The 134,000-nt window shown below is 41.6% G+C and overlaps 1 long non-coding RNA gene across 1 annotated transcript; it reads left to right on the top strand.

Annotated features, from left to right (window-relative positions):
* The first annotated feature begins 12,409 nt into the window (after window positions 1–12,409).
* On the top strand, window positions 12,410–81,952 carry LOC107129163 (uncharacterized). The gene is made up of 3 exons (XR_001489346.4): window positions 12,410–12,541; window positions 53,721–53,821; window positions 78,523–81,952. It is a non-coding gene; the product is annotated as an uncharacterized lncRNA (long non-coding RNA).
* The last annotated feature ends 52,048 nt before the right edge of the window (window positions 81,953–134,000 follow it).

Raw genomic sequence — 134,000 nt, 5'->3', positions numbered from 1 at the left:
ACAATACATTTAACTTTCTGTGGTTTATATTATATCTATCTATCCCTCTATTTATTCAAAAATTATTTTTTCTCTTTCTATGTATTTCCAAGGAAGTTACATGTATTAGTATACTTTAGGAGATATTTTTAAAATGTCAGTCCATATTCTCTGACTCTGTTTCCGCTCTTCCCTCTTTCTATCATCACATTCTTATGCCAGCAAGAAGTGAGCTTCTCCCTGGACACCAGGGCTGTCCTTGCTTGGTTGGCTAGGGTGGATGTTTAGACATGCAAACCAAACCGGCTGCTTTAAGGGCCAGCTGAAGGTCCACTCTTCTATAAAGACTTGTCCAGATGGGTTGGCAATCCTTTCTCCTGTGATCTCAGAAACTTCGGGCGCATCTCTGTGCATAGTAGATGCACTTGACACATCTCTGTGCATAGTAGATGAACTTGACAGCAATAACTTAAGAAATGAAGATTTCCACATGAAGGTTGCTGAGAGGAGGGTGCTAAGTGAAAATGCTATATTAATGCATGCTTCTTATAAGCAGTCGCAGTTCTCCTGTCCAGCCCGCCACCACTGGACTGCCCTGTAAGTTCCCCCAAATAAACTTTATGTTTCATTCACTGGCTCTGGGTTCTGTCCTTTCACCTCTTGAATCTGGTGCCATCTCTATTGAAGTTAACAGGGGCCCAGCAGGACACTCTGTTAAGCTAGTCATCAGACTGGTGTTGTGATTCTTCCCTTATGTGAACATCTCCCCTTCTGACTATAGTATACTATGCATGTATGTGTCTGTGTGTTTACATGTGCGCTTGTGGGGAACAGAGGGTTAGTGGCTAGGTCTTATTTATCTCTGTATTCAAGTGCTAAAACAGTTCCTGGAATATATTAAGTGAATAATCAGTGAATGAACAAACGAATCAATGCTTGCTTGATTAGAATCGACAAATCAGTTCAAAACTGTTTTTGTGATCATTGCATTTTGACTTGGTAGGTTAAATTAGAATGATTGCTTTGCCTAAGAGTGTTTGTAGTCTACACAGTTGGTATGGCTTTGGCATCATGTTTAAAGAAAGTAAGAAGATGGCCCATGTGAGACTCTTTACATGATTCCAGGTTAAACACTCAACATCCAGGGTTGATAATACTGAAAGAATGGAATGAATCTATCAGATCATAATCTCAGACTCATGGCCAAACCTAATGTTGCCTGTTTTGCTTTGCCAGTGTCATCAGAAACTTTATATATAAAAAAATATATTTTTTAAATACATATTAAATATATATTTTATATGTATTAAATATATATATTTAAATTAGGAATAATAGATCTCATGTCACTGTAAAGAAATTGTTTCTGATTTTCACTTTTCCTCATTGATATTGTTTGGTCCTGTGTCCCCACCCAAATCTCATTTCAAATTGTAATCCCCATGTGTAGAGGGAGGGACCTGGTGGGAGGTGATTGGATCATGGGGAGTTTTCCCCCATGCTGTTCTCATGATAGTGAGGGAATTCTCATGAGATCTGATGCTGTAAAAGTGGCAGTTTCTCCTGTGCTCTCTCTTGTTCCTGCTGTCTTGTGAAGAAGGTGTCTTGCTTCCCCTTTACCTTCTACCATGATTGTAAGTTTCTTGAGGCCTCCCAAGCCATGCAGAACTGTGAGGAAAATAAACTTCTTTCCTTTATAAATTTCCCAGTCTCAGGTATTCTTTCCAGAAGTGTGAAAATGGAGCAATGCACTCATTTTAAAAAATTTTCCAAAGTTAATTTTAGTAACTTTCTAACAATACTTATCTCACTAGCTGAAGTGAAAGCTTGCATCTCACTCCAGCTACTCTACATACCATGCTTTCCTTTGAGCTTAGGTGATCCAAGGCCATTCATATGAAAGAAACTCAGACAGGTGTTAAGTAGGAACCAACATCTATTGATGACTTGGCACTATGCTAGGTAGTTTACATTGGTTGTTTTTGTCTCAAATCTCCTCCAGTTAAGGAGAAATTGGATTAACTGGCTGAAATCATTCAGCTGAACGATCTGCATGATTAATGGTCACTGCTTGCTTGCTGACTTGAGACTAAGGGACTGTTCATCCCCTTTCAGATTTGTCTTGATGGTTTAATATTAATACTGAAGAGCAGTGCCAGAAAACTAAGGCCACCAAATCAGGCCCACTAAGGGTACTGAGCTCACTTCAATAAATAAAAGAGCACTTCAGTGTGTTCTCTGGTGGACAAGGCCAGGGGAAGACCTTTTGGGCCGAGCTTTTGCTTTGTGCGCAAGTCACAGATTCCTGATCTTTAAGTAAAGGATGCAGACTCATTCACTCTCCATAGGTAGCTTGTATCCCTCTTGCTTTTTTTTGTTTGTTTGTTTTTTTGGTAACCCTGGAAGTTCATTTTACCAAAGATAACAAATGTGGCCCTGGAGGAGATTTAAGGAAGCAAGTGTGATTCACCCTGGGAGAACGAGGTCCTTCCTGAAACCAGTACACCTGCAGGAAGCACCCCAGAAGCCTGCCCCATCCTGTGGCTTGAAAGCAGCTCCAAGCACCATTCAGTGGCTGGTTTCCCTAAGATGCAGCTTTGGGGCAGTCTGCCTGTGAGAGTAGATAAGAAGTGAGCTTAGCGGCACCTTTTATCAGCTGCTTATGTTCACAGAGGCCAGATGATCTTCAAGGAGTTGCTTAGAGATTTAAAGCACTGATGTGACAAGGATGCTTTGATTCCAACGTCTCAGCCATCTCCCTGCAGCCAGTGTTTACATAAACTTGAAAAAACCTGCCACTACTGTTCATCGCCCTCGTTTTTCAACCTTAATGGTAATTACATTCCAAGGACTAGGAGAGATTTTTCCCTCTCCTTCAAGTCTGGGGTTAGATACTACCTTTGACGTGGCATTGGAGCTTTGGAACCCAGCGCTGGAGGGCAGGGGTGGGGTGAGTTGAAGGAGACACTGCTTTCTGATAGGGTTTTAAAATCAATTCCTGGAAAGCTTTAGCTTGTTTATTTATTGTTTACTTTTTTATTATTGTGTATGCAGAGTTTTGACTTAAACTTGAAACTTATTTTTGCTTGAATGTATCAAAACTTTGCATGTAATTAAAATTCAAAAATGAAAGTTGTGGCTTTCTCCCTGCACTCAGTGAAACTTGTGATCTCTTCTTCCCAAGTCCCTGGCCTCCTCTTATTTCCCTCACCATGCTTCACTCTCAAACTCAGCTCTTGTCTTCTCTCCTTATAGCCCTTCTTTACATTGGCAAAGATGGAGCTGTGAAGGAGAGAGATCTGTCTCATTCATTCAGAATCCCAAATCAAGACAACAGGAAGGAACATTAAGAATGGAGACTGCTCCCCCCAAATCAAGGACATATGCTTGCCCTTTGGCCAGGTTTACATATCTCTCGCTTACCCTCCATGTCCAATGGGCCTTGAATGTCCTTACCGCCATCTCTTTTTCTTCCTCAATCTATCTTTATCCCAATGCAGGGTGCACATTTTCCTTTCAGAGAAAAGGAAAAACAGAAGACTTTGGATAGGGAAATAGAGTAGTATGTGATGATGTAAATGCTTTTTTGTCTCTTCTGCACTCTCTGTTTCTAACCAAGCCCTAAAAGGTGGAGTTGGCTGGCTCCAGTGGACCAGATCTTGGATTTTGAGCAACCTGGCCACTTCCAGTTAATTTCTGATCTCCATTTGGCACAATGGGTGCCACTGAACACTGGCCCTGACATGGTGCCTTGGCCAGCCCTGCCCCTAGGGTGATCATTGGGATGGTGCCAAGAGCTGTGGGCACAGCTACTCAGATGAAAGAAATTTGGGTCCTGTTTCTAGAATCCAGAACAAGGATGCTGGTGGAAGCTTTCACCTCCTCTCAATGGCCAGTCTCTGGCAGACTTCTGCTTCATTTGTCCAGGAAAGCCAGCTTTCGACAGCACAGGGTTTCAAGAGGTTTCATCCTGCTCTCATATGCAAGGGTTGGCCCAGAGAATAACTCTTGGATTTTCTTAAAACCAATTCTGCTTGGCTGGAAATATGTGCTTCATAGGGCTTGATAAACAGATCCTGGCATTTTTCAACTTGCCTATCTTAAATGGAAATGCAGATGCAAATGCAAGTTTTGTGGGGCCTGAAAGCTCACATAATTTTTAGTGGTTCTCTTTAAGAAAAATCATAAAAACAAAATCAAGTACTCAACTTCCTCTTATGCATATCGCCAAAATGCCCATGAATTTTTCTATAACTTTGACCTGATCAGGGGAGTGTCGAAGTAGATGGAGTAGGAAGAGACAACCGCCTTAAAATTTGAGTTAAAATGCCTTACCTCATCAGCTTAAATAAACTAACAATGGATGATCAGATGAGCATGTTGTTAGGGTTCCACCCAAGGCCCAGGCAGGGGCAAGCCGGTGAGGGCCCTGCAGCTCATACTTCACCTGCTTCACTGTAAGTCAGTATCTTCAGGGATGCTTTTCTCTTAGATAAATGAAACACCGTTTCCTCCTCCCCAATCACATTACTTTATGTTTCTAAAATTGTCTTTAAAATGTTCTTCATACAATTTGACAATATGAATCAAGACCCTGATAATATTCATGCTTTAGCCCAGTAACTCTATTTTGAAATCTAGTATAAGAAAAAGGATTAGATCAAGGAAGGACTTTATGCACAAAGATGTCTATTGCAGCATCATATATAATAATCACAAATTGGATAGGCTTTAATGACAACATAGGAATGACTAAGTAAAACATGATATATTCATCTTGTGGAATATTCTACCATTAGTGACAATGAAGTCCCTTCTAATAATGTGGGAAAATGCTAATATACTAATATCACAAAATAGCAGCACACAAAAGTGACATAAGCAGTATATTTAAGAGCCGATTGGTAACACTGAGTTTCTAGCACTTGGAAAATATTGTTGCATTCATCACATGTATCTTCTTCAATGAGCAAACAAAAGTTCTGAACACCTTGGGTCTTTGGAATTTCCAAAATTGAGGGCCACACTAGAAGAAACTCTCATTTTGAAATAGCCTCTGATTTTGTGTTATTTTCTAAAGATAATTCTTGATGTTTATGCAACTGTGAAGAATCAGTACTTTTATTTACTGCTTATAGAAGAATAATACATATAATGATACAAATGTATTTATATCCTTTGATGCAGTCATTCTAATCCTGAGCATCTATTCCAAGGAAATTACCAGGAATATAGAGGCATTGTGTGCAAAGATGCTATTGCAATGAAATATAATAAGAAGGCATTACAAATTATCAATCTAACAGTAGAGGAATTTTTTTTTTAAATCTCAGTGTATATCTATAATGGCATAGTAGCCATGGAAATAGTAAAATAGAGAAGAAAGAAAAAATATAAAACAAAGATAAGGACATATAATGCAGCTCCAAGTAGGTTGGATACAAAAATACATATTGAAGAGTTTATTTTCTTTACAAGCTCTAATACATATCAGCCACTGTTCTAAGCTCTATGTGAAGCTATTTAAACTTCCTAGCAATCCCATGAGGTTAGTTCTATACTAATCCCCATTTTCGGTTGGAGAAAGAGTACAGATAGGTTAGGTAACCAAATCATGCAGCTGGTAAGTGGTAGAGCCCCAGTCCTCACTCTGCAATCCAGCTTGGATGTCCCCGCTTGCATGTTCTATGCGGTACTACTCCAGAGTTAGCTCTAAGCTTTCTAGTAACCAACATGAAAGTGAAAGCCAGATCACTTCCTTGAGTCAATGTTAATAACAGGAGAATAAAATGATTTAGTATAAGCGATTCCTGACACTAAGAGAAAAAAATCTCTTCTGAACACCATGTAACTAGAATGCAGTGTTACTTAGTACTGGAGCAGAGACCACACCATGCTTTATGTACCATTTTTGATACTGTTTCCTTATTGTGTGCCAAGCCAAAGGATCCTTCAGCAAGAATGACTCTACAGGGGGTAGGTGGAAGTGGGTGAGCAACATTTTAATGCCCAGGTGTTTTCTTTAATGAGATGACTTAATTCAAGAATAAATTAAAGAATGTCTGGGAAAAGAAAAAGAGAGTATATTCATCATGCAGTACACTGAGCTCCAGAAACATTGCTCCTCTCAGTCTGACTTTTGATAGAGATTAAGTCGCTGCTTTAGCATAGTAATCCTTTTTACCCTCACAATTCTGTTTAGGGAGGCAACACAGGCATATTAGCTAATTAAAATGGAGAGGTAAAGGGGCTTGCCCCAACCTGCACCCAAGTGTTCTAACCCTTACCTTAGGATTGTCACCATAGATCAATTGTGAAATCAGTCATCATCCTGGGTCCATTACTCTCAGATAACCCCTTGAGGCCTACGCAAATCCCTTCGTTCTTAGGGTGAGCTGCCAGACGGCCCGTGTCCGTGTGCCATGTGGAGCAAACTCCTTCCCTCTCAGTCACTGGGGGAGAGAATGTAATTGCAAATGGAGAAAAATAGAAGTCAAACCACCCAACATGATATTCATCCTATCCCCATAGCTCTCCCCTATAGAACCCTGGTGAAAAAAAAAGAAAAAGTCAAAAGAAAGGCAAATGCGATGGCACCTAATACCCACTGGTGCCGACATTAAACCAGTACTTCCCTCCTACTCCCAGTTCCCAAGCCAGCGAGGAAGGAGCCGAGTTGGAGAAACCATGTGCTTGCGAGTGACGCTCCAGCCATGGCCTGACTCTCTCAATCAGTCAAACACAGAATCAGAGCAAAAACAAACACGCAGGAGAGCGGGACTCTTTGTTTATGGTTTCAATTCTTTTAAATAAAACGCAGAGAAATGGGTGTGCCAACTCCAAATATAACACAGAGCCCAGGAAGCAGTGAATGAACAGTTGCTCCCATCTCTGCAGTCACCGGCTTTGCTCTGGTTGCTACCAGCATAAATACTCTATTCCATTCATTGAATGTCCGAAACTTGGGGTTCATGCTCTTTGTTTTGTTTTGGTTTCTGGTGGCTCCCATTCCATACCAGACATCATTATTACAGGGTCCCATCTGTGAGGTAGGAGCCACTCTCATTTGACTGTGATGTTTTCTATTTTCACCCATCATGGACATGTTTTCTTTTGGAATTCAACCTAACCAGAGAGGAATCTCTTTTCAGTATAGATTGCTATGCAAACTGCTTCCCTACAGACTTTTGTATTTAGTGTAGCAAGGAGTCGATTTCATTTCATTAGGGACAAGACCTGATTCTGTGATCTTGATCCTTTCAGCCATTGCCATAGAAATCCAGTTCTTTCCATCCATCTACACGCACATCCACACATCCACACACCTGCCAAGCACTGGGCCCTTCCTCCTGACTAGGGCCGTTTACATGACCCCTCTCACTCACCCCCACTTTTCCTGAGAAGAGTCCAGGCCCCTCACCTCACCTACACCCCCAACTAACTTTCTTTTGTGGCCTAGACATTTTTGGAACTGTGCTCCTAGCTTGTTTAACTGATAGACAAATTCAGTGTGTAGTTATTGGTGAATAGCAATGGTGTAAGATCATGCTTTTCAAATTGTATTGCATACAAAGGGCACTCAGGATGTTTGTTTTAAAAAGGTACATTTCTAAGCCTTTGTCCACAGGAATTTCGATCCTTGAATTCTTACTCCTAATTTTGTTTGGTTTTGATTTAAATCAAAATAATACATGTGCATAGTTAAAAATCAGATAATACTGTATAACGGCGTTCTGCTTGCAATGATAGCAGTCTAGATTCAGAACCATGCTCCCCCTGATAACAACTAGAAAAACTAGACAAAATGTAAAAGAAAAATAGTCTGAAGTCCTCAGCAAAGAATTATGGAGCTAGATGATGGAAGAAGAAGGAAGCTCAGCGAGGTGACCGGCAGTTAGGGCCACATTTTCCCTGGAGGTATTTGCAGATTCAGAAGAGGCAGTTAAAATTTGTCAAACTTAGTAGAACTTTTGAGACAGTCATGTGGCCAGGGGATTAAGTTGAAGTTTAGATCCCACCAAAAAAGCTTTGCGATGAGACCTGGAGTGGGTACCTGTGGGAATGTCCATCAGAAAGCAGAACATTGACTGCCGGGTGCAAACAACTTCCTTAAGTGGTGGGGGTAAAGCTAGGGGAGTAGGATTTCCCCTAGCATAGCTGTGTACTAAAGGCAAATCAAAACACCTTTCTGGATGACAATAGCATCATTTTAGACTTTATCGTTACAGTTCTCCACTTATAATGTCCAGCATGCAATTACAACCAACCAGGTGCAGCATATCTGAATACAAACAACAACTAAGAGAAATAGCAACAATAGAGACAAACCCACAGGATATCCAGATAATAGGGTTATTAGATACAGACTTTAAGATAATTCAGTTGATATATTAAAGACAAGATTTAAAATGTTAGCAGACAAGTGAAATAGTCTTAGTTTAGCTGTTGAATGGCCAGATAAATATTAAAGAAATAGAAACCATACTTTAAATTTTTCCACAAATAAAACTTCAGCTTCATCATGGCTTTACTGAAGACTTTTACCCACACATTTCAGGAAGATGTGAGACCAATGTACCCAGACATTTCCAGAGAAGAGAAAAAGAGTAGACACCTCCCAAGTCATTTTATGAGGCTAGCATTATTTTCATAGCAAAACTAGACAAAATTGGTACAAAAAAAGAGAAAACTATAGGCTAATCTCATCCTTGAAAATAGGTACAAAAATGAAAAATAGACGGTAACCAAATGTTAGCACACTGGACCTGGTGATAAAAAAAATGGATCATACATTCCAACCAAATGAGTTTGTTCTAGGAATGCAAGATTAATGAACACTCCAAAATCAATTCATAGAATAAAGGAGAAAACCCACACAATCATTTCAACAAACATAGAAAAAAAGTTACAAGTTCACCACCATTTTATGATAAACAACAACAACACACAAAATCTTTTAGCAAGTGATATGGTTTGGCTGTGTCCCCATCCAAATCTCATCTTGAGTCATAGTTCCCATAATCCCCATGTGTCATGGGAGGAACCCAGTGACAGGTAATTGAATCATGGGGGTCATGGTTTTATAAGGGGCTTTCCGTTTGGTTAGCTCTCATTATCTCTCCTGCCACCCTGTGAAGATGTGCCTTTCACCATGATTGTAAGTTTCCTGAGGCCTCCCCAGCCATGTGGAACTGTGAGTCAATTAAACTTCTTTTCTTTATAAATTACCCAGTCTCCAATATTTCTTCATAGCAATGTGAGAACAAACTAATACAGCAAGCTAAGGGTAAAAGGAAACTTCCTTAATCTGATAAATGATATCTACATAAAACTGCAGCAAAAATCATACCTACCAGTGAAATGAATTTTTTTTCCCTTTAGCTTGAAAAGGAAATAAAAATGCTACTAATCTTACCTCTATTCAACATTGTTCAAGGTGTTCTAGTCAGTGTAACAAGCAAGAAAATAAAATAAAAGGTAAAACGGTTTACAACTGCCTTTATTTGCAGATGCTGTGTTAATGTGTGTAGAAAATGCAAAACAATCTATGGATAAAAATGTTAAATTAAACAGTAGTTTAGTAAGGTGACTGGACACAATGTCAATATTCTAAAATTCAATTGCATAGATTGTCAAAAAATAAAATTAAAAATGTCATTTGTAACAGAATAAAATAACACCAAATACCTAGAATTATGTCTAATGCAGAATGTGTAGGGTTATTACCCAGAAAACTATAAAATATTGAAAGAAATTAAGACCTAAATAAATGGAACTATATCATGTTCATGGATTATAAAATTAAATATTATTAAAATGTTAAAGTGTTAGACCATGCAACTGATCTACAGATCCAATGCAGTACCAAACAAAATTTCAGAAGCTTCTTTTTCCTTTGTGAAAATTGAAAATTTGGAAGCAAATTCTTTAAAATTTGGAAGTCAGATTAGAGGAGAAGACAGGGAGTCCTGATTGGGTATAGGCACGAACAGAACTTCTGGGCTACTGGCGATATGCATTGCTTGACCTGAGAGATGGTTACACTCGTATAATCATTTTCACTCAATCCTCATAAATGTCTTAACCACCCCATGCCTCCCACACCCAGACCTCACTCCCTGGAAGTTATCACTGTTAATCACATCCAGTTAGAATGCTCAAGCAGGTTTTTTTACAAATAATATGCCTATGTCATTTTACAAATAATATGCCTATGACATTTTACAAATAATATGCCTATGTCATTTTACAAATAATATGCGTATGACATTTTATTGTATATATAAAATATATTTATATAATATGTTGTATTATATATAATATATATTTATAATATAATATATAATATATATTATATTATTGTATATACAATATAATATATTGTATATATGATATATGATATATAATATACATTATATTTTTATAATATATGTTATATGCATTATATATTTATAACATAATATATTATATATTATATATAGTTATATGAAATATATTTATATTATATATAATATAATATATAAATTATAAATATATATTTTATATATAAATCACATATAAATAAAAATATATTATATATAAATAATATCTAAATATAAATATATATTATATAAATAATATATAATATATAAATATAAATATATTATGTATAAATAATATATATTATATATTATACATATAAAAATACATATATGTTTTATATGTATAATATATATGTTTACATATATAATATATAATATAAATAAATAAATATATAAAAATATGTAAGTAAAATATATATAAATTATAAATATATAAATACATTACATATAATATATAATATATATTATATATAAATTTATTACATATTATTATATAATATGTTATATATAATTACATATTATATATAATTATGTATGTATAAATTTGATATGTAATATACACAATGCATATATTATATATTATATATTTTATGTAATATATAATCTATTCAATATATATCAAATTTATACATACATACATAACTATGTTATGTTTAAACCTCCACTTCTTTTCCCGTAAACTTCAGTTTTATTTTAATGTGTTTTATAAAGACTTTATAAATGAAAAGAATCATTTTTAGCAATAATATGTCTAGGTGCAAGTTGTTGTTATTCCATCCATTTTGTGTTTTCAATTTGAAATTCACTTGTCCCTTTAGCTCTGGTTAATGTCTTTGGTTGTTTCTTTGGCAATTGTCTCCTCTGAATTCATTTGGCATCTTTCATTTTGCACTTCTATTGGTTGGGTGTTGGACCTCCTGGTTTGATGCTCCTATTATCTCTTATTTTTATTGCTCATAGTTTTTATCTCTTCACCTTTTCCTTTTATGCTCTGAGAGGTTTTCTAGATCTCTGCTCCCCAACTCTTTTATTAAAATATTTATTTGCACAATAATATTTTTAATTTCCAAAACTAATGTCTTATATACCCTAGTCATTTCTTTGATTGTTTCCTATTCTTGATCTATGAAATAAATAGCTCTTTAAATCCCAGTGTGCCTACTAATTAGACTTTTTTCTTAAAAACAAATAACTGAACTTGAATGATGCTCCTATTCAATTTCTCTTGGGCTTTCTCTTTCAAACTGCTATTTTTCCTAAACTGTCGGTATGCTTTGAGGGTTTATTGGTATTTAAGAATGGGAAATGGCAGGGCTAATGAGGAATTCTCTGGGTTTGGCCTGTTGAAGGTGAGCAGATGAGGAGCTAATCACCATGCTGATGGCCTCCCTAAAGCCAGAATGAGGACTGTATTACTTTCATGTGCTAACACCTACAGGAGCTGCCTTAGTTCACCTTAGGTATTGTCTTAGAATATTTTTTGCTGCTATAACAGAATACCACAGAAGTTTATTTGGCTCATGAATCTGGAGGTAGAGAAGTTCAAGATGGAGGGGCCACATCTGATGAAGTCCTTCTCATTGCATCTTAACAGGGCTGGAGGCATCTCATGGCAAGGAGGCACCTAGAGGAGAGAGAAACAGGAAATGAGGCTGAACTCATCCTTTTATTGGGAGCCCACTTCATGATAACTAACCACTCCCACAGTAACCGTTTAACTCCATTCATGAGGGTGAAGACCTCCTAACCGAATCACCTCTTAATATTGATGCATTGGGGATGAAGCTTTCAACACATGAACTTTGAGGGCCACATTCAGGCCACAGCAGGTACCCTGTGGTTATTCTCTTTTTCTTTTTCTTTTCTTTTTCCTTTTTTTTTTTTTTTTTTTTTTTTTTTTTTGAGAAAAATGCTCATGTGTTTTGACTGGGAATAAATGCCTGTTGGCCTGAGCTTTGTGCAAGAGTGGAGATGTTTACTGTTTTGTTGATAGTCTTCTCACTCTCCCTGGTTTTTGGCCCTGCTCCTTGTTTCCATTCTTGAGTGCATTGACTCTGTGTCCAGGGGTTACATGGTTCTGCTGCTTTCAAATTCCTGCAGCTTTCTCAAGGCTGCTCTTTCTTCTGTTCTGCTGCAGGCCACTAATGCTTCTCCATTTACTTCCTGTCTTCTGAAAATTCATTAAAACTTCTTGTATGTTGGTGAGTATTCTCCCATTCTCTTGGCTGCTACAGGTTTATGTCTTTATTGATGTTTAATCATCTTAGGACTCAAGAGATACAGAGTCTAACGTGGGGACTTTGTAATCTTGAAGCTGAGTTCCCTAATGTGCTTAAGAGGAATCCCTTAAATTTCATACGTGTATGATTTAAGCCCAGGTTTGTTTGTTTGTTTTTAAATACATTTTATTGTGTATATTTGAGGTTTACAATATGACGGTATTGAATACATTTAGATAGTAAAATGTTCACTTATAGTGAAGCAAATTAATATATTTATCATCTCACATAGTTACTCGCATGTGTGTACATCTGTGACAAGAGCAGCTAAAATCTACTTATTTAACAAAAGTCCCAAATACAATACAATTTTATTAACCATAATCTTCACACTGTATATTAGATCTCTTGAGTTGTTCATCCCACAAATCTGCTGCTTTGGATTCTTTAACATATATCTCCCCATTTTAAGTCAAGCTTTGAGAAGTAGAATGTGTATAGAAACAGAGGATTGTAGAAGACAGACCAAATAGAGGACATGTTTGAGTCATGGTGTGGAGACCATGCTAGGTTTGAAAGACTAATGAGGACACCAACCTAGCAGGAGCCCAAAGTTCCAGGAGAGTCACAGGAAATAGGGCTGGCAAAGGAATCTGGATCTAGAGCTTCTCGTTCTAGATGGGAAAATTTGGCCAATAGATTTTGAGCAAAGCAAAAAAGCAATGAAATCAAGATTTTAGACAGATTAATTTGGCAGGACATGAAAAATGCTTTGAGAATAGGTAGATTGGAGGCAGAGAGCCAGCTAGGAAAAAATTGTGATCATCCGTTTGTGAAATGAGGGATGGTGGCAGCAGAAATAGAGAAGTAGGAAGTGATGTAGGCAAATCAGAAATGACTATGTATGGTACTCAGTGACTGATTGGATATGGAGGACAAGATGATGCTAAGTTTTTAGGACTAGATAACTACAAATAATTATTGACACTGATGTACTTAGAAAATTCACAGGCACCCATCTGACTTCCACCTCCTCTCTCTTCAAGATTAGTTTACCCATAGTAGAAATCTTGTTTTCCAGTCTACATTTTCATAGGTAGTGATAGCAGAGATGCCTGGTGGTAGTGATGATGGTGGAGATAGCAGTGATGATGGAGGTAGTGATAATGGAGGTGGTGGTGGTAGATATGGTGATAGTGATGGCAAAGGTGGTGTTAATAGTATCGATGATAATGTTCAAGATAGTGTTAGTTAGTAATGGTGAGAGTGGTGATAATTATGAGGGATGTGAGGTGAAATAGTGGAGGTGATGGTACTAATGGAGGTAATTGAAACTGATGGTGGTGGTGGTGGTGATAATGATGGTAATTATAAAGGGGGCTTGTGATGGTTATGAGGAAGGTGGTGATGGTGATGATAGTGGTGATGGAGATGATCTTGGTAGTAGCAATAATGGTGATGGTAGCAGAGATAGTTGGATGGCGGTAGTGATAATGATGGAGGTGGTGGTGGTAATGGTGTTGGTAGGGGTGTTGGTGGCAATGGTAGAGGTGTGGATGATTTCAGAAATGGAGGAAGTAGTATTAGTAGTGGTAGTGGTGCTGGTGATGACAATAGTGACAGATGATTGTGGTGGGGATGGTGGTGGGCAGGGTAGTAGTGAGAGTGATTGTGGTGATTATAAGTGGTGATGTTGATAATGGTGGTAATGATGATGGAGGTGGTGGTGATGGTAGTAGTGGTTGCTGTAATAGTGATTGTGCTGTGAGTGTTGTAGAGATGGAGGGAGTCACACTGGTGACTCCATGGGTGGTGGTGATGGTAATAGTCCTTGTGATTATGGTTGGGTGTGGTGCTGCTATTGGGCACGTCTTAGCTATACAACTGTAACTTTAAGTCTTGACCTTACTCTTTCTACATACAAGGACTTTAGGAGAAAAAGGAATAGGATCTTACTGTTTATACATATAAGGACTTTAGGAGAAAAAGGAATGTGGCTCTCCACAGAACTATGAGACCCTGCTCTATTCTCTAGCCCCAGGTGATTAGATGAGGAGTGGAAAGCTGACTCAGGGGAGCCAATCTTTAATCTGAGTTCAAAAGAGTTCCTTTATTTATTTATTTATTTATTTTTAGAGACAAGGCCTCCGAAAGTGCTGGGATTACAGTCATGAGCCACTGCACCCAGTCTCAGTCAATTTTTCTTTACTTTTTTTTTTTTTGAGACAGAGTTTCACTCTTGTTGCCCAGGCTGGAGTGCAATGGTGCAATCTCAGCTCACTGCAACCTCCACCTCCTGGGTTCAAGCGATTCTCCTTCCTCAGCCTCCCAAGTAGCTGGGATTACAGGCATGCACCACCACGCCCAGCTAATTTTGTATTTTTAGTAGAGGCGGGGTTTCTCCGTGTTGGTCAGGCTGGCCTCGAACTCCTGATCTCAGGTGATCTGCCCACCTCAGCCTCCCAAAGTGCTAGGACTACAGGCGTGAGCCACCACGCCTGGCCAAGTTAAGATTTTCAACCTCTAAGATTTAGCTAAAGGCTTGGCAATTATATTGTAAGATGTGAACATTTAAACTTAAGAGACTTGTGGAGTCAGAGCTTCAGTCATCACCATGGCAATGGAATGCTGCATAGAGTTGGGGTTAAGAAATAGCTCACAAGCTATGAGTAATCAGAAAAGGCCAATGTGCAAAGAGAAACAGCAGAGGAAGCAGGTGGGTAGAGAGAAACAGAATGAGTAAGAAGTAGACTTCATCCCGCCTGACAATGTCCAGGCCCCTTGTGTTCCCAGAGACCCATCCATGTCTGTTCTAATCTTGTATGCCCATGAGCTTGCCAGCTGTATCTACTCCATAAACTTCCATTTTATTTGAATTACTTAGTATGTATGAGTTTCTGTTTCTCACAGTGAAATACGAGGGACTAAGATGTTCATGAAGTAAATTGCTCATTTTCCATACTTTTTGCAGACTTCTTCAAAGGTCACCAGACCCTAGATACCACTATTAGATGCATTTGTGCTTGGGTCCTTCAGCCCTCTCCCAGACAGATCACATGCCTAAGAATTTTATTTAAGACCAAGTCCATTTCTCACAGGATCCAAGCTTTACTTAACATAATCTAGTACTTAATAATTCCCCATTAGTATTTCCAAATCAGAGTTCCCTCCCCCCGTGGGACATCACATCCTGCTCCTCTAGTTGTGGGAATGTCTCTAGATTATGTCTCCCACACCCTCTTGCTATGATCTTGTTTCTCTGGTTTGCATCCTCGTGACTTACACCTTGATCCTTCTCTGCCTGCCTCCTTCAGATGCCTAACTGGAACTCTCCATCTGACTTTGGTTTGGTTCATTCATAAGATCCTGACTCTGGTGTTGCTCTCCCACAGACAATGAAGGACAACTGATGCATGAGCTGGACTTGGGCCTGATGCCCTAGGCTTCTGCTGGGTTGGGAGAGAGGGGTGGAAGGCTAGAAAGAACCCTTCTCTACTACATACCATCCATGTATCAGGTGTTCTATGACTTGGGAGATCAGCATTCTTGCCTTCATTTTATAGTAAACCTGAAGCTCAGAGAGCTAAAAGTGACTTGCCTAAGTTTATATAGTGAATGAGCGCCAGATCTGGGGTATGAACCCAGGTGGATTTGACTTCAAAACTCATTTTTCACTTTTAAACTGTGCTGACTTGCCAAGGGATTAAATAAAACCAACATTTGTTGAGCACTATGGCAGTGACTTTAAGTGGTTCCCCAATGTTCATGCTCTCCTTTTATCTTAACGGCAAAGCCCTGGTTTGTTTTGGTATGGAAATGTGCCCCCCTAAAAGACTCTATACCTCAGGCTTCCTGAAGCAAAGTATGCCCATGCAAAAGCTGATATGATGAGATGGAAGGGTTAAAGCATGGTAGTGGTGGGAGGGAGGTTCCAGAAAGGCTGCTAAGAGCTTATAGTTGCTCTAGTTGATAAGTTCTCTCCTGTGCCCTTTCTTCTTGCTGCTAGAGGGCTCTAATAACCACTTTGGATATGAAGATATCCTGAAGAGAGCATCCATAGTCTAGAATAATGGAGACAGGGTCCCTGAGGTCTTCTGTGCTGCCATATTGGCTCTGGCCTCCCTGCTTCTGTACTGTTTTGTGTGGAAGAGCTATAAATGCCTATTTTGTTTAAGCTACTTTTATAAGCCATAGGACTCAAGCACCTTCTCTATGTCAGACAGCATGCTAGCACTTTGATGTTTGGTTGCCCTTATTTCAGATGAGAATCCTAAGTTTCAGAAAGCTCAGGTAATTAATTTAATATCACACATCTAGTTAAGTGGCATGATTTGACATATTGCTCTATTATAATACAAATCTAAATTCCTGAACATGATGTATAAAATACGTGTGGGCTTCCATTTTGTTTTAGGCTTTTGAAAATGCTGTTCCCTCTGCCTAGAATTCTCTGCCTCTACTTTTCATCTGGGAAACTCCCAGTCATCCTTCATGACCCAGTCAAAGTACTACCTCCTTTTTGCAGTCTTTGCTAAACAGCTGTCTCAGGACACATCTTTCTACTGTGCTCTTGTTGCCCCATGCTGAACCTTATTAAGACGTTGCATTGCATAAGACACGTACATTATGTTGCACAGTATGGTAATTGTTTAGATGCCTATCTCCCCTCTAAAATGTCAGCTCCTTCTTTTGTTTTTTTGTTTTGTTTTGATTTGTTTTGTTTGAGATGGAGTCTTGCTCTGTCACCCAGGCTGGAGTGCAGTGGCTTGATCTCAGCTCACTGCAAACTCCGCCTCCCAGGTTCAAGCAATTCTCCTGCCTCAGCTTCCCAAGTAGCTGGGATTATGGGCATCCGCAACCATGTCCAGCTAATTTTTGTATTTTTAGTAGAGATGGGGTTTCACCATGTTGACCAGGCTGGCTTCGAACTCCTGACCTCAAGTGATCCCCCCACCTTGGCCTCCCAAAGTGTTAGGATTACAGGCATTAGCCACCATGCCTGGCCAGCTTCTTCTTTTTTAAACTTTTAGATTCAGGGGATACATGTGCTTTTTTGTTACATGGGTATTACATGCATAATGGTGGGGACTGGGTTTCATGTACCTATCACCCAAATATTGTACATTGTGCCCAGTAGGTAATAAAACATCAGCTTCCTTAGAGGCAAGATCTTTCCATCTCTATTCTCAGCGTTAGTTCACTGCTTGACACCAAAAAAGTAAATATTCATTGAATGACTAACTGCCTGAATGAATAAAAGTAGGCAATCATGTTCAACGGTATCTTTTATTAATAGCAAACTTCAGGGGCTTACTCTAGCATATTGAGGTTTATCTCCTCATGTCTCTAAAGCCACCTGGGAAGCAAAGAGGAGCATGTCCCTGGTGGGTTACTTTAAATGAAGATCTAAGATCTCAGGTCTCCATGGATGGAGACTTTTCAGCTCATTTTTAACTATCCTTCCATAGCCCCTGCATCTAAAGATGATTGCAGCATATTTCCAATTCAAAATATCATTTTGTTGGGAGATGTGACTGAAAAGATTATAAAGGTGGATTTGATTCTTGCCTTAATCCTTTCAAAAAATGGAATCAGCTCTAACACAGCATCCTTTTTCAAGATTTTGAAAAGTCTGAATCCATTTTAAACTAGATTGTGATTGACAAAACCATGGGAACATTAGCGAACAGTTAAATGCTAATTAGCCAAACCCCTGCTACTCTCCCAGCTGTCAAAGGCAGAGATAGAGACAAAAGCTTCAATTAAACCTGAGTTGGTCCCCAAGGAGGGAGAGGTCAAAGGGGAGTGTTCAGTCAACTGTGAGATTATGTGAACACAGTCCCAAGTAATAATCGTAAAAAATCCAAATGTCCCTTTACATATTTAAAAATACATTATACTGACATTAAAACTCTCTTTTTGTCATTTTACTCTCCCCAATCTTCCCATCATTTCAATGTTTCCCATTATTTTTAGGATAAAGTCCAAAGCCTTTCCCCTGACTTTCTGCCCCCAATGAAAATTTCCAGTTGTATTTGTCACTTACTCCTTGCCCTGGAGCACCTGCCCACCGCTCAAACATGCCCCCAGGTACATGGAGTTCAAGCTGAACTATACTCCAGCCTCCCCTTGGGCTGTCCAAATATGAGCTACCTATTCAGACTTAGCAACATGCTACCTCTTCTTAATCATCCGTTGAATTAAAATAGCAGTTAACAACACAGTTTCACTTGTATAATCTCTTCTGCACCTCCCTACAGCTTTAAGAGGTAGCTGTGGGGAAAGATAAATGCACCTAGACCAAGAAAGAATTCAGTGTCATTGTCCAAAGCCATACAGACACAAGGTGAAGAGCCAGGGCTGGAGCCCAGAACTCAGACTGCAACCCTTGCCCCTCTTGTCGCATCACTGACCAGCCTTCCCAGGTGGTGGCTCAAAGCCTGTGCCAACTCCCAAGGAGGTTTTCTTGTCTGGGGAAATGTGAGAAAAACATGATGAATTCTTCAAAAAGCTTAATCTAGTCAATTTACTAGACTCCCTTTTATTCTAACATTATACTTTTAGAATTAAAATGTAATTTATTTTTACTAAAGTAGTGGAAGTAAGTTATAGTTGGTTTTTTTTCTTTTTAACCCTTACTTGGCATGATTAAAATTTGTCAAGCTGATGGTTATGCCTTGATTTTATTTGAAGTGTCAGTCCTTTATAAAATCTCCAAACTTGGAAAACACAGTGCTTGTGTGTTTCACCAAGGCCTTCTGTGACTGGACAATTTCAAATTGATCTTTACCTCTTTGCTCCTTAAAAGTAATAAATTATTGTATAATTTATTTGACAATTAAATATAACTCTGTATTATGTCAGAAAACCAGCTCTATTATTCTGATGACAAATTCCCCCGTGACTCCTTGTAGGCTGAGTTGTCCATTCTCTCCTTGGGCCACCCTGTCAGTAGAATAACCCCCAGTAGAGCACCTGTCACTGCCCAGCTCCTATGTGTTTACTGGCCCTCTCCCCTTCTAGACCACAAGTCCACTGGAGTATGAATTCTGTGACCTAACATCAGAATACCTGTCTATATCAAAATTGGGTAACCACCAAGAATATGATCTACATCTAAATGTAGGCTGCTGAACTGATGTTCAGTTGAATCAACAACATCCACAATAATAGCACCTAACATTTATTGAATATGTCCTAACTACTTAAAATCACATTTTCTGCTCTACATGCATTATCTCATTGGAAGTCAACATCCATGAGCTGGATCATTGCAGTTTCAAATGGGATTCCATTTAGTTCAAGGAAAAAATTTTGCAAACTGGATCATGCTTGGCCTTAAAAATAGGTAGAACAGGGAGAATGTAGACCCACCTGTATGTTGGAATTTAAAAAGCATTGACATGGTGCCCTTGCCTGTGAGATATGCACCCATCTCTCTCTTTCAAGCTCTACCATTGGAATTTAATCCTTTTCAGTAGTTCATTAGCTTTTTCCAGCTTTTAAAATGCAAATAATCCTGGGAAAGTATTTGCAAGGCATAAGATGGGATGGAGATATGAATGTGGTTATGAATTATGGTGGCATGGCGGTGGTGTTGAGGAGAAAAGATTGGGGAAGCTGCCTCCAGAAAACCCAAACTTGTCTACACAAAAAGACTTGAACTCAACCACTGGGCATTAATTCTCTATTTTATTTTACTGTTCCCACCCCAGTTTCTCCCAACTGATTTTCAAAATTTGAGCAAATATAATTCATTATTTCTATTTAGCCTAAGTCCTCTATTCAAGTGAAGCTATGCTAATACCTATCCTCTAAAGATTACATTGCAGTAAGAAGATTTGTTTCCCTTGATAAATGGGTAAATTTGGGAAGATTCATAACTTTTATATAATTCTCACAGGTGTTTAAAATTCCCAAAGTTTAAGAAACACCCATTTAGAGAAGATTACTATAAAGAATTAAAACAGAACTTCTTAAATTATGGACCACTGATGTTAGGATCAACTGGGGCTTGTTTTTAAATGCAGATTCTTGGGACCTCTAGCACACAACTCTTGAATTAGAAAATCTGGGGTGGATGTGTGGTATTATTTCTGAGGGCTCTGTTCTGTTCCATTGGTCTATATCTCTGTTTTGGTACCAGTACCATGCTGTTTTGGTTACTGTAGCCTTTAGTATAGTTTAAAGTTAGGTAGCGTGATGCCTCTAGCTTTGTTCTTTTGGCTTAGGATTGTCTTGGCCATGCAGTCTCTTTTTTGGTTCCAATATGAACTTTAAAGTAGTTTTTTCCAATTCTGTGAAGAAAGTCATTGGTAGCTTGATGGGGATGGCACTGAATCTATAAATTACCTTGGGCAGTATGGCCATTTTCACGATCTGGATTCTTCCTACCCATAAGCATGGAATGCGCTTCCATTTGTTTAACCATATGATCTTTGACAAACCTGACAAAAACAAGAAGTAGGGAAAGAATTCCCTATTTAAACTGGCTAGCCATATGTAGAAAGCTGAAACTGGATCGCTTCCTTATACCTTATACAAAAATTAATTCAAGATGGATTAAAGACTTAAATGTTAGACCTAAAACCATAAAAACCCTAGAAGAAAACTTAGGTAATACCATTCAGGACATAGGCATGGACAAGGGCTTCATGACTAAAACACCAAAAGCAATGGCAACAAAAGCCAAAATTCACAAATGGGATCTAATTAAACTAAAGAGCTTCTGCACAACAAAAGAAACTACCATCAGAGTGAACAGGCAACCTACAGAATGGGAGAAAAATTTTACAATCTACCCATCTGAAAAAGTGCTAATATCCAGAATCTACAAAGAACTTAAACAAATTTATAAGAAAAAATCAAACAACCCCATAGAAAAGTGGGTAAAGGATATGAACAGACACTTCTCTGTAGAGGACTACATGCTCGCAAACGAGATGTTCCCGGTAAGTCCTGCTCTCGCAAGTGAAGCAGGGCGTTCCTTCCCTGCAAACAGGGAGGACAAAGGAGCCAGCTGCAAACAGCAGACCCTGGGGGCTGGTTTATGTGTAAACATCTTGAAAATCCAGAAAGTCAGGGAAAGGTCAGAAAAACAACAATGTGTCTTGTGACTTGGCAACATTCCACAAAAGACTGTATTAAATAAAGCAGAGCGTGCCGTTTGGGGTGGCCGCCATGTTTGTCTCATCCTGTGTTGTCTTGTGTGTTCATTCCTTTGTTTAGAAAACACACGGACCCCAACACTTCTCAAAAGAAGACATTTGTGCAGCCAACAGACACATGAAAAAACACTCATCATCACTGGCTATCAGAGAAATGCAAATCAAAACCACAATGAGATACCAACTCACACCAGTTAGAATGGCGATCATTAAAAAGTCAGGAAACAACAGGTGCTGGAGAGGATGTGGAGAAATAGGAATGCTTTTACACTGTTGGTGGGACTATAAACTAGTTCAACCATTGTGGAAGACAGTGTGGCAATTCCTCAAGGATCTAAAACTAGAAATACCGTTTGACCCAGCCATCCCATTACTGGGTATATACCCAAAGGATTATAAATCATGCTGCTATGAAGACACATGCACATGTATGTTTATTGAGGCACTATCCACAATAACAAAGACTTGGAACCATCCCAAATGTCCATCAATGACAGACTGGATTAAGAAAATGTAGCACATATACACCATGGAATACTATGCAGCCATAAAAAAGGATGAGGTCATGTCCTTTGTAGGGACATTGATGAAGCTGGAAACCATCATTCTGAGCAAACTATCACAAGGACAGAAAACCAAGCACCGCATGTTCTCACTCATAGGTGGGAATTGAACAATGAGAACACTTGGACACAGGGTGGGGAACATCACACACTGGGGCCTGTCGTGGGGTGGGGGGATGGGGGAGGGATAGCATTAGGAGATACACCTAATGTAAATGATGAGTTAATGGGTGCAGCACACTAACATGGCACGTGTATACATGTGTAACAAACCTGCATGTTGTGCACATGTACCCTAGAACTTAAAGTATAATTTAAAAAAAAAAAAAAAAAAGAAAAGAAAAAGAAAATCTGAGGTGGGATCCCAGAATCTGCATTTGAAAATCTTCCCAGAAGATGTACTTTAAAAATTGATTTAAAATTAAAAATTTGAGAACCACTAGCTTTAAATGAATTAAGGTTCAGGTTTAGTGGCATTGCAGTATTCTATAGTTATCCATATTTCTGAATTTTAATAGTTGAATAAATTCCTTAGGTTTTTCTGAAAGACAGTTATATCATCAGAAGTAATCATTTTTCCTCCTCTTTTCATTTTCTATGATTGCTATTTCTTCTTATTGCAATGGCTGTGTAATAAGTAGATCAGGGATTGGTAAACTATCAGCCACAGTCCAAATCCATCTGTCTACTCTTTTTGTATGACCCATGAATCATTTTCACATTTCAAAATGGTTTTTATGAAGAACTTTCTTTATGTCTTTCATGTTGTCTCTGGGCCAGCAAAGCCTAAAATAACTGCTATATGGCTCCATACTAAAAAAGTTGGATGGTTCCTGTTGCAGACTAAGAAAGGTACCACCCAGAACTCCCATGCTGTGCAGTTGCAGAGAGTGCAGTCAGTAAAGTGTCTCCAGCTGGTGAGGACTCCTCCAGGGTGGGCCAGCTCACTCAGAGGAAACCTTCCTAGGCAGCTTGTACGGCTCTCTAAGTAAGATGGGGTAGAAAGGCCAGGCAAAGAACACTTGCTCCAGAGCTACCACCAGCTTGGTCAAGGCTTTGCTGGGCTGAGTCACAGTCTAACCTCTTTCTTTAAGAAGTCCTGCTTCCCACTCCTGCCCTTCACAGATTTTGATCCATAATGAACATCTTCTACCCCAAGCCCTGCCGTGACATCTGCTTTCAGAAAACCCAACCTGTGGCAGGCTGTGCTTTTGAGTACAATATTAATAATCCTAGTAACAACAAACCTATCTCCCTCCCTCCCTCCCTCCCTTCCTTCCTTCCTTCCTTCTTTTCTTTTCTTTCTCTCTCTTTCTTTCTTTCTCTTTCTTTCTTTCTTTCTCTCTTTCTTTCTTTCTTTTTCTTTCTTTCTTTCCTTCTTTCTTTCTCTCTCTTTCTTTCTCTTTTTCTTTCTTTTCCTTCCTTCCTTCCCTCCCTCCCTGCCTCCCTGCCTCCCTCCCTCCCTCCCTCCTTTCTTTCTTTCTTTCTTTCTTTCTTTCTTTCTTTCTTTCTTTCTTTCTTTCTTTCTTTCTTTCTTTCTTTCTTTCTTTCTTTCTTTCTTTCTTTCTTTCTTTCTTTCTTCCTTTCTTCCTTTCTTTCTTTCTTTCTTTCTTTTCTTTTTTGAGACAGGGTCTCACTCTGTCATGCAGGCTCTATCATCTTATTTCTAACTTGGAGAGACATGACTCTTGTTCATTGCTATATAAAATATTTGTTGCTGATTTTAAGTGGATATTCCTTGTCTCTTTGAATAAATTTATTACTATTTTTAAGAGTGATTATATTTATTAAGAATTTTATGCAGAATGGGTTTTACATTTTATCATATATTTTAAGCATGTTTTATTTTTAAATTAATGTAAATAGATCACACTTAGAGATATCCTAACATTGAAACAGGCCTTCATTCTAAACTTAGAACACTATGTATAAATTTTATTTATTAATTCATTTGTATAGTACCTGCTAGTGTTTTAATTTTTAACATTTAATAAAATTAATAGTACCATAAAATTAACTTTTTTTGGAGACAATCTATAAATTTTAACACATGTATAAATCTGTGTAAATTGTGGGAGAATTGCTTAAACCCAGGAGGTGGAGGTTGCAGTGAGTCGAGATTGTGCCACTGCATTCCAGTCTGGGTGACAGAGTGAGACCCCATCTCAAAAAATAAAAATAAATACATTGACCATATTTATATGAGTCTATTTTCTGTGTGAGTCCTCCAACTTTCTTCTTCTTTTTCAAAATTGTTTTAGTTTTTCTAGTTGATTTGCATTTCTGTGTGAGTTTTAGAGTCAGCCCATCTATATCTACAAAAATCTCCCAGAGGTTTTGATTGCAATGGAGCTAAACTTACAGATCTATTTGGAGAGAATGGGCATCTTGACTGTGCTGAGTGTTCCAATTCATGAATATGGTAAGTGTCTCCATTTACATAGGTCTTCCTCAATATTTCAGAAGGATTTGGTAGTTTTCAATATACAGATCTTGCACATGTTTTGTTAGTTTTATACCTAAGTATTTCTCTTTTATTTGAGCTATTTAAATGACATTTAATTTTTTTTTTCAGTTCCCAATTGTTGATTGCTAATATACGGAAATACAACTGATTTGTGTATGTTAACCTTTTATCCTGTGATCTTACTAAACTTTATTAGTCTTAGGATTTTTTTGTGTTTAATTTTATCAAATGCCTTTTCCACAGCAGTTTATGTATGATCATGTAATTTTCATTCTTTAGTAGGTTTGTATGGTAGAGTACATTGATTGATTTTTGAATGTTAAACTACCTTTGTATTTCTAAAATAAAACTCACTTGTTTCATTGGAGGAACATACAAGAAAAAAATCCTACTGGTAATGTATCAGTCACTTAATAAATTGCTGGAATTGATTCGAGAGTGCTTTGTTGAAGGCTTTTTTTGCCTATATTCATTAGGGATACTTGTCCTTAGTTTTCTTTTTTTATTTTTTGTATTATCTTTGTCTGGTTTGGTATCAGGTTACTGCTGGCTGCATGAAGTGACTTGGGAAGGTTTTTATTCTCTTCTATTTTGTGGGAAAAAAAATGTGTAGAATTGCTACTATTACTTCTTTAAATGTTAGAATTTACCAGTGAAATTACGTAAGCCTGGAGCTTTCATTTGAGGAAGGGTTTAAACTACCCAATTTCATTGCTACATATAGTACTAGTCATATTATCTATCTCTTTGTGGGTGAGTTTTGGCAGTTTGTGGCTTTCAAGGAATTAGGCCATTTTATCTAAGTTGCTGAATTTTTATTCTTAGGGTTGTTGCAGTATTCCCGTATTATTTCTTTAACATCTATGATGTTTGTATTGTTACTCCCTCTTTCATTTCTGATGGTGGTAATTTCTCTTTTTTTCTTTGTCAGTCTGTCTATAGATTTTCCAATATAATCAATATTTCAAAGAACCAACTTTTGGCTTTATTAATATTCTCTATTGTTTTCTTCTTTTCAATTTCATTGATTTCAGTTCTTGTCTTTATTGTTTTATTTCCTCTGCTTGGGCATCTCTATATTAACTGTTATGCTATCACATTTAAATACTTAATCACCTAATTTTCTTTCAACTCTTAAATGGTTGTAGTATGTCTTCAACCAATTATTCTTTAAAAATATATGTCATATAATATTTTGAACCCTTGACTCCTGAAAATTTATCTTTGTTGGTCATACATGAAAGCCAACTTAGCTAGGTATAAAATTCTTAGGTTATAACACATTTTTTTCTAATTCAAAAACTTCTATTGACTTTTCATGTTTAACGGTTATGATTCTGGTTTGTTTTGAGTAATTTTAATAACCAAAGTTATTTACAAAATTCAGACTAATTCTTTTGTTCCCATGCCAACAAAATACATTTGTTCACAGACAGTTGATGTGATACATCATTCTAAGACTTGTTATGAGAGATAGAACCACATTTAATTTTGGCCACATCTTATTCTCATGATAGTTTGAATACTTGCCTCTGTTTTCTGAAAAAAACAACCTTGAACCACAGTGTCAAAGACAACACCTTTTTTAAAATGTAGATGTAGCTTCACTGACATCTAGCATATAGAGATGCAAATTCGACATATAGAGATGTCTGAGGCTAACCTGGTTCTTGTTCCATCATAGGAAACTGGTTTTCCCTCCTGCAAATGAGAATATTTTCTTTATTTTTGCAATTCAAGTGTTTTGCCAAGAGGTTTACAAGTGTGGGTCAATTTTCAATAATTTTTATCTGGAATGTAGTGAGTTCATCAAATCTCCAGGTCTTTCTTCTGCTCAGAAAAGTTGTATTAGATGATATATTTGATTATTGCTTTGTGTAGCATTTCTGGTTATGTACAATTCAGGTATCTCCTTTGTAAATCATAATGATTTGCCAATTCCTACTGGCAGTCTGTATGTCTACTGATTTTCAATTTTCATTGTATGTTTTTTCTCTGTAGTCAGTTCTTATTTTGTTACCTTTTAATCTCATCTTATTCTCTTATTTTCAGAATAATTTGCCGCTATTTATTGAGGTTATTTCTATTTGCACTCTTTTTAATATACCAATTAGTTTTCTGAAATTGTTTTCTAAATCTTGCAGTAAATATTTCCTAATCTTATACTTTTCTTCTGAGTGTTACATTGTTATTTTTCCTTTTTTTAAATTACCTAAAATTAACTTATTTTCATTTTCTTCTCTTTACTCAGTCATTGTTTAGATCAAGGTCTTGCAGGCAATAGAGGTTCAGTGGACATTTGTTTAATGAATGAGAGGGGTAAGAAAGGTGAAATCTTTCCAGATATTGGGTACGTGAATTACCTTTGGCCCTTCTTTGACTCTACTTATGTAATGGTCGAATTCACCTTTCAGATCTGTAGCTGCAGGCTAACTGATTTGCACAGTTTCCAATCTAATACCCAGGCTTTCAACTAATGTGTCTTTCTATTAAGATGGCACCTATTCCTACATCTGATGTCCACCTGTCTGATAGTGATGGAATCCATGAACAAGCATAATTCCCATGGCTATCAACTTTCTTCCTATGTCTGCACATAGCTAAAATAAGTTTCTCTTGGTGGTTACTAATCCCATGTACAATGCTAAAATGAAAGTTTTCTACCTGGCATTTGCTCTTTGACTGTAAGAAGATGTCATTAGATCAGAGAAGTTTATAGGCAGATGGGAACAGTAGTTCAGTTGTGTTTGGTCATTGAAGGAAAGACTTATGCCCAGTGTTCTGGGTGGTAAAACTGGAATCTCTGAGTCAGTGGTGGTACAAAATAAAGTAAATACGGTATCATCCTAAATTTTATCTCTTTTTTTGTATGCCCATTTATTGTGAAGTTAGAAGATACCAAATGCAGTGCTATGAGCCAACATCATTTTGTGCCAGAAGTCCACTTCTAGTATATTTTTAAAGTATTAGGTTTTGTTGTAAAATCCAGCCAAAATCTAAGGCATTTATTTTGAATGAAGACACACTGCTGTTTGCCTTATCATATACACCTCCTCCTACACACTCTTATATGTGAATATGCCAGAATTAAATACTCACATTGTACACTCACTCCAGACACTTGATAAAGGACTTTTGAGGTAATTTATAAATATTTATTAAAGTAAAATAATAGCAATTTTTGTCAAAAAATAGCATCCACTTAAGTATATGCAAAACTGAAGGTCTTCAAAATCATTTTATGTTGACCCATTTTTTTCATTTTATTATAATGCTGACATGATATTCTTTTCCAAATCACTTCAGAGTTATCAACTCCTCTCTCTCACAAATTCCCAGTCCAATTAGCAAATCCTTATGTATCCTATCACACTATTTTTTATAGCGTCTTGCAGAGTTCTTCATCCAACATTATCTATTTCTAGTCTGTGGTTCTTCCCATAGGAATTCTTTTGCAATTCTTAAATGTCAAATCATTTATTTTCAAAAGAAAAACTGATAAACAAATTGCAGAAAAATGTGTGTTTTTCTCCCAAGAAAGAGTACTGCAAAATGTAGGAAAAACTCATAGACCTCTGATTTATCATCTACAATAATCCTGCTTTCTACATTGGCCTCAACTAATCCCACACTTCTTTCCTTCCTAATTGCAAACGCATAGCTGGGGAATGGCATTAACTATGGAACCAAAGGCAGGAAAATGCTCAATTTAAAAAGCTAGGAAGACATGGGGTGTATATAGCTAGGCATTTTTCATTTAAAACATTTTTAGCAGCCATCTTACTGATTGATTTTCTTCACCCTCTATTGGCATGTGTTTTTTAAAAGGCAGTTAACATGGTCCAAACCACTGTTTTTACTGTTTTTAGATCCCTGTTTTTCTTTGTTTGAACAATGGGCTGTAATCATGTTTTCTCAGGTCTCTTAGAAGCTACACTAATAAGAAGTAGCAGACAGTTCTGCCCCATGCATTCTAAAAGCAGCTTTCTCATGTGGCAAGACAAGAAAGGAAAAAAAAAAATCATCGAACCAAAAATGAGGCCCTATATCTGAGAGCCTGTGAGGTCATGTCTGCACAGCATTTTGGAGTCCTGCTAACGTTTTTCTAATGGAGGCAGGGGTGGATTGGTGATGACATAAAGGGCCCCTGAGAGGAAACTGTCAACTTTTGCTGAGGTGACAAGACCAGTTCAGAAAAACAAATAAACAAACAAACAAAAACTGATACAATCAGCTCTCTACTCCCCACCTCCTCCACTTGCAGAAATGTCTGAATTACCTCCACAGCCTTCCTCTGCCTCCTTTGGAAATAGGTGTTGATGTACAAATCAATACTCTTTAGTTCTTACTACCCTCACTGGAAAAAGTACAAAGTTGGCCAAATGTGTTTCTGAAAAGTTGATTTCCAAGTTAAATCCAAGGCACAGTTGTGCCCACAGGACCATCTGTTGGCTCATCAAATAAGTACCAGAAAATACATCTGACTGTGCGTTTGGGAAACAAAGGTTAATTTCAAAATTGGCAGAAGAATTTGTGGGGGGATATCTCTCATTGTCTTGTGCAGTGACTTATGAGATCACCTTAGTGAAGAAAGATCCCAAAGAGCATGACCCAAAGGCCGAGTAAAGCAGAGGGTAATGAACTGCTCTGCCTCACAAGCTGAAGCTTGGGTTCCCAGGGCAATCCCTAGAAGGAAGAGAGCTGGTCCTGGAATAGGAAAGAGAGGAGTAGGATGGCAAAGTGGAGGGAGACAGCCCAGAAGAGTGGCTGGAGGTTGAAAGTAGAAGAGAAAGCAGTCTCCCAGAAGTTCCCCATGGTGGGTATGATGGAAATACTTTTAATATCTGAATTGTTTGATATCTAGTCTTAAGTTTTTTGCATTACATTGTTAATTCTCTTTATTTGCCATGGTTATACCCTATGAAGTTGCTGCACACACTGAATCTTAGGGTGGGGAAGGCCTTTTGAAGCATGATGTCACAGACAGAAATCATAAAGGAAAGATCAATGAATTCAATGCACGAATGTAAAAATTTAAAACTCTATAGCAAAGAAACAAACAACAACCTACAAACAAAATGACAAACTGGAAAAAAAGCATTTACGGTATTTTTGAAGAAGGGTTAATATTCTTAATGTACATAATTCTTTACAAATAAATAAAAACATAGAAAGATAATTAAAAGATACAAGCAAATGCTATGGACTGAATATCTGTGTCCCCAAAATTCGTATGTTGACATCCTAATTCCCAATGTAATGGCATTTGGACATGAGGCCTTTCAGAGGTAATTAGGTCCTGAGGGTGGAGCCCTCATCTGGGATTAGTGCTCTTGTAAGAAGGGACATGAAAGAGCTTGCTCTTCTCTCTCTGCCCTCTACCATGTGAAGACACAGCAAGAAGATAGCCACCTGCAGACAGGAAATGGTCCTCACGAGACTTCAGGTCTGCTGGCACCTTGATCTTGGACTTCCCAGTCCCCAGAACTGTGAGAAATAAATGTCTATTGTTCAAACCACCTAGTCTATGTTATATTTGTTATAGCAGCTTGAACTGAATAAGACAGCAAACAAATCTACCCCTCTCCAAAGTATAACTAAAGTATAACTAAATTCAAGATCACAGTAACCAAATAAATGAAAATTAAAATGATATACTTTTTTATAACCCATCAAATGGACAAAGATGAAGGGAAAAATAACATCTGCCGTCTGTCAGTCTATTACGTCAGAGAAAGAAGTCTACATCTACTGCACATGGGAAGCAGCATGATACATGTGTTTAATGGGCAAATCAGCAAGGGTAAAATATCAAAAGCTAGCATCAAATATCAAAAGTCTTGAAAATGTGCACACCCTTTGCTATAGCAAATCTCCCCTTATTATTTTTTTCTAAGAAAATTATTATAAATGTTCATCTTTAACTGTAAGAATTTTTAACACAGTGTTGTTTAAAATAAGTGCCCAACCATATGGTGCTTGGGTAATTAAAGCATGGTAAATGCAGACATGGAGTATCATGTAGCCATTAAAAGACTATTTTAAAAAGGGAAAGGTGTCCATAATATACAATTTAATTAAGTGAAAAATTAGTTTATAAAACAATGTCTTCAGTTATTCATGTAATCAATTACTTTAATAAATATTTGTTAAGTTTCAGTATGTGCCATGCACCAGGCAGTGATCACATAAGTAGTACTATAACAGTCGCTGACCTATTTTTTTAACTATATGCACACAGAAATATATATTATGACATATACACACAGAAGAAATACTGGAAGGCTATCCATTAAAGTATTAATAGTAGATATGTCTGGATACATGTGATTTTCATGTCTTATACTTTAATTATGATTTCTAAATTTTGTACAGTAAACTTATTTCCTTCTGTAGGAATACAAATCTTATTTTTTAAAAATCATTTGCCTGTTTTACTCTCCTTTTCTTTTTACATTCTTTAACCATTTCCCCCTCTCTCCCAGTGTGATATCTTGATGTAGAACCAGAATAGGAAATCAGCTTCACCTGAAATAGTAAAGTGGCCCAAGACAGACAATGAGGCTGAGGAACTTCCCAGGCAAAGAAATGCATGCTGAGTAGAGTAACCTCCTATTTATTAGAAAGGAAGGAGAATGGTGCCTATCTGGGTGATCAGAGATTTAACTCACAGCCCAAGCTGCTTCTGAGCATCCCCTCTGTCTACTCGCACTGCCACTTTCCACCTGGTTCCCTGAGGCTGGTTTTCCCACCTCCAGTCTGTCCTATGTCTCATGCTCTCCACGCTACCTAATATAATCCAAGATCTTCAGCCTGGCATTCAGAGCCCATCCGCCTGGTCCCTGCCTACCACCCTTCATTATCTTCCCTACATCTTTCTGCGCAGCCCAACCCGACCACTGCCTGCCTCACTGTCCTGCCCTGTGCTGCGGTTTTGCTCATGCCTGGTCAAAGCCATCCCTTCATTCACATCTGCTCAGATCATACTTTTTCCACAAGACTTTTTCAGCAGTCTTCCTGCCAGGTTTCCCCATTAGCATATGTTTGTACCTGTATTATGGCACATGTCTCTGCCTGACATCACAGTTCTTTGTATGAGAGCTTATCTTTTGTTTGTGTCCTCACAGTGCACAGGAACTCAGTGCACATTTTCCCCACTGAATTCACCATGCTAAATTGGAATTAGCAGTTTTCTTTGAATTTATTTATTTTTATTATTATTATACTTTAAGTTCTAGGGTACATGTGCACAACGTGCAGGTTTGTTACATATGTATACAGGTGCCATGTTGGTGTGTTGCACCCATTAACTCGTCATTTACATTAGGTATATCTCCTAATGCTATCCCCCTCCCCACACCCCACGACAGGCCCCGGTGTGCGATGTTCCCCACTCTGTGTCCAAGTGTTCTCATTGTTCAGTTCCCACCTATGAGTGAGAACATGCAGTGTTTGGTTTTCTGTCCTTGCGATAGTTTGCTCAGAATGATGGTTTCCAGCTTCATCAATGTCCCTACAAAGGACATGAGCTCATTTTATGGTTGCATAGTATGGAATTAGCAATTTTCAAAGAATGAGAGTGTATAGGTGCACTGGCCACAAAATGGTCTAAATAATTGTATTTTTTTAACAGAAGAATATTTTATTTATACGGCATTCTACCATTTATTTATAGATCTCTTTCACATAATGAGATCCAGACTGGGCAAATATTTTTATTTGCAGTTTCCTGGTAAACTGATTTATCTAATGCTACATGGATATTCAGAGGGCAGAACTGAAGTATGAAATCTGATTTCTTCCTTCCCAGTGCTGTGCCTTTTGTTGAAGTAACTGGTTTGATTTAGAAGGAGCCTCAAGATCTTGTAGTATGAGGGGCATCATTTTAATATCCATTGTCATTGTAGAAATTCTGATGATAGGAGCTTTTGATTATTTTGTGTCTGAGTAGATTGGAGTTTATTTTGGGATTAATTCATCTGGTAAACCAGCATTGTCAGTGCTTGGATGGTCCAGCTGGCCATCAGACATTTGTGCCCTGGCCTATGGCGTGACCTCCAGGTATTCCTCCCTTCCCAGGTGGGGGCAGGGTGGCCCTGCGTCACGTCTGACACTGCAGGCTTCCCTGGCCTCCTTCTCGGAGGTCGCTGGACCCTGTAGATTTTCCTACAAATGTCTCTGGCATTCGAGAGGAGAGTAAGCCCCACAGAGCCTGCTTGTTCACAGAGGGCCTTATCAGTTGTTGATGAGACCCTGTCTAGGCTCACAGACAGGCAGTTTCCTCCAGCCCCAGAGCCCGAGCCCGCTGTGGAGCCAGAAGAAGGTGATAAGCCTCCGAGAAGATTTTTTAGGAGCCTTGCCTATCTTTCACACCAAGTCGCCAGGGTACATTTTCCATGGTCGCCATTTACAGATAGGGTGGCTGCTCTCGGATAAGGCTGGGGGCTGGGAAAGGGGAGGGAGGGAGTCATTAAAAGGGGCAAATGGTTTTTCCAATTAGCTACCCTTAGGAATCCTCCAGAATTCTGAAGGCTTTGTCACTGACAACTTTTTTTTTTTTTAATTGTAAAAATTCCTCCCTAGCCGGCCAAGTAAACCCTTCCTTGTTGGCTCTAAAGCAATCAGACAGGACAGGCCCAGAGCCTCAGAGAACTGAGTCTTATTGGGCTTTGACTATTGGGAATATTCTGTCTGCAGCTGCCAGGCAGGAAGGCTGTGGTGATAGGGGCGAAGGGGCTGCCACAGAAAATTCCAGTGTAAAGCCCAGTCACTCAGACCCGTCAGGCTATGGTTTATAGAATCTACCATAGACTGACCCTTTGACGGAGTCTTCCTGCCAACTATGTGGGGCAAGAGCAGAGAGTAACACAGAGAGATGGGTCAGGTGCTTGACTGGAAAACACGAGACAGCGTCCTATTTCTAGGACTCTCTTTTTTTTTGGACACCTTTTTTTTTGTTTGTTTGTTTGTTTGAAATAAGGTCTTGCTCTGTCTCCCAGGCTGGAGTGCAGTGGTGCAATTATAGCTCACTGCAGCCTCAAACTCCTGGGCTTATGCCATCCTCCCACCTCAGCCTCCCAAGTAGCTGGGACTACAGGCGTGCACCACCATGCCTGGCACATTTTTGTATATTTTGTAAAGACAGGGTTTTGCTATTTGCCCAGGCTGGTCTCAAACTCCTGGACTCAGGCAATCCGCCCACCTTGACCTCCCAAAATGTTGGGATTACAGGTGTGAGCCACTGCACCTGGCCCATGTTGCTTTCAGTTTTTTAACTATTAGTTTTGTTTTGGTCATTACCCCTAAGAGCAGATACAGAATGTAGCCTGCTAGGGGAAATTTGAGAGTAAAGCATGAGCTTTGGCGAGAACACAATGGTGTGCGTGTTGGTGGTGGGTGACAGAGGCTGGCAGCAGTGTCAGATTGGCTACTCTAGTGTGGAGTTATTTTATAATATGCCATCCAAAAGGCCACTCCCTTTGTGGATTGAAGTTTTCCAAGAGTTAACACTCAGACTATTATCAGTTATCAGACAGTTATCAGACTAACTCAGTCTGAGTTAACACTCAGACTATTATGCCGTTAAACACGCTGGCACGTTTTTTCCAATGTTGACTCACATGATAATCTTGCTAAGGTGGTTCAGATTCCACAGTGTGGAGCAGGCAGTCTGGGTCTAGCTCATGTACTTTGGCAAGATGATGCTTGTACTGCCTGTAGGAAGGTGACAGGAATAGGGCTATAAGTGGTAGCCATAAATGTCATTATTATCATTATTATTTCTAGCAAGTAGCAATGATGTGAGAATGGACTGGGGTCGTTACTGTGAAAGGAATACATAAGCAAAGTAAAAATTACAAATACAAATGATGGGACCTTATTTAAGCCTCTCTACCAGTCACAGAGAGAAAAACACTGGTAGCCGGTGAGTCCACGGTGTAAATACAATTGCAGGACAGCAGTTCCATTCCTCCATCGCTGAAGCTTGGACACTCTTCTTTCTGGTTTTTATTTTTCTTGAGAAACCTGAACCCTGGGGAGACAGACATAGGTAGAAATGCCTTTCCATTCCCCTTGGAAGAAAGAATCAGCAGTCTTCAGATTAGGTTCCCAAGATTAATATTTACCTTCCTGTCCTGCTTCCTTTATTTTGGAACTTGATAACTCAAGGCGACCACCAGCAAGATCACCAACTATTCACCCTCTATGTAAAATTCCATGCTGGAACGTGAGTTTTCTGGTTTATTTTGAAGGCGGAAAATAGGTGCTAACAGCCTCAGCTCCTGGCTTCAGTGCTGTTAGCCACTGGATACTACTGGGTCCCAGGCAGCTCACTTTAAAAGAGACAATTGGGGCCCAGCTGAAATGGTCATAATGTTGTTTGGAGGCCCCAAGTGCCCTTTGATCTTTGCAGACAGACTGCCACTTCAAGTGCCACAGGAATCATTTCATAACATCAATGATTTTTCTTTTCAGTGCAGAGCTGGCAGAGTCATTAGGTACTTTGGTGTTTGTAGAAAGTGCCAAGCCCTTGGCAATCTGGGTTCATTTACCAGGGTGGGTGGTAAGCATATGTATATCTATTTTATAGGTGAGGAAATAGAAGAAGGGAGGTTACATGGAGCTGTAGGAATCTAAATCCTAGAAGGTTCTGGATCCTGCAAACTACACTGCCTAAGTTTGTCTGGTTGTGCATTTAGCACAGCATGATCGACGGGGTGGGGAGGCTGTATTTCCCAGCTTTGTGCTCCACTGTGGGTAGTTAGGCTCACGGGCATGCTAAGGCACTGGTTTAGCATTCCCAGGGCCCATCAGTCTGAGACGCAATACCCTCCTGACCACTCACACTGGCCACTCAGAAGTCACGCCTCCCTTGCTTATGGTATCCCACAGGTCTCTCTCTCACCAAGATGGAATGCAGCCAATCGCCCCCTGGGGAATCCCCATTACTTGAGTTACTATTTGTCCTAGCATTTATGAGCCTTCCTTTTCACATATTTTTTTAATAATAAAATTGAGCAGTAGAAACTATCCACTGGAAAAATAAATACAATGTATAATTTTCTTTTTTCTTAAATGAAAGACATCTCTTGTTCTCTTTGCACAACAGCATCCCTTTCACCCATTATCTAATCAACGAGAATTTCAGCAACCCAGTATTTTCAAAACATATCGATAGTTTTAACAAAAGCAAGAAAAATAATGAAGTAAATAAGACTTTATTAAGAAAATAATTTTAAAGCAACTTTCAAGGTATCCAATAGTAGGGGCAGTATACTTTCCACTTCATACTCAAATCAGTGTTTTTAAAATTATGTGCCTGGGACGACCAGGCATCAGAGGTCCCTTCACGGAGGACCCAACTTCAGGGAATCAGTAACTCAAGAAAACCCCTGCCCTACCCTACCCCGTCATCTCTGTAGAACTGTACCAAGACCTTGAGGCAAACTTCAAAATTCTCAAAACTCCATCCAAATAATCCAGTCTCATTTGAATGGCAAATGCAGTTTATTGCCTTTTAACTCTGAGAATCATTTAACTCTTTGGACAAATGGCATAACTCAGCCAACCAAACTACTGAGTTTCCCAGCGTGCCCAGATTTCCTTTCATTCTAGAAAAGCCCGGGGCTTTCTGCAAGAGTTAAAAAGGAAGGTGATTTCTTTTTTCCTTTTCCAAATTTGGCAAGTTGTTCTCAGTGGATGTCAAAGATGGGCTTATTTTTGTTCAATGCTCAGTTTTAGGCCTTTTAGACTTTTCCTTCCTCCTGCTAAAGGGACTTCAGAATTTAAAGTAAATATTTATTTTACAGAATCCTTGCCCTAAGCAATCTAAGTGTCCACCAATGGATGAATGGATGAACAAAATATGGCCCATACATATAACTGAGTATTATTCAGCCTTAAAAACAGAGAGTAATTCTGACACATGCTAGAACGTAAACCTCGAGGACATCATGCTAAGTAAAACAAGCCAGACACAAAAGAGACAAATACTACATGATTGCATTTACATGAGTTACTTAGTCAAACCCATAGAGATGGAACACTGAACGGTGGTTGCCAGGGGCTGGGGGGAGAAGGGAATGGGAAGTTATGTTTAGTAGGTATGGCGTGTCCATTAGGGAAGGTGACAAAGTTCTGGCAATGGATGCTGGTGGTGGTTGCACAACAGAATGTAGGTATATACTTCATGCCACTGCACACTTAAAAATGGTTAAGATGGGGCCGGGCACAGTGGCTCATGCCTGTAATCCCAGAACTTTGGGAAGCAGAGGCAAGCGGATCACCTGAGGTCAGGAGTTTGAGACCAGCCTGGCCAACATGGAGAAACCCCATCTCTACTAAAAATACAAAAAAATCAGCTGGGCGTGGTGGCAGGAGCCTATAATCCCAGCTACTTGGGAGGCTGAGGCAGGAGAATCACTTGTACCTGGGAGATGATTGTTGCAGTGAGCCGAGATTGCACCATTGCACCCCAACCTGGGCAAGAAGAATGAAGCTCCATCTCAAGAAAGAAAGAAAGAAAGAAAGAAAGAAAGAAAGAAAGAAAGAAAGAAAGAAAGAAAGAAAGAAAGAAAGAGAGAGAGAGAGAGAGAGAGAGAGAGAGAGAGAGAGAGAGAAAGAAAGAAAGAAAGAAAGAAAGAAAGAAAGAAAGAAAGAAAGAAAGAAAGAAAGAAAGAAAGAAGGAAAGAAAGAAAGAAAGAAAGAAAGGTTAAGATGGTGAATTTTATTTTATGTATATGTTACCACAATTAAAAATATGTATACCTATGTTATATGGGTTTTATCAACCTTTGACTGGTTCATGCAATTCTGAAGGGAGATGCAGTCCTTTCCCCAGCACTGGGACAACTCCGTAGCTTTCAGGTCTTGCTAGCACCAAGGCGGCGTGCTGTCAGGCAGATGCCAGAGTTCAGCCACCTGCAGTCGGGATCGCTGATGTCCAGGACATTTCACAGAGGCTTTTTCTTGGGTCTGTGTTCTTGGCAAAGTGATAATGCTCCTAATTAGCACAGAGACCTGCGTCCAGACAGCCTGACAGGCCGGGCCCTTAGACGTGGGGATGAGGAGGAAGCCAGAGGAGGCTCTTCTGCAGGATATGCTCCCAGGCTGAAGCTGACCCCAGCTAGGAGTGGCTGAGCACCCAGCAGTGGGGAGGCAAGGGCTGGGAGGAAGAGGGGGGCCCTAGACAGAGAAGGCAAGGGAGAATGTTTTGCTGACAGAAAAGAGATATGTTTTAGACCAACTTCTAATGCTTGTGTGGTTTTAATCTCGTGGCCAGAGAACAGTGCTTTTCAGGATAAGCTGAATTAATTTACTGTCTTCTGTGCACTTCTTCCAATGAGGACCCAGGGAGGCTTCTGCAAAAGAATTTCTCTGGCCTTTTCCATCTCCACTCTTTTTCTCCCACAATTAAAGGCCATGAAGACTTTGCTGAATGAGTTAAAACAAGTAGGGGAAGCTTAAGAGCAGAACTTCATCTCCCACAATGTGACATCTAGTCCTTTCTCTTTCCCTGTAACAGGCCCTTGAATCTTAGAGACTGTGTACCTCACTGACCCCTATAATGCCGTAGTGAATTCAATGGTGGCTCCCCAAAACATATGTCCACCTAGAACCTATGCATGTCCCCTAATTTGGAAAAAGGGTCTTTGCAGATGTGATTAAGGATCTCAAAATAAGATCATCCTGGATAATCCAGGAAGGCCTTAAATCCAATGACAAGAGTCCATATAAAAGAAAGGCAGAGGGAGACTTGAGACACAGAGAAGGCCAAGTGAGAATGGATACAGAGATTGGAAAAATGCAGCCCAAACTGAGGAACTGCTGGAGCCACCAGAAGCTGGAAGAGGTAAGGAAGAATTGTTGCTTAGAGCAGTAGTCCCCAAACATTTTGGCACCAGTGACTGGTTTCAGGGAAGATAATTTTTCCACAGACCCAGGAGTTGTGGGAGGATAGTTTTGGGATGATTCAAATGCATTACATTTATTGTGAACTTTATTTCTACTATTAAATTGTGATATATAATGAAATAATTATACAATTATACAACTCACCATAATGTAGAATCAGTGGGAGTCCTGAGCTTGTTTTCCTGCAACTAGAGAGTCTCATCTCTGTGGGGGATGGGAGACAGTGACAGATCATCAGGCATTAGATTCTCATAAGGAGCACGCAGCCTAGATTCCTCACATGTGCAGTTCACAATAGGGTTGGTGCTCCTGTGAGAATCTAATGCCCCTGCTGATCTGACAGGAAGCGGACCTCGGGCAGTAATGCTCCCTCACCTGCTGCTCATCTCCTGCTGTGTGGCCCAGTTTCTAACAGTCCACAGACCAGTCTGTGGCTTGGGGGTTGGGGACCCTTACCCTAGAGCCTTCAGAGTGAGTGTGACAAAGCTGACACCCTCATTTCAGACTAAAGGAATAAATTTCTGTTGTTTTAAGCCACTGAAGTTTGTGGTAATTTGTTAGAGCAGCTCTAAAAACTGAATACACAGGGATGCTCAAATTATCCTGTGCACACATCACCTGGGGACCTGCCTGTGAGACAGCAGGTCAAGGCTGGGGTCCAAGATTCTACATTGCTGAGACATTTCCCATGACACAAATGTTGCTGACTGTTCCACACACTTTGAACACACAAAAACTAGTTTGGGATATCAACTTTCAAACAGAAGCACAATAAACAAACATTTTAATTATGTTCAGCTGGGAGCCACTAGCTGACATTCAATCTTGACTTGGGCCTCTGTGCTCTTTACCTATGTTTTGTGATTTTTATCACAGTAGTTGTCTTGATGTGTTCAGTGCTATACAGAATGCCATTATCTATAATCTCTGCCCCAAAACTTAGAACCAATGACTACTTTTGCACAAAGGTCTCTGTGTCTCATCTTCCTTACCTGTTAAGCAAGGGACTTGGACTAGGTTTGCTTAAGTTTCTTCCAGCTCAAACTTTCTTTGAGTATGGGATACTTTTCACACCCAGGAAGAAGATTCTGTGAGTCTCAGTTATCTACCTGTGCTTTCAAATGCCATCCTTTACTTTAACTTTGAAGCCTTTCTCCTCATTTAGTCCTATACTAAGGAAATGAAGTATCTTAGACAGGATAGAATACTCCTTGCTCATTGCTGCTGTGATTTTTCTTACTGCCAGCTGAGGTAGCCATAGTAAGTGGTAAGCTTTTTGCTGAATAACTAATTCCCATGAACTAGTTGTTGCTGAGCCTTTCTGATCTGTCCTCTATTTTCAAGGAGAGGGTGAGTGTGTATGTGTGTGTGTGTGTGATAAACTTCACTGACTTCATCCCTGTGGTTGGCTCGTGCACATAACTGAGTGGGAATGCTGACTACATCCAAACCATGTAGCTGTGATCTGTATTCCTTTAGCACAATCTAGAAAATACCCATCTTCTGTGGGTGTTGCTCTGTGGGCATAAAGTGACCACTGCCTTTATCAGAATGTCACTCCCTTAATATGTGGTTTTTACAAAAAGCACTTTACTCTCAGGATTGACACTGCAGAATTTTGCAAAGATGCTACAGAGTGTCCAATAATCGCAGCCAGACAGCGATTTTCAAAAGCCACAATTCAGTTCCTCTGAATTCTTATTGCCCAACCGGACTCCACTCCTTGAAGTAAGCACTTAAAAGATTTGGTTTTAAAATATCCAAAAAATGGATAAAGCAGGAGCCACTCGTCAATGACACAGATTTTCCAGCTCATCAAAAATGCATTTACCTTCCTCACAGGTCTAGTGGGCGTCTCCTCACTGACCTTCACAGGCAAGTTGGAATGAAAGGGTGTTGCTGGAAATGGAGTGAGGTCATGTTAAACATGTCCCCAAATGTTTATGCTGGGGAGTGATCAGTAACCACCATCTTCACTTTACTTAGATTCATTTTGTTTTTCTTCACTGCCTCACCCCTCTTCTCTTCCTGTTTCTGTCAAACTTGTTTGGTGATGAAAACAGAGATACCTGATGGCTGTGAAGGCTGACAGTAGGAACACAACAGGGCAGAAGGCTGCTTGTGGGATCTGGGGTCGGAGGCATATATAAGACCAGCATCTTCTCCTGGTACCTCTGACTCTATCTGCTCCGTGCTCTGTTCTTTCTACCTTGCAGCTTCCTCTGTTTGCTCAGTGTCTCTGATCCTCTATTGCTTAGACTTACACTTGGCACTTTCCAGCCACCTAACCTGTTTCTTGCTATATGTTGCCTCCCCTCCAACTGCATTTTGGCAAATTCTTTCCAGGTATTTCAGTTCAAATTCTCAAGGGAAATAATTTGATCATACGAGGACCTTACCTTTTCATTGGGCCAATGGAAGATTGCTGTCTAGCCTCTTATTGGTGCTCCCAGATCATGTGATCTTTGGTCATGTGACTTTCATGGACCCAATAATCTGTGACTCAGGTATCACAAGGTACAAATCATGGCCCAGGCAGCAAAGGACTGAGGGCTGGGCCGATTTTTTGTAAATAGAGTTTAGACGGGGCTGGCAATTTCCAGGGTACAGGCTTTCCTCATCTTATCCTGAAAGGGATCTAGATATAAAAGTCAAGTGAAGAGCTTCAGGGGGTTGGAGGCCACAGGACACGGAGCTACAGAGTCAGTAGCCAGCCTCCTGGATTCAATCTTGAAAAGTGAGAATGAGTGAAGCCAGAGTCACAGAGAATTGAAGCTGACCTCCTTGAAAACAAGACCAAAGAAGTGTGTTCAGAAGCCAAAAATGAGCTGGAGACCTTGTAGAGGCTCAGCCCAACATATCAAAACATTGTCAGGAAGAGGAGGCTGAGGCCTTGCTGGAAGCGGCGGGTGTGAAAGGGCAGGAAAGGAAAGCTCTCAGCTGTGAATGTGCGTTGTGCTTGTGGAAGCAAATTGGCCTGCCATAGCCTGCCACACTGCACATCAAGGGTCATGGCACTGTGTGAATTCCATTTGCAGGTCCCCTTTTTAAAAGGCAAAGCTGGCCTTCCTGGCTCTAATGGAGAAGAGAAGCTTCAAGTTTACAGCTGCAGAGGAGGACGTTTCCCTGGCACTTGGGAGACTTTGATTGTCCGGGCTGGGTACCACATTGCTATTGTGGTCCTCAAGGCCCCTGCCCAATGCCACTTCCTTCGCATTTTCTGTACTCCACTGCTTGGTCACGTTTACCAAAGATTTCTTATGTTTGAATAGCCGTATGTGGCATTAAGAGTGACTTGACTTAAAAGCTAATTCAATAAAACTTCTGGAAGAAAATAAAGAATACTTGCACAACCTGGGGATGAGCAGAGATTCCACAGACAGGACACTAAAACACTAACCATAAAAGAATAAAAATAATAAATTGGACTTCATCAAAATTAAAAGATTTTGCTCATTAAAAGACACCATTGAAAACATGAAATGAAAGCCAAAGACTGAAATGAATATCCCAATGTGTATGCTTAATAAAGGACTTGCATCCAGAATACAGGCATACCTTGTTTCAGTGCACTTTGCTCCATTCCATTTCATAGATATTGTGATTTTTACATATTGAAAGTTTGTGGCAACCCTGAATCGAGCTAGTCTATTGGCACCATGCTTCCAACAGCATGCGCTCATTTTGTGTAATTCCTGCAGTATCTCATACTTCTTCATTGTTATTATACGTGTCTGGTGCTATGTGATCAATGATATTTGATGTTACCATTCTAATTGCTTTGGGGTGCCACAGACTGTGCCCAAATAAGATGGCAAACTTAATTGACAAATGTTGTGTGTGTTCTGACTTCTCCACCAACCAGATGTTTCCCCATCTCTCTCTCTCTCTCTCTCTTTCTCTCTCTCCTTCCCCACCCCCCCTTCTGGCCTCTCTATTCCCTAGACACAAAATTTTGAAATTAGGTCCGTTAATAACTCTACAATGGCCTCTAAGTGTTCAAAGTCAAGAGTTGCACATCTCTCACTTTCAATCAAAAGCTAGAAATGGTTAAACTTAGGGAGGAAGGCATCTCAAAAGCTAAGATAGGCTCAGAGCTATAGGCCTCTTGTGCCAAACAGTTAGCCAAGTTCTGAATACAAAGGAAAAGCTATTGAAGTAAATTAAAAGGGCTACTCTAGTGAACATATGAAAAGGAAGTGAAACAGCCTTATTGTTGACATAGAGAACGTTTGAGTGATTTGGATAGCAGATCAAACCAGCCACAACATTCCGTTTAGCCAAAGCCTGATCCAGAGCAAGGCCCTAACTCTCATCACTTCTATGAAGGCCAAGAGAGGTGAGGAACCTGCAGAAGTTGGAAGCTAGCAGAGGTTGATTGGTTCATGAGGTTTAAGGAAAGAAGCCATCTCTGTAACATAAAAGTGCAAGGTGAAGTAGCAAGTACTAATGTAGAATTTATAACAAGTTATCCAGAAGATCTAGCTAAGATCATTGATGAAGGTAAATACACTAAACAACAAGTTCTTGATATAGACAAAGCAGCTTTATATTAGAAGAAGATGCCAGCTAGGACTTTCATAGCTAGAGAAGATAAGTCAATGCCTGGCTTCAAAGCTGCAAAGGACAGGCTGACTCTCTTCTTAGAAGCTAATGCAGCTGTTGATTTTAAGTTCAAGCCAGTGCTCGTTTATCACGCTGAAAATCCTAGAGCCCTTAAGAATGATGCTAAATCTGTTGTGCCTGGGCTCCAGAAATGGCATAGCAAAGTCTGGATGACAGCACATCTGTTCATAGCACATTTGTTCATAGATAATTGAATTTTAGGCCCACTGTTGAGACCTATGGTTCAGAAAAAAAGATTCCTTTCAAAATCTTACTGCTCATTGACAATGTACTTGGCCACCCAAGAGTTCTGATGACGATGTACAAGGACTTTAAGGTTGTTTTCACACCTGCTAACACAACATCCATCTGCAACTAATGAACCCATGGACCAAGGAGATATTTTGACTGTCAAGTTTTATTATTTAAAAAATACATTTTGTAAGGCTCTAGTTGCCATAGAGAGTGATTTCTTCTGATGGATCTGGCAAAGTAAATTGAAAACCTTCTGGAAAAGATTGACCATTCTAGATACTATTAAGAATATTTGTGATTCATGAATATTTGTGATTCATGGGGAAGAGGTCAAAATATCAACATCGTATTAGAGTTCGCCAGAGGGATAGAACTGGTAGGATATATGTCTATATATAAGGGAGCTTATTAAGGAGAGGTGGGTCACACGATCACAAGCTGAAGTCCCACGATAGGTCATCTGCAAGCTGGGGAAGAGAGAAGCCAATAGTGTCTCAATCTGAGTCCAAAAGCCTCAAAAGCAGGGAAGTCAACAGTGCAGCCTTCAGTCTGTGGCTGAAGGTTTGAGAGCCCCCAGCAAACCACTAGTTTAAATCCAAGAGTCCAAAGGCCAAAGAACCTGGAATCTGATGTCCAAAGATAGGAGTAATGGGAGGAGGCATCTGGCATGGGAGAAAGATGAAAGCCAGAACTCAGCAAGCCAGCTCATCCCACCTTCTGCCTGTTTTGTTCTAGCTGCAATGGCAGCTGATTGGATGGGGCCCACCCACATTGAGGGCGGGTCTTCCTTTCACAGTCCACTGACTCAAATGTCAGTCTCCTCTGTCAACACCCTGATAGACACACCCAGAAACAATACCTTACTAGCTATCTAGGCATCCTTCAGCCTAATCAAGTTGACTCCTGATATTAACCATCACAAATATTAACAGGAGTTTAGAAGAAGTTGATTCCAGCCCTCATGGATGATTTTGAGGGGATCAAGACTTAAATGGAGGAAGGAACTGCAGATGTGGTGGAACTAGCAAGAGAGCTAGAGCAAGAAATGGCGCCTAAAAATGTGACTGAATTGCTGCAGTCTCAGGATAAAACTTGAACAGATGAGGAGTTGCTTCTTATGGATGAGCAAAGAAAGTAGTTTCTTGATGTGGAATCCACTCCTGATGAAGATTCTGTGAACATTGTTAAAATGACGACAAATAATTTAAAATGCAAAACTAAGTTGGTAAGGCTGTGGCAGACTTTGAAAGGATTAACTGTAGTTTAGATGGAAGTTCTACTGTGGGTGAAGTGCTACCAAACAGCATCTTATGTTACAGAGAAATTTTTCATGAACGGGAAATCAGTCAATCAATGCAGCAAACTTTACTCTCTTATTTTTAGGAGTTGCCACAGTCACTTGATCAGTCAGTAGCTATCAATATTGAGGCAAGACCCTCCACCAGCAGAAAGATTATGACTCAAATGTTTGAGGTGGTTGGTAAGCTAATTACTCTGGTTGATCATAATACATTGTATATATGTACTAAAATATTACACTATACCCTATAAATATGTACAATTGTTTCATGTCAATTTAAAATAATAAAAGCAAAAATAAAAAAGATTACAACTAACTGAAGCCTCAGATGATTGTTAGCATTTCTTAGCAATAAAGTATTTTTAAATTAAGGTATGTAAATTGTTTTGTTAGAGAATGCTGTTGCACATTTAGTAGACTACAATGTAAACATAACTTTTATATGCACTGGAAAACCAAGAAATTTGTGTGACTTGCTTTATTATGATATTTGCATTATTGTGGTGATCTGGAACCAAACCCACTATCTCTGAGGTATGCTTGTGTATTAAGAACTACCAACAAATCATAATAAAAAGACAAACAATACAATAAAAAAGCTAAAGACTTGAATAGACATTTTCCAAACACACAAATTGTCTAGGAACACATGCAAACTCTTCATTATTCATCAGGAAAATTCAAATGAGAAACTACAGTGTGTTATCACTTTACAATCACTAAGATGGCTGTAATTACAAAGACTGACGATACCAAAAGTGTGTCAACTGGATGTAGACAAATTGAGCTCTCATATATTACTGGTGGGAGTGCAAAAGGGGACAATTACTTTGGATGACTGTTGATCAGTTCTTTAACTGTTAAGAATACACATTCCCTGGGAGGCTGAGATGGGTGGATCACCTGAGGTCAGGAGTTCGAGACCAGCCTGCCCAGCATAGCGAAACCCTGTCTCTACTAAAAATACAAAAATTAGCCGAGCGTGGTGGGTGCCTATAATCCCAGCTACTTGGGAGGCTGAAGCAGGAGAATCGCTTGAACCTGGGAGGTGGAGATCGCAGTGAGCCCAGATCACGCCACTGCACTCCAGCCTGGGCAAAAGAGCAAAACTCTGTCAAAAAACAAACAAACAAAAAACACCACATTCCCAAGGAATGAACTATTGATACATACAACAACATCAATGAATCTCGGAAAAATTATGTTGAATGAAAAAGAAAAACATCCTCCCAAAAGAGTACATATTATATGATTCCATTTATTTAAGACTCTAGAAAATACAAACTATAGTAAGGGAAAACAGATCAGTGGTTGCTTGGGGGATGGGGATGAGGATATAGACAGGAGTGATTACAAAGAATACAGGGAACTTGGAGAGGATGACGAAAATGCTCATTTTAAATATGAGCCATTTGTTGCATGTCAACTATACCTCAATAAAATAGTTTATTGGTGTATTATATAGAGTGTATATAATGCATTCAATTTTTTTTTCTTTTTTGAGACAGAGTCTTGCTCTGTTGCCCAGGCTGGAGTGCAGTGGCGTGATCTCGGCTCACTGCAAGCTCCATCTCCCGGGTTCACGCCATTCTCCTGCCTCAGCCTCCTGAGTAGCTGGGACTACAGGTGCCCACCACTGCGCCTGGCTAATTTTTTGGTATTTTTAGTAGAGATGGGGTTTCATAGTGTTAGCCAGGATGGTCTTGATCTCCTGACCTCGTGATCTGCCCACTTGGGCCTCCCAAAGTGCTGGGATTACAGGCGTGAGCCACCACACCCGGCCACATTCAATTTTATTTTAAAAAGTCACTTTGTTTAAAGTGACTTGAAATAAAACAACAAAAATGAGAACACATGTTCTCTATGAGCCACCAATTCATTCCTAGATATTTATCTGAAAGAAATGAAGACATTTGTTCCTACAAAGATTTGTTCAAGAAGGCTTATGACAGTTTTATTCTTACTAGCAAGAAACTGAAAATAACTAACATGTCAATCAACAGGTAAACAGATTAACAATTTGTGGTGCATTCATACAATGGAATATGACTAACAATTTCAAAAACTGACATTCACAAAAGTCTGATTAAATCTAAAAAAGATATATCCCAAATACAAAAGATTACTTTCTTTGTGATTTCATTTATATAAAGTTGAAGAACTTTCAAAACTCACCTATTGTGATAGAATCAGAACAGTGGTTTTCTCTTGGTGGTAGGGAGGTGGGAGGTTGGGTGGCTGGAGGTTGATGACAAATGGTCTGAGAAACTTTCTAGGGTGACAGAAATGTGTTATATTTTAAGTGAGATGTTGGTTACATGATGAAGTGGATACTGTGGTGCTCTGCTTGGCTGCCCTCTTCAAGGCTGACATGCCCATTCCCTAGCTGCTAGGATAACCCACACCTGCATTTCCAACTGAGCATTGCCCTTGGCCACAGGGAACTGCCTTGCCCAGACATTTCCCTCGCCAGGGCTGGGCCATAACAAATAACTGTCCAGTGCAGAGATTCCAAGACCTGCCCTGCTTGCCTCACTTTAAGACACTACAAAGAGCCATTCCTTCTCCAAAGCTCCTCATAGAATTAGCTAAAGCCTCAGCTGCAGCATCATTGTGGATTAGCTTCTCCCTCTTTCCAATCCAGCCTTCTTCATTTATTTACAGGTTTATTGTTGAGAGTATATAACAGTAAACTTTCTGCACATAATTTTCCACTTCAGCATTTGTTTCTAGAAGATGGAACTACAATTGGTCCTAGAACGTGGAATTTAAAATGGGATTTTAAGGCTAGATAAACAGCCAGGGCTGTCAATGAGATCCTGTTTTTAGTGGGATGTGGAGCATGAACAGTCCTTAGCAGGCTGCGTGGTGTGATGGTTACAACTTGTACTGGTGGTGGATGTGGTTAGGACATCAGTGGATGGGGACATATTAGTTGGTGAACTTGAGTGGAATGAGAAAAGTTGTAACCACAAAGACTGTGGCACCAAGTGGCTGTTGCTGCATGCATGGATTCTTTGAAGATTATAACCAGCTCAGGATGATTAACCACCAGTTCATAAGAACTGGGTTTAAGAGAAGTTTGACTTCTCAGCCTAGCAAGTCTCCCTCCCAAAGGCCAGAACTCTGGTTCAGAAGGAAAGAAACCCTGATAATTGGGTGTGAAATATCTGCTACGAAAATCTTGAGTGCCTAAATAACCCTGAACCCACTTGGTGTAAGTGGCTCACTGTTACTTGTTAGAAAATAGTACCCCTCCCCTTGCTTGAAGATCATGCGAAAAGCACAAGTGAAATAATTACAAAACAATGTTTGTCCTCACTCAGGATCCCACTGCCTCTCACACTGTCCCCCTTACTGGCAATAAGACCGATAACAAGTGTCAAAGCTTGGATCTAGCTAGTATGTACTGGTGGGTCCTGGGAAGTGTGCATGGGCCCTGCCTGTGCAGGATCAAAAGAGGAGGAAATAAAGTTGGATACAGAAGAGTGTATTAGTATGGGGAACTCTCCAGTATCTAGGATTTAACACCTGGGCAAGGATCCGGAAGTCAGGGCTAATGGGTTGCTAGAATGGCTATTGGAAGCTTGAGAAAAGTGATGGCCTCCACTAAGTGAAGGAGCACCTGCAGAACTGCCGTGGCAGATAGGGAGGAAAGAATCAAAAGCCTGGAAGAATTGGGTATGCTGGAACAGGTATATTTCATAAGGCCAGGAAACTTACCAACTGACCAAGTTTGGGAGGAGGGCCCAGAGAATGTGCTAGAATTGTCATGCAGCTCAATGGTGACTGTCTTCATGGACCAGGGCTTCCAACAGGAGATGTGAATATGAAACTGAGCTCCTGAGAGCAACGGGGATGACCAGATCCCAGAATCGTAGAGGGCAGGTGGCAGCTCTTAACCATCAGAAGCAAGGTGGGCACAACTATTGCAATAAGCAGCAAAGGCAGAGTGGTGGCCTTGAGGACAGACCAATGGAGAGATGGAGGTAGTTGACAGAATATTGTGCTCCTAGGGCTGACAGAGTTGGGCAACAAACAAAAGCATTACTTAATATGTGCAACCAAAAGAAGTCAAGGATGAATGGTCAGAAGCCTGTGGACAGCAACCCCAGTGAAAATTCAATACTCCTGACTGTTCTCAGACATGGAAACAATTGACTGAAATATAGGCCAAGTCCCTTGAAAGAACAATTCTGCAAAGCCACAGCATTCATATTCAGCAGCAATTTTCCCAGTCACTTGGTAGTAATTCTCCCAGTCACTCAGTTTTTCCAGTCCTTCCTTTTGGCTACTTATTCAGATAACCATGCAACGAGGAAAGAATAATATATAGATATTTCAGAAATTATCAGATAACATAAGGTCTTGACTTAGGAGTTGACATTGATGCCCAGGAGCCTCCAAAACAACCGTGGCCTACTTGTTAGAATTACAGTGTATAAGGAACAGATAATAATTGGAGCCCTGAACCTAGTCCAGCTTGCTGCAGACTCTCTGGGCTCCTGGAACCACCCACTATCATTTTCCGAATTCCTGAACATGTAATTGGAATTGTCATACTTGGTAGTTGGCATAACCATTGCTCCTGGATTTTGCCACCCAAACTTCACTTTCTACCTTGAACCATTGTTGGTCCATGAAGAACAGCTTGGACTCAAACCCCTTGGCTCTTCTCAGTTTTAGCTGTTGAACCCACCTAGATTTAGTCTTGAAACCACATCTGCTCTGATTGGCCCAGCCAGAGAGACACATCCACTCTCAGGGGAGATTGCATACTCTTAAGCCAATGGTCTAAAGTTCCTATTCAAAAATAACCCAGACCTGGCTTGTACATCTTCCATTTTTTGTTTAAAGAGATATTAGAATGTGAGAAATGATATTGCACCCTAAGATCAAGGTTGAAAACATAGAAGAAATAGATCATGGGCTCCACCAATGCAAGTGCAATGCAAGTAAACATATTCTATATGATACACCAATAACAAACAGGAATACATAGTTACTTGGAGATGGAATGGGTAGCAGATTTGCTTTTTTTTCAGTATGATCAGTAAACAACAAAATTAGCTACCATTCTTTGAGCAACTATTATGTACCATGAGTGTTCCCGTATGCCTTCTCATCTAATCCTAATGACCACCCTGTGAGGTGAATGGCATGCCCATTTTATAAAGAAGGAAACTGAGGGTCAGAGAGCTGAGAAAAATGACCCAAAGTCATAAAGCTTGTGAGAGGCAGCCAGAATCCCAGCATGGTTTGCTGACTGTGGAACCAGTGCTTTTTCTGCCACACTAAACTGCATCCTGATTACGGAGATTTGCAACCCAAGCACCTCGGAGAAATTGCTTGGCTTCCAGCAACTGGGCTTAAGAAAATATGCCCTTTCTTTCATGTTTTTGAAGACAGAATCCATCATAAAGGGCATTCCTTTAAGACCTTCTGCTTTGAAGTGATAAAAGCTAGATTGAAGGAAGGCTCCCAGGCTCCTGATCTGGGTTCATCCCTGCCCTGGGAGCCAGGAAATGTGATTTCTTCTGCCATCTCTTTCACTTATGGTACTTGCTCTGCTTCTTGGGTCTCCAGTGATTTTTTTTTTCTTAAGAAAAGAAGATAGCTTGGGTTAATTTCCAGTTCTCCACAATTTATCTGTACTGAGCTGGAAGAGTGTTGAGTGGGAAAGGGCTTCCTTGTCCACGAGGGCCTCGCAGCTCTTCAACACCCACCACTTCTGCCTCATGTCAAAGGCAAGCAGATCGGTTTATTAAATAGCTGTCAAACCGAATGAGCGAGCACCGAGAACACACAGAGGGAAGATTGGATTAGAGGGAGAGGACATGCCACGCTAAACAAGGGCACAGATTTATGGCCTTGGCCATGCAGCCTCAGAAATGATGCCCAAGGTAGATATGTGTTGGGGGAGGCTGGTCCAAGGAAGTGAAGTACGATATTCACAGGGAAAGACTGAGGCATAAGGTGTTTCTAGTGACCATGCTTTTCCTTCCTGGCACTCAGAGCACTTGCAATTAGCATATAAGTAATGACATGTGTTTATTTGGTAAATGACTCTCTTCCTCATCAAAGTATAAGCTTACCCAGGGTAGGGGCTGCTGAAGCCTATTCACTTCTATTTTCTAGTGAAGGCACACAGCTGGCATCATGATGAGATATGCTGGGAACATTAACTCCACTGAAGACAGCAACTCCTAGACTGTCACTAACATAGAAAATACAGATGATGCTTTATTCACCAAAGGGAATTCACAAACTTGGGTTCTAACTGACACTTTCATAGATCGCCCCTGTCCACTTTTCATAGCCCCCACAGATGAGAGGCAATTTGAACTAAAGAGGAAAACAAAGTGACAGATACCTGCTAGTCAATGTCACTTTAAGCCCAGTGGAAACAGAAATTAACGATTACTGAAGCATTTTGGAAGAACTACTGGACTAGATTCTTGCCCTGGAGGGGCCTAGACTATAGCTGAGAAGAAACAGTCATGGTATTTCCCATTCCAACATCTTTCTTTTATTTGTCATCATCTGGGATTATATCTCAGTGTTCACCTCTTCTATAAGGCTTACATGTGTGGTGAGGGAAATGTCCCCACTCTTGGCTCTAGGAGCGGGGACACCTCTGCCTCAGGCTTACACTAATTGACATAATATCATCCACTCACCACAGCAATGGATGCAGTTATGGTTACATGGTCTAATTTGGGCCAATGAGAAGGGAGACTATATGGACTAAGGGTTTCCTTACTTCTCTGAGAGAACTTCCAGAACCATCATTCTTTTTCTCTCTGAATGCAGGAGAGGAAACATACTCCTTACCTCTCTCTCTCTATCTGACTCAGTTCCATATCATCCTCATATATATACTGATTGGTGGAAACTAAATGCACCCAGAACCCTAGAAGCAGGGAATCTGGGAAATGCAGTCTTTTACTTTCCAGCCTCTTCAGGATTGGAAGGTACTAGAAGGGGCTGGAATGAACACTGAATGAGCCAGTTTGCAGCATCTGCTGTATCACCTTCCTTGTTACTTTAAGAGTAGTGACTATTGGGCATGCTTTTGAAATCTACAAGAACTTCGAATAGTGAGCAAACGAGTTAAGAATATAAGTATGGGGAATTTGGACTGTCTTTGAGTAGGAAAATTACATTCATGTTTCATGTTTATTTCCTGGGTATTAATTTTAGAAAAACAATAATGTTATAAAAGTGACAAACCAGATAACTAGACGACTACTGCAACCATCTAAGTGTGAAGGGTAGTATCCTGGATGGGGCCAGTTCAGAAGGAAACAAACTCTCAGATTGAGCCATATCGCTCTTGTAGAATTGGGAGAACTTGTGGTTAGAATTTTTGTAGTTGCTTAAATCAGAGATACCCAAATGCTGATTTAAGCAGAATGGGGCTTTCTTACTAAGGCACAGTGGTGTTTGACAGAACCCTGGGCAGAGAAGCATTACTGCCAGGGCCGTCTGTCTCTCCTCTTTCCTTTCTTTCCTTCACCTTCTGCATTCTCCTTTGTATCTACAGATTGGCTTCCTCTGCCTCCCCATGTGCCTAGGGGGTGGGGAAGGTGGGGTGTGGGGAGTGGAGAGGTGGGGGGTGGAAGCAAGGCCATGACAGCTCTTGAGTTTGTGTAGCCTTCTCTCTCACTTCCATGGAAGGGACACTGCATGGTCCAGCTGGGGTTCAGGCTGACCCCTGAGCCAATCCATCAGGTCCCAGGGAGGAGGGATGGGGGCAGTTTGCAGGCACCAGGCTCACCTCTATGAATCTGAGAATGGTGATGTGAAGTATGTTAGCCTCGTGGGCGCCTGTCATTTCCGACATTGGTGCAAACGGGATGTGGATTGGCCAGGCATGAGTTAGCAAGGGAAAGGAAAGCATCCATGACGATGCAGAGGCTTCTGGTCTGAGGAACAGGATGTAGCACCACTTCTCTGGATGGGGGGGTAAGGTGCCTGGACTGAAGTGGGAGCCTTTGGAGCTAGAACAATGTGGGCTAGGGCAGAAGCAGTTGAAGACTGAGGTCACTGAGCACGGCATCGATGGCTTTACTCATGTTTGAAGTGGCCTGAAGATCCTTTCAACCCCAGTAAAATAGAGAATGGTGATATGGCCAGTTGGGGAAAAATCAGATATCTGTGAGATCAGGAAAAACCTAAGGCTCAGGGGACCTCTTAAAGCCTCCCTACAGGAGAGTCACCCCTTTTGGTCCTAGAACATAGGCCTGAGCTCCCAGACCAGACTCAAATGTAGGGAAGGCAGGGCAGAGTGGGGTCCATAGCTACTTGCATGGCTACCTGTTGGCTTTGTGCCCTGAAGAAAGAGGACATTTTAAGTGTAGGCTGAGCATGAGGAGGGAGGCTGTCATCATTTTATAAAAGTTGTGTGATTATAAGCAAAGTGGGGAGCGGGGCCCAGGGGAGCAAGAGTGGATGGCATATGCTGTTCCTCTCAACACCCATAGCAGACACGGTTAATTGGCCTAGGAGCTATTTCCCATTGAGCCCTGAGAGCATCCTTCTCAGCACGGGGCTCTGGGCAGCCTCTGACAGTCCGTCAGTACATGGGACAACCTGCATCTGCTCAACCCCATCTAGGCAATGGCTGGCAGAGGAGGCAGGTGAGTCTGGGCCAACACAGCCGAGCTATATATTTTGTGGAAAACTAAGAGGGTTGTGGCAACCATAAGTGTGATTCCAACACAAAATTTTAGCTTCAATGTGAAGGTGGCTTAACATTCTAACCAGTGTTGGCTTAGTGCTGGAGATTTTGCTAAGTGCTGGTTCACAAAATTTCATTTAATCTTCACAGCATCTCTATAGGGCTAGTTATTATTACTAATGCAACATCTCCTACTCATGTTTACAGATGAGGGAACCGAGGTCTGAAGAAGAGAAATGTCCTATCCAAGTTCACCCAGCTGGGGCCAGTTCTCCTGTTTCACCTAGAATTGGATGTTCCAACTCCTGGTGAGTGTTCTTTCCACTGCCCCAAACACAGTTTGATTTGAGACTAGATTCTTCTGCTGTTTCCCAGTAAAGAGAATTTCCCCAAACATCTGTGCCATGTGATAGCCCTTTAGGGTCTTGACTCTCCAAGTGTGGTCTTCAGATTAGTAACATCAGCATCCCATGAGTGCTTGGCACAAATGCAGAGTGTCCAGCCCAATCCCAGAGCTTCCAAACTGCATCTGCATTTAAACAAGAGCCCCTAGGATCCACGTGCACAGTAAAATTTGAGAAGCTTTTCAAGGCACCAGCCCTTCCAAGTGGTCCAACCTGGCAGAAAGGGTTCTATAGGCAAATAAGTTTGGGAAACACTGAATCCTATCCTGTTCTTTTACACATCAGCAAAGTAAAGGCTTGGAAGGGCCCTAAAGTAAATTTTTAAAACTTTGCTCGACTGGGTGTTTTCCAAATTTGCTTGTACATAGACTCTGGATTCTGTATGAATAGCATTTATTCATATCCCACGGATTTACTGTTTAACAAAAAAGTTTGACATGTGGCCACAGGCTAACCAGATGAAACCCTGTTTGTGTGTGCACTAAAAATAGTGGAAAGAAAATGCACCAAGGATTGATCTAGTAGTCAATTCTTTATCGTTCCCTTAAGGAGATAGCAGCACTGCCATTTTAAGGGCACCAATATTATAAAATGAAAAAGAACGCACTCAGAAAGGGAAAACAAAAGCAATCTGTGAGGGGAAAAAAGAAGGTCGTAATTTGGTTTGGGCAGGAGCGTTTGACCAGAGAAAAGTGGATGAAAGAATAGTTGTTTCATTAGCCTATTGCAATTTCTTATAGCCTTCCGCTCATGAACACAAAGCAGCATAAAATGGGGTCAGAGGCTATTTTCTACTGACTAGTTTACATTAGTGATCTCATTTTATTTCTACAGCAAACCTTTAAGGTAGATATTAGTATTTTCATTTTACAGATGAAGAAACAGGGACTCAGGAAGATTCAGTCATTTATTAAGACTTGTGCAGCTAATGAGCCAGAACTCAACCCCACACTTGGTGACTCAGGAGTCCAGGCCCTTTAGCCATTACATGATTTTCTGCAGAAAACAGTGGAAGCCTGAGCCCCTGAAAGACTGTGTCTGATCTCAGCCTGGAGTCCTAGGAGAGGATGCCGGAGGCCAGGCACTCTGTGAGCTGTTCTTGCGGATTGTCAATCCCCTTGTGATTGACATGCTCCTCGGCACCAGCGCCGGTATCTGTCTCTCCTCCTGCGTGGGCTGCTCTAGGGTCTGGGACATCACATGTCTGACACAGCAATTAGCTTGCTGTACTTCATCCTCCCGCTTGCCTCCAGCCCTAGCTTCCCCCCAGCCCAGATTAATAGAGAGGAGCTGCTGCAGCCAGGCAGTCAGCCACTCCCACCTGAACGTGAAATAGATCACAGAACAAAGAAATGAATAGAGAGAATTGGGGAGTAAGGAGGGGGCCAACAGCTACATCGCCTGTTTTTAAGCAACAACTGCTTTTGAAGTCACTGATTGCAGGGAAGGCCAGGCCCAGTTTGGCCTAGTTTGGTGATCACTAACTCAATTACTTAATTTTCAAGGAAAACATTTGCTCCAATAAATAAAAACAGAATAAACCACAAGACTTAAATGTCTCCTTTTAGTGAGCTTCAGTCCCAGGCCTGATCTGCAAAAGGAAAGTAGCTGGAGAGAAGCGCACTCGAGATGGACACCGATAGTGTAAACAGTGATAACAGAAATAACCAGTATCAAGTTATCAGTGCTATTCTAACAGTTGTGCATATTTGAACCCATTTAATCTTCACATAAACCTTCTGAGATAAGCAATTTTATCATCCCCATTTTCCAGATGATAAAACTGAGGCCTATATACTTCACATCATTTGTGCTTAAGGTTACACTGCTGGCAGGTACTGGTTAAACATCCAGAAGACAGACTCGGGACCCAGACTGCCTGAGTTCAAATCCTGCTCTGCTGTGGTTTTCTCACTGGAAAAACGAGGTGTTATTAGACGCCTCTCTGCCAAACCTCAGTCATTTCTTAACACCTTCACATTCTTGGGCCAACTCTCATTCAACAAGTACTATGATTTTCTTAAAGCTTTTTGTGAGCTAAGTCTGTTTTTGAAAATTTAAATAACTATATTTCAAAAGAAACACATCAAAAAATAGACTGAAAACTAGTATCTCTTGTTTCAAATAGATGATGTTTATGAAAATGAATATTACCAAAAAAATACAATTACCTGGATCTAAGATACAGATCTGTTTCTTCCTTGTTACCAAGAGAGGTTAACAAGTGTTAGAAAGACACGGGAGACCTAGTGGCCCCAGTCTACAATTTTCCTCCTGGAAATAATCAGATGTATTGAAAGAGAACAGAACAGGAAATGCCTTGCACGGGATCACAGGTTGGGGGAAATATCGCATGGTTTGTTTCTCACCTCTTTCTCCCACACAAGACTAAAACAGCATGGCAGAGGGCTGGCCCCCAAAAGCTTAAAGAGCTCTGTGTGGGCAGAGGTACCTGTAGCTGTGGCCAGGCCCCATCAGGTGGGCTGCGTGTCAAACTTATAAAGAGAGCTTGCAATGAGTGTACCATCTTTGTCCCATTCAAAAGGGATCTTCCAGCAAGGTGGCCCAAGCTCATCCAAGTAGTACTATGGTAACAGTTAAGAACAATAGATCCAGCCTGCCCTTCCTTTCAGGCATATGAGAGGATTACACTCTGGCCTCCACCCTTTGATATAACACATGGTTGTTTGACTTGCTTTGGCCAGTGAAATGAGAGGTTATGTGCTTCTTCCTGGTGGAGGCATTTAAGAGCAGGTGCACAATTCTACATGCTCTCTTCTCGACTGAGTCCTAGGTCTCATGTAGAGAGGGCAGCATGAGAAGATGGAGCCTGCATCAGCCTGGGTCCCTGAGTGACCACTATATGGGGCAAAGCTTTCCCCTGCCCCATCCCAGCTCCCTACTGAACCACAAGGACATTTGTATTGTTTTAAGCCACTTTGATTTAGGGGCCTTTTGAGACCAAACATAAACCAGCCTCTGCTGACTGCTTGAGGATGAAGCTTTTACATTGGCTACCAAGGCTACAGATCCAGGCCCCTGTGGTCTGGCAGGCTGTTTCTTGGAGCTAGTGGTCCCCTCCTTTGTCATAGCACTGCCTCTTCACCACCAGTGAAGCTGCAAATCCACTGATGCCTCTAGTGCCATCTGCAGCCACAATCCTGCCAACTCTGCACATCAGGCTCCTACTGACCCTGGGACCCTGAATCCCCCAGTACCCCTATTCCTGGGTACTGGTTCCTGACCATTCAGTTTGGTCACCAGAAATTTTGTAAAATGAGACAGCTCCCCACTATCTGTGTGCTACCCTCAGTTAGGTGTGCCCCATAAGAGAACGTGCTTGGGCACCAAAGGATTCCAGCCTGTAGAGATGGAGCTCTTTGGATTCATACATGCAACCCCTTCCCCCAACAGCAAACACAACACCAGACTGGCTGGGCCTCAGTTTCCACACTTTGTCCCAAACCTCCATGTCCTCAGTCTCCATCAGGTCATCCCCATGCATCAGATATGTTTATATATGTTGAACCACAGCGATCTTTTCCCCTGGAGTCTCCTCAGCTGCTATGAAAAAATCAGCATTCATGAATGGACACTTGGAATGAACATCTGCGTGTCTGTCCTTGCCCATCCAGGACACCCTGTATATGTTGGCCCTGCCTACCATTTCTATGTACATCATGCCGTATTCTTCCTCCCAGACCGGAGGCCCCATGAAGAAAAGAAATCAGTCTTGATTATGTTTGTGTCTGTCTGGTGACCTGCTGCTGCATAAGGAGCCACCTGAAGCTTACGCCGTAAACCAAAAACCATCTGATTATGCTCCTGGATTCTGGATGCTTCCATGAATTCAGACAGGACACACTAGGGTATCAAGAACTGTAAAGGGTTTGAGATTTTTACCCTATTTGCAAAGTAACAAGCTAGCCTGCCACAGTTTCATGGATGCAGGTAGAAAATGTGAGATTCCCGTGTCAGAGACAAAGGACTTTATTACTCACAGCAACAGCAGTAGCCTGAGTATAAGTATTTTCTTGTGTCAGTTCCCTGAGACCCAATTCCCACAGGATGATGCAAAGAGGGCCATGTGACACCTGCACACACAGTGGGTGGCATTATGAGAGAGGAACCCTGAGCATAGGGACCTGAGTCTTTTATAATGAGAAGTAAGCGTGTCTATCTTAAGCCACAGGGAGATGATCTTTATTACACAGGATGCTATCTCTGTTTTCCAAGGCTGTAAGCAAACCCGTCCTTTGCTCCACAACCTCTTTTTTCCATGGTTGCTCACTGTAAAAGTGCCTTCTAGGGGATAATCTGGAATAAAGGCAGTCAGCACCTTTGCTTACAAGACATGCAGAATTGCATGAGATCCATGGAGAAACGTCTCCCAACATGGCAATAGCTTTTTCCCACTCTAGAATGTCTGGGGCCTCAGCTGGGAAGACTCACATGGCTGGGGGCTTGAGTTATATGGAAGCTTTTCATCCACACGTCTAATGCTGGGCCAACTTGAAGCTGTGCTCAGCTGGGACTGTCCACTGAACAGAGTGTGGAAACATACTCTCTGGTTGGGATTCTCACATCATGGCAGCTGCATATAAGAGGGACATTCCAAGAGCACTCATGTGGGGAACATTTGAACCAAAGAAACCAGAGAGGAATTGCATGACCTTGTATCACTAGCCTCAAAAGTCACACAGTATGACTTTGCCAAATTCTATTGATTGTAAGCCAACCACTAAGGGCAGCTCAGATTCAAGGGGAGGAAAATTAGACTTAGTCTCTTGCTGTGGGGGAGTGGCAAGGCTGTACTGGAGAAGAGCACATGGGTTAGAATATTGTTGTGGCCATCTTTGGAAAGCATGCCCCTAGAGTATAGTATCAACCCAAGTCTGTGCTCATTGCAAACATAAAGATACTCTGATCTATACAAATAATCACCTTACGTGCTGCAAAATCTGAGAGAAAAAAAAAAAAAACCCAGCCTAAATGTCTACGGAGCTGTGTTCTAGTTTCTGCTATACCACAAAACTACCCGGCAGTGGCCTTGGGCAAGTCTCTTAACTGACTGAGCTTCTGTGTCCTCAGTGCCTTGGGAAAGCACCTGAAACATAAAGAAATCTGTCCTTCCCAAGTCACAGGGTTGTTGTGAATGTCACATGAGAGGGACAGTTGTGTGAGAGTCTTGCTCCATGCTAAGCAAGCAGGCAAGGGGTTCTAGGGATGATCTGCCATGTGACTGTCTGGGGTAGAGTGTCTGCAGACCATCTGCATTGGAAGCTGTCCTGGGTCCTTACTGAGTGAGAAGCACACAGCTTCAAAATTAATAATGTAACCGAAGCCTTTTAATTCCTTTAATTGAGTTACCCAGGAGGAGCAATGGGAGCACCTGGCTTTCTGCCCTCCGAGGGCTAGACAACAACAAAAGGATTAAGTGTACCATTAAATTGCTTCTAGGCTTTTCCTAACCAGGGGCCTCCTCCACCTAGTAAAAAGAGAATTTAAGAAAAAATGGGGAGAGGAGGAGATCGCACAGCAGATAAGATTGTGGAGGGAGATGTGAGGAGCAGAAAGGATAATTGGCCCTGAATGGCAGAGGCCCATATCCCACTGCTGAATATACAGTTGCTGACTGCAGTGGGACTCAGAAATGAGTTCATGCAGCTTCCTGTGTGTTCAAAAGTTGGAATCTTGGGACGGAGGATGGGGAAGAGAGAAGCTGAGGTGCAGAGAGGAGAAGCGAATTACCCAGGAGGGCATGGCCTGGAAGGGGCAGAAGCAAGACTTCACTCAAGACTATTTGGCTCCAAAGCCCAGCATCCTCCATGGTTGCCTTGATTTCTCTGCCTTATGGCATGGGTGAGGGTGGGTGGAGAAGTGGAGGGGAGTGGATGAAGACAGAAACTGGAGTAAGCAGGGGCCGCCCCAGCTTGCCAGCCAGGGACTCTTGGCCAGGAGGCACTCTGCCATGTCCCCAGTATAAATAAGGCTGACACAGAGGAAGAGGCAACAGACAGGCAGAGGGCAGACTGCCTACCCAAGGGGGTGAGCTCTTTGGTTTTACACATGCAGCCCCCTGTGCATGTATTTTTATGGCTGCTGTCTTTTTATAGCTTGAGAATGATATGTTCTGGGCAAAGTGCTCTCTCCAGGCCTGGCCTTAGTCTACTCTTCCTGACATGCACCACACTGCTCCATTTACAGTTCTGTCGAGAAACTATTTGTTGAGCACTTGTTATGTGCAAGGCATTTGCCTGCCTCTGGGGATGAACGATGAATATGGTTTCCTTGCTCTGGATGAGTGCCCAAGTTAGCAGGAAAGACAGATCATTTCCATTCAGACTGATAAGAGGTGTTATGGAGGGAAGCAAAATAAAAACATCCAGGCTCACTGGGGTGGGGATGGTTGGGCAAGACTTCTTGGAGGAGGCATCAGCTTGGTCAAGTCCTGAAGGACAAGAGATGAGAAGCAGAGGAGAACATGAAGACGTCATGGTGGTGTGGAAGACAGGTCCTGAGTTCACTGCTATGGTATGAATGTACACCACGTTTCCCTATGTCTTTGTCTCTGTCAATTAGAATGCCTTTAATGTTGAGTAGTAGAATACCCAACTCAAATAGGCTTAAACAATAAGTGGACAACTATGTAGATGTAAAAATGAAAAAGAGGCCATAACTACAGAGAGTAGAGACTTTAAAAATCTTAAGAGAAAATGAAATGAAGTACTCAGTTTTCTAGAAAAATAGAAATGAAATTGACAAAGAAATAGCAAATCTGGATGCATCATGAATAATTAATAGATAAAAGTCCCCTTGGCAAAAAGAACATCAGATGGTGGGACTGGTATACAAACTGATAATTGAAAGCAAAGGGAGAAATAGACAACTAATTTTGTAGTCTTCTTAACAACACTGAACAAAGAAAATACCAATAAATAATTTTAGATTGATATCACAATGAACATATATGAAAAAAATTTTACGTAAAATATTAGTAAATTAAACTGAGTAATGAATTTAAAATATCTCAGGAATCTAAATATGGTTTAACAAAAAAGTCATGGAGTAATGGAAGAAAACCATATAATTTTCCCTATAAATACAGAAAAAGTATGTAATAAAATTTCATAGCTATTTATGATATGAAATCCTTAGCAAACTATAAATTCAAGAGAACTTCCTTAACCTGTCACAAAAATCCAGGGCAAATATTATACTTGATGGTGAAACTGTAGACACATTTGTATTAAAGTCAGCAAAAACAAGGAGGCCTGTTATTACCTCTTCTGTTCCACATTATACTGATTTTCTCACCAATGCAATAGAACAAAGGAAAAATTTAAGATATAAAAAAGAGTAGGAAGAGGTAAATTACTACTATTCATATATTAAATAGTAAATCCAAGAGGATTATAAACTATTAGAACTTTTAAGATTTTAATAAGATCAATTGATGCAAGATCAATATACAATGATCAGCAGTATCCATGTTTACATGAAACAACAAATTAGAAAATAGACTAGAAGTAGGCTTTATACCCCCAAAAGTATAAGTTGACTAGAAGTAAATCTAACAAAAGATATGAAAATCATCTATGAAGAAAATATAAAATGGTACTGGATGATGTGGAAGATAGATAAAGAGGTATACCATTTTCATGGACAGAGAGAATATTAATAAATCTCATGCAGATGTAAATTCCCCTCAAGTTCATCTATGAATTCAATGAAATCCCAAGTAAAGAACCCACACATTTTTCCCATGACATGCCAGTTGATCCTAAAAGTAACATGGAAAAAAGAACGGCCTAGAATAGTCAAGCAATTTTGAAGAAGAAATTGTGGAAATGTTCCCTAAAGAGTGATCAAGGCTTATTATAAAACTCTCATAATAAAGACAATGTGGCTTTGGTAGGGATGACACTACAGAGCTGTAAACAAACCCCCACGAACGCATGGAAGCATTGTCTGTGGAAGAGATGGCATCACCAGTCACTGGGGAAAGGGTATTCTGTTTATGGAATATTCCAGGCCAGTTGGTTATCTGTACCAACAGAACTTGGATTTCGACCTTAAAAAATACACAAAAATAATTCCAAGTGAATTAGAGATCTAAACATGAAAAGTAAAACATTGAGGAAAAAATGAAGAAAAAAATTTTAACACAGGTACAGAAAAGAATTTCTTAAATAAAATACAGTTAGCAGAAACTATAAAAAGTTTGATAAATCTTAAAAATATGTTAAAGTAAAATGTTGTTATGGAGGATGATACCATGAATATAATGAATATTTTATTTATATCGGGAAATAGAAATGTGATATTTGTATGCATACAACCTTCAAAACATTAGTATGTAAATCATATAAAGAACTTATTAACAAATGCAAGACAAAAACTCTATAGAAAAGTAGGCAAAAAAATATTGTGGCAGAGATGGTGAACTTTCTTCTAGTATCCTTCTCCTGTTATTCCATGTGATTATAGAACACCTGGAGTTTTTGCTTACAAATGGCTGCCCTGCCAAATACTGCATTTTCCAGCTTCCTTGTAGCTAGATGTGTCCACGTGACTACACCTGGGCCAATTAGATGTTAGTGGAAGTAATGTGGGCATTTCCTAGTCAGATATTTTGAAAAAGGCATTATTTGCATTGTACTTGGACTCTTCCCACCCCCTTCTTGTAGGCTGCAGTGGAGACCTTTTTTTTTTTTTTTTTTTTTTTTGACATTAAAGCAAGTTTATTGAATTTGTATAACATACATTTTGAATTGTATAATAATGTCAGAAGGTTAGAAGCATGCATAATTTCTTTTTGTTTATTTTATTATTTTATTTTTATTTCCATAGGTTTTTGGGGAAACCGGTGGTGTTTGGTTATATGAGTAAGTTCTTCAGTGGTTATCTGTGAGATTTTCGTGCACCCATCACCTGAGCAGTATACACTGTACCCAATTTGTAGTCTCTTATCCCTCACCCCCTTCCCACCCTTTCCCCCAAGTCCCCAAAGTCCACTGTGTCATTCAGACTTTATTGAAGGCTAGGAGTCATCTGGTGAACTGAAAACGTACCCTAGGGATGGGATGGTAACAAGGTGGAAGGAATTTGGATCCTGGGTTACTTGCTGCAGCAGAGCTGCCTACCTACCCCAGTTGTCCCACTCACCTCTGCACTGTTATGCAAGTGAACAAGGAGCTTCTGTGCTGTTTGAGTCCCTGGAATTGAAGGTCTTTGTTATGCCAATTTTACTTATAGCCCTACTAACACAGGCAGGACAAAGAAATTCACAGAAATGAAACTTGAATGGCAAATAAAATGCTCAACTTCAAGAGTAATAAGGAAAATGCAAAGGGAAATGGAAATGAGATGATATTTTGTTCTCATCGGCTTGGCAAAAAAAAAAAAGTCCCACAATACTGAGTTTATATTAATATTATGGGCTTGTTCATAGAAATGCTGCAGTTTTTAATAGAAGCAATAATGAAACAAAACAAAAAAAATCAGAAACCACATAAAGGTCTGCTTGTATATTATTATTTAAATAAAGAAAGCTAAGGTTACAGGTACTGCAGGTGGGCTGTAGGTTGTTGTACCACTTTGGAGAGCAATTTGGCAATATCTTCATAGACAGATGATAGATAGATAGATAGATAGATAGATAGATAGATAGATAGATAGATAAATAATACGGGTTGAATTGTGCTTCTCCCCAAAATTCTTATGTTGAAGTTCTAACCCCTAATACCTCAGAATGTGACCTTACTTGGAAAGAGGCTCATGGCAGATGTCATAAGTCAAAATGAGGTGGTTAGATTGGGCTCCAATCCAATAAAATAAAAATTTGGACACAGGGACAGACTTGCATAATGGGAAGATGATATGAGAAGACACAGGGAGAAGACAGCCCCCTATAATGCAAGGAGAAAGGCCTGGAACAGATGCTTCCCTGACCAATGTCAGAATGAACCAACCCTGCTAACACTTTGATTTTGTACTTCCAGCCTCCAGAACAATGAGACAACGAATACCTGTTGTTTAAACCACCCAGTTTGTTGTACTTTGTTATGGCAGCCCTAGAAAGCAAATTCACCTTGACTCAGCAATGCTCCTTGTAGGTCTATACCTGAAGAAACTCTTGCAGGACAGCCCCAGAAGTTATGTATGTTCAGTGAAATATTGTCATAATGAAATAGTGGGCGTTCGACCATATTTTTCAATAAGAAGATGAACAAATAAAGTATATTAACACAATGGAAAATGATGAACATGGCAGAAAAATGATGAACTGCTAGCATCTCAAATCAGTAAGGATTTTAAAAAGTAAAATTAAAAAATCTTTCACATTGTATATGTACATCTCAGCCTCCCAAGTAACTGGGACCACAGGCACGCACCACCATGCCCAGCTAATTTTTAAATTTTGTGTAGAGACAGGGTCCTGTATTGTCCAGGTTGATTTTGAACTCCTAGGCTCAAGTGATCCTCACACCTCAGCCTTCCTAAGTGTTGAGATTACAGGCATGAACCATTGCACCTGGCCTGTGATTTAATTGTATTAGGTGATTTTCTGCCCATGTATATAGAGATGGGGTCTCACTCTGTCACCCAGGCTGAAGTGCAGTGGCATGATCCCAGCTCACTGTAACCTCTACCTCCCAGGGTCAGGCGATCCTGCCACCCGTGCCTCGCGAGTAGCTGGGACCACAAGCTTGTACTACCACACCTCGCTAACTTTTTTTGTATTTTTGGTGAAGACAGGGTTTCATTATGTTGCCCAGGGTGGCAAAAGTATTTTAAAACAAAATTTAAAAACATTTAAAAACAAAATTAAGACATACGTGGCTGAGAAAAAATATTTGCAAAATATGATAGGAAAGGGGTTTTTATTAGTTTTTCTATTAATATAAAAAGCCCTTATAAAACAATAAGCAAAAGATGGCCGGGCATGGTGGCTCACACCTGTAATCTCAGCACTTTGGGAGGCCGAGGCGGGCAGATCACCTGAGGTCGGGAGTTTGAGACCAACCTGACCAACATGGAGAAACCCCATCTCTACTAAAAATACAAAATGAGCCTGTTGTGGTGGCACATGCCTGTAATCCCAGCTACTCAGGAAGATGAGGCAGGGAGGCAGAGGTTGTGGTGAGCTGAGATTGTGCCATTGCACTCCAGCCTGGGCAAGAAGAGCAAAACTCCATCTCAAAAAAAAAAAAAAAAAGGAAAGAAAAAGATAACTACAAAAGGAACAAGACAAAATACACTTTTGAAGAAATGCGAATAACTGATAAACATGAGGAAGAATATTCATTGTCACTAGGAAAGAAAAGTGAACTGAGATTATGCACATCCAAAAACATTATTTTAAATCTTGATTTCACAAAGATTAGACATTAATCAGTACTGGTGGAGATGTAGAAGTATAAATTCACTCGGCTTATTTTAATGACAATTTGTCTGTATTGAAAACCTTTACAATGTACAAATCTTTTGGTCCTGCAATATGAATATATCTTTAAAATAATTGGAAAATAAAGATGCACACCAAGCATGTTCATAATCACTGTGGATTTTTTTTTTTTTTTTTTTTGAGACGAAGTCTTGTTCTGTCCCCCAGGCTGGAGTGCAGTGGCATAGTCTCGGCTCACTGCAACCTCTGCCTCCCAGGTTCAAGCAATTCTCTGCCTCAGCCTCCCGAGTTGCTGGAATTACAGTCACCCGCCATTAGGCCTGGCTAATTTTTGTATTTTTAGTAGAGACGAGGTTTCACCATCTTGGCCAGGCTGCTCCTGAACTCCTGACCTGGTGATCCATCCACTTCTGCCTCCCAAAGTGCTGGAATTACAAGCATGAGCCACTGCGCCCAGCCCACTGTGCAATTTTTAATGGCAAACACATCAGAAACAAAGGTGTCAGTATATTTTTATCCAAAGAGGTACTGGTGCATCCTAAAATGGGAAACTATTCAGTACTGATATTTATTGACATCAGTAAGTTTATTTGTACTTTTTAAAAGAAAGCATACAAGGCAATAATCAATCTATTGCAAGTTTGTGTATTTATGGTGGTGCCTTTGTTTGTGTGGGTATAGGATTGCAGGATGAGGAATTTTAGGGTGTCAACCATGATGACTCAGCTCCTATCAACCACAACAACCTTTCCTCCACTGGGAAGGGGTTACCTATCTCTCCAAGTCAATGAAATGGGTGGGCTGCACCTCAATCAACTGTGCAGGGAGAATGATTCCCTTGGTTTGGCACAGAGGAGCTCACTTACCTAGTAGACATGCTTTGCATGGAGAAAGAGGTAGACTTAACCAATTTAGTTGGGGCTAAAATACTGATTTTTAGTTTTTTCAATACATTTGAAATATTTTATAATTGCTAAACTTTTAAAGAAGTTATAACAGAAAAACTTAAATTTCAAATAGCAACCAGAGACTTCAAAAACCAAGAGATAACCTTTATAAGAAATGTGTAAGAACTCTATGAAGAAAACCAGAACACTTACTGAAGAGCTTAAAAGAGGATAGTTAAAATGAAATCTTATGCTAAAGCCCAATATATAGAATAGATGCTAATATTTGCTGTGCTAACGGATAACAGACTCCATTTATCAAGCACTTACTTATGCCAGACATCCAGCAAAGTACTTCACGCACGTTGTCTCATTTAATCTTCCAATAACCCAGCAAAGCAGGGATTACCATCATTCCTGCTTTGCATATGAGAACACCATGGAAGGCTGAGAACTCTGTTCAGAAGCAGAGCATTAGGAAGCCATGGAGTCAGATTTTAACACGGGAATGCCTGGCCCCAGAACCAAGGATCTTTGCTGTGCTACAAAACCAGTGAGGTGAGGTCCTGGAGATACAGCCGAATATAAACTTCACTAGTTCAATGTTTCTTACATTCTGTTCTACCTACTGTTCTGCTTTCATCTAATTTTAAAGATCCATTCTGTGTCTTTGGAGTTAAGCAACATAGGGTGGCAGCAACAAGGTGAGATGACCCCAAGAGGGAAGATACGTCTGGGGCAAAAAAAGTGAGGGTGCTCCATGCTTGACCAGGAAAATCTGCTACTGGAGAAAATCCCTGAAGGCTCTGTAATTTGTTAGTTTGATTTTCGGGTTTTGTGGGATTTTTTGGTGGGGAAGGACAGGATCTTGCTCTGCTGCCCACGCTGGAGTGCAGTAGGGCCATCATGGCTCACTGCAACCTTTGCTTCCTAGGCTCAAGGGATCCTCCTGCTTCAGACTCCTGAGTAGCTGGGACCACAGGCTCACACCACTATGCCCAGCTAATTTTCAAATTTATTATCCAGACAGGGTCTCACTATGTTTTCCAGGCTGGTTTCAAACTCCTGGGCTCAAGTGATCCTCCCGCCTCAGCCTTTCTAAGTGCTTCGATTACAGGCATGAACCATTGCACCTGGCCTGTGATTTAGTTTTGGTAGACAGGTGATATTCTGCCCCAAACAAGGGGGGTAAGAAACTCTAGACTCCAACACACTGAGGTTCAAATCTCAGCTCTCCCACTTAGTAGGTGTATGAACTTAGGAAAGTTATTCAGCCTGCCTGGACCTCAGTTTCTTTATCCAAAAAAACGTTGTCAAGGTTACATGAGGCAATGCATAAATAGTGCATAAAAGAATTTAGCAGGTAATAAGCCTGAGTTATAAGTTACCTATCATCATCATTGTCATGGTCATTGATTTTTTTTAAGATGGGGTCTTGCTCTGTTTCCCAGACTGGAGTGCAGTGGCACAAACTTGGTTCACCACAACCTCCGCCTCCTGGGGTTCAAGCAATTCTCCTGCCTTAGCCTCCCAAGTAGCTGAGATTACAGGCATGTGCCACCACGCACAGCTAATTTTGTACTTTTAGCAGAGATGGGTTTTCACCATGTTGGCCAGGTTGGTTTTGAATCCCTTTTGAGTCCACCCACCTCAGCCTCCCAAAGTGCTGTGTGTCATGGTCACTGTCACCATCATATTTTAGTGCCTAGACACCACCCCCAGCACCTCAAGGCTTCAGTCTGCCTGCTGCTCTGGTCCAGCTGGTCAAGGTCCCCTCAGCGGGGGGCTAAGTGTGTTTCTCATTCCCTAAGGCTCACGAGGGACCAAGGTCCTGGGAAATGCCCACTGCATCAGGTCCATGCACAGATCTCACAACTGAGAGTTGTTTGTGGAAGGCGGAATGAGAGACTGATGACTCAAGATAAGATAGGCAATCAGCTCCGACTCGCCACTGCAGACTTCTGGTCTACTTGTAAAATGAGTCTTGTCATTTATTTGACAGTCCCCAGGATCTCACAGAGTGGGAGGGACAAATAAAGCCAAACCCCAGCAGAGTGTTCCCAGTAGCCTCAAGTGTGGAGTTTGCTGTTGTTGGGGCCCCAGGACTTGGTCGAGCCTCTCAATATCCTGGCTGTCTCCAGGCTCTCTCCATTCAATCCAGCCAGTGTTTGTTGAATATGCCTTCTGGAAGGGATGGCATCAGGGCAGATTTCCTCTTTAGTGGCCAGCAAAGTATTTCTGTTTCAAATAAATTCAAACTGGTTCCAGAAATTTACATCAGAGCAGAAATGTGCAATTTGTACCCCTCTGACCACCTGCTGCCCTTTTGTCTTCTGTTCACTAAGTGGTCAGGATCACAGGCTTTGCCAAGAAAGATCTGGGTTCAGGTCACTCACACACTGTGTCACCCCAGTCTTCCCCTCATTCTGCTAACAGTTTCACAGGATTCTGATTGTGACGGATCAATCAGATGGTGCATGTAAAACATCCAGGACTGTGTGTGCCTCATTAAACTCATCCTAAGGAAAAGATCTGGCAAGGCAGAAGACCCTAGAGTCATTTTTATCTGCTTTACTTAATGTGTTCTCATGCCTCAGGTAGCCATAGAATCCTTTGATGCCATAGTCATGAGGAGAGGAAGGCCCAGTCCAGTTATGGTGCCTGGCAGCCATGCCGGTGTAGGGCCAAGGCCTCTGCTCGGCCTGGCAGCTGGCTTCTCAGTTGATGTCTTCCCCGCCCACTTCATGCCTTGGGTTTGTCTTCTGTCAGTATCCTCAGCACCCAGAACAGAGTCAGGCACAAACCTGCATCTCAATTAACATCTGCTGAATGAGTGATTGATCGAAAGAATGAATGGCAGAAAACAGAGAACCAGTGGAGGGAAAAAAATTATAACCCCACAGTCAACTGTAACTGCTGCTTACTCTTCAGGATCTCCATCCACAACACCTTCTCTCCTTTTTGTAGCTTTCCTGGCTCCCCAACCAGGCCTCCCTCCATACTCACACTTTGCCCATCACATCCCTTTTTTATCCCCTACTCCATCTCCCACCCTTCCATGATAGCATGGATTTTTCTTTATCTCTTTTCTCTTAGAAAGCCTACAAAGAGAAGGGAAGGGGAATGGAGCCCACTGGTCGTGGGTAACTACACTGGGTAAATGTGGTGCCCTCACATCGCCAAGCCTGGGTCACAGCAATGGAAGACCCTCCTTAATGCCAAAGGAACAGAGGAGCTGAGTGGCATAGGAGGGCGCACGTCTGATGTGAGCCTGGAGGTGAAGGGTTGAGCCTACTCACAAGAGCATTTAGGAAAGTTAAAATTAAAAAAAAAGTCATACAGAAAAAGGATATTATTGTAGAGTCCACTGTGACTACCCAATGAGGAAGGGGGCGTGAATGGCATTTCTGTAACATAAACCAGGGCTTCTCAAACTGCAATGTGCACAGGAATCACCTGGGGTTCTTGTTTCAATTTGCATTCTGTTTTAGTGGATCTGGGAAAGGGCCTAAGATGTTGCATTTTCTAATAAGTTCCCAGGGGATGCTGATGCTTGTGGTTGGGAAACCCACTTTGGGTAGCAAAGGTTTAGTGGAGAAAGCACCATAAAAGCTTCTGCTCATCTTCTATCTCATCTTTTAAAAGATGTGAACGGGTCATCCTGACAATAATGGAAGGACTCTGAACATCCCAGGGTCCAAAGGGGTCCTCTGGTCCCACATGCCCTCCTCTCACCTTCCACCCTCTGTCTGGACTCTCCCAGGCACAGGGCAGCCTCCTCCAGGAAGCCCAAACTGAAGGGGGTTGGAAATCCAAAGACCTCAATTTCAAACCTCACTTGCTCCCCAGAGCTGCATCAGCTCCCACAGCATAAATGGGGGCAGCTTCCCTCCAAAGAACGCTTAAGCCACATCAAATTAAATTTCACTGGCTATTATGCCTTCTAAACAAGGGATGCAAGAGTGTGCCTGCAGGTGTTTCTGCCTCTTTCTTCCCACCCCACCCCCCAGCACATAAACACTAGACATTGAGCACCTGAGAAAACTGTGGGTTCTTTATTTATTCCCAAGGCTTTTGACATAGATGTTTGGTAAATGTTTGTTGAATTAGTTAACAAAAAGTTTGACTTTTTTTGGCACCTTTGACAAATTGAATTAGATTCTTTTAAGGCAGCCAAATTTCTTTTGTATGACAGCACAGGTTTTGAGAGCTTGAATGGAGTTACTTAAGGTAACTGGCAGGGAGGCAGGAAGAAGAAAAGAACCAAAACTGGTTCGCGTAGCAAACTGTAATACTAATTGCTCATAGTATGAGGAGAAGAGAATTGGCTTATCCCATATGATACACACACACACACACACACACACACACACACACAATGGTAGGTATCTTAGATCTTGCCTAGACCTGAGATGACAAACACCTAGCATGAAGAAAGACCCATCTCTCTCCATTCCCATGCCCATGGCAGACATTACTAATCAATCACAGTACTTTCCCAGCTAAATATGGATATAATCTCAAAATCCTCACTTTTGAATCCAACATTGGTTATTTCTTCACCTGCCCACTGCTGAACTCCTATATTTCTGAGCATAATTTGTCTGAGTATATTCTTGCCAGGTTATCACCTGCTTGTAGTTGTCTTGTAAAACTGCATACCTGTGTTTTCTTTGCTGCCCATAAATCATAGCTCAGCTAGAATTGCCTTATGTTAAGGGAAAAAGAGGCAGCACACACAAGTGTGAGATGAACAGTACACTCCATTTTACAGGGTATTATGAGAGCAGGAATTGCATCTTATTCATTCATTCATTTATTGACCAGATTTTTATATGAAACAGGCACTGGTTTGGCCTGTGTTTAATTCTATATCATAAGCCCCTAATATATGTGTTTGTGCTTATATGAATAATGGAGATGGATGGATGGGTGGGAAAATATTTGATTAGTCACCTCTTATGGGGTGATGCCTAATAGTCCTGAACCAGGACAGCCCTCCCCTTTAGCCTCTTTCTCTGCCACAAGCATGTCATTTTCTGTCCCTCTTTTTCCCCATATTTATACTGAGCACACTGTACATGCAGCTTTACCTGCATGGAGTTGTCCAGAGGAAAACACATTCATTTTGTCTGGAGGTTCTTCTAGGAGTATCTTAATCTGTTCCTTCTATCCTCCCACCCAATCAATCACAACGATTATTTCTGTCAATGGAACTCATCTTTACAGAGAGTGTTATTGTGGCCAGTAAGGTTCTGTCATCTATTTAAGTAAAATTCTGTCTTAAACCTTGTACATAAACTGTCTTGTTTAATCCCAAGCACAGGGAGGCCAAGCAGTTTTTCTAAGTCCATTTTACAGTTGAAGAAATAGAGGCTCAGAACACCATGTGATTTCCAGAGATCACACAATTAATAAGTTGCAGAGCCGAGATATAAGCCCAGTCCCCTTCACTCTCGAGTCTGTGCTCTTGCAAAGAGGACTGTCGTTGGTTGGAGTCTCAAAAATGAGTTATTGGTAAGGTTGTACCAAGAAGTCAGATGTTTCTGCAGTTTGTAATCATCTGCTTGCAGAAAGAGTCATTTTCTCCAAAGATATTGAGAAAGATGGTCACGTGGCTCTTCCTGATGATGTCAGGAATACAAGGTTCCTTGGCCCTCGCAGTCCTCATTGTCCAACTCTCCCTTGGATGTGGCTAAGCCTTCCAGAGGGGAAGGGCTAGGCCAGAGTTGACAGGGTGCCCTGTCTCTTCCATAAAGAGGCAAAGGATTCCTTCCTTTCAGGCTTCACCCAATTAAGGATTTCTGAAGAGAGAGCAGGAGCAGCATTCGGGTGACATCCTTCTCCTGGCCTGCCTGCCCCATCCCTGCCTCCAGCGCCAGAGGCAGCAGCTGCAGTGCTCCAGTCCAGCTGCCCCTGTGGACAAGTCTGGGAATGACCCAGGCACTGCATGTTAGCTCCTGGGCCTGGTACGGTCCCCATTGCCTTGTCCAGGCCACGGCCACCCGGGGTCCCCTGCTGAATTTGCTGTGTCTAGGAAAGCCCCACTTTGTGTAATGGTTTAATTATCATGTCAATGTGGATTCATTAGCATGGCAGCTGTCATTGCAAATGGGGGAGCCAGGGGGCTCCTAGAGCCCCTGGGGTCAGGCTAATTGACGTAGTGAGCAGAATACTGTATTTACTCAACAATGGTTTGGGTTTCTTTTCTGACCTGGGAAAGGGAGTGCTTGCTGGAATCAATAGCAGCTGAGTTTTCATTAGCAGCCCTGGGACAACATCCCTGGGCTTAACCCCTCCAGACCCACCCAGTCTTGGGCATCCCATTAGAAGGAGAGGCTATAACTTCTACCTCGCCAGGGACAGATATGATGTGGGGGGCCCAAGTAGGGGAAAATACATTCTTCACTCAATAGGAAGTGTACGACTAGGTTACAGTTCTCCTAATTTCCACAAGGGCCAGATTCTTTGAGTCACTCTTTCCACTGTGACCCTCCCAGCTAGTTCAAGGTATAGAACAACTTGGTGTTAATAAATATTTGTTGAGTGAGTAATAACTCACTTTTTTTATTGAACACTGTGCTAGACACTGCTCCATATCACAACTGTATCAACTCATTTAATTCTCACAACCTTCTGAGAGGTATTGTTCTGGTTATCTACTGTGTACAACTAACCACTCTTACTGTCCGAAAACAACAACTTATTGTTATTTTGTCTCATTATTCCATGGGCTAGGAATTTGGATGAGGCTTATCTCTGCTCCATTATGTCTGAGGCCTCAGGATGACTTGAAGGACTGGAGGTTGGTATAGCTGGAGGCTGCCTGGGCCTCTCTCTCTCTCTCCCTAAACACACAGCTTCTTCAAATGGCTATCTTGGACTTCCTCATGCATGCTGGCCTCAGGGTAGTTGTATCTCTTCTGTGACAATTCAGGACTCCATGAGACCAAGGTGAAGCTGACAATTCTTTTAAAAATTAGGCCTGGAATCAGCACAATCACCAGCCAGCTCAGATTTAAGGAGAGTGGGAAAAGATGACACCTCTTGAATGGAGAGATATCAAAGAATTTGAGGCCATTTCTAATTCTCCATAAATACTATCAGCATTTCCAAATAGAGATGAGGAAACCAAGGCTCAGGGAGAGAGTAACTAACTTGTCCAAGGTCACCCAGCTAAGTGGTAACAGGATTTGGTTCCCAGCAGTCTGTCTCTTGAGCCCTTAATTGCCACAGACTCCTCTCCTTAGGCTTTGGCTCCTATAAAGTGAAGGGGTTAGGCCATATTCTCTCAAAAGTCCCTTTTAAGTGCCCAGAGATTCCTCAGAAAAGTCAAATCTAGAGGAAGGCAGTTTGTAAGAACCGCAGTCAATGGTAAGGGGGCTTCAGAACCTTTGGAATAAATTCAGGGGCAGTGAACGCACTGCCAGGGGCTGCTCCCCAGCCTCTGTCAGGTCTTTAGTTACAACCTTGAAACTTCTCCAGAGTGGGACTCTACCCATGGACTTTTGCAGCATCTGATTAAGAGAAGGAACCAGCACTAAAGGGAACCTTTCTGCAAAGGAGAAGCTGTCTTGACAGCTTTAGGCTGCCAAAAATCCCAAGTGGATCAGGCCCCTGGAGAATGAGGTTGTGGGGGCTGGTAGTTGTATGGATGGGACTAGGACAAGAATTGAAACAGAGTCTGACTCACACAGCACAAAGTACCTATGTGACCTCAGGCAAGCCATTTAACCTCCCTGAGGCCTAATTTCTTCACCCGCAAATAAAAGAATTTGACTAAATATGGGAGGAAAACTGGGCTTCATCATTGGTGCCAACTTTAACTGATTGCAAGTGGCTTCCCAGAGGCCTGTGCACAGGGTCTTCAGACTGTGCTGAAACTGTGCAATGTGATAGGAAGCTCCCCGGAGGTGGAGTTAGGGAGAGGCACCTGGGTTCAAATCCCAAATCCTCTACTCGGTAATTTTGTGATCTTTGAAACTCCACTTATAACCTTTTCATCTGCAATGTAAAAATCATAAGGCTTTTCTTCATAGAATTGATGGGTGATAAATGAGATGACATGGACAAGCCTGTCAACCCAGAGCCAGGCACTCAGTAAAGATCAACAATGTTCATTAAATCTGAAACCTACATTCCACTGGGATACACAATACCAGGCAGAAAGGCCTTTAGGTATGTAACTAATTCCTGCTGAAGGTAGCAGAGTCCATGTTTTAATAGTCTGTGCCATTTTAGAGAAACTTTAAGGTTGTAGTGAATGCTGTTGGCATGATAGAATATGGAAAACATAAAATAAATACACTTTTCTCATCTGAAAAGGTGAGAATAATACCTGCCCACAAGAAGATGCATAAAAGTGGACATTCAATGAGGTAAAATTTGTAAAACACGTAGCATATAGTGAGGACTTGGTCATTAAGGGACTTTGTGGCGGGCAGCTGCAGTCACATCACCCTTCCCTTACCTTACATGGAGGAATATAAGCTGGAGAAAAAAAATCCACGAATAGAATCAACATAGGAAAAACCTTAAGTCCGTCTTTTACTCTTCAGCAGAAATTGCATCTATGAGTAAGTTCTATGAATGTAAATGTGAGGCGTTCTGACCGTAAATCTGGCGGTGTCAGGCAAGGAATACCAGAGTCTGACGATGTTGTGGCCTCATATTTGGATGGTGACCTCTCAAATTTAGACCATCAAATATGCAAATGGATGGACATTCTTCATTGCACCACTATGACACTGATTATAATCCAGTATTACATAGTGAGTGCTTACAATGTGCCAGGCACTGTGCAGTGCATGCACTCTGGATGTACATTGATTTCTTTAATCCTCACAGTGAACTGATGGGGCAAGTCCTACTAGGATCACCATTTTCCAGGAGGGCACAGACAGATTTGGAACTGTCCAACATCACACAACTAGTAGGCGGTGGAATTGAGCTTGTCTGGCCCCACAGCCTGTGTTCCCAACTGAGTGACAGACTCTGTCAGTTTGACTTTTTTAGGGAAACAACATGGCATAGGAAACCTACCACTCTCAAAATCCAGGAAGGCCTAGGGAGTGATGGAACCAGGCAGTCCTAGGTTCCAATCCCAGCCCCAGCCCTTCCTATCCTTATGACACTAAGCAAGAGACTGACTAACCTTTGTGAGAGTCACTCTCCTCGTCAGTAAGGTGGGGATCCCTACTGGAGTAATGCCTGTCTTGTTCCTTTGCCGTGAACGCTGAGTTAGACGATGTGCATAATAGGCTTAGAACTGTGCCTTGCACATAGTAGGTGGTTAATTATTGCTCATTTCCTCCTCTTTAAAACAGGATTTCATGGAATTTTCAGCCTTACTGAGATACTTATGATAGGTCTGGGAACTAAAGAAACCTCAGAAATCCAAATAAGTAGAGACATGTCTTCCACATGAACCTCTGTTAAATATTTTGTTATATGGATATACTTTAGTTATATAGATATAAATACTTTCTTATTTGCATATATGTTAGACGCAGTTTTTTGGTACATTTTTCAAAAATAAAAATACAATTTTTGATCACAAAAAGCCCCTCTCTGCTTGGGGTTTAGTGTTGATATGAAAAATAAAGCTATGATGATTCAAGAATTTAAAAGTTAAGATTTATACAAACAGACCAGTAATGCCCACAGATTAAAACCCAGTATTTCTTTTCCTTGTATTTTGTAGGTTCATCACCTACTCTCCCCTAACTGCTTTTTCTTTTCATTAGACAAAACTTCCTGCAAATTTTTTCTAACTTTGAGTGATTTGCTGACTCTTACTAGATACACTGTCCCTTTCCCTCCACCTCTGACACCCATTTTGCATGGTAACCAATGCAGTCTCCCCCACACCACCCCCCCTACCTTCCACTGGGAATGATCTCTTTATCAATAATCCGACCCTGGAAGCCCAATGGGTGACTTTTTAGTGCCCCCGACACCAATGCAGATGGGGGTTTTGGATCCCCAGTGTAATCCCAGCCTGAAATGTTACCAGGAGCCCCACGGCTCTTCAATTACATCTCTTGGCCTGTCAAGACCACAGCATCTCAAATTCAGTTAGCTGGTCTTTGGGTATCAGCCAAGGCCCAGCCTCTGCTCCTAATGACAGCCAGCTGAGGGGACACTGAGAGGGGCTAAATTCAATTTGCAGCCCTTCTAATGAGATTAGGGGAGCAGGGTTTTTTATTTTCTCCAAAGTTTGCCATGGGCAGGATGAATGATGGCCCAGGGATGAGCTGTCAACGTCAACAAAGGCTCTGAGCTGGGAGAGGGGGATGGGAAGCAAGGATGGGCAAAAGAAGGAGAGATTTTCCAGACAGAGCCAAGGAGCCCTGAGTAAGTCGCCTAGTAGGTGACAATGTCTGGTTGGCAGAGTATCACTCTGAGGACAGGACGCAAAGTCAAGAACGAATCTGCAAGAAAGGCAAATGCCAATCATAAGTAATATCCCCAGTAGAATCTCTCTTTTTTTAAATGCTTCTGAATTCTTTTCCATCCCTTTTAACTGACTTTTGAAAAGTCATTAAACAAACTACATTTCTTAAAATAGGGCAACTCACAAGAATTTCTCTAATAAAAGAGCAAAGTTTCCACTGCTCTTTAGCCTGGAGCAGCTCAGTCCAGCACATCTCTTGGCCAAGCAGGCCTGTGGATCTCCCACCAGGGTAGCTCCCATGAGCTGGAGTCTGGACCAGCCAGGACCTCTGATACATGTACTGTGTTGCAGGTGATGGTGAGGAGCTGGAAAGTATTTCACTTGATGTGGAGTAACTTTAGGGTGAGGTGTGATGTGCAGACATTTTTCATGGGTGTTCTAGTTAGCACCCGCCTGTGTTTGGCACCAAAACTGGGAGTAAATACTGACTCCTCCCTGAGTAGCTTCAGCTCAGATGCAGAGATAGAGGAAATTGAGTAGAATATTCTTCCGTGTCAATGTGAGTGTGATAGAGGGAAATCTCCTTAGGGAATCAAGAGGGGAAGAGATCTCTGTGATTGGGAGACACCAAGAAAACTTTGGTTTTAGGAGGTGGCCTTGAACTGTATCTTGGACCAGGGTGGTATCTAGGAAGGCCAAAAGAAGAGACCCAGACATTGGCTTTGTAGCTGAAAGTCTCAGTGCTTCTACTTATAAGCCCAGCTCTACCTTGATCCAGGGTCATTCCTGGTGGAGACTACAATGGCCCTGGACCCCAGGCCTGAATCTTGTCCTCTGAGTACTGATTTGTTCACTGTGCCTTCTTCGAGCTCCTCAGAGATGGTCCATATGCACAGCAGAACTCCTGCCCAGCTTCTGGTCCCACATTTGCATCCTCCATTGGTGTGAAAATCCTGCACTAGAGCTTGGCTGTGGCCCTGACATCTTGAGTTGCCTAGATATCCAAGTTCTTCTCTAGATAGCAGGAGTTGGGGCTCACATACTTTGTCTGTTTTTCCCCCGGTCACTGCCTGAAGCCCTGTTCAGAGTGGACCAATAACCAGGGATCACGACATTGCTGCCCTTCCAGTACTTCCCTGTAATATGGGAATCCACCCAAACCAAGGCTTTTACTCAGCCTCAGAGCAGGTCAACTTAAGTTAAACCCCTTCTGGGCACCTAATAGGTACTCATTAAATATGTATTGGCTGAATTGGGTCCATGGAGGAGGAAATACTTGATTGGGGCTTGAGTGTGGGAGCTTTTAGACAAGTGACTAGGAGTGGGAAGGAATTATCCCTAAAGGGGAAAGCTCAGAGTCAGGGTCTTGTTGTTTATGTTCTGAGAACAACAGTTTCTCTCCTTTTGCTCTTGATGGCCAAGTTTAGACCCCCATTGCCCAAGAGTCTCCAGATCAGCTCATCAGGGACCTTGGTCCCCCAGGAGGCCTTTGATCACTCAGAAGGGCCTGGTGATAGACCCCGTAGTTTGCCTGCTCACGGGACGATACTGCTGATGTCCACAGATCAAGAGGTTTATTCTGCTGGCACCACAGTCTGACCTTGGCCATCAGTCAGATTAAGTATAGGCGCATGTCATGGCTGGAACTCTCAGAGTGTATTCTCCATACAAAACACAAAACCCCTTCAGGACCTGTGAAGGATCCTGTTGAATTGTTGGGCCTGGACTAAACTGGATTATCAATCCAATCCCCTACAGGTCCTTATAGGCCCGACACTGTAGAAAGAGACAGTGCCAGTCAGGACTGATTTGCTGCTGTGGCCACTTTTGTGTTGTGAATAATTCCTGTATCCTTTTTTCTTATTCCACCAACTTTGATTAAAATTCCTTGTGAAAAGATATTCTGTTCCAGGGAATTTTTGTGCCATGAAGAGATGGAGACACCAGAAATTCAAGCCAAAGGCCTGGGGCCTCATTGGCTCTTCTCCACTCTACCTCGAAGGGCATCTGTTTAGGTCCCAAAAAAAAAGGCCTGTCCCTGGAACGTGCTGTCTCAGGGCACTTTATATGAATGCATAAGGCAGCATTCATTGTGGAAAACCACACAGGATCATTCAGTCTCACCAGTTGATTCTACCTTAATAAATCCCAGCCCATGTCCCTTGTTCACACCTCAAGCAAATTCTGGAGTGGAGACATGATCTGGAGGAAGCCAAAAATGATAAGAATGGCAAGGATACAAAATGACCAGTGATCACTGCATGATGCTTATTAATGGAAGACCAATTCCTCAGGAATCAGTTATAAAGCACATTTTTATCACAAGGGATTTTCATGTCTATTTTCTTACATGAGTTTACACAAGTATGTGAAGAAGGTGACTGTCTTAGCTTTGCTGTAACATAGAACTGTGCTGTAATAAAATACCAGAAACTGGCAGCTTATAAACAGCAGACATTTATTTTTCAGTTCTGGAGGTTGGGAAGTTCAAGATCAGGGCACTAGCAGATTTGGTGTCTGGTGAAGACCCACTTCTGGTTCAAATAAGGCATCTTCTTGCTGTGACTTCACATGGCAGAAGAGACAAGGCAGCTTTTGGGGACCTCTTTTTATAAAGCCACTAGTCCCATTTACGAGGGCTCCACCCTCATGACCTAATCACCTCCCAAAGGCCCCACCTCCTAATATCATCACATTGGTGATTAGGCTTCAACATATGAATTTCAGGGGCATACAACATTCAAATCACAACAGTATTCTAATTCGCATGTTAAACATGAGGAAGCAGAGGTACTGCAAACTTGAATGAGTCACCCAAGTTCAGGCATGGGTGAGCCTAGGATGCAAGGCCAAGTCTGTCTGACACCAGAAACACGGCTTTATGCGCTCTGCTACATTTCATCTTAGTACATTACCTATGTGCATAGGATGGACTGAATCCCTCTTCCTTCTCCTCTGACTTCACCCCTATGCAGAGCTCCAGACCCTTCTACCCATCTAAAATGGTAGAACTCATGGCCCATCAGGAAAGGATCCTCAGGGAATGTCTCCTTGTGGGTCAGCTTCAAAGTGTCAGGGAAGGAACCTCACTCCCATTTAGGAGCCCCCTAAAAATGTGGAATGTGGTGCAACAAACCCCAGGCTGGTGATACCATTTGGTTGTATCTCCACCCGAATCTCATCTTAAATTGTAGCTCCCATGATTCCCACATGTTGTGGGAGAGACCTTGTGGGAGATAATTCAATCATGGGGGTGACTTCCCCCATATTTGTCTCATGGTGATGAATAAGTCTCATGATATCTGATGGTTTTATAAGGGGAAACCCCTTTCACTTGGTTCTCATTCTCTCTTTGCTTGCTGCCATGTAAGAAGTGCCTTTTGCCTTCTGCCATTATTGTGAGATCTCCCCAACCACGTGGAACTGTGAGTCCGTTAAACCTCTCTCCTTTATAAATTACCCAGTCTCGGTATATCTTTATCAGCCACATGAAAACGGACTAATATAGTTAGTCTCCACAGCCCCCCTGTTTCCAGCTCCCCCTGTGATCTTGGGCAAGGGACTTTCTCTTTCTACTCCCGATTCCCTGTTGGCTCCTTGCCAGTTCCAATGCTCCCAGATTCTAATTCTCCAGCTGTCCAAATCTTGTGAATGGACACTCAAATACATTTCTTGTTACCTACAAATTACAGTTTGCTTTCATTCTCCTCTTCTGTCCCAGTCTTTCCTATTTGTTGCACAGAGTTCAGCAATGCACAGAGTTTCGCCAGTGCACTGGGGCTGCTAAAAACACCCCGAGGGCCCGCCCCTCCCAGGGCGATGCCAGACCAGAGGATGGAGCCCTGGGTCTCTTCACTTTGCGCCACATTATCACAGAAAGGTGGATTAGAAGTTATCTCCGCTCTGCTTTCTCTCAGAGCTCCTTGGCAACGCAGCCACCTCGATATAAATATACACCAGAAACGTGCGCAACCTCATACTCCACGGCGAGGCCTCCAGAGGCCCCGGGGCAGATACCGCCAGGGAGCAAGGACATCAGGAGATCCCCAGGACACAAAGGAGTGCCAGCCTCAACGCTTCAAGGTCGAATGTGGCACCCATCAAATAAAACGCCTGTGATCCTGATAATTCTCTGGCACCCCATTCCAAAAGCTGGAGGTCTTTAATCTCTCTGAATAACCAAATATTTCACAGTTGATGCTTCTTTTGCATTCTTTATAATTAAACAAGGCGCCAAATTTTTAATACCTTTCCTGTGTTTGTCTTTCTCTCCCTGGTGTTGCTAATGTAACACATTCAGGTCGAATCTCTGTTGTTTTTGGTCATTGACTATTTCAAAACCTAAAAGGAAAGAGTGAGATCTTTCAAAGAGTGGAGATTAAAATCAAACACAATGAAGGAGCTACTTCTGAATGTAATAATGTGGAACACTTTGAAGTCGAATTAACTAAAGGAAACATAAACCAATCCATTCCTGGCTCCATGTTAACTCCGGCTGTATAAAAGACCTTGAGATATTCAGGAGACCAGTGTAAATCAGTTCTTTTGGTTAGCACAAGCTCAGGGGCCTGCCACTTTCCTCTCGTTGGTGCTGCCTTTGGTAGGGCCATAGATAGAACCAGCTACAAACTTGATTCAGGCATAAGCAGGAAACACACACATCAGCATAAATGAGGCTCCAAAAAAGGCCCTCTTGCTTGGAGACACAGGAACCAGACTCTCCAAATGTCTCTCAGTTATACAGCAATCCTCTTCAGACTTAGGAGGTTTTGTCAGACATTTTCAAAACTACAGGGAACCTGGAAAGAAAATACAATAAAGAGATCAGAGACCTAAAGTGCCAGACCAAAGAGAAGAACCAGAAAAAGCAAGACGTGTTCATTGTAAATATTTTGAAACTGTATTCTTATCTCAGTTCAGTGCTGTGTACTGTCTTTTCTCTGATAATTGTAAATATTTAATGTGTTATAGCTCCATCTCCTTACTGATACGGGAAACATGAATAAATCCACATGGACAGGACGTGTGTTTTCCACTTGCAGACTGCCTGAGAGAGTGAGCATCAGGAGGAGCTGCTGTGGACAGCTGCACAGGCTGTGGCCTGTACAAGAGTGCCTGGCGGAGGGGCCTGGAAAAGATGCCCCATCCACCTGGCTCAGAGAGGGACAGAAGAAGGAGTCACTGTTCATTCTGAGCAAAAAGCCCTTTTGCATATTTAGTTAGAGCTAGCAGCTATGTGTGTGTGCTTTTTAGCGATTTACATTTTACTAGTGTGAGGGGAACTGAGCAGAGCTCATGGAAAAAGTGTTCCTGTTTATTGAAATAAAAATTCCAGAATTTTTTTCAGTCTCAGTATGATTTTCTCTAAAACTAAAGTACAAAAATGTTTATGCAGTTTCCCCTTTTCAATTGCCTCAGCAGCCGAGGTCCTCTCTTGGAACCTGATTTTCCTTGCAAACTGACCAAGGGAAGCTTCCAGAAGCAACTATCCACTACAAGAGGAAGGAAGGTGTGGCCATGAGGGAAGATGGTGGCTCCAGAGGCCCTGGCTCTGCAGAGACCTCAGTGCTGCCTCCTAGCCTGCCTGACACTTGACTTGGTTTGCACCAGCAGGTGCCCAGGCCTCTGCGGAGTCTTCACTTCTCCAGCCTTCCCATGCCACCATTCTTGATCAGGTTTCATCTCACCTCTGTGGTCTCCTACCTCCTGCAGATGCTTCAGCTCCACCACTGCAGCCAGTGCTGCCTGCTTCCTCCGGTGACAGCAGCAAAGCAGGCAGCAGTGGCCTTGGAGGCTCTGGGTGGACCCATTGTCATGCATTGTCTTCCACTCTGGCACCTTTCCTTTACCTGGAAAATATCCCTGAGCTCAAACATTCAACTCACATCTTGGAGCCATGACAAATAAAGGAAGACGGCTTTGGTAACTCAGTAAAGCTTGGGGCTGCAGTCTTGATGAGGAGGGCAAGTTCCGAGTCCAGATGGCTTGAATTCCAACGCAGCTCTGCAGCTTACACACAGCGGGCCCCTGAGCATGGGATCTGCTGGCCTCAGTTTCCTCATTTTTAAAGAGAGGGTAGTAACAATAGTTCAAGCCTCATAGGGTTGTCCTGAGAATTAAGGATTAACAGTTGTGAAGTTGCTTAGAGTAGTACTTAAAAGACTAAGTGGTCGATTAGCTTAGCTATTATTCAGTTAACTATTCTAATGATTATTATTTCCAAATGGCTTGACAGTCAATGGGTGGTAGAACCCCAGAAACTTTTACTGCTTTCCAAATGGCCTTCCAAATCTGATGCTCAGTTGCCATGTTAGGGAACTCCTAAGGCAGAGTAGGCACGGTAGGCACACATAACACACACATAAAAGTACCAAACACACACAGGTATACACACACGTGCACACACAAACTGATCCATGCCACCATATGCATACACATGTACATACATGCATACACATGTACATACATGCATAACTTCAGAAACAGTCTGGGGTAGAATCTCCAATCAAGGTTCCATGGGAGATGACAGACTTTACTTGGCTTAGCTATCATCCAACTGATGCCTGGCCTAGATACCAAGATGCCATGGTACAAACTGTGAGATGTGCCGGTGCCGGGTCTCTACTGGGTCTGCAGAAGGCCAGCTCACAGAGAGGCCCTGTGGGTGAATGGTGTTTTCTTCAGAGTCCTAGCTTAGGATACTGCAAGGACCACTGAGAATGCCAGCCTTTACCCTCTCTCCCTCCCCCAGAAGAAGTTTCAGGGGATTCTACAGGCTAACATTAAAGGCCTCAGGCTGGACGGTCCCAGCTGCTGCTATTATATCAACACATGGAGGCAGGTAGTGATGGAGTCCCTGATGGCTGCTCCTCCAGAGAGACTATGTAGCAATGCTAAAGTTCCCTGGCCTGGTACAGAGTGCCTGCCCAATAAAGAGTTGCTAAACAAATGACCAAAAAAATAACAATAAATCCCAGCTCAGCAACTTATTGGCTAATAACCCTGGGTAAGTCCGTACCCTTCCTTTACCTTAACTCCCTCCTGCATAAAATGGAGATAATCATAACTACCACAGGTCTGCGTGGGTACTAGATGTTAAACCAGGCCAGAGACTCGATGCACAATGGTAGTTTTCCTCTCAGAAGTGGCAGGGAACCCAGGGACTTTCTCTTTAGGATGAGCATCTGTGGACTTTGCACTTTGCCATGGAGCCAGGAAGAATGGTGCCTGAGCAAAAGTCTGTGATGAGGACACTTCTAGTCAGGAAAAGCCATTCCATCCTTGGCCCGCTGTGGGGAGGGCACAGTGCAATCCTCCCTCTGTGGGAGGCTCAGATGGAGTGTGTGCTGCATTTCACAGCTCAGGTCCCCAGCTGTTGAGACAGGGGCAATCTGCCCAGAGCTCACCCTGAGAGGTGGGAATCTCCTTGGGCTTTTGCCATCTTTATCAGTTTTATGGCCTGTTTTTGTTTTATTTGTTGAATTTGTCTTTGAGGAGAAAGGACTAGGTTTGGGAGCAGAGAAAGCAAGAAGCAAATGTGTTTGGACGAAGGTTCCAACAGCAACTGAGCATACCACAGACCCTCACAGCAGAGAGAGCAGCTCTGCTTATGGAATAAAAGACAGTAAAGCCAAACACAGTCCCTTTGGACCTTAATCAAACAGGCTTGTCTGATTAAAATTCTAGGACAGTCTCCCAAAGGCTGATTTTCTAGATGCTCCAAGGTGTTTCCAAATATTTCAATGGCACAAAACGTTGGGATATACTGAGACAGAGTTCAATACATACAAAATTCACTTTGATTCATAATAATAAACACACTCACACATGTTAAGCTGTAGGGTTTATTTGGATGCAGGGTCTGTCAGAAAATCATGAGAGTGTGCTGCAACCCCAGAGAGGTGGAAATCATTACACCAGACAACTATTTTCTGTCCCTCTTTGGACTTGAAGGCCATAAATATTCTTCCCACAATTTCCAGCTGTATTTCTCAAATGTGATGTAGAGATTTACTCTATGCTCTTTAACCTGTCTTTTTCTGTGGTTTTGAAGATCACTTAATAGTTTTCTTGATATTATAACATCTTTATTATGTGAGATGGGGGATTCTTTCTCTCTTTACAGCTCTTTCTCTACTCTCAGCCTCAGCCCCTTCCCACACCTAAAGATGTGTGTCGCTCATTCATTTCTTTATTCAATGAATGTTCAGTAAGAGCCTATTAGAACTCATGCTAGGAACTGGGGATGTACACTGAACAAGACAGACACAGTTTTAGCTCGTAAGAAGCTCACAGTCTAGTGAGGAGACAGAAAATATGTCAACTTACATGAATGAGAATGTAATTAAGAGGTGATGCTGTGGTGTGCCACCTAGATCCCCATTCAGTACAGGAGAACTCATTCTGCAGCTGCTGAGAGTTCCACCAGAACACAGACTCTGCTGGACCCTCTTGGGGACTGCCTCAGCTGAAGACAGCTGCCTTATCCAGGGTCATGGCCCCTTCCCAGGGCAGTCCACATCCAATGTCATTTCACCCTGTGCCCCACTCTGGATGACTCTGAAGGGCCATCCTAGCTTCTGAGTTCCCACATTCGCAAACCCACCTTGGCTGCACCTTCCTCTTTCCATTTGACTGTTGACCTGGAAAGCAGCCAGAGTTGTGTTCTCAACCAATGTCCCTTCCTCCACCAACTCTTAGAAAGAAGATAGCAGAAAGCAAAGAAAGAGGACTTATGACATTCTGGAAGGTGAAAATCTCCAGAAACAGGGAGAGCTGGGATGATGGTGGCAAGAATCTTGAAGACAATGCATTCATGAGGTTGTGGCTTTTTCATATTCCACTGTTTCAGAGTATTATAGAACCAAATAGGAAAGAATGCCCCTTCAACCAGGCAATAATACATTGGTGAAAACATGGAAATTACTGGAAACTGGATTTAAAGCTGTGAATATTAATGTACCTTTCAGCCATAGAACTGAGAACAGGAATCGAGTATCACTGGTAAATAAAGCATATAGCCGGGGCAATCCACATAAGCTATGTGTTGATAACACTAGGCTTAAACTGCATTCACCTTTTTGAAAATGAGTAATGCTTCTGAACAATTTAATGGTACTAGATAATTGGAATTTTAAATGGAATACATACCAAGAACAATAAAAGAAAAATATATATTCTTCATTTAAAAATTTAAAAAAGGAAAATCAAGGAAGTATGAAAATTAGAAACCACAAAAGAATAAAGCAGATTTCAGATTAAAATATATAAATTATAACAACAAATATAAGTAGATTAAATGTATCTGATAAGAGTTTCATACAGCGTGGAAAAATCAATTTCAACCTCAGACACAGACACATAAATACATTAAAGTAAAAATGTAATCAAAAATATAGCATACAATTACCACAAACAGAAAATGGCAGCCCTGATTTTAATGTGAGGTGTCAAAAATTACCAGTGGATGAGGTACGAGGTCTTTCTCTTCCTGTTTTATCCACTTAGTTTCTTTTCCCTACACCTTCTGAAGATGGAGATCAGCTTCAAGGACAGAGTTGAGGACGAAAAAGCACTATATTCTACATAGTGGGAATGTGGGGTCGTAGGGTTGGAACATGGTAAGATATGACATGTCGCCACATTATATGAGGCAAGAAGAATAAAGGTTGGAAGAAACTGTGGGAAGTACAGGCAATATTATGCAACCTTAAAAAAAAGAAGGAAATTCTTGCAACAACATGGTTGAACCTCGAGGACATTATGCTGAGAAACAAGCCAGTCACAAAAGCACAAACACCCTATGATTCTATTCATATGAAGTATCGAAATCAGTGAGAATCATAGAAACAGAAAGTAGAAAGGTGGTTACCAAGGGGTGGGGGGATTTAGTATTTAATAGGTCTGGAGTTTCAGTGTTGCAAGATAAAAAGGTTCTAGAGATCTATTGCACAACAATGTGAATGTACTTAACACTACTCAACTGAACACTTAAAAATGTTTCAGAGGCCGGGCGCGGTGGCTCACACCTGTAATCCCAACACTTTGGGAGGCGAGGAGGGCAGATCACCTGAGGTCGGGAGTTCCAGACCAGCCTGACCAAAATGGAGAAACCCCTGTGTCTACTAAAAATACAAAATTAGCTGGGCGTGGTGGCGCATGCCTGTAATCCCAGCTACTGGGGAGGCTGAGGCAGGAGAATCGCTTGAACCCGGAAGGCTTGAACCCAGAAGGCGGAGGTTGCGCTGAGCCTAGATCTTTCCATTGCACTCCAGCCTGGCCAACAAGAGAGAAATTCCGTCTCAAAAAAAAAAAAAAAATGTTTAAGAGGGTAAATTTTATTTTATTTTTTACCACCATAAAAAAAGAAAGAAGAAGGAGAAGGCAACAAGATAAAAGGAATAGGCCTAATTGACATTTACGGAATGTTTCACCCAACTGCGGCAGAATACACACTCTTTTCTTCCATACACAGAACGAACATTCTCCAGAATAGACCATAGCTTAGCATAGCTTAGGGCACAAAATAAGTCTCGATAAATTCAAAAAAGTAGGAATCAGATCAAGTATCTTTTCTGACCAGAATGGAATAAACTTAGAAATCATGCCAGTAATTCCTGCACCTTGGGAGGCCAAGGCAGGCGGATCACCTGAGGTCAGGGGTTTGAGACCAGCCTGGTTAACATGGCAAAACCCTGTCTCTACTAAAAATACAAAAATTGGCCAGGTGTGGTGGCAGGTGCCTGTAATCCCAGCTACTCGGGTGGCCGAGGAAGGAGAATTGCTTGAACCTAGAAGGCAGAGGTTGCAGTGAGCCTAGATGGTGCCACTGCGCTCCAGCCGGGGCGACAGAATGAGACTCTGTCTCCAAAAAAAAAAAAGTAAAGAAAAAAAAAAAGAGAGAGAGAAAGAAATCAATGACAAGAGGGTACTTGTGTTTGAAAACTACAGAAACACATGGAAATAAAATTGTCTGTTGGTGCACACATCACCACTTTAGAATGGCTCAGAGCCTCCCAGTTCACCTCATAGTGTAAGCTGCAGTAATCCTCTGAGGCATAACCAGAAACTTTGTTCTAGAACTTGGAATTGGAATCTCCCTAGAATCTAAAGATTTTGCAGTTGTTAACCATTTGACACTTTGTGATTTCACAATGTCTTCTTACATCTTTATTAAATATATGCTTCCTCAAAGTACTCTAGGATATATGTTAATTTTTTAATTAACATTTTTAATTAAAAAGATAAAAGAAATAGGACAGTGTTGCTAAGAGAGTTCTTTTAAAATAGGAGAATGACTGGGAATTCTAAAAAATAGATTCCAATGTCTCCTTTAAATATTTGAGAGAGAAACAAGCAAAAATTAGAATTGTAAACTTTCTTTTTTTAAATGAAATACCAATTAGGAACTAGGCTTTCTCAAAGAACCTCATGGTTTTCCAAAAATTAAAAAAAAAATCTATAGCGACACACTTGGCCACAATGTAGTAAACCAGAAATTAAAAACAACTATTTAAATTAAATCTCAAACTACTTATAAAGGATAAACTTTTTTTTCTAAAATTCTTCATTCAAAGAACAAAAAAAAGGGTAATACAAATTATTCAGAAAGTAATGTCTGTAAAAATATGCCATATGAAATATGTGGAATTTGGACAAAGCTACATGAGAGGAATATTCTTAGCTGAAATTTTTAAATTATTAAACAAACAATTGAAATAAAACAATAGTGAATTCAAATAATTAAGCTATAAAAATTTTAAAATAGAATAAAAGAAAGGAAAATTTAATAAAGATCAAAGCAGAAATTAATAATTTTAAAGTGATAAAGTTGAGAAATAATTCTGAGCTGATTATTTGAAAAAAACAACAGGTATCTAACAACCTAATTTTTTAAAAAATTAAATAAATAACATTAAACATGGGAAACATAATATAATTTTTTTCAAATTTTAAGTATTGACTTGATCATAATACCTCACAACTGGTTAATGATTTGGAAAGATCAATGCTACCTCCTTAGTCATAACAAATTCCAAATCAATTCCAGATAAAATATAAGAATAAAGCATAAGTAAATATGTATATTACCTTATGGTAGAAGATAGTCTATAAATCTGGTATCAAAGGCAGCAGCCATAAAGAAAATAATTGATCAACTGCCTCACATTAAAACTTCTATATAGGGGGAAAAAGCCCTAAAAGGTAAATGACAAATTAAGAAAATATTCCTAATATATGTGATAAAATATTAATGACTAATATATAAAATACATGACTAAAACAATAAATAGAAATAAAATTAATAAAATTAGCATCTCAAAATTCAAATGCAAAAATTTGAAATATTTGGGGCTTTTTAGTCATAACAGATATATCCATTCAAATATAACTATTTCAACTGTTGAACTGGAAAACATTAAAAGAGTAACATCACTTTCTAATATAATCTGTCTGGAGTGTAGTGGGATTATATATCAAAAAGTCATAATGCATATACATAATTCTACCAGAATTACACTTCTAGGAATTATCCTAAGGAAATAGTCTGAGAAACATGTAAATATTTAGTTACAAAGATGCTTGCTATGGTTTTGTAAAAATGATATCCCCAAATTGGGAACAGAATACCAATTTTTGGCAACAGGAGATTGGTAGACTTAATTATGAATCCTCTATTTGATGGACTACTATATAATCAATAAAACTTATGTGGTACATCTATATTTGTTAACCTTGAAAGATGCCAACAATATGTTCAGTGAAAAGAGCACACTATATTCTAAACAGCAATAAGTCACTTTTGAAAAATACGTATATGTCTACATATGTGTAGACATGTACATATGTCTTTTCTTTCAGACATTTCCCTTACTGATTGGTGAGATTGGAAGCTACTTTTTCTTTTAAGTTTTCCATGCTGAAATATGATGTGTTATTTTTTATAAGCGAGAAGAGAGAAAACATTAAATAAAACCTATTACAACATTTTTAAAAATATAGGCATTGGGCTATGCTACAGCTACATACTTCTGTGATTGTATTCTATTACACATGTTTTACCTGTATCAATTAACATGTTCCTTTTGTCTCTCTAGCCATAATTCCCTTGAGGACAAGCACTTTTACTGTCTTTATATGCCTAGCACTTCATCTAGTGTTTTATACATTGTGAGCATCATTAAATGTTGGTATTTTAAGAGGAAAAAAAAAAAGAAGGCAGGGAGGGAGGAAAGGGGAGAGAAGAAATGAAGGGGAGAAAGAGTGGAAGGAAGGAAGAGGAAAGGAAGGAAAGGAGGGAGGAAGAAAAGGAGGAAGAGAGGAATAGAGAGAGATGGAGGGATAGAGAAAGAGAAGGAAAGAAGAGAGAAGAAAGAGGAAAAGAGGAGGGGAGAGAGAAAAGAAGCGTAAATAAAGAGAAAAGGAAGAAAGGTGAGAGGGGGAAGAAAATTTGGTTATAGGCATCATTTCTGCACAAATACATTTTTATTTCCTGGAATTGAAACCAAAATCCCAACCACAGCCGCGTCTTATGCCCAGTCCACAGTCTGCCATGTTGCTCTGTTTTGAATGCCTGGTAATGCTGTTGGATACAACAGTGTTTTAGGGCTCCAGCCAGTAAGATCCTATCTAAGAAAACATTTTCCCACAAGGTATCCTGCCCTTCGCAGATATTTGCTAACACATCAACAGCTGGAGCACTGCATAACACAGTTTCTCAATCATTAGCAGACATTACCTAATTGATAAGGGTGTCCTTCTAAGCAGCCTGTTCCCAGTTCTGTGTGACACACAATCATTCCCTTTCCCTGTGACATCAACATTCTTGGCTGAGCCATTGGAGGGGAACTCCTTTTCCACCCAAGATAAACTGGAATCTGGGGCTAGAAGCATTCCCCTAGGGTCCCCACAGCCGCATTCTCCCACCAACTCCCACCTCCTCAGTCCCCAGAGTGCTTGATTTCAGGCATGTGGCCACTCCTCAGGCCTTGCTGAGGTTGACGGCAGTGCAGCTGTAGCTCTTCACCAGCTCCCTGTGACAGCGGGAAACAGATTGGAAGCACCAGGCGTTTGGTGTCAATGGACGCGCACACATGAACCGCTGAGGCTGGGATCATCCCTCCCTCTCTCTTTTCCTGTGACTGCCCCTACAAAACTGTGTACATCAACATTGAAATTGGCCATCTGGTCTTTCCTCGCAATAGGCTCCTTGTGATAACATATTTCAATAACAGTGCTTGGAGATGGCCTGTGAACCCAGGAAAACAAGGACCCTGGCCACCGATGGCCAGCTCAGGCCAAGGTGCAGACAGATGCACAGGAAGAGCCCAGATGGCAGGAAAGAGCCTGAAATGAAGCTCTAGGCAAGCCCAGCTCCTGCCTCATCCAGTGCTCACTGATCCACCCAATGGGTGTTGAGTGTCCTTGGCATGCCCTGCAATACGATTGCAAAGGAAATTTTTGCTACCAAATTGGTCCCTAGCCCCTGAGATTAGAGGAAAGACACATAATCAGTAGGCGAGAGAACACAGGAGTTTGCTGTCTGTGGGCCTTTTTCTTAATAAATGAAAGGTTGATTTATCTTATCTTTGTCTTACAGCATAATGGGGAATTTGGACAAATAGACCCAGCTTCAAACACTGGTTCTGCCGCTGCTGGCTTTATAACTTTGGGCAAATTTGTTTCTCTCAGCTTCTATTTTCTCATGTGGCCCTTGTAAGGATCCAATAAGAAAACCTACATAAAACCCTGGTCTGGAGTAGGTTCTTGGTAAGTGCAAGCTTTCTAAAAAAAAAATCAATGTGCATGAATATGTATGGATATATATGTCTAGATGGCTAGTTTTCCCCCTTCGTTGGCGTTATCTTCCCATTCCACAGAAAAGTGTATGGTTATTAGCGAGCTGTCTGAAATCCAAAGCAATGCAAATGGTGCCCAGTGTCATCTCACCCAACAATAGGTCTCTCACAGGTGAGGAGCTTGAGGCCTATAGAGGGACAGTGAGGGTACAACTGGATGCTCAGAGTCTTGGCCCCAAGCCTCATCATTTGCTATGTATCCCTGGCTGCACCCCATGTTGGTGGAGTTGGGTAACTGGGCACGGGCCTGCTCTCCATTCTTCTCCGTGAGGGGGACGCCACAGTGTCAAACCACTCCCCATCCAGCCTAGGCTCTAGAGCAGTCAGACTTGGCCTCTTGAGGATTCAAAATATTTTCTCCATATTTCCCTAGTTTCCTGTTCTCATCAAGGTTTGGCCTCCACTGGAGTGCTGAGCCTAAGATTTTTGCTAAAATAGCCCTCTGTGGAAAGACGCCGTGGGTCTGAAAGAAGCCCTTATGCCCTTTGACTTGTCTCTGGGTGGCTGCACACTGGCTGGCTTTGGGTCCTGGCTGGTGAATGGGTTCAACAACCATATCCCATACCTTCACCACCACGGTGCCCGGTCACTGGATGGGGTCAGGGGCCACCTCTATCACCGCTGGTGGCCAAGGGAGACCATGCTGGTTTCTGATCCCCCACCATCCCCCACCCCCTGTAAAGTGCAGAGGGGACCTGGGCTGCTCTGCCTTGTTTCAGCTTTTCCATCCGATCTTGCAGGGTCTCCCAATCCTGGGAGGCCTTTGGCATTCACCCTTCTCCCTCAGGGGTACCGACTGTTCCCTTCTAGGTAGGAAGGAATGATTGTAAGGACCTCTTCCAGTTCCAACCTCATGGGATTCTTGTGGTGCTGATCTCCCGGTCCCTCCTTGTTTTGCAGGACGCTGCCCTAGGCCTCTCTCCAGCCCCAGTTATAACTGGACCAGAGAGCATGGGGCCCCTCCTTGCATCCTCACTCCCGCCCCACTTAAGAATCTGCATCTCCAGAGAGAAGGACGCTGTGCAGAGCTCCACCTCCAGTCACCTGAGTACATGGGCACAAATGACATGACTTTTCCTTGTCATGAGAATCCATCAGAGACCGAACTAAGTAAACTTTTATTTCCATATCTCATTCTCTTGAGGAGAACACAGCCATAACTCCACAGAAGATAAACATACACAGTCTAATCTTTCTCCTGGCTGGGACAGTTTGTTGAAATTGGTGAAATGATACAGACTCCGCTGAAATGGCTTGATAAGCGTTGTAAGTCCCGTTTTGTGATTATTAAATAGGGAGGGTAATCCTGCTGCTTCTGGTCATTTTTTTTTAAAAAAACCCTCTCTCTTACCTGAAGCTAACTTCTTCTCATGTTGCACTATGGTTTATACATATGTATACCATGTGTCTACCAACGTGTGTGCATACGTGCAAATTGGACTTCTTTACTTTGGGAGAGTGTCTGTGCCTCTAGAGAGAAAGAAAATTCCACCCTCATTTTATGATTCCCTCACTGGGTTGTTAGTGACATCATGAAAGAGAAATCAAAGTTTGAATGATTCATACTGCACAAGAATTAAGCTGAAGTAAAAATAGCTTATGCATTTTTCAATACACAAAGATTTCTTTTCTTAGAGCAGCCGTCAGCAAACTACAGACTACCGGCCAAATCTGGCCCACAGCCTGTTTTTGTATGACCTGTGTTAGCTATAAATTTACATTCCCATTTTTAAATGGTTGCAAAAATCAAAGGTAGAATATTTCCCGACACAGGAAAATTATATGGGATTCAAATTTCAGTGTTCATAAATAAAGTTTTATTGGAACACAGCCTTCCTCATTGATTTATTCATCATCGGTGACTGTTTTTCATGCTACAAAGGTGGGGTTGAGCCTGTAAGCAAAAAATATCTACTACCTGGACCTTTACAGGAAATGTTTGTTGATTTTCATAAGTCTTTTTTTTTTTTTACAAATCTATTTTTTCATATACTTTCACAGATGGATGAACTGGAAACCTGAGAGGGAATGGGATTTAAAGAATGTTCGCAACGTGACTGAACCCAAAGAGAAGCGGACATTTACCCCCATGAGGTGCAGATCCTTTCTAATTCCTCTGCTGTGCACTGCCCATCAGAAGATATCCCAGCCTCACAGAAGAGCTGTTGAAATGCCCATTAAGAAAAATTGATTCTGAAGTGTGACATCATGTCCTTGAAGATACACGATATCATGACAGGACGTGATATAATGTCCTGTGCAAATAGAAATTGCATTTTCAGAGACCTGGTTGCTTCAGGAGGAAAGATACGGCTGTAAAAATAAAATCATAATTTATGAAACTGCTGTTTGTGGTAGGAATGTTCAGCATTGAGGACTCCTCTTTACCATGAACTCCAAATTTTGTGTTAGAGCCTCTGTGACCAGTTGCTTACCTCCTTTGCTCTTTTATTGACAAAACCTCATAAGGACTGAGTTTTTCGTGCTTATTTATTTATTTATATATATATTTTTGGCTTCTGCCTTCACACAATAATATTGCTCAGGAAGGTTACTTTCAAATTCAACTTCTTACATACCATTGAAGTAACATCAGGTGAGAATTCTTAGAACTTCTTTTTATTAAAAAAAATTCTAATGAAAACACTGTGGGATTATTCATTTCAATGCAGCAGGAAGTTTCAGAGAAAATAATATGCATATATTTTCTATGTGCTAGAGTATAGGAGGCCTAAGAAAAGGCAGGGAGATAAGTAGTTTGCCCATTTCATTTCCTGGGGTGAAATGTAAAAATTCTGTTATGGCTCATAACTGACACTTGCCCCAAACCCGAGTTATGTGCTCTGTTTCCACAGACGTGGTGGCCTAATATTGACACCAAGTGTCTTTTTTCTGCTCAGGATCAGCCTGAAGAAAATGGAGGTATGAAACATGATGACACTCAAAGACACACAGATACCTCTGCTTTGACCGACAGGGTGATGACACCAAGGATGACAGGGTCACCACAGAAAGGTGGAGCTGGGAGCCCTGGGCACTCCCATCTCTGAGAGTCACAGGGAAGTGAGTGGCCGAATGAGGGGTCCGTCTAGCAAGCACTGGGGGCAGTATGCCCTGAGTCCCCTTACCTTTTCTCAGCCACACACTCCAAGAACATCACCTCCTCCTCCCAATATCCAGGACATCCATGTCTAAATAGTACATATTCATATTCAGGAGTCAAAACGATGGCCGGGCAAGGTGGCTCAACCTGTAATCCAAGCACCTTGGGAGGCTGAGGCAGGCAGATCACTTGAGGTCAGGAGTTCGAGACCACCCCAGCCAACGTGGTGAAACTCAGTCTCTACCAAAAATACAAAAATTAGCTGGGCATGGCAGCAGGCACCTTTAATCCTAGCTATTCAGGAGGCTGAGGCAGGAGAATAGCTTCAACCAGGGAGGCGGAGGTTGCAGTGAGGCGAGATCGCGCCATTACACTCCAGCCTAGGTGACAAGAGTGAAACTCTGTCTCAAAAAAAAAAAAAAAAACAAGAAGAAGAAGAAGAAGGAGAATGAAAAGGAGATTCTGCTACTTATTGAGTGCCTTTTCTGTGTCAGTCATGGCATGGGCGATTCCCCGGGACTTTATCTTATTTAATTCTACCACATCCCAGAGGGATGGTCATTGTTACCCATGTTTTTTAGATGAGGAAACTGGGGCCCAGGAAAGTTAATTATTTTGCCCCAAACTGCACAGCTGGAAATCCTAGGAATAGAAGTCTATTCAGGTTGACTGCTCTTTCTCCACACCCCTCACTGTTTCTCTAATAAAATGAATCAGACTGAGACTGCATTGGGGGTGATTTAGGGTTCACATAAGAAGGAATTCCCCAAGAGCCAGTGATGTTGCACATTGGAAAATAAGGAGGGGCCTTGTGGGGTGACTTTAGGCAGATCTCAGGTGACCTATCCCACTTGTCTGTGGTGGATGGCAACTGTGGATTTTGACAATACTTTCTAGAAGTTAATATTTTCAAATCTATAAAGTTCTAAACCCATTGGCCAAGTTATGACTGAATTAAGAATTTCTAGGCTTCTCAATCTCATTGGCCATCACACCCAAGAAACTTAATGTGCCAAGAAGTTGAGTGGGCCATCACAGTGGACCCCACTTGCCTGGACCTGGAGGCTCAGCAAGATGGCTGAGCCGCTGAACCCTGCTGACTACGACACTTCACACTTTTGCTTTCTCTCCTCTCTGATGTTAATGGCTCATCTCCCCCAAGGTTCTCTTTTCACCTTTTAACCATGTGTCTGTCACCTCGGCTTGTTAATGGCTTTCGGGCATCCTGAGGCACAGCACAGCGCACTGCCACTCCACAGAGACTCCTGCCAGCCTTTCTCCTTGGTTAGGGGTTGCTTACAACTTGTAAATCAGCACATTAGTCACAGTTAAATGTTTCCTGAAGAACTTTCCAAACAACCTGGGAATGTGGGTTAGAACTGGGGACAGTGACAGGTGCTTTCAGGACACAAACCACCTTGTGAGCCAATCCATGGCAACATCTGAGGATGACACCCTGCAAGGCAAGGCCGCCCAGCACCTAGAGCGCCTGAAGAGGACACATTCATCCGGAAGAAAACAGGTTTAAAATAAAAGAAATTGCTACTGCCAGAACTTCCCTCAGGAGTCCTGGTTGAGTCCCCACTCTTAAACTTAAAGCCTCAAATATCAGTTTGAGAGATATCAGCTTGTTTGGAAACTCATCTGTTCTAGCTTTGGATTTATGAACAGGGCATTTTTTTTTCTTTTTGAGAACATGGATGGCTGTGTCTTCACAGAACGGAGACCCACACACCCTCTTGCACTGTGGGGACCGAAGAAGCCAGGGGGAGTCCTGACTCCTCATGCCATTCTGGAGAGCCACACAGTCTTCGGTGTTTGCAAGGTGACTTTCTCAGGCCTTGGGGCCTAGGCCCTAGCATTATCTAGCCCAACAATTAGAGACGTTCAAAAGGGGACTGGGCTGCCTTTTGAGGGATTGAGCTTCTTGTCACTGGAAGGTGTGGCAGAGACAGCAGAGATTGTAAAGAGGGAGTTTCTGCACCAGGTGAGCAACCCAGTTTCACACACATTGGCCAAGGAGCCACTGTAGGGAGTGGGAAGGTAATATGGTTGCTGCAGGCCACCTGTGCAGTCATTTGCTGGGTTTGTTCTAATGCCTCAGGTTAAAAACAAAGACATCATAAACCCCTCCATGTAGGATTGGACTAGATGTCATTCCCGTATGCTGCAGTCCTTGAGTAACACTGCAGCAAGATCACTGCCTCACTCATATAATGCCCACCTTCTCATTTATGAAAAATCAAAACAATCTGGTTCTGCAGGAAGGAAGCTGCAGTCAGAAAGGAAAGGGTCTGTGCAAAGCTGTGACAGGAGAGCAGTGACAGGAGAACTATCAGCTACAGCGCTGGGCTGCCCCCTCATTGACTTTTTGGAGATGACAGAAACTTCCCTCCAGTTTTTTTTTTTTTAACAAAATAAATTCCTGATTCATGGTACCAATATTCTACTGATATGTATTTCAATATAGATATTCATGTAATAGATGCTCAATAAACACCATGGAGGGAATGACATAGATTTCTCTCTCAGCTGTAGTACTGACTGACACAACAGATTTCAGCCCTTTGGAGGAGGAGTAATCACAGGGCTTTTAACTTCTCAGAAAGGTGGATACCGAAACATACTGCTGTGGAAAGGAAGTCTACTGCCCTGGATGACGGGATCAGCAGTTCTGCTGATATTAGACTAACAGAAAGTTTGGGTCCACCTGCTATATTTTGGTTTACTTATAACTATCATTCAAACTAAGACACCTTTGAGAGTGAAAGGGGATTCTATTAATAAAGACACTGAGGTGACAGGTAAATAGGCATTGTCCCTGAGAGGTGGGATATTTAGCCATCTGCCTCAGAACCCATGTAATCTGAGGCTATCACACATTAATCGTAGGAAAGTAAATGGCTCACGTGGAAACAACTTCAAAGTCATTTTCTTTAACTCTCTTACTTTACTGAAGATACTTAGGTCAGAGGGCTTAAAAGACTTTGCCCAAAACCACGCAGCTTGGTGGTACCAAAGTCAGGCTAGAAGCCAGAACAGTTCATTCCCACCCAGGGCTCACGGGCTCTTGTCATTTATTCCTCTGTGTGCGTAGTCCAGGATACTCACTTAAGGCAAATGTGGCCAAAAAAAAAAAGGACACAATTACAAGCTCTTACCAAGCATAAAACAAGCATTTGTGCATTGACTTCCCAGGTGATTTTAGATAAAATACCTCATTTCTTTGCATTCTGTTTCCTGACCTGGAAAATCGAGAGAAATAACTGTCCTACCACCTCTGGGTATAGTTAGGAAGAATAAGATATAAATATAAATAAAGAAGCACACGGAGTCCTCAGGTAGAGAGGAGTTGTACATGTACATGTAGAGTGGTGGGTGTTATTGCACTATAAAACTATCCACAATGTACTAGTGGACCAAGCACTAAATAGTACTCCTGAGTCCTGAAGGTGATAAAGTGAGCCACAATACCTAACTTACCTCATGAAGCAATAGTAATTTATTGCAGGGAAAGGCATGAGGAGAGACTGGAGGAGGGGCAGACGGGGAGCAGGGAGAAGACTTAGTCGCTGTAGCCACGATGTCCCTAACTGAAGAGTAGAAAATAATGAAGACACCGACAGCATGCTTCATTTCTAAACACTTGCAGAAAATTTTAACATGTTCTTACTATCCCTTCCCTCAAATTCCAGTGCGATTATTTTATCCAAATGGGAAAAACTCAATAAGCAAAAGTTCCTGAATTCCTGTAGGTATTAATGAAGCATTGGATGACTGCCCCAGCTTAACTAACGTGCCTTCCACATGCCATCCTGGCAATCAGCCACCGGGGGTCAAAAGTGATAGAGCATTATGCAATTGTAGGTGGGACTTGCTTCTCAAGGTGGGACTTTGCTGCACACTATAGAAATTGGTTGCTTCTGGTGAGGACAGGTCTCCGATAAACTTCCTAGGTATTGCTGTATGTGACATTTGCACAGCTTTCAGAATGAGACTTTTATTTGAATAGTCTCCTGGCATCCCAGAGGCAGGAGTTTTAAGCCAGGTGACATGTCCCAAGAAAGTCAAGTGTTGGGTGCAGGAAGAGCAGCTCAGTGTGTGAGCTTCTGCTCCCCAGTGTCAGCTTCACTCTATGGGCATCTCATGAGAACCTATGGCGGTGAGTGTGTGGAGAAGGTAACAGGGAGAGAAAGGGAACTCACTGGCAGGGCAGGCACTGATGATGAATGATGAATTTGCTATTTTGCACCAAACTGGAGCTGCTTGGGTTGTTGCCCATGTCTTCTTTTCTTCAAGGAAGAAGGCAATCTGTTTCAAGCATGTCCTCTTTACGGAAATCCAAAAGTCTAAAACACAGGAGCAACATCTCTTGGGCTACTTGTGACTTTTAGGAATAAAATTAAGTCATTTAGGAAATGATGCTATGGGTTTCCTTGAACCCAAATGTCTGGCCCCAACACGTGAGAGGTGTGATCTGACCAGAAAGCATGCGGACTTTCCATTCCTAGTCCCTTAACAGGCAGTGAGGGTGATGACATTTTCAAGTCTAAACACAGCATTTAAGGCTGTATTTCTTTTATTCTGAGACTTTCATGCAGGGCACGGGGGCTTGGGCAACAAGAAATATAAAATTGAAAAGGTGTCTTGGTACCAGGGTTAGAACTATCAGAGAAGAGAGAAAAGTGGTCAATTTAAGTAAATGGCTTTTAAGAAAGGAAATTTCAACAGGCTTAAGGGATTCATTGAAAAGCCTGCAGAGAAAAGAGATCAAGGGTCAAATAGGGGTCCCAAGACAGCCAGGTGCTCTTGTAGAAAAACTTCACAAAACTCTTGCATTGTTACCATTCCCCCAAAAAGGATGCAGGCGCTGAAAGGCCATCCAGTGAGCAAACCACGGCTCCACAGGAACAGAGACACACATCAAAGTGGCCATAAAATTGTAAGACTGACTCATTCCCAAAGAAGATGAGAGAAAAATAAGAAAAAAAAAAAAAAAGTGTTCAAAGGAATTCAGGAAATCTGAAGCAGGAGACAAGATATAATTTTTCAAGGGGCACAAGAGGAGAGTAAAGGGAAATGCTGTCCCTTTAGTATGTGGAGGAGAGAAGGAATCACAGATAACACTATCCTCTCTCTAGAGGGGTAAGGAAGGCTTATTTAGCCTGTGAATGTAAACTGAAAATGAAAAATAAGAATGAGCTTTCCTTAAAAATATACCATGTTTTACACTTTTTGGAGCACTCTTGTGTCATCTTGGAAGTCAATGGAAAGATCTGGAAGGAGGGGAAAGCAAAGGAAATAGAAAGGACCAGCAGATTGGATGCTTACATCTGTTTGAGTCATGAGGCAGAGTTTGACTTGCACAATCTGAGGACGTGTGATCCAGGCCACTAAGGGAATTGCTCAGGGACTAGCCAGGTGGGAAGCAGAGCAAATCATGATGAGTTAGTGGAGTAATTTGAGATAAAAACCTCTTTAAACTCAGTCCCTATGCCAGAAAACTCCTGCCAAGGAAAGTATCTTTGCTAAACCACTTTGGCAACATTTAGAAGGAACCAGGGAATGGAGTAACATTTATTCACTCATTTATTAATTCATTCAATGAACATTTGTTGAGAACCTGCTGTGTGCAAGACACTCCAAAATGCAATGACAACCAACATAGGGTCATACAAATAAGCTTTCTATCAGATCAATCTAATTAACCTTCATATGACAGCCTGGAAAGTTGGGTTCAAATTCATCGCCGCAATCTCTCTTTACTTTGAAAGTATTCTAGTGTGTCTCACATGTTATAGTCCTCAATAAATGAAGACATACTACATGTGCTTGTGCACAGAGAACATCTGTGCTTAATGAATGCGCCAACACACACCATGAAAAGGGTCAATACTTACATCTCATCTGCTTGTCTAACTCTGTTAAATAGACAGAGCAGATGCTCTGCAGATGAGGAAACTGACATTCAGAGAGGTTAGGTACTGTGCCTGCGAACCCAAAGCTGGTGAGTGATACAGCCAGACTTGGCACCAAGTCATGCCATGTAGTGAAGATTTTCAGGAATAGATTTTTCTTAGTGTTGCATATGATGGAGCAAAAGACAAATATACTAATGTACAGACTGTAAAAGGCCAAATGTGAGGATAGAACAGCACCTGTTAGGGCCACCAAATAAAACACAGGGTCACAGGAAGTCCAGTTACATTTGAATTCCAGATATGTCCCAAATAATATTGCCCTTTTCTTTATTTCTTTAGCTTTTGCTTTATTTTCTGGTTTGAGTGGTTGTTATTGTTGTGGTTAAATTTGGCAATTTGGCAATACTTTCTGGGATCCACTGGTATAAATTGTGTACCTAGGGCCCTTGTGCCGGGTGCGGCGGCTCATGCCTGTAATACCAGCACTTTGGGAGGCTGAGGTGGGCGGATCACAAGGTCAGGAGATCGAGACCATCCTGGCTAACATGGTGAAACCCCGTCTCTACTAAAAATACAAAAATTAGCCAGATGTGGCATCGTGCACCTGTAGTCCCAGCGCTGGGGAGGCTGAGACAGGAGAATGGCATGAACCCGGGAGGCGGAGCTTGCAATGAGCCGAGATTGCACCACTGCACTCCAGCCTGGGCGACAGAGCGAGACTCCGTCTCAAAAATAAATAAATAAATAAAATAAAATAAAAAATAAATTCTGTGCCTAGGGCCCTTGTCATGCACTTTTTTGGAGCCAAAGTGTCAATTTCTCCCAAGAAGGTGGTTTTGGGAGCTGCCTTGATTCATGTAATCTGAAGTTTGCTGCCTTCTTTAAAGGAGTGTTCCGATCTGATAAAGCAGGCAGGCAACCCAAAAAGCAGAGGAACAAATGTCAATGAGACTGTCAGCTGCCATGCACAAATGCTGACTTGAGCTTTACAGATACGTCCATCCTCCTCAACCCTCATAACAGTGCCTGAGGGTCAGCTGTGACCTTCTCCATCATACAGCCCATGAAACTGAGGCCCAAACAGATCAAGTGTGAGTGCTGGGGATTAAACTCATGCAGACCACACTGCGCTCTTTGCCATTAAGCTCCAAAATGAGCAAATGTGCATTTTCCAGAAATTGGACCTTAGCTGCTTTTACAGTATTTCTTAACAACTTCCAGCAATGAGACTTGCACCAGAGACAAAGAGACCCTGGTCGGAGGACATGTGAAGAGGCCCAGGAGGGCTGTTAAGATGTGACAAGCAATGGAAAGGTGTCAAGATGACAAATGCGATCTTGCCCCAGGCACTAGAATTTCCCTTTGGGGACCAATCTAATTAAATGAAACTTCCACCTTCCTGGGCTGGGTTGGAGCTGTTAACATCTCTCCATGGAGTTTCATCCTCCCTCACTTCCCAGGAGTCCATCCTGTGGGGCACTCAACTCGAGGCCTCACTCTTCTACTCCACTGCCCTTCTGCCTCCAGAGCTCCCAGCAGTCACAAGGAAATGAGGACAAATGTGCCTAAACCATGGATGCTTGGTGAGAGAGCTCTGTAAGGGAGATGATCTCAAGTGTGGGTCAGTGGGCACAGAAGTAAGAGGTGTGGAGTTTCCCGGTACTTTTCCGCTATCTGTTGTCTTTGCCAACTAGAAGCAAAGGGTTGTGTCCTTTAGAGTCTTTGACTTTAAGTCCTTGATTATCTATCCTGCTTCTTCAGAAAGAATCTACTTTCATTTCACCTCTAGCATTCATGGAATGGGGTGAAGAGAAGGGAGAGAGAGTGGGAGAATGAGACAGAGAGAGAAAGAGAGTGTTCAAAGTCAGACCTGTCGTGGGCCAAACCTCCCTTCCACCCCCACAAGTCTGCCCACCACTCTCTCTAAAAGGCTTTTTGCATGAGCGATCCATACAAATTCAATTTAGGACTCTCAATAGAATGGCAACATAGAACCAAGGGATAGGCGGGGTTAAAAAAATAAATATATAGATCATGGTCAGGCAGGGAACTTTACTTGACAACATTACTCTCATAGCCAAGGGTTGAAGGCCAGGAAAAAAACGTGGCCCCAGATGTTTCAAAGATGTTCTGATCATACCTAAAAATGGTTGGTACATTCTGGAAGAACTAGGTAAACTCATCAGCAGTCCAGAGACATGAATAAAATTGTGACACTGGACCAGCTATATAGATAATGAGACATGGTATCTGAGGAGGAAATCACAATGACAAAATCTAACCTGTCTCTTATTCCACATTAATGAACCCTATACATAAATTCTTATTCAAAACTATATCACTGGCCTATGTTGGTATAGACTTCTAGTTGAGTAAATCTCTTCTTAGTGAGAGTTTGCTATGTGTCAAGCTGTGTATGCACAACCCTGTTTAATCCTCATGACACCCAGAGCTTGCTCTTCCCCCGCCTAACACTTTCCCCAGAAAATCACACAGGAGACTCCTTCACTTCCTGACAGTTTGGGCTCAAACGGCAACTCATCAGAAAGGCCTCTGGGACCATCCTACATGAACTAGCACTGCCCCCACCATCCTCTGTCCCCTCACCCTGTTTTATTCGTTTTCATGGCTCTTATTTTACATATGGTTTTCTCGCCAGCATTCCCTATGGGCAAGGTCAGGCTTCAATAAGCATCAGGAATGACTTTGAAAGGAACAAAATGCAACTCAAAAGGGAAACACTCATCTTGGGGTATGCATGTGTGTCTGTGTGTGTGCACATGTGTGTGGGTTAGGAACAAGCCCTGTCCTTCCCCATTGACTTGGTGTTAGTGCTGCTTTATGGGAGAATACTCAGGAAGATGTTTTTGTTTGTTTTCTTTAACACATACACAGTAGTTCACAATGTACAAAGAAATTCTGTGTTCTCACTGGAGCTTTGCAATGGTTTCCTCTTGTAGATGGGCTGGCTTTGTGTATTTTACAGATGAAGATAAATGAGAGGACATGCAAAATGTTTTGAGGTTAGTAAACAGGAGAAAAGGGGCCCAGAAACTTTAGTGCATCAGACACTGGAGGAAACCCTACTATAAGGAAGTTGTATTTATAAGCCAGTAGCCAATCAGGGAAGAGCAAAATGAAACTGACCCAAGCCAGCTTTTTCTTAGTGCACTCTAAGGGAGAAAACATGTGGACACTGGAGACAGGCCAGGGTAGTCTGACTCCCACCTCCACATCTTAATTGCTATATGCCCCTGGGCTTGTCATTTTGTCCCTAGGAGCCTCAGTCTACTGACCTGTAAACGGAAATGGTAATGTCTCTTTCAGAACTTGCTCTGAGGATCAGAAATAACACACACAGAGGGCCTAGCACAATACGTGGCTTGGTGAGCAGTAAAAAGTCACACTTCCAGAATCTATTGCTAACTAACTTACCAAAGGCAAGGTAAAATCTGGTCAGCTGACTTTCTAGATAAGGAGTATTTTAAATATGCTAGTTACAGTTTTCTTAGATTCTGAAACTTAGAGAAAAATCTACCTGTGAGCTTCCTCTGCAAGGTCTCTGCCTTATTTGTCTTCAAGTCCAAGCTTAGTACTGAGCCAGCTGGTTATTCTGGTCACACCTAGTCCATCATCACAGTCCAGTTGCCTCCCACCTGTGCAGGTGGCCCCTTCCACCCAGGGCTCAGCTTTCATTCTTAAAGCACTGTCCCTCCCACCTGGACCCTACGTCCCCTTATTCAAGACCCTTCCCCTCACATACCCCTGTCATCTCCTGGACTTTAAGCACTGCTTCTTATCAGACTTCCTACCTCGGGCACAAGAAAAATCCCTTTCCTCAAAGCCTCTGTTCCACCTTCCCTCTCCATCAAACCATTGCCCGAGCTCCTCCATTTTTTCCAGACATCACTGGTGTCTGGCATGACAGCTCTGGCATGGGTAACCCTGGTGTACTTTGCAGCTCTTCTTCCCACCGTTTACCTCGGTAGCCCCAGACTTTCCTTCTGTCCTCTGTGCCTTTGCATATTTGAGTCCTTCTTCCTGGAATTTGGTGAACTGTTATTTACACTTTGCAGCACAGTTTAATATTGTCCCCTTCTTGACTCACCTGGGAGGAGTTAGTCCCATTCTCTTCTGCCCTTCCATGGGACTGGGGGCATGCCTCTTATAGATTTTGTGTGGACATCTGTCTCACTGTCTAAGGGAGAATTGACTTGCAAATGGAAACTATGGATACCATAACTCTGCTTCTTCCTCTGGAGCACCCTCTCGGATGTTCTCTGGTGTAGGCTGATCTGGCTTTCTGGTCGTATGAGATGTCCTGGCCCCCTCCCTGCTGCCACACCAGCCTTCTGTGACATTCTGCAACATGGACCACAGTAAGGAAGAAAAAAAGGAAGGGAATAAAGAAACATTTTCATTCTTCCTCTCACCAGGATGTTCCCTTGGAGAAAAAGGAAGACAATATATTCTGAATACATCCATTCTTCTCTGCTAACATCTTTTCACCCCTCTGACAGGAACTTCTTTTCCCTGGGTCAAGTTTGTGTATACCTCCAATAGCTTCTCTCTCATGAGGCTCTCAACTTCTCAAACAGTTCCATCAGGTCTCTCCACCAGCCCTTGACAACTACCTGGACGTGTCCAAGCTGCAGGCTGAGCACATCCAGGCCTCTAAGTGGGATCCCCACCACAATGAGCACAGTGTGGGCTTTCCTTACTGCAAGCTCCAGCATCTGCTTTCAGACCAGCAGCCCAATCTTCCCCAAAAGGAAAGAGTGGACCCACACTGGAGGCAGAGCTGGGATGAAATTGTACATGGTTTTTATAGCTGCGGTGGGATCTTATTTATGAATGTGTATCTAATGCTGTTTGTGAACATTTAAACTGTCATCATGGGATTTAACATTTTGATGTAGTCAATTCTGCTGCAACATGACATAAGTGTTTTTAAAATTCACCAGGCTATGCAGAATCACACAAGAAAAACAGGGCTCATGGGAAAAACAAAGTTAGGGCACAGCAATCCAAAACTTCACTAGTGACACATTTAGAAAAAAAAAAAAAAAAACAGGAACCGGGAAAAATATGATAAATGATTACACATGATGAAGAGTTAAAAGTATATAGAAATATCATAATAAATAGGGTGTTTTACCTTGAAAGGAACTTAAAAATCTGCTCGAGGGAATGGGAAGGGTTACAGTTTGTGAGGTTACTGTGAAGTGGTGCAAATAGTATCGGCATGGAGCCACTCTCCTTTTAGGGAAAGATTGGGTTGCTAGTCTGAAAGCAGATGCTGGAGTTTGCAATAAGGACAACTCACACTCCGCTCATTGCGGTGGAGTCCCACATAGAGGCCTGATGTGCTCACCCTGCAGCTTGGAAAAGTCCAGGCAGTTGTCAAGGCCTCATGGAAAAATCCAATGGGACCCTTTGCATGAGAAGGAAGCTACAGAGACACACACAAACTTGACCCAGGAACAAGAAGTCCCTGTCAAAGGAGAGAAAAGATGTTAGTGGAGAAGAATGAGCATGATCAGGATGCTTTGTCTTCCTTTTCTCCAAGGGAAAACCCTGGGGAAAGGAGGGATTAAAATATTTTTCTTTCTTCCCTTCCTTTCTTTCTTCCTTACTGTGATGGTACAGAATGCCACAGAAGGCTGGTGTGGCAGCAGGGAGGTGGTTAGGACACCTCATATGATGAAAAAGCCAGTCAGCCTACACCAGAGAACATCCAAGAGGGTGCTCCAGAGGAGGAAATGGAGTCATGGCATCCATAGTTCCCATTCACCATTCTGGAAACGGGCAGAGTTGTAATATGAGATGTTGATGTGTTAGCTCATAATTTACATGGTGAACCAAAGTAGTTGGTAGATATTTGAGATGTATGTGTGGTTGCATAGTCCCACACAGCTCACTTCAGCTAGGTGCACTTTTCTGCATTTGCCTAGTGTTTCTCCTGGACAACATCATGCATATTATACTCAAATTATTCTTTAATATATCAATTGCATTGGAACAAACTTGCATTTTTAAAACATGTGCTATTGCAGAACTAACTGTTCCATCCAGCAGGCTGTGGCCAAAGTACTTGCCCTCACTCATGTTTTTAAATAAGGACATTCCCCACCTTCCACCCCTCACCTCCGATCACATCTGTACAGTCATGGGATACAATTTTGAAAGATCATTTGAAAATAGGAAGCATCTATTTTTGAAAATATTTTTCACATTTTACCAGAACTAATATTGCCATCAAATTTCTTCCAAATAATACAAGGAAGGACCGTTGGCTCACAGTCTATCTCTCTGAGATACACAACTTTCTTTCCCGGCTTATACGCCCTGCTTGGTTTTCTGAAGACTGTCCCTGCTTTTGCTCAGGTCTGTGGTCTGTTTTTGCAATCCAGCCTCACTTTCTGCCTAAAAGAACTAGTTATAAACTTGAAAAATATGAGAAAATCTCCACATAATATGGAAGTTGGCGATTTCGCTTCAGTAGATTATCCTCTGTGCCCTAATTGAAAAAAGGTGCCTCATTTGGATGGAAACCTTGTGGCACGGTGACACAGCCTGGCCAATTGTGCATGGTTGTGCTGACTCCAGCTTAACCTGAGCTGGTCGCGTGTACTTTGGTTCCGTAGCATTAAATATTGGACCTGGAGACTCCCCGACAATGAGAGAGGAGCACACGAGGGCAGGGAATGAGAACCTCTCCTGAGACCCTGAACAGATGTGAGCAGGAGAGAACACTGCAAACACTGACTGAGGGTTACCCAGGCAGGGGCCTGTGTCATAAGCTGAGTCACAGTCCAGGCAAGGGAGGTGGGGACCAATGCCAGCCCTGGCAGCCAGGCAGAGGTCAGGGCCGGGCAACCACGTCACCATGCAGCATGTCCCCAGGTAGCTGCAGTGTCCTCTGGCCTTTGTTCCCTGGGCCTGAATGGGTGTCCCTTCTCAGCCTTTCTGTGTAGGTGCCCGAGGTTGTGGTAGGCTTTTGGGCAGAACGACAACTTCTTAGTATCTGGGAGGGGATGCCACCCGACATTAACCAAGGAACCTTTTATGACCAGGGAAGCTTGAGAGGTCCTGACCAAGGACAGTGACTTTCAGAATTCTTTTTAGCCGTGGAACTTTTCCAAGAAGAAAATATTTGCAGAACCCGGGGCTGCACCAGGTAAAGCAGGGAAGGGGCTGCACCCTCACCCCCACCTCCAGCTGTTTCTCCTCTCCCTCCTCAAGGTAGAGATTCCTATGGTCACAGAAAAGAATTTGAAAACCACTGATTCAGTCCAATATACCCATTGTCCAGATGAGAAAGCTGAGGCCTGGAGAGGTTAAAGTGCCCCACCAGTGATCACACAGTAGGAAGTGACAGGGCCACTTTGTGAGCCAGAGGCACTCAGGTTTGCCTCTCAGGCTAAAGCCAGGAAGACGTTTACAAAGCTGGAGAACCAGGCAGCAGAGAAAGGAAAGGCTTGCTCTGAGCTGTGCCTAGGATTTGAGCGCAGGGCTTTCCCCTCTCTGCCCCTCACTAGATTCATAGCACAGCTGCCACATGAATGTGAAGAACACAGTATGTGTCAGAACAAAATCTCCAAGAGGATTCAGACAACACCAGGGCCATGGGATGAACATTAGTGGCCCTACTCCATATTCACACATTGAAACCCTAACCCCGAATGTGATGGTATTAGGAGGTGGGGCCTTTGGGAGTGTGGAGCCTTCATGAATGGGATTAGTGCCCTTATAAAAGGGATCCCAGAATCTAATTAAACTAAAGAACTTCTGCACAGCAAAACACAAACTATCATCACAGTGAATAGGCAACCTACAGAATGGGAGAAAATTTTTGCAATCTATCTATCTGACAAAAGGCTAATATCCAGAATCTACAAAGAACTTAAAGAAATTTATGAGAAAAAAACAAACAACTCCATCAAAAATTGGATGAAGGATATGAACAGACACTTCTCAAAAGAAGACATTTATGCAGCCAACAGACATATGAAAAAAAACTCGTCATCACTGGTCATTAGAGAAATGCAAACCAAAACCACAATGAGATACTGTCTCATGCCAGTTAGAATGGCAATCATTAAAAAGTCAGTCAACAACAGATGCTGGAGAAGATGTGGAGAAACAGGAATGCTTTTACACTGTTGGTGGGAGTGTAAATTAGTTCAACCATTGTGGAAGACAGTGTGGTGATTCCTCAAGGATCTAGAACTAGAAATATAATTTGATCCAGCAATCTCATTACTGGGTATATACCCAAAGGATTACAAATCATTCTACTATAAAGACACATGCACACATGTTTATTGCAGCACTATTCACAGTAGTAAAGACTTGGAATGAACCCAAATGTTCATCAGTGATAGACTGGATAAAGAAAATGTGGCACATATACACCATGGAATACTATGCAGTCATAAAAAAGGATGAGTTCATGTCCTTTGCAGGACATGGATGAAGATGGAAACCATCATTCTCAGCAAACTAACACAAGAACAGAAAACCCAACACCACATATTCTCACTCATAAGTGGGAATTGAATGAGAACACACGGACACAGGGAGGGGAACATCACACACCAAGGCCTGTTGGGGGGTAAGGGGCTAGGGGAGGGACAGCATTAGGAAAAACACCTAATGTAGGTGACAGGTTGATGGGTTCAACAAATCACCATAGCACGTGTATACCTATGTAACAAAACTACATGTGCTGCACATGTACCCCAGAACTTAAAGTATTTTAAAAAAGGGATCCCGGAGAGCTCTCTTGCTCATTTTTTCCCCCCATATGAGGTTACACAGAGAAGTAGGCGGTCTGCAACCCAAAGAGGGCCCTCGCCGGAACCCAATCCGGCTGGCACCCTAATGTCTAACTTCCAGCGCCCAGAACTGTAAGAAACAGGTTTCTGCTGTTTCTAAGCCACCCAGTCTATGGTGCTTTGTTAGAACAGCCCAAATGCATTGAGACACCCAGGGACCTTCCCTGAGTGAGAAAAGCATCAATTCCATGCTGAAGCAGCAATGAAGCACAGGGTGGTAGTGAATGACTTTTAACTGAAACCACCCCATTTCACTTGCCTGTTGAGACTTGGAATAAGTGTTTTAAAAGAAGCAGAAGGTGACAGAATTTGCTTCCATTTTCCAAGTCACTTCACTTTCAGGGAGAAGTCACTCGGAGCCAGAGCTTGGATTACTTGTGCAGACTTGTAGCCCAGTGGAGGCTCTATCTGTTTGTCAGATCTTTCAGGCCTCTTTGCAAGTGGTGGCCAGTGACACAGGTGGGTCATGGGGAAGCATCTGAGGATTACTCTGCAGCTGCAGATCCAGGAGGTGGGAGTGGGGAGCAGAAGACACAGCGAAAAGGGTCACATTCTTTTCCCTTCCATTATGGTTATTTATTTTTTCTTTTAGAGGGGAGAAATCAGATAACAAAATCCAGTCTCCTCGACAGAAGAGAATGAAAGAGACAGAAAGAGGTAGAGGAGGAGGAAGAGAGAGAAGAAAAGGGGAAGAGAGAGAAAGATGAGGGATTGGGGGAGGGAGAAAGAAGCAAGAAAGAGAAAAAGAATTTTATTTTCCCATGCCACAGAGGAAGACATGAACATTAACATGAACTGGATAATGTGTATTTTAGTATTTAAGAAAAGGGATTGTATTCCTTTAGTTTCGGGGATAACAAATCTATATTTGTAATGGGAAGCCCTATTGATCCCCATAGGCCACCAACCCTAACCTTTACCATGCTACCCCTCCTATCCATGACTGTGCCTCACATGAAGAGGTCCAGGGCAGCTGGAGGCCTTGGATGATGAGGCACAAACCAGGTTTCCCGAGAACAGCTGCAGCCCACAGTTCTGGTTCACTCCTTGGGGCAAAGCTCCTCCAGGGGAGGAGAGGACATGGTTTCTACTAGGAGCTGACTGCACGCTCTGGCTTGAGTTCTGAGCTGCGTGATCATCCTCCATGTGGATCCTGTGGCACTGGGGCCTTTCAAACCATCCCTACTCTGGAAATCACTCAGTGAACGCATTCAAGAGGAATAAAGGAGGCTACCCAGAGCCCAGGGTGTGTTCACGTCTCTACCCATGATTTTTTCAGTGACAGGTCAATGAAAACTCATTTTAAATGGCCCTAAACAAAACAAACCAAAAGTGACAGGGGCATTCTCTGAAGCCATTAAGTCGAGGGTAACTTGTTACACAGAAAATATAACAGAACCATGCCCACCTCAGAGCATAGCTGGGAGGACCTCTTGAGACGCATGCCTGGCATGTTCGGTGAGGGGCTGAGTATGGTAAGAGCCCAACTAATACCAGCTGTAATTATTCACATTCCTCTAACATAGCTATTTTATGTAATCTCTAACCTGAGAAGTATGATTTTCTGCATTTTAAGAGGTATGCCATTTAGAATGTAGGTCACAAATCAATCAAATTAAAACACACGCGCATCCTCCCATCTCCCTTCCTTTGGAAGCCTTACAACAAACCGCTTAATGTATGTTATTTGGAACCAGATGAAGTGCTCACAATGCAATCTACAAGTGTGATGCCAGCAGAATCTGCGTTTTTGATGAAGAGTCATCATCACTTGGCTATTCCTGTCTTCAGAATAAATAAATTTTATAAAATAAAGAAAGAAAGAAAAGAAAAGATGTGGGGCCAAAACTTAACAGAAAGGACTATCAACGCCATCACATTGAAAAAATGTATTCGAGGTTAAATATTCTACTTTGTCTCTATCAGCTCTTTCCACACCACCCAACCCCTCAGTCTAGCATAGATGCACCTCATTTTATTGCACTTCACAGATACTGAGTTTTTTACAAATTGAAGGTCTGTGGCAACCCTGTGTTGAGTAAGTCTATCAGAATTCCCTTCTAACAGAATTGCTCACTTCCTGCCTCTGTCACATTTTGATAATTCTCCAATATTGAAATGTTAATCATTATTATATCTGTTATGATTGTGACCAGTGATCCTTGATGTTACTATTATCATTATTTTGGGGCACCACAAACCACACCCATTTCAGAAGGCAAACTTGATAAATGATGTGTGTGTTCTGACTGCTTCCCCTTTCTCTCTCTCTCTCTCTCCTGGGGCCTCCCTATTTCCTGAGACACAACAATATTGAAATTAGGCCAATTCATAACCCTACAAAGGCCTCTAAGCACTCATATGAAAGGAACAATCGCATGTCTCTCACTTTGAATCAAAAGCTGACAATGAGGAAGGCATATTGAAAACCAAGATAGGCCCAAAGCTAGGCCTCTTGTGCCAGACAGTCAAGTTGTGAATGCAAAGAAAAAGTTCTTGAAGAGAATTAAAAGTGCTCCTCCAGTGAACGCATGAATGATAAGAAAGCAAAACAGCCTTATTGGTGATATGGAGAAAGTTTCAGTGGTCTGGATAGAAGATCAAACCAGCCACAACATTCCCTTAAGCCAAAGTCTAATCCAGAACAAGGCTCTAACTCTCTTCAATTCTCTGAAGTCTAGGAGAAGTGAAGAAGCTACAGAAGAAAAGTTGGAAACTAACAGATGTTGGTTCATAGGTTTAAGGAAAGACACCATCTCCATAACATAAGAGTGCCGGGTGAAGTAGCAAGTGCTGACAGAGAAGCTGCAACAAGTTTTCCAGAAAATCTAGCTAACACTATTGATGAAGGTGGATACACTAAATGACAGATTTTCGATGTAGATAAAATATCTTCTATATTGGAAGAACATGCTATCTAGGACTTTCCTAGCTAGGTAGAAGTCAATGCCTGGCTTCAAAGCTTCAAAGGACAGACTGACTCTTATTATGGTCAAATGTGGCTGGTGACTATAAGTTAAAGCCAGCACTCATTTATCATTCTGAAAATCCTAGGGACCTTAGGAGTATGCTAAATCTACTCTGCCTGTCCTCTGTAAGTGGGACAATATAGCCTGGATAACAGGCTGTTTAAGCCGCTGTTGAGACCTACTGCTCACAAAAAAAGATTGCTTTGAAAACATTAGAGCCCACTGACAATGCACCTGGTCACCGAGAACTCTGATGGACATGTACAAGGAGATGAAAGTTGTTTTCATGTCTGCTAATATAGTACCCATTCTGTAGACCATGAATCAAAGATTCATTTTGATTTTCAACTCATAGTATATAAGACATACATGTTTTAAGGCTATAGCTGCCTTAGATTGTGATTCCTCTGATGGGTCTGGGCAAAGTAAATTGTAAACCTTCTGGAAAGGAGTCACCATTCTAATGCCATTAAGAACATTTGTGATATATGGAAGGAGGTCGAAATATAAACATTAACAGAAGTTTGGGGGAAGCTGCTTCCAACCCTCATGGATGATTTTGAGGGGTTTAAGGCATCAATGGAGGAAGGAACTGTTGATATAATGGAAATAATAAGAGAACTAGAGACAAAAGGGAGCTTGAAGATGTGACTGAATTGCTGCAGTCTCAGGATAAAACTTGAATAGACAAGGAGTTGCTTCATATGGATGAGCATATGTAGAAACAAGGTAGTTTCTTGAGATGGCATCTATTCCTGGTGAAGATGCTGTGAACACTGTGGAAATTACAACAAAGATTTGGAATATTCCCAAAACTGAGTTGATAAAACAGCAGCAATGTTTGAGAAGATTGACTACAATTTTGAAAGAAGTTCTATTGTGGGTAAAATGCTATCAAATGGCATCCCATACTATGAAAAATCTTTTCTAAAAGGAGAAATCAATCCCTGGGGCCAACTTCATTGTAGTCTCATTTAAGTAATGTCCCCCATTGACCACAGCCTTTAGCTACCACCACTGTGATCAGTCAGTAGCTAGCAATACTTAGGCAAGATCTTCCACCAGCAATAAGATTATAATGTGCTGAAGGCTCAGATGATCATTAGCATTTTTTAGCAAGAAAATAAGTTTAATTTTAAAATTAAGGTATGTACATTAGTTTTTTTTAAAAAAGAAATAATGCTATTGTACACTTAGACTACCGAATAGTATAAACATAACTTATATGCACTGAAAAAACAAAAAAAGCTTGGGTGACTCCCTTTATTGTGATAATCACTTTATTGTAGTGGTCTGGAATCAAATCCATGATATCTCCAACACATGCCTGTAATAGTCTAGTCTGTGTAAGTTATAAAATAATAGGCTTTTCCAGGATGATACAGCAGAGAAAATTTGATAAAAGTCACAATCTACTAATCAACCAAAGACAAGCTGTGGCATTCTGAGTTTCATTAGGTTAATTGCTTCTCCTCTCCCATAGTATTAATTGGAAATTAAATGTGGCTTTTTCAGACATTTACACAAAGTTTAAAGGTTTTAAATTATTGGCTCTATTTTCAGTCCTGTGCACATAAATTTATACATATAATGAATATTGCTTAAATTGGAATGAACTCAAAAACTATGCTTCTGTTTCAAGATCTCCTATTATTTAGTAATACAGTTTAATTTAACACATTTATTGAATATCCAAGATGTGCTAGATGCCAAAATACTACCCATGAAATTATTCCAGTTCTCCAATAAATTAAACTGAAAATCTATTTAAAATCCAAGGCAATAATTTATGCTAGGTTGCAATGCTCGTGCAATTTAGGAGAAGGTATTTTCTAAGATTTTTAAATTGTTAAACATTTTAAATATTTCAATAAATGTGTGTTAAAGGAATGAATGTCTGTTGCAGTTAATGTTCATTAGTTGACCAAAGCTGATTAAAGCATAGACTGTGGACACCCCTATTAACAATGCTACTGAAGTTTAGCTTATGATTATCATCTGATTTGTGGATAGTTAGTCTTTCAAAATTATGTTTGTTGGCCGGGCGTGGTGGATCACGCCTGTAATCCCAGCACTTTGGGAGGCCAAGGCGGGTGGATCACCTGAGTCAGGAGTTCCAGACCAGCCTGACCAACATGGTTAAACCCCATCTCTACTAAAAATACCAAAAATTAGCTGGGCATGATGGCAGGTGCCTGTAATCCCAGCTGCTATGGAGGCTGAGGCAGGAGAATCACTTGACCCCAAGAGGCGGAGGCTGCAGTGAGCCGCTATCATGCCATTGCCCTCCAGCCTGGGCAACAAGAGCGAAACTCTGTCTCAAAAAAAAAAAAATTATATTTGTTGATAATTTTTTCCTGAGACAAATTAATGGTTTCTTTTTAACACCCTGTCATTTTTCTCAGAGCCCTGAAGAAAGCAATGAAGTAACTCAATCATTAGTTTGAGAGCAGAAATATCAACACTTCCATAAGGTATTCACTTTTTGGTCACAATGGATACACAATGTCATCAGATATTCAATAATTAGACTCCAGTGAAAAATATACATGATTCAAAGCTGCCGTGTAAAATAGAAATTATTAGCTAGTTGCTAAAATTGCTATAACAGGCTATTTAAAATAAAAGATTGAGAGTTACCGGAAAATTCTGGACTTTGAGGCTTTCTGTTCCGTGCCGACAACTGAGGGGTAGCTGGAGGGTAGCTTAACCCCAGAGGCTGCTGTGTGGATCCACTGGCAGGTAAAGCAGGGGACTCGTCCACACACCCTCTACCATGTCATCACATCGGCCATGCTGCTGGACCAAGCAGCACATGCCATGAGAAGTGAAGTCAGCCTGTCCCCATCTGCCCCTCCCCAGTTTCTCCTTTTCATTATGTGAAAGTGAAGCACAATGCAAATCCATGGTGGAAGAATGCCCTCTCTCCTTTGTTTCACAGCAATTGTTTTCCATGCAACATCTTGAGCATCTCAGGCTTTAAATAAATGGAATAGAAGCATTAACAATGGTGTCTCTCTGACAGGTGTTGGTACTGCTTGTGGCTTCCTAAATCTGAGTCCATGTGTCCCTGTACCCCTCTATCACCTGTCACAATTCTTCCAAATTTCCTCAGTCTTCTCAGCTCCTTGGTGGTCTATTTTGATATCTGCTTACCCTTATCTTGAATCATTTTAGCTGATAGGCATTTCCTTGAAAAAGTTGTGTAACAGATTTTTTTTTAAAACTCCTCTAACAACTACCAAGTACTTAGGGAGCTATCTTGGTGGGCTGTGAGAGTGACAGTCCAAGACTCGCAGAAAGAAGACAGTGATGTCTGTATGTTCCCACGCTTGATCATCTCCTGCACTGAACACCATGGGATCCTTAAACTTTTAAATCTCAGCTGCAATGAATCCATTACAAAGGAAAACACACTCTGCTATCTGAGATATCTGTTTTTAAACCTGTTGCTGCCCCCTAATACAGTGTGACTTTTGAGAAGAAATAACTCTCTCATGAGTGAAACAGGGACCACCACCAACCTCACAGGGTTGCTTTAAAAAGAGAGATAAGGTTCATGAGTATGTCCTACCCCTCACCTGGCACGTGATTGGTCCTCCATGAGCACTGAGTCTCTTCGCACTTCTCCTTTCTCCTGGGAAGGAGTGAGAAATAGCCAGACATGCTCAATCATGGACCTGTCAGTGCTGTTCAATGGCTCTATCTTGAGGGGCTCTTTCCTGATAGTTTCCTTTCATCTTCCTCCATCCATCCTCCTGCGACACAGCACTCTGTCACGGTGTCTTCACTCCCACACCTTAGCTCAGGCGCACACACGCATCCACAACCCTGACCTCTTCCCAGGGATGCCTCTACAAGGGTCTGTGCAGAAGAAGAATCCCAAATCATCCCCTCAAGCCCTTCTTAACACTGTCCAGAGAAGAACAAAGTAAAAACAAACACCAAGCCTCCCACGCAGATGGAAGCATTCAGTCTACGTTTGCAGATATTAATTTAAACCAAGAAACAATCTAACAGAAGAAAGATAGAAAGGATCTTTCAATTCAGATAAACCTTTAGAATTCTGGGAAAGGGAATTAAAGAAAAAAAGAAGAAGAAGAAGAAGAAATACCAGAAGCAGGAGATACTACTCATACTGTTAGATAAGAAAAATGAAGTGGATTAGATAAAGATTCCTTTAGAAAAGGTGATGTTAGAGAAGCTGATCATTTTTTTCATCTTGATGCCTTTCCTGAAAATTTACATCTTGAAAATGAGGAGGACTAGCTCCAGAAAATATAGTTCCTCATTTGATTTCCTTTCAGAAAAGTGGAAACAAAGTTCTGGGGTAATGAGAATTGCCTGGCTAGTGGCTGGTGAATGCTTATAATGTTAGAATGTGAAAGATTCTCCTCTAAGTGTTGTATGTGTATGTGCTTCATCTTCTTTCATTCCCACAATAACTCCATGAGGATAGTCCTATATGAGCCCTGTTTTACAGATGAGGAAACTGAGGCACAGAGAGGCCGAATAACTTGCTCTAGTTCGCATGAGCTGTAAATAGTGGTGCTAGGATTTGAAGTGAGGATCCAGGCTACCACATACAGTGACTCGAGGTGTGCCCTCTGCCACTGCCCTGGGTGCCCATCGTTCCACTGAGCCACGCAGCCCCCTGCAAAGATGGTGCATCTGGCTCTCGCTGCCACATTGCTGTGAAGAAGCAAGAGTCAATGGCATCATAGGAAAGCAAATGAAGCAAAGACTTTCTTCTTTCTGCTGGGCCCCAGTTGTTCGGAGAAGGAAAAAAAAATATCAGGATGTGGAGATCATTGAATTCTTACTCGAGGCTGACTGCTTGTTTGAAAAGTGTGATGTTGTTGTGGAATGCTCTCTGTGGTCACAGTATTGAGATAACACTTGGAAAAAGAAACAGTAAAAGCTCCTTATTGAAAAACATACAGCTCCTTTCTTCATTGCTGTTGAGCTCTACCAAAGAGAGCTGGTAATAGTTGAAAACTAACTGAGGAAAGATTAGGGGCATGGTATTAAAAACTGCATCAAATAGGTTACTGAACCCTAAACTGCTGAAGGTAAGTATGAGTGTAAAATCAGATTTAAAAATAATCTTGGTATCACATAAGATTTGACAAATTTCCCGAAGCTGGCCAAATAATTTCAAAAATGCTAATTGAGTTCAGCAACATTTATTGATTACTATGCATTGGAGTGCTGTGCTTGGTGCTGGGAAGATGAAGACAAGTAAGTTACACATTCTTTTCTTAAGCAAGTAGGACAGAAAATGATCAACAAGCCAAAAAAAATGGTGATGGTGCATTTAGTTATGAATATGCAAAACAAAAACAAAATTAAAAACAAAAAAAAGCAGAAATAAGTTCAAAGAAAGAGTTAAGGAAGTGAATTATTCTGTCTATAGTCAAGAAAATCTTCCCAAGACCTCAGTCAGATTCCAAAGGATGAGTAGATGTTTTCTAGACAGTCAAATGGTAGAGATTGCACCGGAGAAGAGAACTGTAGAGAAATAACACAGGATGTGCAAATCCACAGAGATCTGAAATAGTATGGTGCCAAAGGAAGACAAAGAATGGTTTTGGTTTGCTGGAGGAGAGAGTGGGAAAGGGAATGGTGCCGGGAGAGATGAGACACGGGAAGGGATTTGAGGAGGTAAAACTTGGAAGCAGAGAAGTTGGTTGGGGACCACTAAGCAAAAGATAAGGAAATGTTAGACTGAGTTGGTCTCTGTGCTGATGAGAAGCAAGAACAGATTTGAAGGACAATTAGAAGCTAAAATTGATGGGACTTGGAAAATGCTTGCATGAGTCAGGGAGAAAGGAAGACTCGAGGGTGATGTCAGAAGTCTTGTGTGCCTGCCTGGTGACTACATAGATGGTGCCAAAAAGGTATCTGCAACTACTGTCCACGGAGGATGAGACGGGAGCAGCGAGGCCAGGGTTCAAGTGTGGGAGAAAAGGGCTGGGAACAGATGAGGACACCAAGTAGAAGGGGCTAGCTTTGCAGCAGACACTCTGGGGTGGGAGCTTCTGACTGTTCTTTGCCACTAGAACACCTGTTGGAAAATTTGAAATATGTAGGTCACAGTGGTGAACAGGATGTGAGGTGGCCCCAGGACCTCCACCCCTGGTGTTCATACCTGTGTAACCTCCTCCCCTTGAGGAGCACCTGTGGGTAGGCCTGGCCTGTGACTTGCTTCCAACCAATAGAATATAGCAAAGATAAAAGGATGTCACTCCCATAATTATGTTATACTTTAAAGACTCCATCTTGCCTGTGGACCTACGCTAGAGAATCTCCTCGCTGGATTGATGGGGTAAGCACTGTGATGAGGATGCTCCTGTGTGGGGGCATTGCAGACAGACTGCAGAGCTGAAAGTGGCCTCCAGCTGACAGCCAGCAAAAGCCAGACCCTCAGTCCTGCTGCTGCAAGGAAACGAAATTTACCAACAATCTGAATGAGCTTGGAAGTGGATTCTTCTCCCAGTGAGCCTCCCGATGAGAAGAGAATGCAACCTAGTGGACTCCTTGACCAACAAAGCCATACTCAGACTCCTGACCTATCGAAACTATGAGATAATACATGTGTTTTGTTTTAAGCCACTAAGTTTGTGGCAACTTATTACAGCAGCAATAGGAAACGAATACAATCATCTGCTGAGATGCATCCAGAGGAAAACTACAATGACTCTCAGGGGTTTTGAGGAGTAGGAGGAAAGGAAGAAAAAAAGCAGCAGGTCAAGGTGGCCCCTGCTGTCACAATGGAGGAAGTCTGGCTCCACATGCCGCTCAGCTCCCAGCCCAGAGGAAGCCACATACACTCACTTTCCACACACTTTCTATCGGGGTTACCTTGGGGCTTGTCACAAAATGAAAGACCATCTCATAAGCTCCCTAAAAATTGTGCAGATGGAAAGGGGGCCATCTATGCTGGCATCTGCCCTGTGGGGGTTGAGTGTCTGCCCCTCAAAGGGAAATGCTTCTCCACTGCACAGCGGAACACTAGTGCCCTGAAGCAGCAGATGTTCTGCCCATGGCAGCCCATGCTTATGTCTTTGCCTCGTCTCCTCTGTTCCCAGGACTTCCTCCCATTCTCTTCCACATATCTTCTAGGGAAGAAAACCTTTCTATTCTTTCCCTCCTTTTGTTCCTTCTTTGTACTCAGGAATGATACTACTTTCAACAATTCACGTACAATTCAGTACTATTTTAAGTAAAATTTTAGGGGAAGCCTCCCATATCTACATCCCACAAATACATATCCACCTACACACACACACACACACACACACACACACACACACACACACAGACAGGGACAAAGAACACTAATGTTCATTACAGAGTAATAGGTCCTATCTGAAAGTGATTAGGGAAAAGAATCATTACTTTGCTTGAAACCCTGCCTGATTGTTTGTTATTGTGTGACAGCATGGTGAGGACCTCAATTTTGTGAAAAAAAGGTAAAATAAAGTACAAATCTTAGTTACTGATAGCCACTAACAGCCCTTGTGAAAGTGAGGGAGCTCTGTTCTAACCCACTCTCAGGTTTAATAAGAATATGCACTCCCATCTGCTGAAGGCTTATAACATTGCAGGCCTTATGCTAAGGACTCAGTGCACTTCATCTCATGCAGTCCTCACAACAAAGACACAGAAGAATGAATGTTATCACTTGGCATTTAGGGAAAGAGAAACTAAGGCTCAGATATCAGGGCAAGGGCCCAGCTGGACAGCTCCAAACCAATGCCTCTCTTCACCATAGTGAGAGACAGAGGGGTCAGTAAGACTTCAGCTATGTTCCCTACTCTTTTAGTCTCTTTCCCAAATCAGATATAAAAATCCAGAAGGTAGAATAGAAAGCTCCATGGCCACAAGAAACATTTCCTCATTTGTTAAAAGATCAGAAGCTCTGAGCAGCAAGCAGTGCACGCCCAGGCAGAGTCCATCCTGCCTGCAGAAAACCAGCTGACTCCAGAGAATCTCCACCAACAAAGCTCCCCACAAACACCTGCCCCCTTCAGCCATGGGCTTGTGAAGGTGAAGGTTATCTCATTCACCATGGCAACCTCGGTTCTGGGCACAGAGGAGGTGATACGTATTAGTTGAATGAGAAAGTGGATGGATGGACAGATGCATGGCTAGACAGACAGATGGACAGAAGGATGGAACAATCAATTAATGAGTGCATGGATGTGACAAAGCCCAACTCAAGAGAGGGACAGAAACAAGTTCAGCTCATTTGAGTCCCAACTCCTCATTTCTAGTCATGGACTTCTGTGTATCCTAGAACTAAGATATGCAAAATATCAGTAAAGAATACTTGGTTTTCCCCTTCATTGTCTTTAGCCATGTGTTTCCAAGAAGTACTTTAACATAAATACAATAGACAAGTATTTTGTTTAGCTTCCACGCAAAGAGCTTTCTAAAAAGCAACAAATTGAAAGACAGACATTATTCCTGCCATGTGGACCTCTTCATCTGGGACCTTGCATGCAGGGAGCTTGAGAAAAGGCACATTTCAAGAGGGAAGCAGAGTCTTGTCACGTCCTGGTGGAAATACAAATAAATTAATAAATTAAGCCAAGCCAGGCCTGCAAAATGCCTAGCTAGACATTCAAATACCATGGCTCCAAGCTGCTCAGCCTTATCTGCATTCTTGAAGTTTCAACAGAGCCGCTGGCAAGCTAGCTGCCAGAGCTGATCTTTTGCTGTCGGCAAATGGGGTAATAACCTCCATGGATAAGGGTGTGCAGCTCCATGCGTGAAGGAAGGCACGGTCTTCCTGTCCTCTTGCATGGAGCCATGATCTCATCCTGCCTCATCTCATGTCTCCAAAATGCATCCCTTAGAGGCCAATGAAGCAGGCAAGCTGGAGGTAGGAGACGTCATTGGTGAGAAAGGCTGCTTTGTTGTGAAGTGCCTTTGGGTGGGGACATCTGCCAAACTGGCCACGTGAAGCTGAGGACAGGGCCAGGGTAATCCAGAGGGAGGAAAACAAGGATACACAAACTTTTCCCACTTGCCTTGATCCTTAGAGAAGCTGTTTCTAGATGAGGCCTTTCATCGACTTCCTACCAAGAGACCTCGAGGCGCCTAAACCACATGTTCCGTGCCATATGGATCATCCAACACAAACAGTGACTGATGCCGCTCACTCTCAGTTATCCAGGAGCTGTTAACTTAGGGTGTGGGTCAGCCAGAACCTTGGCTTCCTCTTCCCCTCCATGGCTTGGCTGTGCTTGTACCAGCCTCCATCTCTTCCTGGAGGAGACCCTTGCAAAGCTCAGTCTGGCTTGTTTTCTGTTGGCACTTGTAGTACTCTCAAAAGGCAATGTCAGGACAGATCTTATCCATCATCTGTTTCAATCTTTTCATTTTACAGATAATGAAAATGAGGCACAGAATGGGGAAAGTTAGTGGCAGAAACGGAGCTTTAATGTAAGCCCTAGGATCTCCAGTCCAGTGATCTTCCATCATGTCCAGCTCCTGCTTAAAACATAATTGTATTAAGTAAGGTTGAAGTCAACAGTAAGTGGGAAGTTTAGGGACCCATGTCTTCTTCATTCATCTATTCTTCACTTGACATCTCTCCACTTCCTAAATACGTTGGCCTGGGATGGGATTAGAGAATAGATTTCATCTTGAAGGCCAGATCTGCTCAACTGACTGGCAGTGGCTACCTGAAGAGCTACAGAGGACATGGAGTGTCATGATCCATTGTAGATGTCTTTGTGGACAAAGGAATGGTGACGTGCAACAGCCATTCCAGGCTTGGATGTGAATGCCACCATAACCCGGCCTCATCCGACTCACCTTGCCTCATTTTCTGTCTCCCCGAACAGGGGTCCTGTATAGGAGCCTGAACCTGACTCAGCCTTCTCAGTGAGCCACAAGCGTGTCTTTCTTCTGCTTCTGCATTTTCTTCTTCCGTGTATCTTCCTGCCTGGGGTGTTGTGCATTACTCTATCCATCTCTCAAGTCAAGCCTCAAGGCCTGTGTCTCCACCCAACCTTCAGCCCACATGGATGTCCACTGAGCTGTGACTGGACTGAGCAATGTGCCATCTAATGGCACAGCCTTGCTTAGGGACTGGGTGAGTTCATTTCTGCTAGTCTTTTCTCCCCAGTGAAGAATGGTTTTTTGATATCTTCAAGAATAGTAGGGACACAATAAGTTTTCAATAGTTGACATTAGAGTCAATGTGAACAGTGAATTTAAAATTAATTTTTTAAAATATACATGTATATTTTGTTGCAGTTAGAAGAGAAAGAGGGCTTAGAGATTTCTTCCCTTTTACCTCCTCCCTTCTCATTCGTTGAACCATGACTGCCTTTCAAAATCCATCATAGTGAGATTGACATGAAGGCAGCATTTTCTAAAAATCAAACTCAAGTTTAAGCCTGAGCAAATCAATTTAATATAAATTATTGCACCCCAATAAGTTGAGAGAGATTGTTAAGCCTTCCAAGTGTCATCTTAAGCTAAGCAGATGTTAACTGTCATTTATTCTAGGATTTGGTCCTCAGAACTTAGGAAGGAAGTCAAATACAGATAACATCCTTAAAGATTTCATTTAGTTCTTTAAATAGAAAAAACAATCATGCAAAAATTTTTGCAGTTTCTTCCCCTCAGCAAAAACCTGCAAGTCTTTTCTTATAAAGGAAATATAATTATTATCACTGATATTATTATGAGTAAAAATAATGCCAAAGTAATTAATTATTTACCCAGAGGCTGTCTCTAAGAAAGTTGAGAATTTGTATTAGCGGGTAAAGGAAAGAAGAATAAAAATTCAGGATCTTTTACTATCATTAAGGCCTCCTCACATATTTTTCCAATTGCTTTTTATTCATAGATAAGATTATTAGCGTGTGTTTGCCAACAGGACCAGCCTGGTGGATAACTGAAGCCCTGTCCTCTCCATCATCCACCCCCTGTCCCACCAAAGTTCCTTCATTTCCCACTTTGAATTGTCAAAAATTTGAACAAAAAATTGAATTTTTGAGTTCTTTCCATGGTTAGCACCTGTGCGTTCATAGACAAACAAGTCATCTCCACTGCCCTGAGTTTGGGAAGGTTTTCCTCATGCACACTTGGCTTTTCAGTGTCCAGTCTCTCAACGCCATGAAAATCTAGAGAGGAAAGGGGGTGGTCTCACACCTCTCCAGGGCTGGGGAGGGTGATGGGGAACTTGTCTCTAGCACACCTACCACCTAGAGTTCAGGAAAACATGGAGGACCATCTCTGGCAATCATTTTCAGACGATATTTGAAGGCCCCAGGCACTCCTGAGGTGACCAGCGCAGGGCTCTGAGCTCCCCTCAATGCCTTCCCAAAGTCAGAGCCTCTCTGCTTTAGATCACACTGTGTACACAGTGAGGTTTTAGTGAAATGATTTCATGATAAAGCCTCTTTGCTTTTAAAAAATGGAAAAACTACTGACTTGATAAATGCCCCATTGCCTTAGAATTCCATGGTACCGAAAACAGTTTTTTCAAAAAGCGTTTGCTCAAAATACCCTGGGAATGAAAAGTTGTGGAGGATACAGGAGCTAAAAGCAAAGCTTATTTGGTCTGATTTTTTTCCCTAAGAAGAAGAAAAATGTGAGTATCAAATTTAAAAACATTTGCTGAGAAGTCTAACAAGATAGTTTCATAGATTTTTGTTTGTTAAAGTCAGACAAAGTTTTAGAAAAAAATGTTTTCGGAATCAACAGAAGCTTTTTATTGTATCAGGTAAGAACATTACAAAAAAAAAAAATCAGAAGAAAAATCCCCACTATCCATCTTTTAAAAGGGAATCTTAACCACCAAAAACATGAGAAGGACGTAATAGCAGAAGTCAGGACAGATCTTTTAATAAAAGACATTGAGCTTTGTGAAAATGTCACCCATGGCTGTATTTTTCTTCTCTTGCTATGGACAGGTGGAACTTCTATCAGACTCTGGTCTTTTGGTCTTTAGATGGTGGGAAATTCTCAGAGGAGTGAGAAGATCGGGGTTGGAGTGGCCCACGTGTGTCTCCCAGGCCTCTTGTTTCTCTCTGGTGGCAGTGGTGGTGGTGGTGGTGGTGGCGGTGGTGGCGGTGGTGGCAGTGGCGGGCTAGAAGACCTCTGTGTGCCTGAGTGTCTGGAGCCCCGCTCACTCATCCTGTCAAGTCTGTCCGCAGTCTGGGAGCCAGCGGAGCAGTGTTTGTGGAGCCAAAGTGGAGATTAAGTCATGTTTTAGAGGTGACCTCTATCCACCCCTTTCTGCAGGCGTCCCTTCCCCTCCAGCCTCACCCCCCCAGCAACTCCCCACCTATTTGCTGTTGCCCTGCACAAGCCCCTTCCAGCCATCACAGGCCTTGCACGGCTCCCTCCACACCCACTATCACCTCCCAACCCCCACCCACCCCCATGGTTGCCTTCTCCTCAAATGGACCTGGTCTTTGTTGTTCTAATTAGATTATCTCTGCCTTAGGGACCTAAAGGACCCTCTCTAGCAGCCCTGGCTGGAAAGGCAGGTCACATAATCCCTGTTATCAAGAAGCTTGTCATTTAGCATGTAGATCAACTAATTCTTTCGATACCAGGGGAGTAATTGTGCATCTTAATATTGATTTTTTTGGAGATACAATCGCCTGCATTCCTGAGTCAGACTCACTTACTGAAGCTAAAAGGTTCCATTCACTATATTATGAAACCACCCCCACCCCTGTCACACGCTCCATCCCAATTTAATGCTACAAAGCTGGACACATCTGAAGGGCTTTGTGTTTTTCCACTTGGTTCAATTTCAGAATGAACCTCCTGTTGAAGAGAAACAGAAAAAAAGAATTCTGGCCATTTTTAAGACAGTGTATGTGTTTTTGTTTGGGGCAGGGAGAAGGGGATATTCCGCCAGTGTCCTCCACTCCCTAAGCTTTGTGGTGCAGTGATGTTGGGCTCCCAGTTTAATGAAGCCAGCCTATTAGGTTTCTGTTTTATGATGAATTAGTAGGTTGGGCTTTCCAATGAGGCTGGGGACATTTTCCTATCAAATACCTTTCCAGGGAAGTGGGATGCAGAGAAAAAAAATTTGAGCTGTAGCAGTAAGAAAAAAACGCTACCTTCCCAAGGGGTCAAAAACTCACTGAGATTCGGGACAAGCAGAGGTGTTGCTTCCACACTGGGAAGGGGTGTGAGGAAAAGGACATAGCAGCCAAGGGCCAGATGTACAACTGTTCTATCCAGAAAATCAGTGCCCCTGCATCCTAGGTGCTTCCTGCAATAAAGCTCTTCTTCAGTCACTGTGTAACAACCATGATAACTATTGACACTCTTTACAAAGATCTGCCCCGGGTTTGACACCGTGCAGCAGTGTTGCCTTCCAAACATTATACACATCAGCCCTCTTCATCTTCACGGGCAAGCCCGTGAGATGTGTTGTACTCATTGTTCCCATATTGCAGATTAAACCACTGAGACCAGAGAGATTATATGATTTGCCCGAGGTCCCCAAATTAATAAACCCAAGGCTGCTCCCAAACTTGTAGTCCGAACTAGAATACTGTTCTTCATTCTTCTGCTGGTTGATAAGGGGTTCATTCATTTATTCCATTATCTTCTCATTCATACGGAAAAGATTGCTCACCTTACAGGTCCTATGTGCCAAGGATAGAAAAAGAATGCATGGTGTACAGTGGGAGACAGGCAAAAATAAAACAAATAGTATACCCATCAAATAAGATAGTGCCTGCTCCCATAGAGAGATGAACAAAATGCAGTAGGAATATTGGAAAGGGACCTTTCTTAAAGATTTCACAGAGGTTTTAAGGTATAAGTTGTTTTGTTTTGAAAAAGTCCTTGAAAATGATTAGATGCCTGAAAGAGAAGGGGGAAAGGACTGAGCTAAGAGAAATACTCATTAAAAGTCTGTTCTATATACAAGCTAATGAAATCATGCTACTTTCCTTTGTATTTATGTGGGATCTTCTAGCCAGGGCTCTAGATATGCATTGACATTTTACTGCTTGCAAAGTGAAACTAACAAAGTCTTCAAACAGAAGAGCAGAGGCAGTGGACTTCCAAACACTCTTAATGGAGCTCTGGTATGTACTGGGACTGAGATACTGATACATGACTTTTTGTAGTTACATTCTGTATCAAATTAAGAAAGAATTATAATTCATTTTTTGTTGTAAAATTATAATGCAGTGTGTGGTTAATCAGACTTGTAGATTCACTTCCTAGAGCTACTTTTGTTGCATTGTTTTGCTTAGCTGTCTGCCTGATGCTATTGGACTGCAAAATCTTTGTGGAACATGCTACAAGGGCTTAGTTCAGTGTCTGGCACACAGTAGGTGCTCACCATATGTTTGTTAAAATAAAAAATGAATGCATGAATGAATCAACAAATGCCTGTAAAACATCTCTTGAAAGCAAATCTTATATCCGTTATACTGTGGGTCTGCACCATGACTCTATCATACTTTTCTGGAATAATCCCAGCTTTAAACAGTCTGTTCCCTTGTCCCCATCAACCATCAAGATGGCCATTTTAATATTTGAGCTTCCAGCTAGCAGCTTCTTGTGCCCAAAACCAATTACTAAGATTCTTTATCAGAATCATGTGTCCCAACTGTCCTATTGGGAAACCAGACCACCATTGCAAAAGAGAAGCTATATTCTTGGGTAAGAAAGTAGACACCGTTAGGGAGCATGCTAATAAGGAGCTTGAACTGCAGCCCAACCATCTGGGGTCTAATAGCTTTTGGTGTTCTCATTAAGGGAAGAAACACTTCACATAATATTTACTCACTCCTCAACAAACGCTTTTTGAATTTTCAGAGAATACTGAACATGTATCAACTGCAGGAAATTCTGTATAAAATTTTGATGAGGATTTGATTGACAATCTTTGACTTTTCAGCCTGGATCCTCATTCAATTTGTCCAACATTAATTTTGTTATTTTCAAGGCTTAAACATCAAAAAAAACATAGCATCATAGTAGTAATGAAGAACCCCAAACCTGAAGTGGGCAGTTGTTATAGTCTTGCCTGCTCATCAACTTTTATTTATTTTTATTTGTATAAATTGATGGGGTACATGTGTAATTTTATTACACTTGTAATTGAGTACTGGTGAAGTCTGGGCTTTTAGGATAATCACCACCTGAATAAGGTATGTTGTACTCATTAAGTAATTTCTTATCATAACCCCCCCAGTACCTACCCTCTCCGTTCTCCATTGTCTATCATTCCACACTCTATGTCCATGTGTAAACATTAGTTAGATCCTACTTATAACTGAGAGCACGCAGTATTTGGTTTTCTGTGTCTCAGTTATTTTACTTAGGATAATGGCCTCCAGTCCCACCCATGTTGCTGCAAAATACATGATTTCATTCTTTTTAATAGCTTAATAGTACTCCATTGTGTATACATACCACATTTTCTTTTTCCATTCATCTGTTGAGGGACACTGAGGTTGATTCTGTACCTTTGCTATTGTGAGAAGTGCTGCAATGAAGGGCAGGTATCTTTTAGAAATAATTTTTTACTTTTGGTAGATACCCAGTAGTTGGATTGCAGAATCAAATGGTAGTTCTAGTGTGCATCATCTTTAAAATAACCTCCCTTTATTAGCTGAAATATCCATGTCTCCCAATGTAGAAGTTGGAACTGAAGTTACTTGCCTCCCTCATACCCAGGACACAGCATTTGACCTGTGTGCTCATCAGTCAGTTGTACCTGGGAAAGACTTCCACATGGAAGATCCTATTGCAGAAATGACCTCAAAATGAACGGAAAAGCTGGTGCAGTAAAGCTGAATCTCTGGAGCTAGGTATTTGGCAGTGTCCGAGACAATGATTTTCTTGCCAGGCCATTTTCTCTGCAGAGTTTGGGCGTTGCTCCTAGGAGCTGAGCTTCAGGTCCCTCTCTCTATCCCTTCCTCCAATTCTGTGAGTTCCTTCATATTCGTTAATAAATTCGTTTCCTGCTTAAACTAGTCAGAGTGGACTCTGGTTGCTTTGCAACTAGAAACATGGACTGTTACAAAAGGTGACATTCAATAGTAAAAATAGTCTTAACATTCACACAGAGTACATTATCTGGCAGTCCAGGGTGATCACTGAATATGTCTCCATGTGCAGTAACAATGGAGACATATTCTCCATTGAAAAGTCAAACAGTTTCAATCACACAGAAATCCTAGCAACTAGTTTGTTATAATATGGCTAGGGGTTTTCCGGTTGGACATAGTACTGTGTTTAATCAAACAGCTTGGAAGATAATCCAGACTGCCCTGTTATTTAAGAAAATACTCATTTGGAATATCCAAGTGATTGTTTCTAGGGCTGAGCCTATTGTTTCTCAGCTTTGACGCAAGGGTAAGTTTTTGTGTTTTATGAATCCATAATGCCTATTGTATTGGTTTGCCAGGGCCGCCATAACAAAGTACCGCTGACTAGGTGGCTTCAATAACAGAAATCTATTTTCTCACGGTTCCAGAGGCTGGAAGTCCAAAACCAAGGTGTTGGCAGGGTTGATAGCTTCTGCAGCTTCTCTCCCCAGTTTGCTGTCCTAACATCGTTGCCCCTCAGTCTGTGTCCTAATCTCCTGTTCTTATGAGGACACTTGTCATATCAGATTAGAGCCCATCCATAAAACCTCATTCTACTTTAATCACCTCTTTAAAGACCCTATCTTGAAATACAGCCATCTTCTGAGGTAGTGGAGGTTAGGACTTCAACACAGGAATTTGGGGTAAGGGACACACATCAGCCCACAACATCTGTGTTCCTCTAAATTGTTTAAATCTAGGGCTGATTTGGAGAAGGTATTTTCAAAAGTTACCACTACATATGTTTATTTTGACATAAATCTTTATAGTGAAAGGATCTATTGGTTATTAAATAAAAATTCCATTTCAGAAAATGAGGTTAGAACTCTCCCTCCCCACATCCTCTATCTACCCTTCAAAGTTTGCTTTTTAAGGAATTAAAATGAGAACTAAACAGCTTTTAAAGACTGGTCTTCTCCATATCCAGTCTTCCTTGCTCATCAAGTCTCCACTAAAATCCTACTTTCACCACGGAGCCTCTCCCATCCTCCCCCAGCCAGATGGGCTTTCTCCTCTTCTGAACTCTGAGAACACATTAATCACGGCTCCCTAGCAACACAAACTTCTACCTTGGAATAGAGTTTTCTGTCCACATGTTTCATCTTCCCTGTAGATTAGATGTTCGTTAAGGACTTGTCTGATTCATCTGTGGTACCTACATGCCCAGCAAGGAGGTAGCAGGGTATATCTACTGCCCTGTTCTCGGGGCTTGGTGTGAAGGGCCCCTTTCCAATGTTATTTTCCAAACATCCTTTCTCCAGTGCTTTATGGCCAGGCCTCTGAAACTGTGCTTCCCTTCTTTTCACTCCCAAATACCTCCAGCATGACCCTCATCAGATTTTCTCGGTCTTAGTCTTTCTCCTTCTTTTACAACCCCAGTGACCTTCATCAGCAATAATGAATATTGCTGAAGACTTCTCCTTTTTTGTCTCATCCTTGGGTGGAGAGTAGAGGGAGGGTCCTTGCCCTGACAGGCAATGCAGCATACTTTTATGGATATAGGGTATGAGGGAGCTCCTAGTCCCACTACAAAGCCCCAGACTGTATAGTGGAAAATGCAGAGAGCAAATGGGCCACTCCAGATAAAAGCCTCAGAGGAGATGGAATTAAGATGTGAGCCTTTCTGTTCATTGTAGTACTGTTCACAATAGCCAAGATGTGGAAACAAACTAAATGTTCATTGACAGATAAATGGACAAAGACAATGTGGTATATCCATACAATGAAATATCATTCAGCTTTAAAAAAGAAGGAAACTCTGCCATATGCAACAACATGGATGAAGGACGTTATGCCAAGTGAAATAAGCCTGCCACAGAAGGGTAAAAACTGCATGACTGCATTCATATTAGGTGTCTAAAGTAGTCAGATTAATAGAAACAGACAGTAAGTAGAATGGTGGTTGTCAGGGGGTGGGAGAAGGGGGAAACAGGGAGTTGCTGTTCAGCTGGTATAAAGTTTCAGTTATGAGATGAATTTCTTCTAGAGATCTGCCGAACAATTTTGTGCCCATAGTTAACAATACTGTATTGTGCAATTAAAAATCTGTCAAGGGGGTAGACCTCTTGTGAAGCACTCTTACCAAATTAAAAAAAAAAAAAAAAAAATTAAGATGTGAGTTGGCCCACCCAGCAGAGGGCAGTGCAGTGCACACAACCAACCACTGCAGCTAGTGGCCACAGGAGGCCTGGACTGATCCTTTGAGCAATGGCACAGGTGTTTTTCCTTGAGGGGAGAGCTGGGGGGCAGTGGGGGGCGGGGGCAATTGTTGTTTCTTTTTGTTTGATTTCACTTTGTTTTCATCTTAAAAGCCTGGTTTTGTTAAAGTGAAATTTTTTTCTTAAAAATTAACACCAGCAATAAAAATGATGTGTTTCTTCCTCCAAACTTGAAGAGTGGAAGAAAATTAAAGTTCATTTGGATATGGTGCAGATTCTAATAACATATATCAGTTTACAGCTGGGCACACTCACACCTGTAATTTCAGCCTTTGGGAGGCCAAGGCAGATGGATCACTTGAGCCCAGGCAGCCAAGACCAGTCTAGGACACATAGTAAGACCCTGTCTCAACAAAAAACATCAAACAAATTAGCCAGGCATGGTGGTGCACACCTGTAGTCTCAGCTACTTAGGTGGTGGAGGCACAAGAATTACTTGAGTCTGGGAGACGGAGGTTGCAGTGAGCTGAGATCTCACCACTGCACTCCAGTCTTGATGACAGAGCAAGATCCTGTCTCAAAACAAACAAAAAACATATGTCAGCACACTAAACTACTGTTCTTTACTGACCGTCTTTAAAAAGTCTTCAATGTTTATGCTTTTAATAGTAAAGCAGAGAAGGCAGCACTCAGGTGTATCTGCATCTTGTCCTTTGAGAAAAAGTTCCACAGGTGCCACACAAATAGGACATTTACTATTTCCTTTAAAATAACAAGATAGAGCAAAATAATTTGTACTCACAGGGAATCCAAGAAATTCTAATTTATTTCACAGGAATTACTGCATTTAATCTGCCCCAGCTGCCTCTGTTACTCAAGGAGCAGATACAAGATGCCTACAAAAGAACTCAGAAATACTGAATTAGTCTATAAATGTGCTTAGCATTGAGGTGGTGAATTGTTTATAAGTGTTCAATGGAAATAAATCAAAGAGCATCAGAGAAAAAATAAGTACGTTTTCTTGCCAGTAAAAGAAGACACACCTCTCAGCTATGTCTGAGAAATCCTTTGTCAGGACAAGAGACATCCAGTAGATTACTCAGGAACTGCTGAGGTTTGTAAAAGCTAACTCGATTGCAATAGGACAAAGTGGGGCTTGTTTTCTAAGGCTGAAATGTGGGATACAGAAGAAGTACCTTTCTAGAGATTAGGTTTGTTAAGTTGAAGGGTGAAGGGGTATTAGGTCCTTGGGTGACAGAGTGAGGAGGGGATGACACAGAGCAGGGGAGAGACTGGAGGAGGAGAAAACAGTATTCAGCTACCTCCCCCTACCCCCTGAGGCTTTGACTGATCCCAGGGAAGTATGCACCTGATAGGAAGAGTGAACACTGGAGAGGGCCTGACAAATTATGTGAGGTTCCCATCTCTTTCCAAAGAGAGGACTCACCCTCTTTGCTCATCTCAGTGTCTTTAATATTTTCTCAATAGCCATTCACATTGATCCTAGGCAAGTAGCCCTCATGAAATTCAAATAATTAAGAAAACACGTAGTTAGCCTTCCTCCATGTTCAGGTAGTATCCGTGTAATATTTCTTATTTTACTATGGACTAAGGCTGGAGTACTTAGGTTGGATGATTGAGTGATTTTCTTTTCTATCTTGGTCTTGTTTTGTCTGTTGGAAAAGTATAATTTGTGATTACCTGTATAAAATGTCAACCTTGGGTGATGTCTTAAAAAAATGGTGAAGTTAGGACCTCTGAAAATTCTTTCCTGCATCAAAGGAATCTGACAAAAATGATCAGAATCAACTTTTTCAGAGCTCTAAAAATTAAAAGTTTACAACAAGCAGTGGAGTATACATTCAAGGAAAAAAATGTCTGAATCTTGGTAAGAACAGCAAGCTTTGTGGCATTTTATCTTGTCCTACTCTCATCTCTCCCTGCCCTGGAGTAGCCTTGAAAAATAACTACCCACAATCATTGTGAAAATCAGCAGGCTAGCAGTTACCAATGGAGGCTGGCACTCTTTCAAAGCATCTTTTCTCAAGAATTGCCATAATTTGACCTGTCTGGTAGTTCCCTGGAAGACCTCCACGACAAAGTTGTCTTTATTTAATCTGTTTTGGAACTCAACCACTGCAAAAAGCCTCCAGACTCCTATCCCCCACAAACAAAAATCCTTTTCTCCAAGGGGCATTGGTTGCAGGCAGTTGTTTAACTTCATGGCTGCCTGAGGCAGAGAATAGCAGCTGGAAAAAACAATAGACAAACCAAAAACTTTAAAGGAAAAATGGGAAATCAGATGGTCATAGGGGATTTGAAAAACTCCAACATGTTAAAGGGAATCTAGAAGACCACACGCACATACTAGGCTGTACACATATTCAGGAAACACCAGAGAGGGTCCTAAGTTCTCACCTCTGGCTGACCTGGAGGCTCTACACAAGCAGGAAATGAAGGCTAAGGCAGAGTTTCCAACCACTTTGCTGAGAATTGAATGTGTGCCCTAACATGCAAGTCATTGGCAAAAATTGGGAGGCTTATTTGTTCCAGAGAGTTAAGAAAATAATTGCCCAATAATCAGCTGACCACTAAGCTGAGTAGAGACTTCAGCAGCCACATATGGCAAAAATACAGACTTAACAGAATTAGTCCAGAGAAGTCACTAAACAAATAAACAATAATAACAACAAAAAGACAACATACTAATAACAGAAGGAAATTTACAGATATGTGGCACTTAAATAATATATTTCTAAAAAACCAATGAGTCAAAGAAATCACAGAGGAAATTAGAAAATATTTTGAGATTAATCAAAATGAACATGCTACACACCAAAGCTTATGGGATGCAATGAAAGCACTGTTTAGAGGGAAATTTACAGCATAAATGCCTATAATAAAAAAGAAGAAACATCTAAAATCAATAAAATGTCATCTCATACACATTTTGGTATATTTTCTAAAGTGGTTAAAAAAAAAGAAAGTGGGGGGCAGGGGTAATGGTTAACTAATGCTGTATTTATTTCACCTATTTGCTTTTCCTCCTTGGAAAATTTTTGAGGGATTTTGTCACAATCTGAGTAGGACCATTGAAATGTGTCGCACATCTTTCACAAGGTTATCAGTGAAAGAGGCTCAGAAGGACAAAAAAATGAGAATCACTGGCCTAGACCAGTCTTTACGAAATGCGAGGGTATCTAATAGGGTGTGATTAGGGAAGCAGAATCCCTATGAATGCTATGAAATAAGGAATTTATTAAAGGAATTACACCAGTACTATTCCATAGAGCTTTCTGCAATTATGGAAGTGTTATACCTCTGCACTGTGCAATAACACAGGCACTAGACACATATGTGAAATGTGGCTAGTACAATTGAGAAAATGTTGCATTTTATTCCATTCTAATTCATTTTAATTTTAATAGTCACACATGGCT

The sequence above is a fragment of the Macaca fascicularis genome, chromosome 3 (genome assembly GCF_037993035.2).
Source record: "Macaca fascicularis isolate 582-1 chromosome 3, T2T-MFA8v1.1".
NCBI classification, from domain to species: Eukaryota; Metazoa; Chordata; class Mammalia; order Primates; family Cercopithecidae; genus Macaca; species Macaca fascicularis.
This window is presented reverse-complemented; position numbering and strand designations above follow the sequence as displayed.